At 44.1% G+C, this 144,179-nt stretch overlaps 1 protein-coding gene across 6 annotated transcripts; it reads right to left on the bottom strand.

The window, feature by feature from the left end:
* Positions 1-12,075: 12,075 nt before the first annotated feature.
* On the bottom strand, positions 12,076-93,229 carry ERCC6 (ERCC excision repair 6, chromatin remodeling factor). 6 transcript variants are annotated; one of them, XM_059662088.1, is made up of 21 exons: positions 92,354-93,228; positions 88,957-89,392; positions 87,017-87,137; positions 85,077-85,188; positions 77,923-78,634; positions 58,400-58,528; positions 53,277-53,435; positions 44,251-44,386; positions 31,436-31,606; positions 30,794-30,970; positions 27,287-27,403; positions 25,068-25,163; positions 21,557-21,772; positions 20,775-20,885; positions 20,256-20,375; positions 19,565-19,659; positions 18,186-18,331; positions 17,400-18,101; positions 15,332-15,536; positions 14,677-14,755; positions 12,077-13,644 (listed from the first exon to the last, which is right to left on the bottom strand). In XM_059662088.1, the coding sequence occupies exons 2-21, from the start codon at positions 89,376-89,378 to the stop codon at positions 13,222-13,224; spliced, it is 4,449 nt and encodes a 1,482-aa protein (XP_059518071.1). In that variant the 5' UTR covers positions 89,379-89,392; positions 92,354-93,228; the 3' UTR covers positions 12,077-13,221. The 6 variants fall into 6 exon arrangements, with proteins under 6 accessions (XP_059518073.1, XP_059518074.1, XP_059518075.1 ...); XM_059662089.1 differs by having other exon boundaries at positions 92,349-93,228; XM_059662090.1 differs by lacking the exon at positions 53,277-53,435 and having other exon boundaries at positions 12,076-13,644; positions 92,354-93,229.
* Between the last annotated feature and the right edge of the window lie 50,950 nt (positions 93,230-144,179).

Raw genomic sequence — 144,179 nt, forward strand, 5'->3', positions numbered from 1 at the left:
CATCTTTCCTCAAACAGGAAAATGTTGCCAAGACCCGTAACATTGAATCTTTGTTTTATAGAGTCTGAGAGCAGAGAGGAGAGGGACTGGCCAGGCCACCCAGTGAGGGGCCCCTGCCCCCCAACAGGACCCCTCTGGTCCCTCCAGCTGACAGGCGCCCGGGGCCCCCCTGAGCCAGGCAGGCTCCTCCTCACTGCCTTGGGGGGACCCAGAGGGCCCCTCCTGCCAGGGCTCTACTCAGTGCTTGCTCCTCACACCATTGGCTACTCCTGGGCCACACTCCTTTGTAAGGAAACCCCCACTCGTCCCCTCCCCCAGCCCTAGTAGCCACACAGGGGGGACCCGGGAAGTCAGCCTGGGCCCCTTCCACGCCCTCACGCACAGTCCAATCTGTTACCCAACCACTTTGGTTCTCATCACAGCTCTGACTCGGACAAGGCAAGTTCGGAGGTCTCTGTGCCTGTTTCTTTGCCTGTCAAATGGGACAGCCGTCATACCCAGCTCCGAGATGCTCTGGCTGTTAAATAAGCACGTTTGGAACGTGTTGAAGCAGCACTGCCATGTGCTCAGACTTGCTGACTGCCCGTGTCACAGCTCCCTCTCATCACCCTCATTGTCATCGTCATCCTGAGTGTCGCTGCCCCTCCCGACCCGGGCCGGGCCGCCACAGCCTGGCTTCCTCCCGAATGGGCCTCACAGACAGGGCAACCCGTCGTGGCTCCTCGGTCTCTGGGTTCCTTCCAAATGCAACGCTGACGCCTCTTCTCTCAGGATGAACACTGGAGTCTTGGCGGTGGCCCACAGCTCGGTATGGCCCCGTGCCCTATAGCAAAGGGGTCCCCTGCCTCCCCTCACCCAGCCACTGCCCTCCGTCCTGATCTTGCCAAGACCACCTGCCTTTTTCTTCCGGCCCCATCCCCAGTCCCTCCGACTGCAGAGGCTGGGCCCTTGGTGTGAGCCCCCCAAGCCTTCTTCCCGCAGGACCTCAGAGAAGACTCCAGAATGCAGAGGCCACGCCCCTGCGGGAGCTCGGGGGCCCTCGGGCCTCGGATTGCCCACCGCCAGCTCCGGGTGGGAGACATGCCCGCCCCCGGCCCTCCCAGAGGGCCCAGGGCAGGTCCTGCTCACAGCAGTGGAAGCAGAAGGGCTGCTGAGGAGAAAGCCAAGTGGCCCAGGGACACCTTCCGTTCGCTCCTCTGGGGGTTCCCGGCTTCCCCACCTGTAGTCAGCCTTTACGTGGGCCTAAAACCAAACCAACAGCCCACTGCCCCCGGGCTGGGCTTCCCTTAGCGCCCTCAGCACGGCCCCGCCAGTCCTGAGACCGCAGACACCCCAGGCTCTCCTCATCCTCCGACACACCCCGCTCAAAGCTGTGTGTGGGGAGGAGATGAGAGAGTTCCTCAGAGGAACTTTCTTTAACTTTAATTTTTAACAAAGAAATACATGTATATGTTTAAAAAATCAACTACTGCTCCAAAGCTGATAATCAGCTTTAGCACCAACGCCTGGATTGGGGCGTCGCGACTTCAAACAGTAGAGCCCGCCCTTATCGCAGTGAGAGGAGACGTCAAGAGAGGAAGCCGTGTGTGCAAGGGAGGAGCTGGTTGCGGGGGGGGGGGGGGGGGGGGGGGAGCAGCAGGGTCCTGCCATTTGGAGCCCCCACCTTGGAAGACCTGAACAGCGAGGTCTTCTCCCTGAGCCATCTGGTTTTTCAGAGGAGACTGTCAATTTCCTGCACACCATGCATGCAAATCAGTTCCAGCTGGGGCAAGTACTTCAACAGCAAAAGCAACATTTTTAGTAAAAAATGTAAGTATCTTTCCGAATTGACAGCAGGAAAAGATTTTTCAAACAGCACGTGGCACGCACTAGCATTAAATTAAGAGATTGATAATTTGACTATGTCAAAACTAAGAATTCATATTCATCAATAAGCACCTTAAAGAGAAAGCAAAAAATAAGTTACAAACTGGGAGAAAATATTTGAAAAATATATACCCTACACGAGATTGGGATCAAGAATATGCGAAGGAAAACAACCCAATAAAAATGAACAGGAGAGACCCAAGAAGGCACTCCTCCCAGGGCCAAACGGGAATTCAACTGTGTTCTAGGACAAGCAACCGAGTACCCAACTGAAGACTAGCTGGAGAGGAGTCTTACAGCCAAAAAGGAGCCCCATGGAGCCTGGGAGGAAGGGTAAGACCTGAAAGGGTCTGGCTCCGCTCCCAAGGCTGAGGCTAAGGTTCTGGAGGGATAGCTCAGCCGAGGGGTGTTCCCCTGAGAAGTGTGGGGTCTAAACCCCAGGGTGAGCTCCAAGCCCAGAGTTCGAGAGCCGGGAAGAGGTGCCCACATAATATCTGTGAAAAACAGCGGGGTTTCTGTCTGCCAGGGGAGACAAGAGTCCCCTAGAAACACAGGCACCCTCTTAAAGGGCCAATGCACAAAATTTCATTTGCAGCCACCCATCCTGGGCTCTGGCAAAGGGAGGATAGAGTGGACTAGAGTTGCATGAGGATAGACTGGGGTTTGTGGCTCTGGGCAGAGAGCTGAACAGAGAGCTACTAGGATTCTGTGCTGAGTCACCCTCTGGCACTGCAGGCACCACCTCTCTTGGGTAGAGCATTCCCCTCCAAGAGGCATTAGCCTGGAAGAAAGCAATGGCCCCACCCTCTGGACTCACTCTCACCCCACCCTGTGGAGCTTACACCCTGCTGAGGAGTCAGCTGCCTATCTGCAGAATCAAGAAAAATCTCAAATAAACTATACACTTAAAGGAACTTCAAAAAGAACAACAAAGGAAATAATAAAGATCAGAGAAGAAATAAACAGAATTTAGTGAACAATACAAAAGATGAATGAAAACAAGAGCTGGTTCTCTGAAAGATAAACAAGATTGACAAACTTTTAACCAGATTCATCAAAAGAGAAAGAGTGAAGGACAGAGAGAGAGAAAGGAGACATAAATAAAATCAGAAATGAAGGAGGAGAAGTAATAACTGACACCAAAGAAATACAAAAGATTATAAGAAAATGTTACCAAGAAGAATCAGAAAACCTGAATAGACAGATTACAACTAGTGAAATTGAAGTAGGAATGAAAAAATCTCCCAGTGAACAAAAGTCCTGGACCGGACGGTTTTACAGGTGAAATTTACCAAACGTTCAAAGAAGCGCTAAAACCTATTCTTAAACTATCCCAAAAAATTCAAGAGCAGGGAAGACACCCAAGCTCATTTTGAGGCCAGCATTATCCTAATTCCAGAATCAAATAAAAACATAACAAAGAAAGAAAAGTATAGACCAATATTCCTAATGAACATAGATGCTAAAATCCTCAACAAAATATTAGCAAACCAAATCCAGTAATACATTAAAAAGATCATACACCATGATCAAGTGGGATTTATTCTTGAGATGCAATGTTGGTACAATATCAGCAAATCAATAAATGTATACACCACGTAAACAGAATAAAAGATAAAAACCACATGATCATATCAATAGATACAGAAAAAGCATTTGATGAAATCTAGCACCAATTTATAATCAAAACTCTCAGGAAAGTGGGAATAGAGGGGACATACCTCAATGTAATAAAGGCCATTTATGACAAACCCACAGCCAACATCATACTCAATAGACAGAAACTACAAGCATTTCCCTTAAGATCAAGAACAAGTCAGGGATGCCCGCTTTCACCACTCTTATTCGCCATAGCACTAGAAGTCCTACCCAACAATCAGACAAGAAAAGGAAACAAAAAGCACCCAAGTTGGAAAGGGAGAAGTAACACTGTCATTATTTGCAGATGACATGATACTGCATATATAGAATCCTAAAGACTCCACAAAAAAACTACTAGAACTGATTAATTAATTCAGGAAAGCAGCAGGATACAAAATAAATATCCAGAAATCAGTTGCAGTTTTATATACAAGTAGTGAACTAGCAGAAAGGGAAACTAAGAAAACCACACCATTGACAACCACTTCAAAAATAATAAAATATATAAGAATAAGTTTAACCAAGAATATAAAAGACCTGTACACAGAAAATTATAAGACACTGAAGAAAGAAATTGAAGAAGATAAAAATAAGTGGAAGCACATATCGCATTTCATGGATAGGAAGAATTAACACCTTTAAAATGTCCATACTTCAGAGAGTAATCTATAGATTCAACACAATCCCTATCAAGTTACCAATCGCATATTTCACAGAACTGGAACAAATATTCCAAAAATTTATATGGAACCCCAAAATACCCCAAATAGCCTCAGTAATCTTGAGAAAGAACAAAGTTGGAGGTATTATGCTACCTGATACCAAACTATACTACAAGGTCATAGTAATCAAAACAGCATGGTACTGGCATAAAAACAGACATATAGATCAATGGAACAGAATAGAGAGCCCAGAAATAAACTCACAACTTTATAGTCAATTAATATTTGACAAAGGACAAAAATATACAATGTGATAAACATAGTCTTTTTAATAAATGTTGCTGGGAAAATTGGACAGATAAATGCCAAAAATTGAGACTAAAACTACTAGTTTTAGCACCATACACAAGAATAAACTCAAAATGGATTAAAGACATAAATGTTAGATTTGAAACCATAAAAATCCTAGAAGAAAACATAAGCAGAAAAATCTTGGACATTTCTTGTAGCAATATTTTTTCTGGTATATTGCCTCCGGCAAAGGACACAAAATAAAAAATAAAAAAATACATCAAACTAAAAAGTTTTTGTATAACAAAAGAAACCATCAACAAAATGAAAAGACAACCCACTGAGTGGGAGAATATATAAGGGATTAATATCCAAAATTTATAAAGAATTCATACAACCCAACACCAACAAACACAATCTGATTTAAAAATGGGCAGAGGACCTGAATAAACACTTCTCCAAAGAGGGCATACAGGTGGCCTATAGAAACATGTCACTAATCATTACAGAAATGCAAATTAAAACCACAATGAGAGCCCTAGCTGGTTTGGCTCAGTGGATAGAGCGTCGGCCTGCGGACTAAAAGGTCCCAGGTTCGATTCCAGTCAAGGACATGTACCTTGGTTGCGGGCACATCCCCAGTAGGGGGTGTGCAGGAGGCAGCTGATCAATGTTTCTAACTCTCTATCTCTCTCCCTTCCTCTCTGTAAAAAATCAATAATATATATAAAAGACAAGCATATATGCTTTCATCACTGTTATTAAAAAAAAAACACCAAAAAACAAAAAACCATAATGAGGTATCACCTCACACCTTCAGAATGGCTGTCATCAATAAATCAACAAACAAGTGTTGGTGAGGATGCGGAGAAAAGAGAAGCCACTGTTGGTGGGAATGCAGGCCGGTGCAGCTTGTGCGGAAAGCAGTATGGAGCTGTTCCTCAAAAAACAAAAAGTGGAGCTGCCTACAACCCAGCAATTCTACTTCTGGGTGGAATACCTGAAGAAACACAAAACACAGATTTGAAAGAATATATGCACCCCTATGTTCATTGCAGTGTTATTTACAATAGCCAAGATTTGGAAGCAGCCCAAGTGCCCATCAGTAGATGAATAAATGTAAAAGCTGTGGTACATTTACACAATGGAATGCTGCTCACCCATTAACAAAATAAATACATAAATAAATAAAAGGAAATCTTACCCTTTCAGGCAGCATGGATGGGCCTAGAGAGCATTATGCTAACGAAATAAGCCAGTCAGAGAAGAACAAATACCAAGTGATTTCACTCATATGTGCAATCTAATGAACAAAATGAACTAACAAGCAAAATAGAGACAGAACCATAGACAGCAGGCTTACAGCTGTAGCGGGTGGGGGAGATGTTGGGGTCTGGGTGGTTGGGGAGGGATTGAGAAAAAAAGAAACACTCATGGATAGGGACAACAGTGGGAATTACTGTGGGGAGATGGATAGGGGGTAGAAGAGGGTATAGGGGTAAAGTAAAATAAAACAGGAAAAATATGAAGAGGAAAGGAATAATACATGAAGAAATGTTTAAAATCACTAGTGAGCGGACTTCCGGCTTCCTCAGCATGGCAGCCTTTCTGGCTCCTCTGCCTCTGCTCTGGTTCCTGACTGCTGGGTCCAGGCTGAGGTAACAAGACCAAGAATACGGGGGAGTCCTGGTCCCCGTCGCACAGATGTGGGGGTGAGGCGGGGCGACCTCACCCAGGTGACCTGCACCAGGCTCAGGACAGGGTTCCCACCTCACCCGCAGCCCCCAACTGCTCTGCCCACAGTGTCTGAAGGCGGCCGAGTGTGACCTTTGATGATGTGGCCATGTACTTCTCCTGGGAGGAATGGGATCTCCTTGGTGAGGCTCAGAGACGCCTGTACCAGGATGTGATCCTGGAGAATTTGGCACTTATAACCTCCTTGGGTTGTTGGCGTGAGGCAGAGAATGAGGCACCTGTGCAGAGCGTTTCTATAGAAAGTGTCACAGGTCAGGATTCCCACAGCAGATCTGTCTTCCCAGAGGGCCCATGTGAGAGGTATACCCCGGTGTTGAAAGGTATTTTGCTCTCGGCAAATGCCTGTGTGGGAAACAATTAAATTTCAGTGCAAACCTCCCTCAGCACCAGATACAGAATATTGGACAGAAACCCTTCACAATCAGTGTGAACAGAGCTTCCATTTACCTGCTGGGAGGTTGGGAAGGACTTCCTGGCCACTTCAGGATTCCTCCAAGTACAAACCACTAACACTGAAAACAATTCCAACACCAGAACCAACTGTGTGGCAGCCTTTCCCAAGTGAAAGACTCATTACAACCTCAGAACATACGAAAGCTTTGTGGTACAAACACAAACTTGTTCATCAACAGAGAGACAGAGACAGATGTTACATATGCAGTGAACGTGGGAAATCCTTTAGCCAAAGCTACAGTTTCATTAGATACGGGAGAGTTCACACGGAAGAAAGGCCCTATGAGTGTGGGGAATGTGGAAAATCCTTCAGCAAAAGCCATACCCTCAGTAACCATCAGAGAGTTCACACTGGAGAAAGCCTTATTAATGTAGGGAATGTGGAAAACCTTTACTCATAGCTCTAACCTCATGAACACCAGAGTTCACACTGCAGAAAGGCCATATGAGTGCAAGGAATGTGGGAAATTCTTTATCTACAGGTCCCTTCTCTCAGAAACCAAAGAGTTCACACTGGAGAAGGCCTTACGAGTGCAGTGAATGTGGGAAGTCGTTTATCCCAAGATCTCACCTCAATAACCATGGGAGAGTTTACACTGGTGAAAGGCCATATGAATGCTGTGATTGTGGGAAATCCTTTAGCCATAGCTTCAGCCTCATTAAACACCACATAGTTCACAGTGGAGAAAGGCCTTCTGAGTGTGGGGAATGTGGAAAATTATTTAATAACAAGTCCAGCCTCAATAAATATTGGAGAGTTCATACTGGAAAAAAAATAAGATAAAGTAAAATAAAATCATTAGTAAATAAGGAAAATCAAATTAAGATCAGGATGAGATTTTATACTAATTTGACCCCCCAAAATTAAAAAGTCAGCTTCAAGTGTTGATATAAATCAACAGACTTTTTTTATACTTTGCTTGAAGGAGTGATATTTGGTACAATAGGTAGAATTCCTTGTTATATGTATAAAATGTAAAAAAACAAAAAAAAATAGCCTTACCAGGAAGCATATGTCAGAATGTTGATAGTCACAGTGCTTATAATATAAAAACAGAATGTCTTTTGTTGACCCCAAGAGCATACCTGACAAAAGGATTTTTCATGGTTCCCTGGACTCAAATTTTATCACCAGAGTTTAGCACCCATTTGTCCACCAAACTGCCAAGCTTCCTGCCCTGTACTCTTGCTATCTGAGTCAACCCTTACAGAAGTCCATAAATCAACCAATGGGCTGAAGACCTGCCTCAGCCAATGGGGCTGTACTGCTGTATCTTCATTTGCATCTTCACCAACCAACTAGAATGGCTGCATTCCAACTAATCAGGACTGCATTTTGGATCAATAAAACTGTGAGGCTTTGGAGTCCTCATTTGCATGAGAACTGACCAATCAGGGACCAGAGGCTGGACTCCTCTACATAGCCAGCTTCAGCTGTGTCTCTATGGAGCCCACTTTCAGTTTCCAGCGAAGACTGCCTTTCCCCAGCTGGAGCTGGAGGGCAGAGCGAGGGCAAAGCGCCAGTGGGGCGCAGCTGTGCCGCCAGGGCCTCCTTTGGGGCTGCCTCCTATTCCACTACTGACTATCCCACTACTGAGCTGTCGCGCTGCCATGCTCTCCCACAGCTGAACTGTACCCCACTGAGCACTCTCACAGCTGAGCTGTTTTACAGTTGAGCCGTTTGCTCTGAGCCAAGTCTGTCCCCCACTTCAGCGTACCCCAGATTGGGATTCCTGTAGGCACTGAATTGGCGGCAGTGGCCTTCAGTTGACACTTTCAATAACAGAACAGATCAATTGTGGAATGTTCACAAAATGACACGTTGTACCATGGTGAAAATTAAAATACAGCTACATGCAGTAGCACAGATGAAACACAGCAGTATAATACTGACTTTAAAAAACGAGTCCCAGAATATAATGTACTGTAAGGAACCCTTTGTATTAAGAACTCAAAATAAGTAATGTCCTAGAAATACGCTCACACATACACAAAACAAGAGAATGAACCGCACGGGAACCAGCGTAGTGGTTACTCAGCTGGGGAAGCGGGAAGCAGGAACTGGGGGCGGGGTTGGGTGAACAGGTAGCGGTGAGCTGTTGGAGGTCCTCTCTCTGCCCGAGCAGCCGGCTCCCACGTGCTTATTCTTAAGGACATAAACACAATAAAGTAGGTCAGGACGGGATAATGATGGTCATCCTGAGCCAAGAATTCTCACACATCCAATTCTGAGCACCTGAGGTTCGTTAGAAAGCTAATAACGTAGTGATCAAAGAAATACTAGAGAGAATGACAAAACCAAACGCTTTCTTTAAAAGGGTCCTTTGAACAGACTAATAAAAGAGACAAACCTCCAGCATGATATGAAGATAAAGAGAGAAAAGTCACAAAAACCACCTTAGAAATACAAAGGAATGGTTATAGATACAGTTAAAATTTCAATAACATTGGAGAATAAGATAAATATCTCGATGCCAATAAATTTGAAAACCTAGGTAAAGTTAAACATTATCCAGAGAAATAGAACTTAATAAAAGTAACATGAGAAGAACCAGAAATGCAGAAGAGATTCATATCTATTTGTTTAAGTAGAATTGGTAGCTAAAACTTGCCACAAATATATACACAGCAAAACAGGTGCATTTTCCCAGATTTCAAGGAACAAATCATCTTATGCAAATTTCTTCAAAGAGTTGAAAAGCAGGATAACTCTCCCGATGCAACATATGTTCTAAACGAGAAAAGTACACGAAAGGAAAACCATGCGCCGGATTCCCTTATGAGCACAGATGCAATGAGCCTACCCCGAACAGTGGTGAGTGGAGTCCAACAGTATTTTCAAAAAAGTGACAGAGTAGACTTATCACAAGATACCAATGATAGCTTCACCTTAGACAACAGAGCAGTGTGCCCCATCACATTAAAAGATTAAAGGAAGGAATAAAACCACTAGCCCCTCAATAGATGTAGAAAGAGCATTTGGTAATAATAATGATTATAATAATGATTCTTAGTAAAATAAGAGAAGGAAATTTCCTTAGTCTGATAAGACCAGCTATCAGAACCTAAAGCAAACAACAGATAATAGTGAAACTTTGAAATCATTACCTTTAAAACAAGGAATACAAATTTTTTTACAAAGGAAAAAGAGGAAGAATCTACAGATAAAACTAATAGCTGAGACCAGTTTGGCTCAGTGGATAGAGCGTCGGCCTGCGGACTGAAAGGTCCCAGGTTCAATTCTGGTCAAGGGCATGTACCTGGGTTGTGGGCACATCCCCAGTAGGAGATGTGCAAGAGGCAGCTGATCGATGTTTCTCTCTCATCGATGTTTCTAACTCTCTATCTCTCTCCCTTCCTCTCTGTAAAAAATCAATAAAATATATTTTAAAAAAAACTAATAGATCTTAGAGGATTTAATTACCAAATGATAAATACATAAACAAGTCATGGGGGAATGTAATTTTTAACAATAAAATTTATAGATATCTTTAAATAAATCTAACAAAAAATGTTCATGAACTATATTGCTAAAAGTATAAAACTTCATAGATGGATTTAAAAGACATGCATAAATGGAGAATTTTAATAGACTGTTCAATATCATAAATATAATAATTCTCACAAAATAATCTATAAATCCCATCTAATTCTAATTTATATCAAAATATTTCCTATAACCTGAATTGCTGATCTTAAAATTCCGTGAAACCAAAGAACCAAGAAAAGACAAGTCCATTCTGAAGATGGAGATGGTACAGTTTCTACTTCACATATCAAGCCTCATCATAATGGTACAGAAATTGAAGCAGTATTTATATATTTACATATACACATGTATGTGTATATATAACATAATATATACATATAAAACTTATCTGGCAGAAGTAAAATTATAAATCATGGAAGAAATTGTGCTGGGTCAATCAGCTATTTATATGGGAAGAGATAAAATTAGATTCCTACCTCACATCATTCACAAAAACAAATTCCACACATACTGAAAACCTAAATATGAGAAATAGAAAAAGAACAGACTGACAGCTGTCAGAGGAAGGGGGTGAGGGGAAGTAGAAGAGGCTAAAGGTGCGTGCGATAAATGGTGATGGAAGGAGACTTGATTGGGGCGGTAAACACACAATATAATACATAGCTGATGTATTGTAGCATTGTGTCTGTAGACAGTCACACCGAGGCACATGCAGGGCGGCGACCCAGCCGAGGTCACAGCATGTTGTGTGGGCCACAGTGCCTTCTCTGCATCATGACTTTGCTCGTTTCCTACTTGTTGAGAGGCTGCCACTCCTCCAGCCCCAGACAGTGTAGATTTCAGACAGTGCATGATGCCCACACACTTCCCACTCACTAACTGCATCCGGACTTCAATCTCTGAACAAGGGGACACAGCTCTCTTATAGGTTAATGATTACAACAATGAAAATACCAGCGGACTTCTCAGAAACAAAACAGTCATGAGCTGAACTGACTCCCTTCGGAGCCAAGTACTCAAGTTCAGGATTTCCTCATCTGTTGAAAAATCCCTTCCATGACTTCTAGATAATGATGGCGAATGAGGAAAATATAGAACCTTTCTCCTCTGATATATAATGGATCATGCTATAAATATGAAAAAAAATGAACAAGCCAGAATCCCCCCAGAACAGCAGAAAACCCTTGGTAATCGCGACTCGACATCTCCTGCCAGAGGGGAGGGTCCTGGCCCCGCCTCCTGACCAGAATCTCAGAGTAACTGATAACACCTGTCCTCCCCCAGAGCTGCCTGCTGCCCGCAGAGGTGTCCGCACCCCACGCCCAAGCCCCTCTGGGGCGGCAGGGAGGAGCTTACAGACCTGGACACAGTTGCTCTTCCAGTAGGTGTAGAAGTAAAAGCAATGGAACAGGAGGAAGGCCAGCATAATACAGGAAATGAGAGGACCAACAGCAGCCGGAGAAAACAAACCCAAGAAACAAACATGTGGCACTGAATAGTCTAGAGCAGTGATGGCGAACCTTTTGAGCTCGGCGTGTCAGCATTTTGAAAAACCCTAACTTAACTCTGGTGCCGTGTCACATATAGAAATTTTTTGATATTTGCAACCATAGTAAAACAAAGACTTATATTTTTGATATTTATTTTATATATTTAAATGCCATTTAACAAAGAAAAATCAACCAAAAAAATGAGTTGGCGTGTCGCCTCTGACACATGTGTCATAGGTTCGCCATCACTGGTCTAGAACAAAAAATCAAGGAATACAATGACTTTAAGAAAAGACTTCAGGCCATGGCCGTTGTTGCTCAGTGGTGAGAGTGCCGGCCCATGCACTAAAGGGCCCGGTAGGTAGGGGTACGTGCAGGAGGCAACCATCAGATGTTTCTCTCTTCCCCCTCCCTCCCTCCCTTCCACTCTCTCTAAAAAACAAACGACTTCAGAGCTGAGATCTTAAACATAATAATGAGAAGGAAACAAGGAAAAACAGACTAAGAAAACAAACTAAGGTTCAAAACAGCACCATCGCAGAACTACAAACACAGAAATACCAGCCAGAAAGAGCAGCTGAAAACCAACCCTTAAACAGGAGAGTCATCAGGAAGGCACAGGAAGCGATGGAAACAGGACAGAGGACACCTAAGGAGAGCAGTGCTGCCTGACAGCCACCAGCACCACTAGGAGAGCGACAGACCACTGAAAGGAATCGGTGAGGTCGCCTCCCATCGCGGGCGCAGCGGGCTGGGATGTGGGCAGATCTGGCTGGGCTCTGGAGCGATGTTTGTGAGCATGGGTGTGTTGGCTGTTATCTGCGCTTTTGGTTCTGCTTGTTTTGTTTTTGTTTCTGAGGATAACATTTCATTTTCCTAAAACCAACAGTCATCATAGGGACTTTGCTTGTTATAAAACTGAGTACACTACAACTTTCTAAAACACGTCTTATTTATCCCAGGCTATCTCATGCTTTACTAACAAAACTAACTGCCAATTCAACAGCACCTTAAAAGAAAGACTATTTATAGGTAATTAAGATGATTCAAAAGATAAATCTGATCTCTCTTGGGGTGGCAAATGATAAATTTAAACATTGTAAAAATTTAAGCACCAAAAACAACACTGTTGTCAGATATTGAATTAATTTATTGAACAGGTCTCACTGAATAGAAGACATGTTTTAGTGCAATAAAAAGAATTGTTGCGATTCTGGGTCCGCAGACTTCTCAATGAGCAGTAGCGGCTCCGGGACTGAAGTCCACAGACTTCTCAATGAGCAGTAGCGTCTCCGGGAAAGCGGCTTTTGGGAAAAGGAACAAACGTGTCCTACGACTGTCGGGCCCCTGGTTTTATAACATAATTCAGAGCAACAAAAAAATCAACCCATGTGTTTATAAAACTTTTAAGTCCCAAAGAATTTCTTCTTCCTTAAAGTTTTAATTATGAGGTAGCTATCATTCAAAGTAAACATCAAATGCAGCCAACCTCTGCTGACAGACATGAGCCCTAATCATAATTCTTGGAAATTGCCACTGGAAAGTCAATTAAAAGTTTAGAAATTAATGTTAATCAGCAGTATTCTGGCTTGAGTTTCCAAATTCCTTCCCCACCAGAAGTTCTATGAAAAGTGCAGAGGTTTCTCAACAGTTCTCGAAAGACACAAGACTGGGAAACTGTTAACTTGGACTCGAACTCCTGCAGAATCTCCTGCGTGCTGGCCTGGCCGTCCACGCGGGCCTGAAAGGCGATGAAGTTCCTCATTTCCACCAGGAGGTCGTCGTGCTCCGCGCTGGAGGGCGGCGGGGCGCAAGCCTCGGGAGGGTGCACGTTTTCACTTTCCAGCCGCTCCGGCAAAATCAGGTGGTTCCTGGCTCTCATTTTAGCCAACAGTGAGGACGAAGCGAGGGCCCCGGATGAGGACTCTACAGCTTCCACGTTTCCACTAAAATGCTCAGAAATGTGATCTTTTCCATCCTTTTTCACGATGCTGTCCTGCAGAAGCAAGAGCACTGTATTGATACGTTTACCATCTACCTTATGGTCCACTAATCTCCCCAAAGCTCTGAGGGGCTATACAGTAACATGGGTGCCCGGGCCAGGGTGTCAAGTTTGTGGGGACAGAATGAAACACCACAAAGGGAAAGGAGAGTCAGCCATCTAACTCCACCCGCATTAAAACCAACAACAAAAAGACACCCAAAACTACACTATTCACTTGGTGGCCACTCTGCGTGATGAGGATGGAGGGAGAGCAGAGGGGCTTGGGGAGCAGGCGCCAGGAAACTGCCTCTAGGAAGCTTGAGTTCTGTGGGCTTCTGCTCTTCCTTCCAAACTTATCCTGGTCTAGGTTGGCACTGTGGGCTAAGGAACAATATTGAGCTGTACTTCTTTTTCTTCACTTTTATATATTTTATTCTTTACTACTTTATACCTCCTATGTGTTTCCTTAAAAACAACAGTTTCTCTAGTCATATTCATCTAAAATAGGAGTCTGAACCTGGCAGTTCCAAAGGTTATCAGTAGCAGAGCCCTTAACCAGAAAAGACCAGAGAGAGCACTGAGTGACCGAGGCCCGAGGGCGCGAGGCCCGGCTGCTCTCGTGGAGCACTCGGACGTTCGTTACAGGACAGGCGAGACCGTGCAGAGCGCCGGCAGCTGGTGAATGACAAGCATCTCAGGCCTTTGCTCTGGGGCAGTGGTCTTTGGAACCACTGAGCCTGGTACTGCTGCGTGGGCCATGCCTTCCACCTGTCACCTGTCCCTGTATGAACACCCTCCCCCCACACACATTAACTTTCTAAGGGCAAAATAGAGAATTTGCTCCAGATTGTGGGTTAAAGACTTCTTCTGTTAGGAAGTTAGCTGGCCTTTTAGATTCGAATAAAGAGGTTCATAAATCAGAGCAGGCAGCACAAATAGCAGGTGGTGTTAGCCAGAGACTTTTTTCACATCCGAATCGGGTTACATTTTCCTGGGAATCCCATCAAGTCTCCCAGGTGAAAAGCGGACAGGCTATCACATTACCTGGCGTTTCTGCTTTGGGGACGTCGAAGAAGGATGCTGCACAGAGAAGCTGGAATTCCTTTTCTGACCAAATCTACTCCTAAATAAGGGAAAGAATCACAGATAAAATGGCTGTTTTTGTGACTAAGAGATGAAAATGCCTTTCAACAACTAAACTCTTCCTGGAAAACTTTTGTTCTGCGTAATTCTTCTTTCACAGCCATGGCCCCGCCCTTCCTCTGCTTTACTCCCCTGGGAAGAAATGTTGCATCTCGAGCAAGAACCACTCCATGTCCGTGTTCAGCACACGGGGGCCACTGCCTCCCCCCGGGGAGGAAAACCCTTCCCGGAGAGTGCACTGAGCAGCACAGCCACGCCCACTGAGGGAGCTGGCGAGATGTCTTATGAAGGCTTAACCGTGATTCTGCACCTCTTCCTGGTTTTAACAAAACAGCTCTCCTTCCCCCTGAAAGCTTGTCTTTGGAAAGCAGGGACCAAAGTGAAGAAGAAGGTAAGGTTACAAACGTGTTTCGCTGAGTCCCACAAGCTGGCTGCCCGTCCCTCCCTGAGGTTTCCCCTGCAGAAGAGCAGGGGGAGCGCCCACGCCTGCCCTGACTGTGCCCAGCGGGACGGCCTGGCCTTCTCGCAGCACAGCAGGCAGGGCAGCATTTCTTACTTTGTTCCCGCTGGTGCACCAGAAACCCCCCTGTGGCCGGTCCAGGTGGGAACACCAGACGCCACTCCCAGACATCTCTGCCGAGAGAGCCTCAGTGCCTTCAGGGCGTCCTGGGCCACTCGGTTGGCCTCTGCCTCCACCAGCACATAATCGGGGCTGGCTCCATCCATGATGGCGTCGTGCTTCATGACACTGTGCACGCCAACTAGCAAGAACACAGGAAATAGGAAACATGTTATTTCAGGTTGGAAACAATCGCAGTTTTTCTTCCGTACAGTCTAGCATGTCACAGGTAGAGGAAAACGATGACTATTTTTATTTACCGAGACCCAGTCACTTACATGCTGTGGCTACTTACCTTCACCACACGGTCTGAGGTAGAGACTATTACTGTCCCTGTTTTACACAATGGAAGCACGATGCTTTGATCATTAACTTCAACATCACCTCTTCCTCCCTATCTGGGAATTTTAAAATCTTCTATGGTATGGTATGTGAATTATATCTCAATAAAGCTATCTTTCTGAATCAATTAAGAGAAAAAAATTCTTTACTGAAGGGAAAAATATAAACCAGAATTATAGAATTTCTAAATGTAATGACCATGAAAATATTACATATTAGACTAATTTAATGCAGTTATTAATGGAAGATTCATAGCCTTAAATACTTGTATCAGTAAAAATAAACGAATATAAGGACTACATTTCCAAGTCAAATGGTTTTATAAAAAGACAAAAAAATTCACCAAAACACAAAAACAAAAGCATAAGGAAGAAAGTAATGAAGATAAAAGCAAAAATTATGAAGTAGAGAACAATCATGGATCTAGTTAATAAATCAAAATCTTGGTTTACTAAAAAAAAAAAAAAAAAATTTACAAACTAGACAAACCACTAGCCTAACTTGATCAAGAAAAAAATGGTGTGTGTCGGGAGGACATAGAATATTAGAATTGACAAGGGGGAAATTATCTTGAAAAAGAAGTAAATTAAAAAGAAACATTTTAAGAGTATTTTCTGTCTCTATGCAAATGAACCTGAAAAAGGGACAAAACAGGTAATTTGCTAGGAAAACAGACCAGTAACTGCAGAAAAGGCAGAGTTAACCAGTTACAGGAAAGCATCGGGCCCAGACGGTTTCTCTCTGAAATGCCATCCCAAGCTGCCTCCTTGAACAGAGAACCATCCCAGCGACCTGCTGAGGCCTGAACAGGACCACACCCCACGGATGAGGAAGCTGGCAGGACTGCCGTCCCCGGGTCCTGACACATTGCTGAGACTTCTTCTGTTCTCCCTTGAGGTTAGCCACCAGCTTTCCTGCTTCCGGAGTGCCTGCCTCTGGCCATACCCCTGCCCTGCCCCCCTCCCCTGCTGTTACTGCAATCTCCTGTGGTTGGAAAATCAGATAAATATAGCATGTAGGGAGATTTCCTATTAACGTTCAGACAGCACAAGTCCATTGAAAGCATTGCACCCCTCCCGTAAGTGGTTATGTCAAGTACTATTGTTCTCCAAAGTTTCAAATCCTAGGTCTTCAAAAGGGAGAGGCGAATAAAAGTTTCAAAAATGTCAATAAATTTCAAATCTTAATTTTAGGAGAAAAAATTACTTCCAGTAGATAGCACTGTCAGCAGAGGCTGCTACTGCTAGAAACGGCCTACTCATGTCTGTCCCCAGCACACCTGTGGCAAATTCAGCAAAGGATTGCCTGACTTTTTTTTGTTTGTTTATTTGTTAATCCTCACCCAAGGATATTTTTTTCCATTGATTTTTAGATAGTGTGAAAGGAGGGAGAGAGGAGGAGTGTATATATGTGTGTGTATGTGTGTGTGTGTGTGTGTGTGGGGGAGAGAGAGAGAGAGAGAGAGAGAGAGAGAGGGGCAGCGCGCGCAAGAAACATCGATGTGAGAGAGACACATCTATCGGTTGCCTCCCGCACATGCCCCAGCCAGGGCCAGGGATTGAACCTGCAACCCAGGTACATGCCCTTGACCAGGAATGGCACTCGGGACCCTACGGTGCACGGGCTGACACTAACCACTGAGACACCGGCCAGGGTGGATTACCTGATTTTTTGAAAAGCTTTTCTAAAACATAGTCATCATTGTTCTGCTGCTTGCTCTCCTGCTCGTTTTCACTGTCCTGCTTCCGGTACTTTCTTTTCTTCACAAGGTGTGGAATTCGAGTTCCTTCAAACTTGGCGTCTCTATGGCACTTGGAGCTCTTGGGCTTTTGCTTTGGCCTCAGAAGCGTCTCCTGGGTCTCTTCTTCTGCCACACTATGTTTTGTTTTTGACTTGTGCTTACAGAAGTTATTGTCCATTTGTCCATTCTCACAAAGAGGTTCAGTTTGGACCTGGCAGCTTTCTCTTTTATCAGAAAGACCTTGCTTTTCACCGATCCTTTCCCCACCAGATGTCCTGCCCGTGTCACTGATTCCTGGAGAACATGAACACTGCCCCTCTGCACTCGGCACTGGCCAGTCCTCCAGTCTAATCACTGCGTCTGTCTCCTCGGCAAGTCTGTCACCACGAGCTCCAGTGCCAGGTGTCCGAGGGGCCTCTCGCAAAGGGTCACCTTGATTAGAAGGCACTGCATTTACTGCAGCTCCTACAGCTGCGGATTTCTCTGCTGATGCTGTGCCATCGCTGGCGGATGCATCAGAACCAGGGAACTTTTTGCCTATTGGAATGTTATGGTCTGTTCCAAAGGCCAGCTGAAGTTTTCTTTTTAAATGGCGTTTGGGTGTCTGAACATCTGAGCCAGTTCCTGTAAAAGGAAAAACACACTAATGTTACATTTTGTAATTCTTGTATCATTTATTCCGTCAAGTTAAACGAGCTTCTGTAATACCTGCAAAAATAGCACTTGTTTCTGTGCCCTGGGATGCATCAGGACTAGTCAGAGTGAACAGCTCATAGAGGTCATTGGACTTGAAGAACCGCCGTTGCTTCGGATCCTTTAACACTCTATTTGTCAGAAACTGCTTGAAGATTTGTCTAAAGATAGAAAGTAACTGGTATGAAACAACAGTTAGCTCTACCTCAAAATCCTAATTATAAAACAATATAAGAGAGATATGATAACTGCAGCTGTACAGGGGTCTAAATAATTCCTAAAACTTTTAGCCTTGGAAATTACAATTCAAGAAGTATACAAAACATCAGGTGGTCTCCCATGTTTTACAGAATTTAAGTTAGAAATAATGCCTTGCTATTATTTATACCCCATGGGTTTCTGCAACTTCCAAGATTCATCACATTTCAAGAAACACCTTTTTCCACACAATTAAGTGGCACATAGACTGTCTAAGCTGCAAAGAGCCAGCCCCTGACTCCTGGACCAGGCCCCTTCCCATGACGGGCTCCACAAACCCCGACCTGGGCTTTGCAAAGTTTCCACCTGGAGCTATCTCACCAGCTTCCAACTCCTGAGCCACACCCCACACTAAAGCACCATGCCATCGTCACTCTTGCCCAGATCCCCCAATAAAGGAGCCCTGCTCCGCCCAGTGGCTCATTCTTCAGGCTGAGGCGTGTGTTTCTAAGTGGAGAGCTCTCCCTCAGGACTCGACTGGTCTCCAGCCCTCACACCAGGCCCCTGAAGAACACGCACGGCCCCACAGTGGCCCAGCACATGGTGGAGAGCAGGGGCCTCCCTTTAGAGCTGAGATGTGGTTCAATAAAGTCTCCAGCACGGGCGAAACTGGCCATCGCTCCATTCCACTGCTGAAGTGCTCCTCTTCACAGAGAGAAAGACGGAGGAGACACAGGTATGCTGGTCAACCTTCCTCTATGGGGCACCTGAGCCACAGCGAACAGAACACCCACGCCAGTCACACCCACATGCCATGTGTAAATACCAATACTGTTAGCATTTTAATTCTGTCACGTCTTACAATTTTTCTGAAAAAAGATGGCACACTATAGTAGGTAGGAAAATTCTTTCAAATAACAGGATGAAGGTTAAACAGAAGCAGTCCTTGAAGTTTAATAAAGTAGAACAATGACCATGTTCAAAGACATCTTTTAAAAACCTCACAATAAGCCATTTTAAAAAACTAAAATAAGGCTTATTTTAGAAAAATAAAATATAAAAACAAAACAAAAATTTCAAAAACCACATTTTCCCTCAGGTTATAGCAACCATTGCTTTACAAAAGACGCCTGCCTGCCCCGGCGGTGGGTCTGTCCCGCGCACACACGGCGGGAGGGCGGGCCCTGCGCACTGACCGGTGGTAGATCTTCTCCTCGATGGTGCCCGCGGTGAGGAGCCGGTACACCGTCACCTGCTTCCTCTGGCCGATCCTCCACGCGCGCTCCCGGGCCTGCGGAGAGAGCACGCGTCAGCAGGGCCCTCCCCACGACAAGCACTGACAGAGACAGGTGGCTGGGTGCTGCCCTCCACGCCCAGTCAGAGTGCTGGCTAATGAGGCTGATACCCCTCAGGCCTGCTAGGAAGATAAACAGGCCAGTGACAGAGAGACCGCTATTTCTACCTGAAAAACAATTCCCTTTATCAGACCTGGTGATGAGGCTGTGAACAAACAGAAGCGCGTCCTCCTCAGGCCGAAGCCCAGCAGCAACACGGAGCCCTGCGGACACCCAGGTGCGGCCCATAACCGACTGCGGACCCGCACAAAACCCGAGGTAACCTCACTCCAAAACTTAACTGCTGACAGCCTACTGCTGAGCTGACCCGTAATACAAACAGTCGGTAAACACATACTGTGTATGTCGTATGTACATATACTGTGGCCTCACAATAAAGTAAGCCTGAGAAAAGAAAATCAGAAAGAAGACAAAGGACATTTACTGTACTTATTTTAAAAAGCCTCAGATAAATGGACTCAGGCAGTTCAAACCCGTGTTGTTCAAGGGCCAACTATGTCAGCAACACACTCCTTTTAAAAAATAAACAGACCTGCGTGTCGGTGCTTGGGTTCCAGTCGGGGTCGTAGATGATGACTCTGTTGGCCCCTGTCAGGTTGACGCCGAGGCCACCCACTCGAGTGGTCAGAAGAAACACAAATATGGACATGTCCTAGAGTAAGACACACAACACTGAGTGTGCATGTTTAGGACCAGAGAGAATCGTCACCTCTACCGCCCGTACTCCACCCACGGAACATGGCCCTGAGATAAGGAATGGGCTGTGGACTAGAGACCCTGGTCAGTCAAAGATGCCATCTCACCACTCCTGCTCTTAATAGCAATATTAGTTGATATGTAAAAGTTGGGTTTTCAAGAAAAAATATACACACATTAATAATTTTACATGCACACAGATACACACATCAATAATACAGAAATGCACAGAGTTAAAAGCAAAAACTCCCCCTCCCCCTGCTGCCCACCCCAGACCCCGCACGCTCAGGCGGTGCGGGCACGCCTGCCTCTGCACGCAGCAACAGCTCCGGCATCACTGCCAGTCACTGGTCACCTCATTGTATCTTGTGATCAGCGGCTGTCTTGAAGCTATGGTCGTGGTGCCATCCATTTTGAGATAGGAATACTTCTGGGCTCTAAGAAAGACTTCAAGTATGTCCAACATCTGTTTGGGAGAGAGGATGGGGGGTAAGAGTTTAAAAATTAAACGCACAACCCCGTGAGTGCTTTCACATTTGTGTGAACAGTCACACCTTCCCAACGGTCACATTAAAAGGGTTTCTTGCTTTGAGGGACATAAATTGCTATGAGTATTTTGGGGATTTCTCTGCTGTTAATTTTTACAAGTTTTGTAAATAGCTGGGCATTTATTTGAGTTCAGGCCCAAACTCGCCCTGACCCAGAATCACATGGTAACTAAGCCCTTTAAAAAAGCCAACTTCTGAGCACCAAATCTAGAGAGAGATCTAAGCTCCCAAAGAGATTAGCAGGCTGCCACCCAGTATCAGCAGGTGGAGCTGCTGAGGGGATCACTACTCTAGATCAGGGGTGGGCAAACTTTTTGACTCGAGGGCCACAGTGGGTTCTTAAACTGGACCGGAGGGCCGGAACAAAAGCATGGATGGAGTGTTTGTGTGAACTAATATAAATTCAAAGTAAACATCACTACATAAAAGGGTACAGTCTTTTTTTTTTTTTTAGTTTTATTCATTTCAAACGGGCGGATCCGGCCCATGGGCCGTAGTTTGGCCACGGCTGCTCTAGATTATACCCCCTATTGTGAATTATAAGCCGTAAGGAACCAACTTGTCTCCTGTGTGAGCGTTGTCTGCTCACCTGCCTTGACTGGGAAAACAGCAGTACTCGCTGGCCCTGCTTGTGCCATATCTTCAACAAGGACTCGACAACGATCATTTTCCCAGAACGTCTCCAGTGTCCAAACTGGTCTTCCTCTGGTTCATTATCGGAAATGCCTCTGGGAGTCTTGGGGCCTCCAGAAAAGAGGTCAGGGTGGTTGCAGATTTTCCTCAGGGCGACCAGGCCAGAGAAAACCTAGGCGTAAGAGAACATGTGCGCTCCAGACGACGACTTGGTGTAAACTCCGTCACGCAGGAAGGAGGGGAGGAGGCCATTCGATACGGAACGCAGATTAAGAAGGAATTCTTCATTCGCTTCTTAGCTTCCTCCCTAATCACCATATGAGGAGCTAGAAGAAATCAACCTTCACTCATCTTCTTTTCCTGACAGGGCAAGTTCTCCAGAAACAAAAAAAATTCTACTGGACCAAACATGTCTGTGGAGGTCATATTCAATTCCTGATTATCTATCTCCCTCACTAAGAGAAAAGGTGGGCAGCTCACAGCATCAGAAAAAAACATGATACATAAAACTGACTCATCTTTTACATACAAATAAAAAATGTCACGCCCATCTCAACTGGCAGAAATCAGTCACGTAACTTAGCAAATGCACTGAAATAGTACACTCCTGAGGACTCACTAAAAGTTCTAATTTAATATGAGTCAGAGGTTTCCACTAGTATCATATCAGAAACAGTGTGTGCATGGGAAACACACAAACGGGAAAGACGTGCGGTGGTTCACTCTGCAGGACACACAGCAGGAGAGCGCTGCCTCCGTGCCTGGCAGGAGGGCCTTCGCCAGTTTTCAGAGCGCAACGCACATCGAGCTCCCCAGTATAAAAGCTCAAGCAGCGCCCTAACCAGTTTGGCTCAGTGGATAGAGCGTCGGCCTGCAGACTGAAGGGTCCCAGGTTCGATTCCGGTCAAGGGCATGTACCTTGGTTGCGGGCACATCCCCAGCAGGCGCGTGCAGGAGGCAGCTGATCGATGTTTCTAAGTCTCTATCTCTCTCCCTTCCTCTCTGTAAAAAGTCAATAAAATATATTTTAAAAAAAGCTCAAGCAGGAAAAGATAAAGTCATAAACTGAGCCAGTAGTCAAAGACTATGATAGTTCTGACTAGTAAATAATAGTTAAACAAATACACTATAAAGAATCTGCATAAATGAGGAACATTGTCAAAATACCCCAGAGTCACCTAACTCATCTTTTTTCCCCAGCCCTTGCCTCCAACACAGCAGTCACAGGCATGTGTGGCCACAGCACAGGAAGTGCGGCTGGTCCGAACTGAGAGGAGCCACAGTGTAAATACACTGACCCTTTCAACTGAAGGCAAACTTTTTTCAATACATCAGCCAGCCCTCCGTATCCACAGGCATAGCATCCTTGGACTCAACCAACCACTGACGGGAACGGTGCTTCTGATCCAAGACTGGAAATCATGCATTCAGAGGGCCGACTGTATGCACTGTTCTACGCCATTTTATATAAGGTACACGAGCATCTTTGGATTTTGGTATCTATAGGAGTCCTTGAACCAATCTCCTTGGATACCAAGGGACAACTACAGTTGAGTGTTTGAGGAGTCAAAAGTTAAAAGCAGATTTTTGTGTGGGGTGGGGTACCGGCACCCCAGCCCGAGTTAAAGGTCAACTATCCAATTTTGAAGACTTAACTACAAAAAAAGAGTAAAATATCTCCATAACTATTGATTACATATTAAAGCATTTTGGATATATCAGGTTCAATGAATGTACCATTAAAACTGATTTTGCCATCTTTCTTCACCTTTTTTTAAGTGACTACTGGAACACTTTGATCACACATGTGGCTCGTATCCTGTATCTACTGAATAGTGAGAATCTAGACCATCTAAAGCAGGGGTCCTCAAACTTTTTAAACAGGGGGCCAGTTCACTGTCCCTCAGACCGTTGGAGGGCCCGACTATAGTTTAAAAAAAAAACTATGAACAAATTCCTATGCACACTGCACATATCTTATTTTGAAGTAAAAAAACAAAACGGGAACAAATACAATATTTGTATTTGCATGTGGCCCGCGGGCCGTAGTTTGAGGACCCCTGATCTAAAGCTTCAAGACTTGGAGGCACCTGAAGATAAGGGGAGATTTAGGAGAGATAATAAATGTGAATGATTTAACAAACCTCCAATAGGAGACAAAATAAGAAATTATGAGCCCTGGCCAGTGTTCTCAGTGGTTAGAGCACCAGTCCCTGCACTGAAGGGTGGTGGGTTCAATTCCGGGTCAAGGGCATGGGTACCTGGATTGCAGGTTCCATCACCGGCCCCAGTCAGGGTGTGTGCAGGAGGCAACCAATCGATGTGTCTCTCTCACATCAATGTTTCCCCCCCACCCTCTCTCTCTCTCTCTCTCTCTCACCCTCCTTCCCTCCCTTATATTCTCTCTAAAAATATCAATGGAAAAAACTTCCTTGGGTGAGGATTAACAAAAATACAATAAAAAAACAACTGAAGTGACTTAACCTGGAGGAAAAGCATGCAGATGCCACGGACACAGGTAGCCCTGTCCCTGCACTCATCTCTGTCTACCCACGGATAAGCAGGACAGTGTGCACCTTGGAGCATACCGTGCTACTCCAGTGAGAACAGGTCAAGGTTTACGAAAGTCTTACATGTCAAATAAATAAAGCACAACTCACAATGTACAATTCTGAAACACAAACACGTTGAATAGTTTACATGAAGCTTGAGACTTAAATGCTGATTATAAACCTACTACATACACTTACTGAACAGACATTTCCTCACACACTGCTGAGTATTACCAATAACTAAAATGTTATCACGGAAAAATGGATAATGATAATTCTTCCTCCAGGCGCCTGGTAACCCCAGCAGGCCAAGACTGCCCCCTCCACCCCATCCTGTATGGATCTGCAGCCCCCAAAGGACTCACCATCAGATCTGTCATCTAGAGCTGCCCTCCCACTAGACCCCCGCTGCTGGGTTCAAGTCTAACAGTACTCCGCACAGGCCAAAGGGAGTGTGCCGGAGTATAGCGTGGTCTCTTTCTTCTGGTAAAGGTTCTAAATGAAGGCTTGCACCAAAATGTTTTGAAGAGCGTAATAGTGGTGCCCTGGCAGTCAGCTCAGTGGTTAGCGTGTCGGCCTGTGCCCTAAAGGGCCACGGGTTCAATTCCCGGTAAAGGGCATGTCCCTGGGTTGCAGGTTCACTCCCCATGCCCAGGTCAGTATGTGTGCAGGGGTCTCTCACATCGATGTTTCTCTCTCTCTCTCTCTCTCTCTCTCTCTCTCTCTCTCTCTCTCTCCCCCTCTCTCTGACTCGCTCCCCTTTCCTTTTCTCTCTGGAAAAAATATCCTCAGGTGAGGATTAAACAAACAAAAATAAAAAAAGAGAGAGAGTGAGCGACAGTGAACCCTGACTGGCGCTGGTATCCGTTCTTTCCCGCTTCCCTTCCTTTCTCCAGCTTCTCTCACTTAACTGACCTGCATCTCTCCATTGAGAATTCTGTAAACTTCTTTGGAATCAATGAAATTTTGGTAGACTTTATGTTGCTCATCTGTAAGACGGCAAAATAAGACCTATGGGGGAGAAAATAAAACAAAAAAACTATAATTTCAAAAAACATTTTAACAGAATAAAATAATTATAGTATCAATGAAATTTCCTAATCCAACAGCACAATGTATGCAATTTTAACAATGTATCTCTTGTTTAAAAAACAAAATGAAGCCACATCTCAGAACTGAACAATGAGTCCAGTTCCCTCCTCTCATCAACCCCTATTTCTGTCCTCTGTCCACCTCCTGGTCCCCACCCACTGTCCTGAGAGTCCCTGAAGACTGGCCTCCTGCTAACAGGAGAGCCCAGGACCAGGTGCTCAGGGCTTGCTCCATCCTAGCCACCACATGCTGGGAGGCTCACCTCCCATGATGCCCCCTTGCCTCAGGTCAGGCCCACACCTCTGCTCCCACGGACTCTGCAGGCTGACACATCCCCTTCCTCCACTTTCTTTCCTCTTCAATGTTTGCAAACACCACTTGAGTAATCCTTCTAAAACAGAACCGAGTGTTTATAATTCTTAATTTCTTAAATTCACATTTCAGTCCTTTAAAAATGGCAACAGAAAAGCCTCCCCTCTCAATCGCAAGTTAATTGAACAAGTTATTCACCAGGTACCTAGCGTCTGCAAATCACTGTTCTGGGTGCCATGCGGAATCCGAAGATGGGAAAGACAAAATCCCGAAATCGGAGTCCAGTCTAGGAGAGGCTCCAGCGGAGCCTAGTGAGGTCCCCAAGTGGAACCTGTGTGTGTGCGCTTGCAGAGGGGTGGGAACACCTTCAGGCAGAGGGGCCTCAGGTGCAAATGGGAGGAAAAGTGGGGCATTTTTTAAAAATCGGAAGCAATTTGCGTTGGCTACTGCATGGAATACAAGAAGCAGCATTCTAGGATTCCATAGTAAAAATAAAGTGTTGCAAATAAGCTAAATCGGTATTCCTGGTGGGGAGAGGGATACTGAAGGTATCCAGCAACACTGCAATATTGAGAGGACTGGGGAGTGCCGACGAGCAGGCCATCGGACGATCCCACTGACTTATGAGGATGTGAAGCAGAGAAGGAGAGAATGAATCACCACAGCACGTGGTTGATGGGGACTCAGAGGCAGTCAGAGGGCTGTGGCCTGAGCGGCCGGCAGGGGCGGGTGACCTGTGGGGAGAGCTAAGACCACGACTAAAGCTGGAGATGAGTTCTGCTGGGAAGGGAAGAGGCAGCCATGAAAGTAGCCTTGATGACCAATCTCCCAGATCCGTTAGAGTTTCAACACTCAATATCTACAAGGGATTTATTTTTAGATGCTGAACAGAAGGGTGGTCATCTATTCAGAGAATAGGACACTAGGATGAAATTTAAAAGGATGATCCCTCAAAAGCCTAAGCCAGATGATGTCACTCCCCGCTCAGTATCTTCCTGTGAATTTCCTCTCAAGTCTTCCCCATGCCCAGTGGCCCTGGTGATCTGGCCAGCAATCTGACTTCTTCCACTGAGCCCTCTCCTTGCTCCTGCCCCCTAGCCACACTGGCCTCCCTGAACGTACCCCCACTTTCCATCTGCCTAGAATGCTCTTCCTCCCAAATCCCCTGTAAGTCCCTCCTTCACCTTCTTTAAGCCTCTGTTCAAATGACACTTTATTAGAGGTCTTCTCCACTTCCTTATAAAAGTCTGCTTCCCCAAATCCTTGCCCTCATCACCCCTGCCCCCATACCCTGCCTCATCTTTATCTCCACACTTATTAGCACCTGCCACCTGATGTATGTCTTTGTGGCCGTCTCTCCTCAAGAATGAATGTGAGTTCCGTGAGTACAAGTGTTTGCTTCGTTCACTGCTAACTCCCAGGTATGGGACTGGCACCGAACACAATTTATAGCACGAATGAATTGAGGACTTGGGAAATAGAGAAGTTTAGAAAAAGTAGCTGCAGGAATCCATGGCTTAATAAGAGATCTAAAACTGTGGACCACAGGAGGAGCCCTGCTGAGGGCAGATGCCACTGCAGACTCACCTGCCACACACCTGTATATACAGCCTGACCACAGCCCCTGCGACCACGACTATTACCCCTACCAATTCCGCACCTGAAACGGAGAGTGACGGACAGGTACACCGCGCTTTAGGAATATTTTGGCAACACCTGGATTTACAGACCTGCTCATTTTTATCCGGTAAAGAAAGACTCATCTTGACATCTGACTTCATTCTCCGCAGAAGGTATGGATTTATGGTATCTCGTAAGACACACGCACACTTATAAGCAGTTTTAACCTTTAGTAAGGCAAAAGAAGACACAATTACTGTATGTTTAAGGAATGCATTTGTTTCTAACTCTCGATTCCAATGCTTGAAAAAAATTTTCAAAAGAATGACCGATGATTATACAATATGTTCCAGGAGGTAGGAGCTTTCATAATATCAGTAAAAAACACATCTTATTAACCAAAATGTACAAGCAAAAGAACAGCTGGTAATTTTGTACCCTATTTCTTTTCTATACTTTGCTTTAATTATTACTGTATAGTTAAACCCTAAAATGGAGATTTATTTGGTTCCCAACCATCCTCTAGGGAAAAAACTGCTTGCAAACAAATCTCTACTTACAATCTCATATTCTCCAAAAGCTACAAGAGAACGGCTACTCTGCAAACTGAAGATCAAAAGGCAACCAGGGGGGATGCTACAGCAGTGGAGGCAGCCAGATAATCAGTAGAGATTACTGCCCTTTGGAGACTTCAGAGAGTGAGTTCAAGACAAGCCCTATGATCCCAGAAATGAAAGGTCGCTCAGGCCTACCACGGAGCATATGGCTCTATAATGGAGCAGCCACATGAGATGGTATTAACTACGTAGAAAAACAAAGACCCACAGCACAGAAACCACTCTGCATTTCATTTAAAGGCAAACAAAGAATTCAATAAATTATTGATATTAAAAAAAATCTACATAGGCTTAACAACCTAGTGAATTACTATTTAATGGAAAAAAAATTCTAACTAAGTTGAAATTTAAGAAAGTTAGCTGCAAAATGAATGAGAGGTTGATCATAATGCAGAAAATTCATGTTACAAACTTAACATGGTAAAAAAAGAAAAAATTTAAAAGACCCTAAGAACACCTCAAGTATGTATATATGTATGTGCATGTATGTGTGATTATCTTCTGTGATATTTTTGCCAAAAAATGCAAAACCTGAATCCAATCACAAAGAATGAAAGACAAACCCAAAGTGAGGCACATTCTATAAAATAACAGGCCTGTGGTCTTCAAAAATGTCAAGGTCATTGAAAGGCATAAGAAAAGTTAGAGAAACTATACAAAATTAAAGGAGACTAAAGAGACACAGATACTACCAGAACTGGCAAAATGTAAATGACATACACGTTAGATAATAAAATTCTATCAATATTATATTTCCTCCTCTAATGTTTATGCTGTGGTTCTGTTAAGAAAATGTCCTTGTTCTTAAAAAATACACACTGAAGGGTTTAGAGGAAAGAGCATCATCTGCAACTTGTTCTCAGATGATTCAGAAACAAACATAATCTGTGCAGATAGAGGTGGGGGGGAGGGAGGGAATGGAAGATCGAGCAAATATGGCAAAACTTTAGCTAAATATGAACAACTAGTGAATCTAGGTGAAGAGCATGTAATTCTTTCTAATTTCTGTTAAACTTGAAATTATTTCTAGCCCAGCCAGTGTTGCTCAATGGTGAGCACCTACCCATGAACCAGGAGGTAATGGTTCAATTCTAGGTCATGGCACATGCCTGAATTGCAGGCTCAATCCCCAGTAAGGGGGTGTGCAGGAGGCAGCCAATCAATGATTTCCTCTCATCATTGATGGTTCTAGCTCTCTCCCCATCTCCCTTCCTCTCTCTCTGAAATCAATAAAGACATAGTTTTTAGAAGAAATTATTTCTAAATAAAAAACCACTATAGCCGAAACCGGTTTGGCTCAGTGGATAGACCGTCGGCCTGCGGACTGAAAGGTCCCAGGTTCGATTCCGGTCAAGGGCATGTACCTGGGTTGTGGGCACATCCCCAGTAGGAGATGTGCAAGAGGCAGCTGATCGATGTTTCTCTCTCACCGATGTTTCTAACTCTCTATCTCTCTCCCTTCCTCTCTGTAAAAAATCAATAAAATATATATTTAAAAAAAAACCACTATAAATGAAGAATAATAAGGATTCAGTGGAAGAGAGCCCTTACAAAAGTTAATTAAAAATCATTCAACCTCAAGATGTAAAAGGTATTAAAATTGTTGTTGACAATCCTCTGATTTCAAAGATCTAAAATTCTATTTCTAATCAAGTATTTCAAAAACATGTGAACGTCGTTTGGTGAAAGGTTTTCCGTTGAGGCTTAGGCCGCCCCTGAGGGCTGTGCAGAAGCTCTGCCTCTCATCCAGGATGGAGCCTGCCCTCAGGTCGGCTTCCCGTCCTGCTGTCCTTGCCTGTGACAACCCCATTCTCCCAGTCACCCAGGCCTAAAATCTCAGGGATCAGCAGCAAGCTCACCACCACCTATCCCATTCCCTTTATCTGAGCAGCCTCCACATCTCATTTGTTCTGCCTAAAAAATTGCCACCAGGGGCCCTGCTCACCACTTTCTTTCTCAGCATTACCACCCAGGTCTAGGTCCAGGTCCAAGTCCTCACTACCCTCACCCCCAGGGGTCCTGCAGGGCCCTCAATGAAGCCTGAGAACCCACCTGCAGCCTGGGAACCCATCTGCAGCCTGAGAACCCACCTGCAGACTGAGTACACCACCTGCAGCCTGAATACCCACCTGCAGCCTGAATACCCACCTGCAGCCTGAGAACCACCAGCAGCCTGAGAACCCACCTACAGCCTGAGTACACCACCTGCAGCCTGAATACCCACCTGCAGTCTGAGTACCCACCTGCAGCCTGCGTACCCAGCTGCAGCCTGCGTACCCAGCTGCAGCCTGAGTACCCACCTACAGCCTGAGTACCCACCTGCAGCCTGAGAACCCACCTGCAGCCTGAGAACCCACCTGCAGCCTGAGTACCCACCTGCAGCCTGAGAACCCACCTGCAGCCTGAGTACCCACCTGCAGCCTGAGTACACCACCTGCAGCCTGGTACCTGCGAGGACAGCCCTCTCCATCTCCGCTCAGACAGCCTCGTTGGCTCTTCCTTACCTGAGCACCTCTGCCTCCCTTTCAAGGCTCCCCTTTCCGGAACCCACAGCTTTCCTGGTGCTTCCCCACAAGCATCTCCAGTCCAGTGAAGTGTGTCTCTTCACTGCCCATGGCCACATAAGGTGGCTGTTGCCTTGTTCTCGGGCCTGTTTTCCCAGAATCAGGATAAGGGATACCTTGTCTCATTAAGTCTTCCCTGAACAGTTCTCTCTGGTTTCCCCTTCCTAAGACTTTATACTACTTTATAATATGTACTATCCCAATTTGCACTAAATTATATGCTGTCCAGAACTGATTCACTCGTTTCCTAATTTGACTGCTCTCAAATATTTTACATGATTTTTAAAAAATCATCTGGAAAAATATGAGCTATTAAGCAAACATAATTTTGTGATTTTTATCAGATACCAATTTATAGGCTTGGCTCTTTCCCTTATTTCTAAACAGCTTGGATACAAAGTATAATAATGAAATCTAGAAATGCCAACAGTGTTACCTGTACTGGGGAGGCATTTGAATATCCCCCCATGGTGATGGGGACCGAGAACTGCTCCATAAACACAGGTAACGTGCCCAACTTCCCTGGGAAGACAAAGTCAAAGAGCGACCACAGCTCACGGAGGTTATTCTGCATCGGAGAGCCAGACAAGATGATGCGATGAGGGGTGCGGAACTATTTTGGGGAAGAAAATATTTTCTTATTAAATTCAGCTTTTAACAGATGATCACCGACCCTACCCCAAAACACTCCCACTCTATTTTGTTATTTAACACATTTACATATCATTTTGGTCTTTCCAAAACACAGAAGACATTTTATATAATTTTAATTCTTCAATTACATAAGGGGAGAATTATTTCTTATTGTTCTACCTGAATACTATGGATTTGAGTTAGATTTGGTTACATTCTAACAAATGATCCCTATAAGGATATTAATATGAACAATTAGAATTCTTTAAAAAACATGACTAAGAACAAGAAGAACTGTCTGTATTAAAGCTAAATGTGTATTTCAAATCCCATATGCAAAGGCACAAGGAAAGATTTAGTAAATGTGTTACTAAAATCAGGGAGTTTATTCTCAATTAAATATTATTACCCACCTGGCAATCCCCCTTGTTCCAAGAGGTCATACCTGTTTGCAAGCAAGGGTGATGGCAGCATTTGGATTTCGAATTTTGTGTCCCTCATCCAAGATCACGTAGTGCCAGTCATGCCTACTAATATCATCTTGCCTCAGTCGGATGTAGGAGTAGGAAGTGATCAAAATTCCATGACAATGAGCAATATCTCGAATTAGTTTCTCCTAAATTGATAATAAAATGGAAAAGCAAGTTTTAAATAAAAAGTTAAATTATATAAGCATGACTCTTAAAATGACAATCTTCTAATCATTGTGCAATCTAAAGAACTTTATAAATATGCATACAAACACAATACAGACAACTGTAGTTCTACATTAGCAGCAATGGAAGGTTACTGCATGTTTCATTCACCTGTAAGTAGCAAGTACTAACATAGCCATTACTGGGGGAAGGGGCTTAAAAGAAGACTACAAAAAATTATAACATACACTTACTCAATTTTTATTTTTCCAAAACCTCCTTTGTGTCAATCCTTGTTAAACTTAAAACAACAAGGTAGATGGAAAGTGATTTATTTTAATACAAAGGCTAGAAAATGAGAGAAAAGCCAACGAGACATGATAAACAAATCCAGTAGTTCTAACAATTTATGGCATGAATTCCAGGAGAATAGAGTTGAAAGGATATAAAAGTAATCATTTTTTTTTAAAGGTAGGAAAAAATCTGAGGAGAGACTTGGGTCTAGAAAGCAAAACATCCAAGAGTGTCAGGTGGAAGGAAACACTGAAAAAAAGACATAGACCTACGCAAATACCTACTAGATGTCTGAATTCCAAAAATAAAGAAAAATAAGAGAAACTTCTGTAGTTTTTAGTTAAAACAAAAAAGAGAAAAGATTTCCTTCAGAGGAAAGACTAACTGTGGTATCTTTTATGCAACATTAAAATTTTCAGAAAACAGCCCGGCCAGCGTGGCTCAGGGGTTGAGCATTGACCTATGAACCAGGAGGTCACGGTTCGATTCCAGGTTGGGGCACATGCCTGGGTTGTGGGCTCAAACCCCAGTGTGGGGCATGCAGGAGGCAGCTGATCAATAATTCTCTCTCATCATTTATGTTTCTATCTCTCTCACCCACTCCCTTCTTCTCTGAAATCAATAAAAATATATTTAAAAAAATTTTTTTTTTTCAGAAAACAACTGGAAAATCTTTCCATATTTCGAGGGGAAAGCAGTGACCTGGGAATTCTGCACTGATCCAAAGTAGCAGTCATGCTTGAGAGGAAAAGAAATTCCACCTCAGACAGGCAGGGGCAGAGCATAAAGCAGCAGGAGGTGGGCCTGGTACAGTGGGCCAGCGCAGGGCTGCAGTCACCCAGAGAACACGGTGAGCCTGCAGACCTCAGGCCGGAAAGCTCATCACAGACAGCATGCTCCAGGCAACCCTGAGAGAGGACAGAGGCCCCAGTACTAACCCCTACTTCACAGATGAGGAAACTGTAGCTTAGAGACAGTAAATAACACATCAGGTCACACAGCTGAGAAGTGGTGGGGTCAGGGTTTGAATACAGAAAGGCAGTCAACTCTAAAGCTAATTAACTGAATGTTACGCAACATTGCCTCTTACTTTACCATAAAAGAAAAAGAATTTTAAGAGAAAATTACATGTAATATACATTCTAGTTCTTAAAATAAATTATTAAAACAATAATTAAGTAAATATTAACACTGTTAAATACTAATGAAACTGTTAAAAAAGGATTTAAAACATAAAAAGGGATATATTGAGTGTTATTATAATTCCAATTTAGTTGACCAAAACCTAGAGTGACAATAAGGGAAAATAAAAGTGTACTAAAAATCTTACCCTGTCCAAGGGTAGAATGGGGCTTAGGTGATCGATATAGTTTAATTTCTTAACCGCAAGAGAAAAATACATTTGTAAACCATTTATGCCCACTTACTGATTCATATTTGCTACTCTGGCATGAATATGAAAAAAAGAAATAAGATTATAGAACTAGCAAACCACTGTAGGGGAAACAAGACGAAACATGCCAGGGGTCTCCATACAACAGTGGGTAATTAGCAGCTAGACCTGCCACTGGGTAAATACAGCAAAAACATTATGGGACTTATCGAAGATATACCAAGGAAATGCAAACAAAAACAGGGCAGGATAAGAAAGATAAATATCAAACAAAAAGAAATGAACAGAAAAAAGAGGGATATTTTCTATTTTAAAGGAAACAACATAAAGAAAGAAGAGCCATGAACCTTTACCTACTAAAAAAGCACCACGAGACAGGAAAGCAAAGCCCTGAGTGCTACAGTGACAAAGTGGCCGAGCCACAGCCTTCAGGGGACCTGACCACTGCCTCTCAGAGTGTGACAGATCTCAAGAGAAAAAACATTAAAGAAAACAAAAATTTTTAAATTAAGATACAAGGGATCTGAGTACACCATGGCTCTCAGCAGTGCTCAGACCACACGAGGAACACCCCTCTTCACACCTCAGAAAGGCTGGGATCAAACCCAGCAGTCACACAATCTGCTGAATCAGGAAAATGGGAGGATGGATAAAACAAAAACAAAAATTAGTGACTCTTAAAGAAAAAACCTAACAGAAATGATAAAGCAAAAAACTAAACAATTCTTTGAAAAGACAAAACAAAAGAGATGAACCTCTAAAAAGTTAACCCAAGAACACACAGACACGGATGCACAGCACAAGAACTGGCAAAGCAGTGTCACTGCAGATGCAGAGAAGACAAAATGCTAGCCAATGCTGCGTGCAGTCTAACAAAAGATCACCTGTCAGGAGATGACTGTTGACAAAATCAATCACCAAACTGGACTCAAGAAAAATGAGACAAACCAATCAGTCTACCACACCCAAAGGTTTCATGAGTGAAGTAAGAATCCATCCTGTTAAACTGTCCCAAAACACAAAAAAGATCGAATAAATTCCAAGTCATTAATATAAAGCTAGCAAAACTCTGTTTTCAAAACTGACAGACATACACATTAGAGAGCCATTACTTTATAAATAAAATTTAGCAATTTATTAACCTAATCATGCTATTATAGGAACATAAGAATAGATAAAGATCAGAAAACCTAATACAATAATTCATGTAATCACAATCATATAGTTTTAAAAATTCAACATCTTCAAAAATGGTATTATCTCAATAAACTATGCTTAGAATATTTTTAATTAGAGTACAAAAGGGTATAACAAGGGCCAAGAAATTTATGAAATAAAAATAAAGAAGAGTTTAATAAAAAAAACTTCCAGCAAACGAAAGCCCTGGGTCAGACGGCTTCACAGGGGAGTTGCACCAAGCATGCAAAGAACTAAAACCTATCCTTCTCAGACTATTCCAAAAAATTCAAGAGGAAGGAACACTTCCAAGCTCTTTCTATGAAACCAGCATCACCCTAATCCCAAAACCAAATAAAGACACGACAAGGAAAGAGAATGACAGGCCAATATCTCTGATGAATATAGATGCTAAAATCTTCAACAGAATTCTAGCAAATTGATCCAGCATTACATTAGAAAGATCATACACCATGACCAAGTGGGATTTATTCCAGGAATGCAGGCTGGTACAATATCCGCAAATCCATAAACGTGATATATCATATAAAAAAACTGAGAGATAAAAATCACATAATTATACCAATTGATAGAGAAAAAGCATTTGACAAAACCCTTTCCTGATAAAAACTCTCAAAGTAGGAATAGAGGGATCATACCTCAATATAATAAAACTAGAGGCTCAGTGCATGGATTTGTGCACCAGTGGGGTCCCTCAGCCTGGCCTGTGCCCTCTCCCAATCCAGGACCCCTCAGGGGATGTCAGACTGCCAGTTTCAGCCCAATTCCTGCAGCCAGGCCAAGGGACCCCACCAGTGCACAAATTCATGCACCAGGCCTCTAGTATGCATATAAGATCTTTGGTTAATCTCTTCCTGCCCTCCCCCCTGCCCCCTTCCCTCTGAGATTCATCAGTCTGTTTCCATGCCTGTGTGTTGAGCATCTGCCCCCTGGTGGTCAGTGCGCGTCATAGCTACCGGTCGAACGGTCTCTTAGGCTTTTATATATATAGATCTTTATATGACAATCCTACTGCCAACATCATACTTAATGGGGAAAAGCTAAAACCATTTCCCCTACGAACAGGAACAAGACAGGGATGCTCACTCTCACCACTCCTGTTTGACATAGTACTGGAAATGCTAGCCATAGTGATCAGACAAGAAGAAGAAATAAAAGCATCCAAATTGGAAAAGAAGAACTAAAACTGCTCATTATTCACAGATGACATGATATTATACAAAGAAAACCATAAAGACTCCATAAGAAAACTACTAGATTTAATAAATGAATTTGGCAATGTAGCTGGATACAAAATTAACACCCAGATATCTATGGCTTTTTTATACACCAATAATGAACTCACAGAAAGAGAAACAAACAAACAAAAAATCCCTTTTATCACTGCACCAAAAAAATTAAGATACCTAGGGATAAAAGCTTAACTAAGGAACTAAAAGAACTGTACTCGGAAAACTATAGGACATTGAAAAAAGAGATAGAGAAAGTCAAACAAATGGAAGAATATCCCATGTTCATGGATTGGTAGAATCAACATCATTAAAATGTCCATACTACCCAAAGCAATCTATAAATTCAATGCACTCCCCATTAAAATACCAATTTTAATGCACTCCCCATTAAAATTCACAGACCTAGAACAAACTCTCCAAAAATTCATATGGAATAAAAAAAGACCCTGAATAGCCATAGCAATCTTGAGAAAGAAGAACAAAGTTGGAGAGATCATAATACCAGATATCATGCTATATTACAAAGCCACTGTTCTCAAAACTGCCTGGTACTGGCACAAGAACAGATGTATTGACCAGTGGTCAGCAAACTGCAGCCCCTTGAGTGTGGCTCTTCCACAAAATACCACGTGCAGGCGCGCATGTATAGTGCAATTGAAACTTCGTGGCCACACTCAAGGGGCCAAAGAGCCGCATGTGGCTTGCAAGCCGCAGTTTGCCAACCATTGATATAGACCAATGGAACAGAACAGAGAACCCAGAAATCGACACAAGCCATTATGCTCAATTAATATTTGACAAGGGAGGCAAGGGCATACAATGGAGTCAAGACAGTCTCTTCAATAAATGGTTTTGGGAAAATTTAACAGATACATGCAAAAAAATGAAACTAGACTACCAACTTACACTATACACAAAAATAAACTCAAAATGGATAAAGGACTGAAACATAAGACAGGAAACCATAAAAATTTTAGAAGAATCAATAGGCAGCAAAATAGCAGACATTTGTTGGAGCAATAGCTTTATCGATACAGCTCCTAGGACAATGGAAACTAAGGAGAAAATAAACAAATGGGACTACATCAAAATAAAAAGCTTCTGCACAGCAAAAGAAACCATCAAAAAACAACAAGAAAGCCCACTTCATGGGAGAACATATTTGCCAATGTTACATCTGATAAGGGCCTAATCTCTAAAATGTATAGGGAACTCATACTTCTTAACAAAAGGAAGATAAACAATCCAATCAAAAAAATGGGCAAAGGACATAAACAGACACTTTTCGAAAGTGGATATACAGAAGGCCAACAGACATGTGAAAACATGCTCAAAGTCACTAATCATCTGAGAGATGCAAATCAAAACGACAATGAGGTACCCTCTCACACCTGTCAGAATGGCTATGACAAGTGCTGGCGAGGATGTGGAGAAAAAGGAACCCTCGTGCACTGCTGGTGGGAATGCAGACTGGTGCAGCCACTGTGGAAAACAGTATGGAATTTCCTAAAAAAATTAAAAATGGAACTCCCATTTGACCCAGTAATCCCACTTCTAGGACTATATTCTAAGAAATCAGAAACACCAATCAGAAAGGATATATGTACCCCTATGTTCATAGCAGCACAATTTACAATAGCTAAGATTTGGAAACAGCCTAAGTGCCCATCAAAAGGTGAGTGGATTAAAAACCTGTGGTACATCTACACAATGGAATACTATGCTGCTGTAAAAAGAAAGAACTCTTACCATTTGCAACAGCATGGATGGAATTGGAGAGCATTATGCTAAGTGAAATAAGCCAATCGGAGAAAGACAAATATCACATGATCTCACTCATTTGTGGACTGTAATGAACAACATAAACTGATGAACAAAAATAGATCCAGAGACAGAGAACCATCAAACAGACTGTCAAACTTCAAAGGGAAGGCAGGGGAGGGTGGGAGGAGGAAGGGTAAGAGATCACCCAAAGGACTTGTATGCATGCATATAAGCATAACCAATGGTCACAGGCACTAGGGGGGTGAGGGCATGTGCTGGGGGGTGGGAGTGGCCGGGAAGAGGTCAATGGGGAAAAAGGAGACATATGTAATACATGTAATACTTTAAACAATAAAGAATTAAAAAATAAATAAAGAGGAGGAAATTGTCTTCTCATCTGTCACAATAAACTTAACATTTCAGAGCCAATAACACTGCTTTAGAGAATAACTATAACACCTGTACCTATTAAAGGTTCGACAGGTGAGAGCTATAACATTATGACTGGTATTTTGCCATCTTCCTATTCACCATTTTCAGTACCTGCACAATACTACATTGAAGGCCAGCCTGACTTAACCATTTCCTGACTTCCTACTTATGATGAATGCAGCAGTAAACACCTCCGGGCTCACACTCCTTCATCGCTTCCCCCTGACTATACCACTATTCTGCTGGCACTGCCACCAGTTGCTATCGAAAGATGCAGCGTTCCACCTCGAAGAACCACAGCCCACCTCCCAAGACTTCTAGAAGCAGTGATGATTTCAACAGTTCCTCCACATCTAGATTTTCCACTGAGGTTCTGGCTGCTAGAAGTCATGAAGCAGGTTGGGCATGAGACAGAAGATAGCAAACAGAGACCCGGACTGTTCCAGGCCGCCTTTTAGTCCAGGCACAAAGCTGTGTGCATGCACAGAGAGAAAAGGAGATGAAGACAACCACAATTGTTTGGGGCCTGAAATACACCGAAAGTTAAATCACAGTATTCCATTGTGTAGATGTACCACTGGATCATGGCCCAGCCCTGCAAACGTGGACCCTGCAACCCCGACTGCTAGATGCAGAATCCCCAGGATCGCTCTGGACAGCACTTCACCAAGTTACACAAATGAGATTCCAACCTCTCAAATACCATGTTTAGCTTCTTTTGTATGTTTAAGGGTTAAAGTTTATTTTTTAAATTCTGTAATGTTAGCTATAAATGTATAATGAGTAAGGATTAAGAAGACACTTTTAGAAAAAGAATAAGTAAAATTTAAAAATGCCCCCATTGAAAAGATAACCGCCACACACAAAAGCTACTGGTAAAAACACATGCAAGACTATTTGCTTTCACCTGATTCAATCACAGAATTCTGTAACTGCTAAGACTGGAGTTTCAATAATGGTGAATTGTTGAATATTACCGATGTCTCTATCCAAATACTTAAGACAAATTATCTCGGGTGGTTTCAAATTAAAAGCTTGTAAAATATGTAACCTCTCTCCTAGTTTTTGCAATTAATAGGGTACGTCTGCAATTAGCCTGACTTACTGAACGTAGTGCTGCTGTCATTAAAAGATGTCTGTGCAAGAGCTGCTGTTATTACGGAGGCTCAGGAGACCAATCGCTCCTAGAGGGCAAACAGTGGACTGGTAGGAAACAAGAGCCATAAATCACACTGTCAGGTGCCGAGAGCGGAGGGGAGCACCGGCACATGAAGGCCATTCGCTGCAAGCACAGCATGGCAGCTTCCCAGGCAGGATTTACTGCACCTGTAATTAATTAAAATTTCCTTCAAGCTAAATCTTTAATAAACAAGGATTTGTGCTGACAATGAAGAAAAAAAGCTCCAGCAACGTAATTTTACAATACACCTCACAGAACAAGCATAGCATCTATCATTCCTTGTATCAGGTGAACATACCATCTCTGAAGTTAATAGGAATTACATCACTTTGCGTAATAATGGGTGTACTTGGAATGGGTCTGAAATATTTAGGATGCTGGAGGCATGCACAGAGGCATGTGGCCCTTTTATTTGTTATGGTTTCACTCTCTTCCAGCTTTTTAAAAAGCCAAGTCTTTTTACTCTAATGTTTCAGAAAACAGGACTTTTAAAAGAACACACGATAACAGTTTCATCAGATGCCTATGTTTTGTGTGGTTTGTCCTTAATTACACATTGTAGTTCTCAAAAAGCATTTTAACATTCTATTTCATTGTTTCCATTTGGGGCCAAGTGTCTGGACCCAAGGAAATAAAGTCTATCCATGAATGACCATGAACATTTTTGATGCATTTATATGGAATCATCAGATATGCCAGAATGTATTTTCTTTCTCAACAACTAAGATAGAGACCTACAATATTCTTTGTTTCTAATAGTAAAAATTCCCCGAGTAAATGTAAGCTTTGCACATCCCATTTCACAGGAAATCAAACTGGGCTCATAGAGGCTAAGTGACTTGCCCAAGATCACAAAGTGATCAAATGATAGATACAAGATTCAAACCCTGGTCTGATAATTGCAAAAATCTATGCTTTACACCTTTAAGCCATTGTATTTCTCACTCTTAAGCCTCTAAATACCATGAATTGATCAAAATAAGATAAAACTCTTTGAATTATCTAAAATATTCCACAGAATTACTATATCCTACATAGAAGCATAAGGTGAGACATAAAGTGACAACTGTTTCAGAATATAAGCAAGAAATTTCTCGCTATACATCTTCAAACTGAAAGAAAGGTCCTTAATAATTAAGTAAACATTTCAACAGAGTGTTAAAGATATTGCCACCCACTGTGAGTTATGGCAGAACTATCACAAAACTACCTTCTTTTATTATCTTTTCATATATTTTCTTTCCCCAACAAAATGGTTAGCTTTTCAAGGCCAGTTAAAACTATATACCCATTTTGAGAAGTCCTAACAGCATCAAAAACCCAGAACATCATGTTCATACTTATACAACAAATAAATACTAATTGGCTGACACATTAGGTTTCTCTATAATAGAAAAAAAAGGACCACAAAACATGAGAAAGGGAAAATCTTTGACTCCTATTAAATAAGAATTTAACTAACCATTGAAGGAGATTCAAAAGACTAGAAATGAATTTATCTGGTTGGACCATTTGGTTGAATATATTAGTCACACTTTTTTTTTTTTTGGCATGGTAGCTGGGTTTTTATTTGCTATCAAAGAGAATATTAACAAAGATAATATAAGAAGGTGATGGAGGTGGGAAGCTAACAGGCTATTTAGAGAAGAAGAAAAATAGATGCACCCCATTTAGAAATCGTTTGATCATTTAAATATGTTCTCTAAATGCAAAAATCTCAAAATTTTATGTCATACCAACTACAACAAATCATTATGAAAATAAAGATAATCTATTTGAATGGTAAACAGAACAATTCTGGCATGATTACTCTAGTATTTTTAAAGAGAAATTCTCTTCTCTTCCCCTTTTTCCCCACCCTGAATGTTCCTATGCCAAGCACCACTGTGACATTTAGACAGGACAACCGGTGGGCACAGAAAGCTCCCCCTGGAGAAAAGGAGTCTTAGCCAATAAATATGGAGAGGACAGCAGACAATAGATGCAGGGTGAGAAGCTGGACCGGCATTGACACAATGTTTGAAATATGATTAAGAAACATAAATTCTATTGCAATTGAACACACCTCTAAACCAATAGGTGTGCATGTGATGGCAAAGATCTATACATACAAGTATGAAAGAACAGAGCAGAGGGATCAAACACCACTTGGGTGCCTGAATCCAAAAGCCAGAGTTCTGATCTCGGCAGTGTTAACTAACAGGCCTGGGTAAGGAATTAACACATTTTGATGTATCATCATCACAAATAACAAAGTGATGTTAGCATTCAAAATAAATGGATTGTGTTTCTAAGTCATGAGTATGGTTTGAAAGAGAACGTAATTTTGATCTTTCACTTGACAGCTTGTATCTTTAGAGATCTGAGATACATTTTTGTTTGTTTTTTTAAAGAAACCTGAAGTGATCTGCTTTCCTACATAATCTCCAGGTCATATATATATATATATATATATATATATATATATATACACACACACTAGAGGCCCAGTGCACGAAATCATGCATGGGTAGGGTCCCTAGGCCTAGCCTGTGATCAGGGCCATCTTCCACCCGCTCGCCAGTCCCCAGTTCCCACCGCCCACCTCAGTTCCCTGTGGTTCCCCGTTCGCCATCCAGCGATCGGAGCCTGCAGGCCAGAGGGAGGGACCAAGAGGTCTGCCTTCCGCCTGCTTGCCAGCCCCCAGTCCTGCCGCCACCCACCCTGGTTCCCTGAGGTTCCTCATTGGCCATCCAGTGATCGGAGCCTGCGTGATGGGGGAGGGACCGAGAGGTGGTCAATGCACCTCATAGCAACTGACCGATTGGTTGTTCTGTTTGTTACGCCATTATGGTTGCTGGCCTTTTATTATATAGGATATTTTTTAAATATATTTTTTACTGATTTTTACAGAGAGGAAGGGAGAGGGATAGAGAGTTAGAAACATCGAATAGAAAGAAACATCGATCAACTACCTTCTGCACAACCCCTACTGGGGATCAAGCCTGCAACCAAGGTACATGCCCTTGACCAGAATTGAACCTGGGACCCTTCAGTCCACAGGCCGATGCTCTATCCACTGAGCCAAACCAGTTAGGGCAGATCTGAGATATTCTGTAACAAAAAAGGAACAGTAGAGTTAAGGGTCAGAATAAAAACACAAGTCTACCGCTTTTCCTTAAAAGTTTAGTAAGGAACTTCAAGTTAAACTCCTTGGTGAACTGTAAAGCACTGAGAAAATTATGAACAATCACTTCGGCATGTGTCTGTGTATGCAAAACAACCTCAGAAGCTAGAATCACTGTAAACAGAAGTGAAATATCTGTCCTTAAGCTTTTGCCCTCTAAACAAGTTAAGGAAGCAAGCCTTACAAAGAAACACTGCCCAATGTCAATGCTACTTCCATTAATGAGTCAATGTATTTCATTTACATGCAGGTAGCTCTTCAGGTTACAATTACAGAAGAAACACAGGTGAGCCATGATCCAGGTGAAGGTGTGAAATATACACACTTCACTAACCCAAAGAAAAGCATAAAGATGGACATAGAAAAAAATTGTCTTATAAAGACAAACATCAACTAATGGATCTTTCCACAGAATTTTGTGAAACAAAACATTAAGAGATGTCAATAGACAATGGAAGTGAAAAAAGGAATACCCAGGCTTATAAGGGTGGTGACAGGATGGTTATAATTTATTTTGACTAGAAAAACAATAGCAACTCTTATTTTTGCCCTCGCGGGTTTGGTTCAGTGGTTAGAGCATCAACCCTCAGACCAAAGGATTGAGGGATCGATTCCCAGTTAAGGAAGCAATTGCAGGTTTGCCAGCCCTGGTAGGGGTGTGTGTGGGAGGCAACCAATAGTGTCTCTCTCACGTCCATCTTTCTCTCTCTCTCTCTTCCTCCCTTCAACTCTCTGTAGAAATCAATGGAAAAATATCCTCAGGTGAGGATTAAAAAAAAACACCCAAAAAACCCAAAACTGTTATTTCCATGCTGCTAAAATATCACTTTTTAAAATCACAGCATTATATTTTAACTCGGTTTACATTCCATTTATCATTTAAAATTCAAGGCAAAGTTGATTGGTTTTAACAACAGCTAGTATAAGTAAGACTCCATCTCACCAAACTTGAGCTACCAAACTATGGATAGTACTGATTCACTTCCATCAAAAGTTCTGCTTACTCATGATCACAACAAGTTGGGAATGTAGAAGAAAGGGGTATTGACAAAATTACAGAAACCCTGGGGTCTAGTGGCTCATGTGTGTCTCCCTCAGAAAGGCCAACATTCACCAGCTCTTTCATGGTCCATGAGAGCTCCCTCAAGGGCTCCAACACTCAGGAAAGAAAGAACTCAGAATAAACTGCCACTTCCCGTCAATAAAACAAACTGCAAAACCACCATGACAATGTGTAATTATTATTTATTCCGCAAATGCTTATAGGGCACTTGGGATACAAAAATGCGGAACACACAGTCCCTACTCTATGCAACTTACAGTCTAGATAGTGAGACAGATGACAATAAAAAAAGCGTAACAGAACACATCTATGTTACCCCTAGGAATACAGATAAACCTCCTTTTAGATAATGTGGTTAAAATTAGGAATAAGTGAGGAAACACACTATCAAAATACAGTGATTATAATTATATGACAACCAAGGATTCAGAGAACAAAAAACTAAAAAGCAACAATGCAAACTGCAAAATTCTCAAAATGGCATATTGTTCTTTTGTTCATTGAAAACATGTTTTAAAAGCATATTAACAAATGGTTTTGCCAATTAAAAATTATGACCTTTATTACCCACCTTCCTAAAACCGTTTGAAGCCACCAATACTCCTAATCCGCCAGGGGACTGTTCGTGAGCCTGCCTTACGGCCCCTCGTGCTCCCAGGCTGAGCCCTGTCTGTGCCCAGCAGGACAACCAACAGTCTCATCACCACTAGGGGCTGGAATGATAAGCCTTCATTCACAATTATTTTCAAAATACAAAGCTCAAATTAAATCAGTAGCAGTTTAAGTGCATGAAGAGAAACACAGAAACACCCACTTGATATACATGGGTCAAAGAAAACAAGCATGTAAAATGGAAGGCTTTAAGATGAAACAAACAAAAAGGTGCTGACGTGGGTACTGTTACCTTTCTGTGGGTGTAGGAGCCAGTTTCGTGTAGAACTGCCACTCTGAACGGAGGCCACCATGTGTGAAATTCCTTCACCCACTGATGCATCACTGTCGTAGGGCAGACAATGATTGTCGGACCCAACCCCTCAAACCTGTACCGAAATGTCCAAGAAGAAAATACAACCATAAATGACAGCGCAAGGATGATCAACTGCCAAAAAATAAAAAAAGAAACCAACAAAACTTAACAGTTCAAAAAAGAAAATCCAAAAAACAAAAGGAAAATCCTAGCTATGGGATTTGATATTTCCTATAAAGAAAAAGCTGCTAAGGTTAAAACCCAGTCAGTGAAATCCCCACCATCCCATTCATCAGTTGGTGAATGCAGGCATTAAGGGAAAACGCTAGCTAGCACATTGGAAGATAACATCTATGGCCAGCTGGTGTTGCTCAGAGGTTGAGTGTTGACCTATGAACCAGGAGGTCACGGTTTGATTCCTGGTCAGAGCACATGCCCGGGTAGCAGGCTTGATCCCCAGTGGGGGGTGTGCAGGAGGCAGCTGATCAATGATTCTCTCTCATCATTGATGTTTCTATCTCTCTCTCCCTCTCCCTTCCTCTCTGAAATCAATAAAAATATTTTTTTTTAGAAAAGATAACATCTAAAGTAAAGTAAAATCAAACAAAAATCATGTCATAAAAATATTTTTCTCTCCTCCTCTCTTCCAGATTGATGAAGAGATTATTATCAATGTATCTCAAACTAAGGGAACACAAGAGTGCCTTCCATTTGTTTGACCCTTTATAATTTACCACAAGTTTTCACCCACAAAATTCCAGCCAGCCTCACAGCCCTGGAAATAAGCAGGACAGAAATGCCCAGGGGTTCAGAGCCCAGAATGCTGACGTGCCAGGGCCACATGGTCACAGGAGATGGGTAACACCTAGAAGTCAGTCTTCTGAGCCCTGCAGCCCGCTCTTCCACATGCTGCTCACTTCCCATGTGATAAACACACGGAGGAGCAGCGTAGTGGCCGTCACTAGTGGTAAGCCCATGGCCATCGAGCGCAAGCGCCTGTCCTAGTGGAAACAACTGAGCACCACGAGCAAGAGCCTTATCAACAGCCCACGTCCACCCAGCAATCCCAAAGAAGCATATGTACACGGTAGGGAAAGGGAGCCTATTTTTCCTACTTGCTTACTCTTTTACTTACACACCCACAAATAAAGGGAGGGTGGACTAAAGCATCCTGTTCTTTAATGTAGCATAGGTCAGTGGTTAGGACTGCCTACGTCTGAATCCCAGCTCTGGACACACTAATTCTGTGATCTTGGGTACATTACTTAATCTCTCTGAACCTGTTTCTCATCTTAAAGTGGGAATAACAGTACTGATCATATGGTTTACATAAAGATTGAATCAGTCAATATCTGTAAAGTGCTTACAGTCAATATTGGACCACACAGTAAATACTATAAGTGCTTGTTAAAGAAGATGGAATATCATGTAACCATTAATGTTCTTTCTGAAGAATATTTTAAAATCTGGAAAAATGTTCATAGTAAGTCTTTTAAAAAAAGACTTACACATAGGTAGCTGATAGATGGGTCATAACCACTATCCCAGCATGCCTTTCTCCTAGCTCCTCCCTAACAGAATCAGTGCGGTGCAGCATCCACGCTTCCTTCCCAGAGGCGTCCCTGCTGGGACTCAGCAGGGTCTGGCTGTAGTGAAGACGGGAGAAGCAGGAGTCCCGATTCTTCTCAGAGTGTCAGCACACACCACGCCCCTGGGAACGCTCACTAGTCCACTAAGTGGCCTGGGAACACTGGCTCACCCAGTGATGGTAGTCCCCCCTTATCTGTGGTTTCATCTTCTGCATTTTCAGTTCAAAAATGTTAAATGGAAAAGTCCAGAAATAAACAATTCTAAAGTTTTAAACTGGTCTGAGTAGCCGGACTGTGATGAAATCTCACATCCAGCTTCAGTCGTGCATCACCCCTTTGGCCAGTGTACCGGTGCTGTATACACTCCCACCCATTAGTCACTGAGCAGCCATCTGGGCTCTCGGATTGACTGTCGTGGTACCACAGTGCTTGTGTTCAGTCACCCTTATAGCAGCCTGCGCTATGGCACCCTGCCCACGCCACTCACCTCCTTTCCTCCTCAGCTACACATGGCACCATCCCACATCATCACAAGAAAAAGAGGGTGAGAACAGTAAAATAAGACGTTTTGAGAGAGAGGTCACATTCACATATCTTTATGGTAGTACATGGTTATAATTGTTTGATTTTGTTATTAGTTACTACTGTTCATTGCTTACTATGCCTAATTTATAAATTAAACTTTACCATAGGTGTGTATGCATAGGTTCGGTGCTACCCCAGGTGTCAGGTATTCACTGGGGATCTTGGAACACACCGTGTGGATGAGGTGCTGCACCTTCTCAGCTGGGGAAGCGTTTCCTCTGTTGGTCTCCTGCTGCACGTGCACAAGGAGCTAGCCCAGTGGCCACAGGGCAGCTGGGTACAGCGCAAAATCTTATGACACAAGGAGAAATGTGAGCACCTGGGTCCCTGACGACATCCCAGCCTACTGATCGGGCTGTGTTACTGCCCACTCCTGCAGTTTTCAAGGGATAGCACACGTACTGGGAGAATTTAACCTATTTTGAAACCGGGCTTTATTTACTTACACTCAAACTATCCTGATGCGCTGTAAACCACAGGTACCTGCATCTACCCGTCCTGCCCGCCCTACCCTCCTGTGACAGTAGAACAGTGTTCCTTCTCTCATCAGAGACCAGCCCCTGGGCCTTGCTATGAGCCCATGCCCCACCACAGCCGCCCGCCATTGCTGGCTGCTGCATCTGCAGTCCTGCAGGGAGTCGGGTGCTAGTAAGTGCACAGTGAATATTAAGCAACTTGGGGGGATCTCTTAACACTAGACTCACGCAGCTCCTGCTACAAGAGGAGCCAACACTGTCCAGACCCTGCTGACCTCCATGGCCCTCTCCCTCATTCTGGAGCCATCTCGGGCACTTTTTAAACTGCCCTTCTTCCCCCCACCCTACCTTTTTCTGCCCGACACAGTGTAGACTACAGTTAGATGTACACTGCACATTCCTGCCCCATGCTATCTAATTAATTCCCATTGTTTCAATTACTCCCTCTACACAGATGATGCCAAATCTAGGTCTCCAGCCCAGATCTCCTTCCTGAACTCCAAAGTACCATATGCTTGGATGTCTAATGCTGTATCTCCACTCAGATGTCCCCACGGCATCTTCCCCACACACCTTGCCCTCCGCGTGACTCCTAATCCAACGGAAAGAACTGTCACCTACTCTCCAGGTGCCCAATTTGGAAATCCAGCCCTCATCCCTGGTCAGCCCCTCTTGCTCTCCACCATATCCAACCTATCAAGTTCATGTCACACCTGGCTCCTCAATCCCTCCACAAGCCACCTGCCTGTGCATCTACATGCTGATGCTCAGTTCTGGCCACTGTCATCTGACCCGGTTACTGTGTGTACTAGCATGATCAGTTCAAAAAAGCAAAATCTGAATGCTTCATCCCTTTGCTTAAAAAAGCCTTTTAACGTCTGCCTGTTGTTCCTAGAATAGTTTAAATACCTAATCTGGCCTATGAAACCACAAGAATCTGAGCTCTGCTCCCCTTATCAGCCTCACCTCTCATGATGCCATCCCAACATCTGCCCTGAGGCTCAGCACTCCAACTGTCCGCACTGTCTTCAGTTCCTACCAAGAGCACAACCTGGGCCTCTCACTCTCTGCCTCGTCCCTTCCTATCCTTTTATCCTAGCTGCCGTCTATTTGTCCTTCAGACCTCAGCTGCTTTGGTAGCTTCTCCCTGTCCTTTCCTCTCCAGAAGGGCTAAGGACCTTTCCGCGGTGCAGTGCCCTAATGAGACCCGGTACTAACTAATCATTCCTAAGCTCCTTCCTTCAAATCACCTCCATGCCTAAGGCACAGGAAGGAATTAATGAATACTGGCTTTATTAAATAAAAATATTTTTAAGGCCCTGACCGGTTTGGCTCAGTGGATAGAGCATCGGCCTGAGAACTGAAAGGTCCCAGGTTCGATTCCAGTCAAGGGCATGTACCTTGGTTGCGGGCACATCCCCAGTGGAGGGTGTGCAGGAGGCAGCTGATCGATGTTTCTCTCTCATCGATGTTTCTAGCTCTCTATCCCTCTCCCTTCCTCTCTGTAAAAAATCAATAAAATATATTTAAAAAAAATATTTTTAAGGGTTGGCAGAAAATATATTGAAATAAAAGAGATAATTTCTGAGTTGGGGGAACATGTGTAATTTTTATTTTCTTGCTACAGCTCAATAAATGATACCTGAACTTAAAAAAAATTATAAATCAGAGTAAATCAAACAGTGCTTAAAATATTAAAAACAATATTGTGCAAAACTGAAAAATACCTTGTAGCTCTAATAGAAAAACAAGCCATAACCTAAACGAGGCTTACTCTTATACTCCAACGTGACAGTCTCCACCTGCTTCCAAACCCTTTCAACCTGCGGCTACAGCCCCTGCCCTGCCCTCTGCTCTGCACAAGGGCTGGGACTACAGAAGTCAGAGGCTGCAATCGACTCTGGCACTTCCTGCAGAATTCCCCAAACGTCTCTGCTTCTCACCAAGGCAGGTCCTGGGAGAGCGTGCCTCTGCCCTGGCCCCTTCCAAGACAATACTCCTTTCTAAAAGGATTAAATGCACTGGCTTCTATTCTCCAAGAGGAACAAGAGTTATCATCAATATGTACGTAGCAGGAATTAGGAAACAACCATTCAAAATCTGTCTAAAATAGTTAAAAACAAATTCACTTTCAAATAAGCATAAATACACACATACGGGGTTTTTATTAGGTTCTACTGCAGTTTTTCTCTTTCAGCAAACTGCTACAAATGATGACTCACATTTTGTCATTTAAGGTCAATATTACATTCTAGCTGAACAGCTGTGTGAATTACTACACCCTTCAATTTCTGTCATTCTTCCTTTATTTGAAGACTACGGAGGCTTAGAGGCTGAGTAGACAGCTAGGAGCAATACCAACCTTGTTCCTGAACCAAAGAAGGGGCAATCAAATCCATTAACAATCACATCTACTACCCTACCCTTTTCCAGCCCTCAACACTGGTAAGATGACCACTAGAAGTACTTAAATATCCTAGAGCCGTGATTGACAAACCACGGCTCGCGAGCCACATGCGGCTCTTTGGCCCCTTGAGTGTGGCTCTTACACAAAATACCACGTGCGGGCACACACGTACAATGCGATTGAAACTTCGTGGCCCATGCACAGAAGTCGGTATTTTGTGGAAGAGCTGGTATTTTGTGGAAGAGCCACATTGAAGGGGCCAAAGAGCCACATGTGGCTCGCGAGCCACAGTTTGCCGAGTCGCAGTTTGCTGACCACTGTCCTAGAGGATTAGCATCAATTACCAAACTGGCTACAGTTCCTTTCATCCTCGATTATCATTGATTATGATCTCACAAATTTAAGACAAGCCAATAGTGTCAGGGTCAAATATGTCAACCTGCAGGATGGAAATCTGCTACTCACAGCCTAGACAGGGGTGGGCAAACTTTTTGACTCGAGAGCCACAATGGGTTCTTAAACTGGACCGGAGGGCCGGAACAAAAGCATGGCTGGAGTGTTTGTGTGAACTAATATAAATTCAAAGTAAACATCACTACATAAAAGGGTACGGTCTTTTTTTTTAGTTTTATTCATTTCAAGCGGGCCGTAGTTTGCCCAAGGCTGGCCTAGAACTTACCAGAAATTACAAAGTGAAATATTTACCTTGAAAAGTTTATTAATTTTTTCAAGCCATTTATTTGTAACTAGAGGCCTGGTTCATGAAATTCGTGCACTCGGGGTGGGGGGGATCCCTCACCCCGGCCTGCACCCTCTAGCAGTCCCGAAGTCCCTGGGGGATGTTCGACTGATGGCTCATGGGGAGCGGGCCTAAGCCGTTAGTCAGGCATCCTTAGTACTGCTGAGGAGTACTGCGTTGAGCATCTGCCCCCTGGTGGTCAGTGTGCATCATAGTGACAGGTCATTCTGCTGTTCGGTTGATTTGCATATTAGCCTTTTATTATATAGGATTAGAAATTTACTCAATGATAGCTAAGACTTTAAAATATTATCTGAAGTGTGAAAGATAATTTCTTTCCTCTCCAACATAAAATTTGGGGTGTGTCTATCATAATATGAATGGCAAAGTGAAAATAAGATAGTATGTGCATTATGAACTGGGAACACAGTGACCAGTATAGATTTTTATTAACCACATGCCATATGTTTCTCCTTCTTAAAAACAAACACACATACACAACACATTAAAATAAACCACCCAAAACATCTTTTGCCACAACGTTTCTTCTTGCTATCACAGAGACCCACACTATTTTAATGATCATGGGACTCAAAATTACAACACTAAGACCACCTAAAGTTAGGGCCTCAAACTGCACAGCTTGTAGGAGTTTGGTGGAAATGTGCACAGCCAATAAAGCAAGGCCGACTCATAGCACTTGACAACTCAATTTCATTTGAACTTCATTTGACTATTCATCTGACTCGTTTCCTTAGGACATGAACACAGAGGAAAACTCTAAATTCATTCTGTTTCAGAGGAGGATATGTTACAATGCTGTTACATACCAATAGTTTGCTCTGGCACACGGGAGTTGGGGGACCCTCAGTGCACCTCTATTCATACAGAGCCTCGTTGTTCTGATGACATACAACCACATTCTGGGAAGCACTTGTACCAATACTATTTCAGTGAAGACGATCTGGGCTATAATCCAACACGTCACACGATTTCATTATGGAAAAGAGGATATGCGCACCGATAGCTAATTGATTACAGCTGTTCTATCATTAGCCTTGACTTCACTCCTACAATTGTCACTGCTTGGGAGGCATGTTTTAATTTTTAGATCAAAATTACACTGCAGGGATGACTTTAGGTTTCCTAGGCCCAGAGGACGAGGTTCCATACAGGTTTCATGATAATAGGGAAGGAAAGGAGGAAAAGACATGGGAAATAAGAAAATCCCAGAAATCATTTAAGGAAAGAAAGACAGTCCTAGAAAATGTATGGGGCAGCTTAGGGCATTCTAGTTATCAAAACAACAACAAAAACCCAAGTGGAGTTATAGAGCCAAGCCCACCTAAGAGCTATTTAGAACAGAGAAAGCATTTTACAAATCTAAACTAATGACAGTCTTAGAAAAGAAAACATTAAGTTCAACTCTGCCTTTTCCCTGGGCTGGAATGTCTTGACTTGATTCCAGGCAAAATGTAACAGAATTCTAATATATGAAGAAAAACCTCTTCTTCCTTGTAATAATAACAAAATATTTAGTATTTTAAAATCACCAAGTGTTTTTTCCCTTTCCCGCATTTACATAAATATTTCTAAAACTTTAAATACTCCTCATGAGAAGTGTTGACCTGGTAAATTAATAACAGAGTAAGGGATAAAAACAAAGCACTGTGAAGATAGAAAGCCTATGGTTTGTATTTGGCTCTCTGCTATACACTGTCTGTGAAGAATTGGAGGACAACACAACACAGGGACTTTCTGCAGATGTGACTTCAGACACACTGATATGATTTTAAAGGTGTCTCCAAATTGTATCTAGAGCATGCCCGAGGTTTCTACCACATAACCATCCGGTAAATAGCTTGCTTTTACTCCTTAGATAAGCCTATTGGAATCTAAAAAGCTCTCAGTATTATGCTAAGTGAAATAAGCCCGCCAGAGAAAGACAAGTATCACATGATCTCTCTCATATGTGGAATCTAATGAACAAAATAAACTGATGAACATAATAGTTCCAGAGACACAAAAGCAAAGAAAAGACTGATGAATCTCAGAGGGAAGGTGGGGGAGGGTGGGTGGGTGGGTGGGAAGTGATCAACCAAAGAGCTTGTATGCATATATGCATAACCCGTGGGCACAGACAATAGGGTGGTGAAGGCTGGGGGGTGGGGGAGGCAGGGAGGTGGACTAGAAAGGGTTAATGGGGGGAAGAGGGGACATAAGTAATACTTTCAACAATAAAGATTTTAAAAAATAAGAAGCAGCTCTAAGATTAACTGGCTTCAAGAATAACCCACATAATTTACCTAGCATTATTGTTCCCAGTACTAAACTATACAAAGCAAATTTACAACTTATATATGGAAACAGTCACCACACTGATTTTAAAATAAAATATTTCAGTCCTACCATACCGAACTAACACTTTAAAATTCTTATTCTTTCAGAGTACTAAAGCTTTAATAGTATTTAAATTCCTAAAGAAAATAAAGACTAAAATCTAAACAGTTTTCTATCATTTTAGCATTTCAGATAGTCACTGAGGCTGTGGCCTTAGAATTTCTATAAAGTCTTGGAAGAGGGGTAGAAAGCAACAGTGAGCAGACAAGTAATGTCATTTTAAGAAATCACTGTCTATAAATGCTCTCATGCACAACGACTATAAAAGAAATTCGGGAGAATGGCTTTTCCAAAGCTCCAACTTTCCCCATGAATAGACTTCGTACTTACTGTAATGCTTACCTGGTCTCATGCCAAAACAAGTATTTTAATATAAAATTTAATAAATGGAACTAAAAGTATCATGTCTAATTTAATATTCCATATTGTGTAAACTATTGATATTAACATAATTGAGTTTGTAAACAATCCATTTGTAGAAGCTAACCTTAGACAACTGTATTGACCCAAAACATCTAGTGGGGCTCATCTGCAAAATGAAGCCTCAATGCCTAGAATTCATTAAAAGTGTTACATGTTTAATTTCTCCTGCCCTACAGCTCCATTGTCTCGTAAAAATTTTCCTTTGATCTCCCCCACTAAAAGAATTAAAGGAATATTGTAATTGAAATGTCATCAATAATTCACAAGACCCTCCTCCACAGCAATACATCTGATAAAATATTAATTGAGCTCCACAGACTGACAGTCTGCAGAGGAGCACTTGCCTGTAATTTGAACCACGAGTTCTGATCTTGCTGTAGCTCAGACCTGCCAAGAAGGCAATTATCTGGATGGTCTTGCCCAATCCCATTTCGTCTCCCAGAATTCCTCCTGCCTGCTGGCAGTGCAATTCCCACAGCCACCTAACACCTGTCTGCTGGTACCTACAACAACAAACACCAACAAGAAAAAGAAAATGGCAAATGGTGGATAATACAGATCATAACACAAAGTACTCATGAATTAATCATTTCGCTAAGTTCTAGTACCAGTTAGAGAAACATGCCGGATGTGTGTTTTACATAAGTATTATATTTATAAAGTCATACATTTTTTATTACCTAGGCCTAAAATCACAAATTTTTCTTTACAGAACATTAACACATTTCTAATTAAACTGATAGATGGCGTAATTAGGGACTATTTTATTTCCTTTACAACATTAAAAATAGCTTGGTAGATAAACATAAACTCATTATCTTTTTCAGTATCTTTCTGGAGGGGGAAATCTCAAATACTTTTAGCTTTTTAAGTTTCAATAATTTTCTATTAACAACAAGCATGAACAGCATCAAAAGCAGGCTATAGATTACCAATTTATAGCATATATTACTTAAAGTCACTTGGTAATCATATTTCTTTTTTTGTTGTTGTTAATCCTCACCTGAAGATATTTTTTCCATTGATTTTTAGAGAGAGTGGAAGGTAGGGGGAGAGACAGAGAGAGAGAAACATTGGCCGGGTATCGAGCCTGCCACCAAGTTACATGCCATTGACCAGAATCGAACCTGGGACCCTCCAGTCCATGGGTGGACGCTCTATCCACTGAGCCAAATCGGCTAGGTCCATATTTTCTTTTTATAAGAAAAATTAAATTAAATTGTAAGGTGATAAACAAGTCTGAATAATAGAGTTCCTCACAAAATTAATACATAACAGATGATTCTGCCATATTACTAGCATATGCAAAAAAAACAGTTTAAAAAATCAATAATACAAAAAAACTTTTTAATATTTTAAAGCAGAACTTGATTCAGGGACTTTTTCATAGATACAAAAACATCAGAGCTCTTGAAATTTTAAATAAGGAGTATAGGTCAAAGGTAATAATAACACAGTCCCCTCTACAAAAAAAAAAAAAAAAAGAAAGAAAAATGTTGGTATTTTCCTTTCTCAATGGCATATTTATTTAATCTATAGTCTAAAAATAAAGTTTAAAAAAGGAATAATGCAAAAAGAATTTTTAAGAGTTAACATCATGGAACAGTATAAAGATTCCATGCCAAGTTAAAAAAAAAGTTAAAAAGAAATCTAAAAAACAAACAAAACAAAAAACACCTAAGTTAAAAGACAATGAAATCCAAAGGATTTTTTTTTTCTTTCAGGAAAATACCAAGACTAATGAGCTTCCCACCGTAAAAGAAAATGATTTTATTTTACTGCCCAAATATATTTGGTGCATGACATGTCTACCTAAAATCTCATTATGAACTGCAGTCCTTGTTGAACTAGTTTTACTTAATCTTCTCTCATGTCATAATTAACTTTCCCCCAGTATTTTGCAAATCAATTCCAAAATTTGACTCCAGCTGTTGCCATTATTATCTATCACATAAGGAAAACTTAGAATGAGAATTTTACTGCTTACTAAGTTTGCTAATCTATACTAATAAAAAGGTAATATGCTAATTAGGGCGGAGGTCCTTCCAGGCATCCTTCCGGACAAAGCCACAGCGGCTGCCCGAGGCTCAGGCAGGCCACGGATGGAGGCTGCCACCGGGAGGGCCGGCCCAAGGCTCAGGCAACGAGGGCCAGGCTGAGGCTCAGGCAAGCCGTGGCGGGAGCGGGCCTAAGCTGTCAGTAGGACATCCCCTGAGGGTTCCTGGACTGTGAGAGGGGGCAGGCTGGGCTGAGGGACCCCCCACCCCCATCCAGTACACAAATTTTTGTGCACCGGGCCTCTAGTCATAATATACAATTTGAATATGCACCCTGGAAAAAAAAGGATTAAAAATCAAGACATAAAAAGTGCACTATGAATAAAAGATCATTTAATTTGGGAAGAAGAACAAGTTCTACTTGCAAGTGGTATGCAATCAGAGAATAATGGCAACTACTTCGGGAGCCTAGAGCCTACTGCCAGGGAGGCACCAGGCCAGGTGGTTGGATGTAGCCTCAAAACCACCCTGCAGGGAGATTGGCCAGCCTGTTTTATAGTTAGGAAATGAAGGCACGGAGAGGTTAAGTAACTTGCCAAAGGTCACACTGTTAGAAAAAAATGAGCAAGGCAGAACTGAAAATCCAGAACCTCTGATTCCAACCACTTGAGAGATAATCCTGACCAGCAGTTCTCAAGGAGGGGTCACTCTGCTTCCTCGGGAGCATCTGGCACTACCTACAGGCAAATGCCATTGTTCTCTAGTGGTGAAGGTCCGAGATGCTGGTCAGCATCCTGCAACGCAAAGGAACAGTTCCTACAACAAAGAATTATTCGGCCCAAAATATTGTTGTACTAAAGATGAGAAACCCAGATCTAGAATAAAAGCTGGCTGTGAACTGGCTAATAAACTAATTCCAGCTTTGGAAAAGGATGTATTCAAAAAACTTGCCAAAAAACTGATGTACAGAACTAATCCTTTATTTGTGGTTTCACTTTCTACAGTTTCAATTACTTGCAGTAAATCACAGTCCAAAAATATTAAAGAGAAACTCCAGAAATAAACATAAGTTTTAAGTTTGCACACCATTCTGAGTAGCATGATGAAATCTCAAGCCTTCCCACTTCGTCCTGCTGGGACATAAGTCACCCCTTTGTCCAGCATTACCCCCGCTGTACACGCTCCCTGCCCATTAGTCACTCAGTAGCTCTTTCAGTTATCACATCCACTGTTGAGGTATTACAGTGCTTGTGTTCAAGTAACCCTGATTTTACTTAACAATGGCCCAGACACAAGAGTGGTGCTGACAATTCAGACTATGCCAAAGAGAAGTGAAAAGAAAAGTTTGGTACTATCCACAGTTTCAGGCATCTATTGGGGGTCATTAGGGAAAGTTAAATATTTTTACAAATTACTGCACCATAGTAAAGAAATTATTAAACTCTGCTTCTCCCATGAGACTAAAACATCACAAAATTATCACAGATAATTGGTATATTTTGGCATTGTCACACTAATCCAAAATTGCATTAACTAGTGTAGCTAAAAGTAAGGTCAAAAGGGTGAAGCTTGCCATTCGATTGCTAAATTATACAGATGAATGCATTTGCTGGGCAAACTTTCAAAACAGAATTTTAAAAGTTAAACATGACCTTACAGAAAATATCACTTAAATGGATAATTGTACCTTCTGACTCCCTTGTGTACAATTCCCTGTTAATCTAAATCCACAGGGTGCAGTAAATACAGGAAAAATACATATCTATAGTTTAAAATTAAATTGCCTTACCTGAAATTTAATCGTAAAATAAAAATGGAGACTATCAATCGTATTACTCTTTTTCATATAGCAGAAGAAAAGGAACAGAAGTTTTATAACATTTGTGAAGTATTTAAAACCCTGTTTTGAGTGATGAAAAACAAACAAAAAAAATACTTTCCAGGAATGTGCAATTAAGATAAATTAAAAAACCAAACAAACGTGCCAACATTAACTACAATAAGGTAAATAGTCAATACAATAAATCATATACATTCTTAGTAAGCAAAGTTTGGTTGTAGTAACTGTGCAATTTTTTTGCTAGAAAATTTCACATTTTTTAAAAATGCAGATTCAACTTGAGTCTTGAGGATATTTGCCAAATCACTATATGTGTAGAAGTATCTTATCTTTGATAAATCAACGTAATCTATAATTTGGCCTGTTACTTAATAAGCAATCGCTTCAGAGAAGATGAAAAGAGTTGCCAATAAACATCTTTATTTATCTTTCCATAGTTAATTTTCATTTTGGGAAAGCAATAAACAAAGTTGCCACCTCTCCAAGCTATAAAATCTACAAAAATTACTAGAGAGATTCAGATTTTAATTTCTTTGCAGTTTTTTCTGTCTAGTTATGGTAACCCAACCAAGATACTTCAACACATCTTTAGGATTCAGCTTTTCTATATGTTTAGTGAGATAAAATAATTCTTCCTGTTCTTGTTTTCTCCCACACACTCCAAGAAAAATTAAAACGATAAATAAAAACTCTTTGAGATGAAATATAAAAAGCATGCTATTTTTAAATAGACATCTTGCAGAAGTTTAAAGCATGGCTGACAGGCAAATCTATGAAGATTAAACATAACCATTTCAAAGAAAGAAGTTTGCATCCCACACCCAACTACCAACTGATGATGAGAGACAGAAAGAAGCTATTTAATGGTTTAACTTCCTATATGCATCTAAGAAGCCTTCCTGAAGTACCTTGTTAAGCAAGTCCCAAGAGTGATGAGACTGAAAATGTGCCTCAGTATTCACATTCATCACGGGAGACTGCCCAGGCCTTGCAGGCTTTCCGCATGCGCCTGCCATGCAGCATCCAGTTCTAACACTGAGGCCACTTCACATATGAAACATAGTCAGTTTCAAAGAGCAGCTCAATCCTGAAGGTGTTTGGCTATATCTTCTTTTCTGACATTAGGACATCTACATAAAATATTTAGATGCACATTTGGTCAGCTCAAAAGTATTACACCCTTAGGTACAATATAGGGCACTCAGAAAATAATCTAAACAGTTTTTTTATTCTACATAGAAGTAAAAAACCTTCCCAATATTGATTTTAATATAAAACTCTTCTTAATTAATCTATTTAAGAAATTAGAGGTTTGGTTCCTAAAAATTACTAAGAACAATAAAATAACTCAATGTAGATGGTTTTTAAATGTGCTGCTTTTAGTCTGCTAAGACGGGTCTATATAGATTCATCAGTTTACAAACATACCCAATGCGCACTTCAGTCAATTTATTATCATCTAATTTTAATGAACAGCATGTGGCTAAAATTTCACTTGACAGCATCTATTTGCAATAAATTGCTGCCAGTACCTAAGGGCCCACAGGTAACTGCTGTGTAATTCCTAAAATATTAATCTACACACAATGGCTTGATGACAGAATAAAAGGAAAAAACACATGGCACATACTTGAAAAGCTTTTTGAACAAAAAACCTGGCACTTTAAAACCTTCATCAAACTCAGCATCACTTTCCTCAGAATCATCTTCAAGCTTCAGACACTTCTCTTTGTCCTGCAGTCTCAGCTTATTCCATCTCCTACCATGAAAAGAAAAATCATATTTCCATTATTTTGATTATAAGACAGATTAAAATAGATCGGTCTAGATAACGCACAGGAAAAAAACAGGCAAATTAGAATGATCTTTTTTCGCCCAAAACACTAATATTCAAAAAAGAAAAACAACTAATTTTCTTTTCCTTCCTTCTCAATTCAATTCTTATTTGAATTATTGTTGCTGTGCTAGAAATATTTTTGTAAGGTCCCAATTCATTATCAAAAACTACCTGCTCCTCTTCTGGAATACACCCTGAGGGAAAATTTCTCTGCTAGTTCCTAAGATATATGAACTTAATTTTACAAAAGATTCAGTGAAAATTTCAATGTGGCTAAGTATCTCCAAAACAGCAGTATAACAAAAATATTTTATTTATAATTACTATTTCTGTGCTAAAAATATGCTACTAATAGCACAAAACAGCACAATATCTTGAATATAAAGCAAATTTTTGGTCAATATGACTATAATTGGATTCACACATTGAATACTTAATGAAGGGCATCAATAATATAAAAGTACTGATAATTATACCACTGAGAAAAAGTGTGTTCACTAAATAAAATCTAAGTTACAAATTTAGTACATAATGCTTTTCAAATATAAAATAAAAGGAATATTTATATTTCAGAAGGGTAATGCCATCTATCCTATCTAATAATAGACAAACATGGTAATTGACCATACCTTTGCTACCCCTCCCATTGGCTAATCAGCACAATATGCAAATTAACCGCCAACAAAGATGGCGGCTAATTAATTGCATACGTGCAGGCAGGGCAGGACAGTGCGAGCCGCCAGTGCGTGCCACCATCCAGGGCAGGCCCGGCCCTCCTTGCCACCCAGGACTCCATCAGCAGGTCCCAGGCAGCTAGGCAGCCCCGCCCCAGAAGCCGGCCTGCCTTGCCCCAGAAGCCAAGACAGATTATGAGGGTGAATCAAAAACAAAACCCACTTTAAGTATAAAGACATATATAGATTAAAAGTAAATGAATTAAGCAAAACCCTCAGTGGATAGAGCATTAGCCCGTGGACTGAAGGGTCCCAGGTTCAATTCCAGTCAAGGGCATGTACCTCAGTTGCTGGCTTGATCCCCAGTCCCTATCAAAGCATGTGCAGGAGGCAACCAATCAATGTGTCTCTCCCTTTCCCTTCACTCTCTCTAAAATTCAATGGAAAAATATCCTTGGGTGAAGATTAACAAAAACAAAGTAAATGGATTAAGTAACGTTAAAGAGATTATAAGAAAAATATATTCCAAATTTTGTTAGTTGTATAATGGTTATGTTTAAATTATTAACACCTAAGAAATTGGGTGAAGGGTACATATAATATGCTGTAGTATTTTATAGTTCTTTTACATGTACGAGATTATTTCAAATTAAAATATTAAAAAATTAAAAATTAATAAAATATTAATTGAAATGTATCTGCATTACATAAAAAATCTCCTAATTGCTTCTAGAATAATTTATTAAATTGTGCTAAAATTTACAAGGGTTCAATTAAAAAATATCTTAATTCTAAATGATGTAATAGAAAATATATAATAGTGCAGTTATAAGCACTTATCTGAAAATAAAAATTTAAAGAAGTGAATTTAAAGAAGGGATTAGCCAAAGAGAATATATGCTCAACCCATGGACACAGACAACAGTATGGTGATGCCAGAGAGAAGTGGGGGGCAAGAGCTGGGTAGAGGGAGCAAAGGGGGGAAATAGGGACATCCTATATCCTATCTAATAAAAGAGAAACATGGTAATTAGCGTATGTCCGCTACCCTTCCCATTGGCTAATCAGCGAGATGTGCAAATTAACTGCCAGCCAAGATGGCGGCTGGCAGCCAGGCAGCTTGAAGCGAACATGAGGCTTGCTTGCTTCAGTAACGGAGGACTCCAACGTTCCCCGCCTGCCGCTGCCGGCCTCTGAGCTTGCAGTTTGAAACATTGTTACAAATATAGAAACTAAACAAACTCCAGAAACCTGCTTTCAGCCAGCCGGGATCTCAGCGCTGGAGTTGAAACAGTGTTTCAATTATAGAACCCAAACAAACCAGATACCTGCTTTCAGCAGCCGAGACCTAAGAGCTGGAGCCAAGCCTCAGAGCTAAAGCTGGCCCAGAATTAAAAAAAAAAAAAAAAGAAAAAAGGTGCAGTTGGGAGCTTCAGTCACCTGCCAGCCTGAAAACAGCCCTCAGGCCCTCACCCAGACTGGCCAGGCACCCCAGTGGGGACCCCCACCCTGAAGGGGGTGTGACCAGCTGCAAACAGCCATCAGCCCCTCACCCAGGCTGGCCAGGCACCCCAGTGGGAACCCCCACCCTGATCCAGGACACCCTTCAGGGCAAACCAGCTGGCCCCACCCATGCACCAGGCCTCTATCCTATATAGTAAAAGGGTAATATGCCTCCCAGCACCAGGATCAGTGGAGCCGCGAGGCCTCCCGGCACCGGGATCAGCGTGACAGGGGGCAGCGCCCAAACCCCCTGATTGGCCTGTGGCTCTGTGTGTGACAGGGGGCGGGGCCACAACCTCCCTATCCACCCTGCTCTGTTCGTGACAGGGGAAGGCGCCCCAACCCCCTGATGAGCCCTGCTCTGTGCCTGATAGGGGGGAGCTCCCCAACCCCCTGATCGCCCTGCGGCTCTGTGACAGTGTGCGGTGCCCCAACCCCCTGATCGGCCCTGCTCTGTGTGTGACAGGGGGCGGTGCCCCAACTCCCCTATCAGCCCTACTCTGTGAGTGACAGGGGGGAGCTCCCCAACCCCCTGATTGGCCCTGCTCTGTGCGTGACAGGGTACGGAGCCCCAACCCCCCTGATGGGCCCTGCTCTGTGAGTGACAGGGTCAGCACCCCAACCGCCTGATTGGCCCTGCTCTGTGCGTGACAGGGGATGGCGCCGCAACCTCCCCATCGACCCTGCCTTGAATGTGACAGGGGGCGGTGCCCCAACCCCCCAATCGGCCCTACCTTGAGCGTGACTGAGGGTGGCATCGCAACCTCCCGATCCGCCCTGCTCTGAGACCGGCCAGGGGCTGCACCTAGGGATTGGGCCTGCCCTCTGTCACCCGGGAGCAGGCCTAAGCCAGCAGGCCATTATCTCCCGAGGGGTCCCAGACTGCGAGAGGGCACAGGCCAGGCTGAGGGACCTCCCCTCCCCCCCGAGTGCACAAATTTTTGTGCACCGGGCCTCTAGTAATAATAATAAAAGGCTAATATGCACATTGACTGAATGGCAGAATGACCGGTTGCTATGATGTGCACTGGCCACCAGAGGGCAGATGCTCAATAATGCAGGAGCTGGCCCCTAGTGGTCAGTGCATTTCCATATGGGGAGTGCCACTCAGCCAGAAGCTGGCTCATGGCTGGCCAGCACAGTGGTGGTGGCAGGAGCCTCTCACACCTCTCTGGCAGCACTAAGATTAGTCCAACTAACGGTTTAGACCCGATCCCTTGGGGGCCTAAGCCTTTAGTCGGACATCCCCCGAGGGCTCCCTGGCTGCCAGAAGGATGTCTGACTGTAAGCTTAGGCCTGATCCCCCGGGGAGTGGGCCTAAGTTGACAGGTGGACATCCCCCAAGGGGTCCTGGACTGTGAATGGGCACAGGCCGGGCTGAGGGACAACCCACCCCCCGCCGAGTGCACAAATTTTTGTGCACCAGGCCTCTAGTCTATATAATAAAAGCCTAAGCGACTGTTACAGGTGAATGACCAGAACAACTGATCACTATGATGCACACTGACCACCAAGGGGCAGCCACTCAACGCAGGAGCTGCCCCCTGGTGGTCAGTGCACTCCCACAGGGGGAGCACTGCTCTGCCAGAAGAGGGGCTCACAGCTGGCAAGCGCAGCAGCAGTGACAGGAGCCTCTCCGGCCCCCGCGGCAGCACTAAGGAGAAGCGAGCCAAACGGTAAGGAGCAAGCAGGTGGGTGGTAAGGAGCAAGGGATCCCGGACTGTGAGAGGAATGTTCGAAGGGTCCCAGACTGCAAGAGGACACAGGCCGGGCTGAGGGACCCACCCCCCCGCCCCAGTGCACAAATTTCGTGCACCAGGTCTCTAGTATATACATAAAAGAACAAAATGTGTAAGATCTAAAAGTCTCAGCAATACGCCAAGGTTGTTGAGAAATTGTAGCCATTTAGCCAGGCTAATTCTGTATTCATATAACTACAATGGACACTGGTGTCGCAAGTTAAAAAAAAGTCAATAGCCTCACGTATTATTTTCTTCCATTAATAAAAGGATAACTTTTTCAGTATGCTTGCAATTTTGAATTTCACAAAATGGTGGAAATAAAGCACTAATACAGATAAATGCCTTCCAAATAAAAAGCTCACAGCAACAAACGTAAGAAGGCATTTATCTGCCACTCATGCAAGAAAAACATTGCACATCTAAAGGAAGATAAAGGAGAAAAGGGAAGAATGATATTGCACACGGTGGATTCTCCAGTATCAATTACCAAACCAGCATGGAGACCAAACAGAGCAACAGGCGGGTGACCCCATCCAGGGAGCTGCTTAAAGTACCTCCTCTGATAAATTCTTGCCTTGATGAAAATTTCAAGTCTTCAAAGTAGCAAAAGGAAGGGTTAGCTGAAGTTTAACTGAAACCACTGAGGAAGACTAGCTGGTGACCTGAAACTGCTTCTCAGGGTATTGGGAGAACCTATAAATCAGCATTGTTGGTAAATTCCAGAGAACAGCAAATGGAAGAGGCAGTACATGGCCAAGCCTAAGGAAATAGCTGTTATATAAGATTTAGTATGTGATAGTCTTTTTATGTAAAAAATTAATGACCTTTTTGTGCTTCACTTCTAAAGGCAATCTCTTCCTCTCTTTTATTTGTATTTTTCTTCCTTAATTTCCAGGTAACTGATTAAATGAAGAGTGATGTGGTGGGCTACAATACTCTCTGCTATTCTGAGTTTCACTTCATCTATAAACTTAGTCACATGCAATGGCATACAGCAGTGGTTCTCAACTGACCGTCCTCCATCGCCCCCTTGTCACAGGGGGATTTGACAATGCCTGGAGACATATGTGGTTGCTACAACTGTTGGAGGAGAGGAGATATACGACTAGCATAGAGCTGGCTAGGCCAGGGATGCTAAGCATCCTACAACGTCCAGGACAGTTCTCTACAACAAAATGTTCTCTGGTCTCAAAGGCCCACAGTGCCAAGGCTGAAAAGCCTGGCTATCTAGGTATCCTTTACTAGTGGAACTTAAATATTCACACATTTTCTTGACATACATATATGAGGTCTTGCTACTCACTACCTGAAATTTAGCAAGCAAGCAAATTCAAATGAGGTATCCAAACTCTTACTATCAGAGCTCAAAACCAAACATCCGCATAACAAAGGACACTGTACTTAGAAAATTTGTGGATAATATAAAATCTGTGGAAAAATCACAAAAACTATCACAGTCACTGAAAAAGTACTTCATTTGCAAATACTCACAGATAATCTTATAAGAAAAAAAGAAAAACACCAGAAGTTACTGGCTTTTTAAATTTGGTACAACGGGTCATTAAATACTTTATATATAAGAAATTCACAAATTAAACTTCACTGACAGATGATCGCCATTTCCTTAGACTCAGCCAGTACATCTTTGTGGCTGTTAAATTTCCCACCACATCACTTTGTACCAACAGGGAATCAGCTTCCTCCTCCCGCCCTGCCTCCCTCTTAAAATGCAGGCATTATGTCAGCACAGAACACACAGCACCTAAGAAACCACAGAAGCCACCATAGAAATGATTGCATCCCAGCATCATCCGCTTCATAAAGAAAGATGGAAAGAAACAAACATTTATTCAGCTTGGCTAAAGGATGACTGAAAGTGGTGGAGAAAAATCATTATTACCTATAAATATTTGTATCATTGTGGAGACAAATCACCCAGTAGAATCATATACAAATTATTAAAGACAGAAAACACCAGTTATAAAACCACATGCCCATGTGGCTCAAGCTAAGAGATTCTTCTGTTACACAAAGCAGCAATTCCTAGGTGGCTTGTAGCCAAAACAGGCCTGCCCATGTCACTAGTGCCCACGCAGAGCAGCGCCAAGCGCGGGTTGACAAGAAGAACAAGGCACACTGTGGAGGTGGAGGAGAGCTGGAGCCATCTGAACCCTGAGGGAAACAGGTGCGTTTCCCATCCTCACTGCCCTCAGGGGCCTCATGCTCTTTTTCGTGTGCTCACCCCGCTTCTCCCAGCCTGGAAGGCTGAGGGATCTGTCCGGCCAGCAGATGTCGAGGGGACTCTGTGCTGTGAACAAACTGGGTTAGACATGCCATACGCACAGGCCCAAACATAGTCCTGGTCTCAGGTGGTCCAGAACCACATCCTGACTGCTGTTTATTAGCTCCTTAACCCACAGCAAGTAAATTAATCTGTTTAGCATCTAAGTTTCCTCAACCGTGAGATGGGGAGAACAACAGCGTCTACTTCCTTGGATTTGGGGGAGAATTAAATGAGGTGTCACATGTAAAGCACTTATTAGCATAAGCCTAAAATAAAATAAATGCTAAATAAATTAATCTACCGTTATATATAATGCTACCTATATGTGTGAAACCCTCCACAACCCTGAGGCAGGAGCCATTACTATGCCCAGAGGGGAATAAAGGAATCTGTAGTCCAATACAATTGCACACAATACTGAAAAAACACCACCAATTTCACAGAACTCCTGAACGAGTCCATTTGAACTAAAACAAAACTGGTTCATCAAATGGATGCTAAGTAAATTATTACGAGTAACATGATCAGCATGAATAAAGACAGTAGCCATCAGAGGGTACCTGCTAGAATACCTCAATTTAAAAATTCTGTAACAGACTATTACAGTGAACTGTCGTGAAGTAGGTCCATCTTTTATATAACAAAATGACTTTTACATAACACAGAATGACTTAAAATTAGTTGATGGCAGAAAAATAAGATCCGGACCCAAGTAATCTGAAATCTTAAAAATTAGAAATGGCTCCAAAATGTCTAAATTCTGTTACGAAGTAGTCCAATATTTACATTTTTGGAAAAGAAATAACTTTTTCCTGTTTTCTATTCTCTCACTTTAAAAAATCCACACATGTAATAGTCACAGCTGCAGCCGCATAAAACGAAGTGGGCCTGGTGTTTCTGGCAGTGTCTCTAGCTCCTCACACAACGACCACAGTCAGCCCGCTGTTGACTCCACTGGCAGCCACTTAGAAGAGAACCTAGCAATAAACATAAACTTCAATTCCAAGCAGATGCAAGCAGAGAAAACACTCCCTGGCTCCGCCACACTCACGCAGGAGTGAGAACCTGGCCCAGGCCATGAGGCCCGGGGCTGATACCACAATAACCATCTATCAGAAGCAGCTCGAACCCAGAGCCATGCTGCCAGCAATGAGGACACTACATGACCAGTTGAACTGCACCAGGAACAATACTTCCTCCAGTTGTAACTTACTGGGGTACCTTGTCAATGAAACCCTAACGATACACTGGAGAGCTAGTTGCCACCACTTAAAGTTAATTTACTTCCAAAAGAGAAATTTCCATCATGTCAAAAGTGTTCCATACACACAAGCGGAAAACACAGAGAGGTGGCAGAATGTCATCCCTGTGGCCTCCTCATACCTGTGCATCTACATTCCTGCACTGTCCCAACCTCCCCGCCCAACACACATCCCACATCCGTGGGCCCGTTAGACCTCTGCCCAACTAGTGCTTCCGGAGAAGGACGCCTTTCCTCACCAGCCAGTCAGCCATCATGTCCCCCAGGTGCTCTCTCAGCCCCTTGGGACCTCAGGCATGCCCAGTGTCTCTGCTAGCATCTTTTGAAATCCGTATCTGTCGCCCCCTAAGGCTGGAGCCATTTGAGAATAGAGACTGCCTTAGTCATTTTTATATCCCCAGAGACTAGTATAAATGCTCACCTCACCACAGACACTCAATAAATGCTGAATGAATGAATGAGGTTCGGAATTGGGCGAGGAATAAGGAAAACACCAGGGCTGGATAATGATCTGAGTGGGTCACTCAGAAATGGGCTCAAGAAACTTCCAGTTCCATCTCATTTACAGCCTCCCTCCTGCTGCATTTCCTTCTCCCACACACGTGACCTAAGGAACTACTCCTGGCTGTATCCACGGGATAACAGGGGTAAGGTCCACTATGAAGCATCAGCCAGGGCAAACAGCAACTGCTAGGTTAGAGAAATTCTAATTTAGAATTTTGTAACCAAAAATGTTATATTGAATATAAAAATGCTGTAAGTCATCTTCAAGTCCTGAATTCTGTTTTTTGGGCCTCCCAAGGGATGCACTTTGCAGCTAGGTTCTGCACAGGGGCTGATGGGAAGAATCAGAAGCCCCAAGGTAAAACCCAAGCTTCCCTAGGGCCAGATGGGACAGCTGGGCAACAGATTAAACTTTTTATGAAAGACTTTGTCTTCTGGTAGAGGAAGACAGGTGTTAACTAGCCCTAAAGTATATTTACATTAGCAGAAAGGAAATGCTGCTTATGTTCCCACCTACATCTTTCTCTTTAATCCAGACATATAATAGTCACAGCTGCAAGCAAATAAAATGAGGGAGTATATTATTCACTTGGGGGGTGGTTCTAAGTCCTACAGTCCCCCTCCCTCCAATGGCAGCCACCAGAGGAGAACTCAGTAAAAAAAAAAAAGATTTAAGACATCCAGTGAGAACTGGATATTGGCAGAGAGCTGCATTATAGATCTGCAACAGGTACGGAGAGGTCTGAACTTTGAAAACATCTTTTAACCATTACTGCATTTGTCTCCTTGACCACAAAGTGAACAAATATTGGGTTTTTACAGAACTAAATGAGATTATATATGTATTATACCCTTTGAATTAAAACTGCATGTTTTTGTTTTGTTTTTTACACAGCATACATGTCAGATGCTTTTATAATTATTGGCAGATTACACACAAAAAAGGTAAAACTAAGAAATTTTAGTTAATTTCAGGTTAAAGGTGAATAAACAATGAAACACATAGAGCAATCTTGGGCAGGCAGGAGGCAAGTAGCCCCCAGACTAAAGGCCATCCTGCTAGCCTATCCCTACTGCCAGCCAAGATCAAGATCACTTTAGTCCCTAGGACAGCAAGAGTGTGTCAGTCAAGCCTTACATGGCACAACAGAAGGACCTGGAACACTAACCTTAGAACAAAGAGATCTGTGAGGAACCAAAGTATCATCTTGACATACCCACACTTAGAACCAATGAAGTTTGAAGAGTACTCCCTGGGCAGATGTCTAGTGCCCCCTAGTGTGTTCAGAGGAGATATCATTTTTTTATTTTTCCCCAAAACTACTGAAAATGTACTTATATTTGTCACTGATACTTTATCACTAAGTGGAGACTTAATCATATCAATAAAAAATGTATGAAAGGTAAGAAAAGCCTAAAATTAAAAAAAAACTAAGTTTATAACAGCTAATGATTTGGCTAAGCATATTAACACCAATTGTGAAACTGCCTTTGACTTTAGAGAGAAGTTACCTTTTCGTATATGTCAATATTTATGATTCTAATGGACCCCTTACTGGCTTGATGGGATCTTTGTAGTAATGTTTTACCTAGTGGGCATGCAAATAACAAAAACAGCTAATATTTACTGAGTGCCTGACATATGCCAAATATCTTGGATATATTATCGTTCATAATCCTCATAATGCCCTTGAAATAGGTGCTGTTATGATTCCCATTTTATGGATGAGGATATGTACAAAATCTCAGAGATACTAGATGAGACTTTGACATTCTGATTTCATGGCCTGTGATTTCTAACCTCTATGCCAAATATCACTTCCTTAAGTAATGTCAGCTAGCTCTGGTCAAGCTGTGTTTTGAAATTATACATACAACCCTAGCCAGCTTGGCTCAGTGGACCGAAGGGCACCAGGTTCGATTCCATTCAAGGACATGTATCTCGGTTGCAGGCTCCTCCCCGGCCCAGACCCTCGTCAGGGCACGTGCAGGAAGCAACCAATTAATGTGTTTCTCTCACATCGATATTTCTCTCTGTCTTTCCCTCTCTCTTCCACTTTCTCTAAAAATCAATGGAAAAATATCCTTGGGTGAGGATTAATAAAATAAAAAAAGAAATTATACATACTTACATACATACACACCATAGTAGCCTGCCCAAGATCAGTAATGTGAAGATTCAAACCCAGATCATCGGCTCCAGAGTCTGCACTCCTTATTCTTACATAACCTTGCCTCTCAAAAAATATTTTTTAAAATCCCCAAAACCACCTCTTTTCTCCTAAGTACCAAGCCAAGGGTAAATAATCATTTCTTTAATTGCTATACAATGCAAACAATTATACAAGAGCAAATCAAATTCTACTAAGCTTCAATGCACACTTGTCTCAAAAAATGTCAATGCTAAAGTTTAAGGAGGAGAAAGATGGCTTTCATTTTCGTGCAATAATGTGATTTCTTCCCGACTTCAACACTGTGCACAGTGAGTCCAAACTCACTTTTCACTGGGCATCTGCCATCTTTCCAAGGAGCAGTAAAATCAGTTTAGTTCTTTTGACTACAGATAATCTGGGGTGAACAGATGCATAAGACACATTTAATATTAGACAATCCAATATACTCAACTGCCTATAGAACCCACAAAAATGCAAAATATACCTATTAATAGGATCTGTCAAATTATTAGTAACTTGAGAGCATGTACTAACAAAATGAACATGCTCTCCCTGAAACGAAGTCATATACTGAGCTGCTTGAAATCCAAATTTTACCTTACTGCTCCGTCTTCATTTTTACATTGAAGGCCACCAAGGCCAGAGCAGTTTGGATCCACACGGACTGTGCGGAAGTCACACATGATACAGTTAAATCACTCTTAATACAGGGTGCAATTTCAATCTGAGGATCCTTCTCCACCGACTGCAATATCCATGAAAGAAATTCTTCAACAGAAGCACAATAAGTACAATTTGATTTTTAAAAGTATATTCAAGGCACCAAGCTGGGTATTTAATATAGTTTGCATTTCTGCAGCGCACTGGGTTCTCTATTTCAGACAGTTCAGAATCCCTTACAGATTACTCTAATTTGCTAAATTGAGATACTCGGTGTTTTACTTTTCTTATCTGCCTTTTTATGGTCTTTCTGGGCGGACTTAATTGGCACATCTAAGCAGATGAAATAGCCTCAGTTAGGAGTCCAGATCTCACAGAGTAAATTAAGACTGATGCAGACAATTATGCACTGGAGCTGAGAATGAGAGGTGTGTGCAGAGCACAAAGCTAAATTAGTCTTCATTTGTGTCTTAGTTTTATCATTTAAAAGAAGGCAAGATGCACCATAAAAAAATTCTTTAAGGCAGTAATTTTTGCTTCTCTTCAAAACACAGACTTTTGGGCCCTAGCTGGTTTGGCTCAGTGGATAGAGCAGACTGAAGGGGTCCCTGGTTCGATTCCAGTCAAGGGCACATACCCAGATTGTGGGCTCGATCCCCAGTGGAGGGCGTGCAAGAAGCAGCCGATCAATGATTCTCTCTCACCATTGATGTTTTTATATCTCTCTCCCTCTCCCTTCCTCTCTGAAATGAATAAAAATATATTTTTAAAAAACACAGACTTTCCAGTTGCTCTCTTACACCCCCCTCCCTCCCCTGCATGTGCTGGGGGGTGGGAGTGGCAGGGGAGAGGTCAATGGGGGGAAAAGGGGATATACGTAATACTTTAAACAACAAAGAATAAAGAATAAAATAAAATATATTTTTAAAAAATCACAGACCCTTAGAAGAAAATTAAAAAGGACATAGTTTTATTTCTTGAGAAAGAAATTAAGTCCCAGAAACTGATTATATTTGGTTTCTAGATCAAGTCCATATTAAACTTTTACTAAATTCAGATTTTTAGGAATCAAATGATGTTGGTTATTTTTGTGTGTTTTTTTAAATTGGGATATAATTGGCATATAATTGACATATAAGACTGTATTAGTTTCAGATATACAACATAATGATTTGATACTTGTGTATATTGCAAAGTGATCCCCACAGTAAGTCTAATAAACATCTGCCACCACACATAATTACAAATTGTTTTTCTTGGGATGAGAATATTTAAAATTTACTCTCTTAGCAACTTTCAAATACGCAATACAGTGTTACTGACTTAACTACAGTCACCATACTGGTTTGTGTTTTTTGTGTTTTTAAATCAAGCTTTACAAGGTAATTTGGCCTTTGTGTAATTGCCACCTGAAGGTGCCGAATCTTCACCCAGGGCAAACCAAGATCCAAATGATGGACCACAGGGGACAATCCCAGCGCAAAGGGAGACATCTCTAGACCTCTCCAGTGCACTGCAGAAATGCAAACGATATGAAACACCCACACAGTAAAATGGAGACAGAGCACCTGGGAGAGTGGGGCTGGGGGCGCGGCCTCCAGCAGCATTTCGGGGGAGCAGTGGAAAGCCTGCAGCAGGCCTCCATGGAGCAACAGGAGGAGCTAGTTGCTACAGCCAGACTCTTCCGAGTCCACTGCACCCGACCAAGCTGACAGGCAGCTTCCACCTGACCCACAACAACTCAGGCCCCAAATTACTTCAGCTTTTTGAGCTCAGGTTCCCGTCTCCTAAGGGGTTGTGAGGTTTAAACCAACGAACCCACATAACATGAAGCACTGCAAAGTAGTAAACATTCAGTAACGTTAGCTATTATTGTTCTCATATAATCTCCTCCCATCCCTGCTCAGGCCACCGAGGCCTCCAAATTTCCAAATGCAAAAGTTTTTCAACGTTTATCCTACTTAGCTTGACGCCTCTTAGCAACTGAACACGCTGACTTCTGAACACCCTTCTAGAATTATGTGTGTATACAGCCAAACCCTCTGAACAAGACTCAACTCACTCCTGGCCTCAAAGAGGAGGACAATGAAACAGTTTTCCCAAAAGATTAAGCCTTGCAGAGCATTGGAAGATATTCCTTAAGATTTACATAATGAATAGAGTCATCAGTCCTTTTAAGCTCAAAGTTATTCATGTAAAATAAAGTAAAAAATAAGTCAGAAGAAAAAAATCTTTAAGGTAAAAAATGTATTAAAAACCAGTCACATCAACAGGCATCATGGCTATGGATTCAGGTTATACCAGATCATAAGGCAAATTCTAAATACATGGCCAGCGTGGCTCAGTTGGTTGGAGCGTCTTCCTATGCAGCAAAGGGTTGCAGGTTTGATTTCCAGTTGGGTACATGCTTGGATTTCAGTTTGATTCCCAGTTGGGGCGCATATGAGAGGCAGGCAATTAATGCATCTCTCACATTGATGCTTTGCTCTATTTCTCTGTCTCTTTCTTTCTCCCCCTCTCTCTCTCTTTCTGCCTTTCTCTCTCTAAAATCAGTAGAACATATCCTGGAGTGAGGATAAAAAAAATTCTATCCACACCTTACTTGTCAGGTCTAGACTCCCTAGCAATCTCCTCAAATCCCCATCCAACTGGCTTTTTTGGTTTGGTTTCTATCAGGGAGGTGGAGGCAGCTATGTGCTGATTCTTGGCACCACCTTGCGGTCACATCGAAATATTACACATTCCACATCATTCCACAAATGGAAGGAAACTGATACAGTGGGGCCTTGACTTACGAGTTTAATTCGTTCCGAGACCGAGCTCGTTAACTCAAATTGCTCTATCAACTCAATGCAAAAAATCAGCAGTGAGACAGCTGGTATCTCAAAAAACTCGTTAGTCGGGACACTCGTAAGTCAAGGCCCCACTGTATTTACACAACCCTGTCCTGGCTCCCATTCCCAGTTCTACCTCTTAAGAAATGGTTAAAACTGCAAAGACTGACTTGAGGTCCTGGATTAAATCAGAAAGTAGGATCACAGTGCTATTACCCAGTCCCAGGAAAGGTTAAGCTGTATAGGAGACTTGGTAGGAAATCCCCACTAAGCATCAGCTTAAAAAGAAAAAAAAAAGATACCTAGTTAGAACTGATCTTGAACTAATGAGAGACTTATGGCACAAGCTGAAAGCTTAAAGGATATGAGACGTCTAAGAGTCACCCACTTTCACGAATTTAAAAGAGCTTTATAATTAACACATTGCGGGCAGATCACAAGCATTCTCATGTTTTCATATTACACAGTGTTTTACATAAATGTTAAAGGCACACCTTAAAATTAAATACCCGTTGCATTTTGAAGTTATTACATGTTCTTACAAGCTAATATCTTTTTAAAGTATGATACTTTGTAAAACATTTTTTGTACTCGTTCAGTAGAAACTTATCTGGCCACTGGGTAAAGCTAGCAATAAAACTACTGGTGCGCAATGTGTTAACAGGACTATAATACAGACTTACGTTCAAAAAATGTGCCTAGACTTTGGCACATAATGGGCCAGAGGGGGTGGGGTGGGTGAGGTCATGGAGCAGGGTCAGCTGGTTTGAACAAGACCAAGACAGAACTACAGCCAGGCACTACAGCTTAACAGAGAATGTTTTAATAAATAAGTGCCTTAAGAGTACTTGAAATATGCTTCCATATTTCAAAACATAAAAGGTTAACCTGACAGGAGAGTTTGTGTGTTTGACCTGGGTTCAGGAAGAAAGGGCCAGACCTTGGAAGCTGCTATTGATGGCCTTGCAGGGCTGCTTGAATCTTCACAGGCCTAGCCTGGGCCTGGCCCTGGGCCCAGAAGGAAGTTTAAAGCTTGCTCTGGAAGCCAGTTGGTGTCCTTGACCAACTGCATCCCTAAGAAGAGGCACTGCTGCCTGAATGAACTGAGGGTTTCAGCCCTGAGATGTTTAGTTGAATACACTGATTTTCATTGAGCATTTCTGACGATTTTTCCAATTACTCCTGAAATTTCTATCTACTATGTTTTGTTTTGTTTCTTCACTATGGGACCTGAATAAGGGTTGTGTCCCATTTTACTGTCTTTTAAGTTTAAATTTAGCCATTGCTGGCATTGCTCAGTGGTTAGAACATTGGCCCATGCACCGAAGGGTCTCAGGTTTGATTCCCAGTCAAAGGTACATACCTGTGTTGCAGGTTCATTCCCTGGCCCCAGTTGGGGCACATGCAGAAGGCAAAAAATTGATGTGTCTCTCTTACATCCATGTTCTCCCTCCCTCCCCCACCCCCGACTCCCCTGCTTCCCTTCTACTCTCTAAAATATCAATGGAAAAAATATCCTTGGGTAAAGATTAACAACAACAACAAAATGTACATTTAACATGTTTCTCTTTTCTGCTCCCCTTGCCCACAGGGGATTCCACTTTGGCTGCTTAAAGTTTGCTGCTTAGGTCAGCTCAAAGAAGAAAGCAGGGACCCCCCCCTCCCCCGCAACAAGGGGTTAAAAGGACCCTAGCTCAAAGGCAGAGCCTCCCACTCAAAACTTTCTTTCAAGGGTACTTTTGCTTTGCTTGCTGAATAAACCTTCTCTCGTGAGTTTGAATCTTGGCTCTGAATTCTTTTCAAAGCCAGAACTCAAGCACTGAGGTCTGCTTTCACTGTTCACATCTTGGTGCAGTGACTCGAACTGTCCTACTCACTTGCTGTGGTAAGTCATCCTCTCCGACTCACTCCTTGGTCTTTCTCAGGATCCGCAGCCAGGTAAACAGTAAATACTAGCAGTTTGTTAATTACCTTCTGGGAGTCCGAACTAAACCTTTTGCTGGAAAAATGAGAGCCTGAACTTGTTCGGCTCCAAAGATAAGGAGCACTTCCTCCCTCCAGCTCCAATCTCGGGTATGCTTAGGTGACAAAGAAACTATGTGGCAGTCTCAGCAGGCATCCCCGTGATGTGCAGGAGCCCCATAGGGAATTCCAACTGTAACTAAATAACTGATTTGTCTGCGATGCGCACATAGAGGCTGGTTACCTAGCGCTCCTAGTCCTTGCGGCTAAATTAGACAGCCGAGGAGAGAAGCAGAGACAGAGTGTTTGAGATGACTCAGGGGGAACAGCCCCTTGGAGCTCAACACACAACAGCACACTTCCACCCCCACACAATATCCCTGGAAATGTTGCTCAGACCAGTAAATTAAAACTGAAATTAATAGGAGAGCTTACATCAATGATGAGAGAGAACCATTGATCGGCTGCCTCCAGCATGCCCCACACTGGGAATCGAGCTCACAGCCCGAGCATGTGCCCTGACCGGGAATCAAACCGTGACCTCCTGGTTCATAGGGTCCATGCTCAGCCACTGAGCCACACCTCCCGAGCAAGGTCCCGGTCTTTTAAAACAGCTTTCTGCATACTCTTTAAGGTCCCTGAAACAGGGGAATAAGACCACCCTCAATTCCTTCTACACTCTTCTAACGACCTTTTCTTTATTTCCAACTTCTATAAGAGCCTCAGGAATAACTTCCCCTCGAGAGGTGGCTGCTCTCTCTCTCCAAGGCCTCCACAAGGACCAGAGATCTTGGGAACATGAGAGACAAGGCAACAGGTCATAGCCCAACTATTGAAGACCAGAGTTACAGGAGGAGTTTTCCACCCAAGGTGATGACGGTATCAGGCACCCCTTGGATGGATAGACGTGATGGGTGAGGGGGAAGAGGACCTCCGGTAAGACCAACTAAGGTTGGAGGCCAAGAAGCAGGGATGCCTGGCTTCGAACAGGAGCACTCTACACCTGGGTGGCACCCAGACAGCAGGGTATCCTGCCCTATTGTGGCTCTCAGACCACAGGGCAGCTCAGTGTAGCCCAGATATTAGCAGGGATGCCTCTAATTGTTGGTTCAGAGTGTACCTGTCTCTCTGTAGTTGGGGAACCAGTCCACAGTGCCTCGAGATACCCCTCTGGAATACATACCAACTGGGAGAAATTTGACCCTGAATCCTTAAAAAAAAAAAAAAAAAAGGCTAATATTCTTTTACAACACGCTGTCGCCCCAATACAAGTTGGGCGACAGAGATGTTTGGCCAGTCAATGGCACCATTACTTTTAATACTATTTTACAACTAGACCTGTTTGCAATTCCCAAGGGAAATAGGCAAAAGTCCCATACATCCAAGCCTTTATGGCTCAGGGATGACCCCAGGCTATGCATTACCTGTAAACTAGATCCCTCCAGAACTGCTATACTATACCCACAGCTCCTGCCTCCCTTGCCTCCCCCAGGTAACACCTCTCCTTCTCCTTGCTCTCCTGTGACCCCAAAGGATGAAGAAAGAACTACCTGTCAGGCTCCAGTCCCTCTTCCCCCATATCTGGGGCCTTCTCAAGCTACTTTAACTGGCCCTTTACAAGAGGTAGCAGGACGGACTGGGATCCCTATGAGAGTACATGCCCCTTTCTCTAGAAAAGATTTACACACCAAATCCAACAGGACTTACGAAAATTCTCAGAAGACCCAAAGCTTTGATCTGAACTGGAGAGACATTACTGTAATCCTTGCTCAATCCCTAAATAAGGAAGAAAAGGTAAGATCATAAAGGATGCCATCCAGCTTGGGAATGGTATGCATATGATAAATACCCTCTAGGAATGATGGCTGTACGGGTCACTGATCCTTTATGGGACTATTAACAGCCCCAGAGGACCTGGAACTGGGACCATTTCCTAAAAAGCCTTCTAGAGGGAATGAAACAAAGTTGATCTAACCTATTAATTAGCAACTATAAGCCAGAACCTCAGCAGACTACCATAGCCTTCTTAGAGAGATTGAGGGAGGCCATCATGAAATATACTAACCTAGATCTTGATTTGGAAACAGGCCAACAGTCTCATGAGACTGTTTTCTAACCTAGGCTGCCCCCGATATTCTGAGAAAACTTCAAAAGCTCTCTTAGGACCACATACCCCTACCCCAGGCCTACTTATGGCAGCCTCATCCGTCTTCTATAACTGGGATCTAGAGGAGGAGGAGAGGCTCCAATCAAGGGAGAGGCCTAAAGATCAGAGATAGGCTCAGTTATTAGCCATGCTCCTCTGTCGCTACTCAGGTTGAGCAGATCCAGGGTGCCATGGAAGAACACCTCCTCCCAGAAATGACTATATCTACATAAGATCTGGATATTGGCAGAACCACCACCCCCAGCAAGGAAGCCCCAGGGTCAGGGTGAGCCACCTGGCCGCTGTGCACTCTGCCATGAGCATGGGCACTGGAGGTGGAACTGCCCCAGGAACTGCAGGGATCCTGGGTCCAACTTGTCTCTCCCCATATGGCCTTAGACTAAAGGGGCCTTGGATACCATCTGGCTCCCAAATCCAACATCAACATCATGGGGATGGAGCCCAGGGAAACCTTGGAAGTCGAAGGTGAGACAGTTAAGTTTTTACTTGATATGGAAGCTGCATTCTTGGTCTTGAAAACCTTCTCTGGGTCACTCTGCTCTGCCTCTCACCTGGTGGCAGGTGTAGATGGTAAGCTGACCCACCGATGGCTCAAGCTAAATCTGCTGCCACTGGAAGGGTCACTTATTTTCCTACCAATTTATAGTTATCCCTGGTGCCCCAGCCCCTTCCAGGTTGAGATCTTTTAGAAAACTAGGAGCCCAATTAATTTTCCAAGGGAGATAGGCATCTTCATTAAATTTTATAGCCATCGGTCCCCCTCAAGACCCTCAAAATTCTAAGAAAGAGAATGAGCTAGTTAGATAATTTCCTGGACAAACCCTGAAGCTTGGGCAGCTAAAAGACCTGGACGAGCTAAAACTGCCAGCCCAATTTAATAACCTGAAGGGAAGCCAACCTCCTCCACTAGCCCCTCTGGTCCAACATCAATAACCTTACCCAGGAGAAGAATGGCTATGAGACATCACCCAAATGCCAAGATAGAAGGGACTAAAACACCTTTTAGCTTTTATTGACACCTTCACAGGATGGATTAAAGCATATCCCACTAGGACAGAAAGGGCCTCCGAAGTAACTGAGGTATTATGTAAGGAACTAATCCCCAGACTCAGCCTACCCCGGTCTCCACAGAGCAACAATGGGCCATTTTTGTATTCCAGGGCACCAACAACTAGCTACTTCCCTAGAAATTTAATATCACCTCCACTCCTCTGGAGGCCCCAAGCATCAGGAAAAACAGAAAGGACTAATCTTACTTTAGAGTCCATCATTAGAAAACTAAGCCAGGAAACGGCTCTCCCATGGGTTAAAAACAGTGTTGCTGCAAGTTTCTCCACCATAAAGTAACCGGGGGCGCAGAGGATGGGCTGAGACCCGCCCGTGCCCACTGCAGCCTTGCGGCACACAGTTCCTTTCAAAGTGCACAAATTCGTGCATGGGCCCTTAGTCTAATATATTAAGCTGGATCTAGAATTCTTATTTATTCATAAACCTGCTGCCTAAGATAAAGCAAGCAGTATAACCTGTTTATAATAATCTCCCCAGACTGACCTTAATCGCTGTTTATAATAATCTTCATCTCCATCGTCTCGGCATCTCACTACTTTCCGACCTCCTCCTCCTTTGGCAGCTTCAGCTTCTTCCCCAAAACTCTCATCATCAATCTCCTGCACTGTGATTTTCTTCTGCCATTTCCGTCGCTTGAGCACAGGCCCCAGCTCAGAGTCAGTGCCTTCTGCAGACAGGTCCACCTCTGCTGCCGCCTCCCGCTCCTCCTCCTCGGTGGGTAAGTACTCGGACTCCTCACCCTCAGAATCTCCCTCTGCCTTGGGCCTCACGTCAGACTCCAAGTGCTTCTTTCCCTTCGGCAATCCCACTTTCCCCTGGAACTGAAGAGCCCTCTTCTGGAGTTTTTTGATTTGCTTTTTCAAGCGCTTGTCTGTTTTCGAAAGAACTTTGCTTCTCTTGTTTGGTTTGTTTTCACTGAGTGTTGGGCTCAGCTCAGAAGTGACCAAGGCTGGAGTTTTCCTAGACGCCCTTTTATTACAAGCTTGCTTCTTCCTTTCAAAAGACAGTTTTGCTTGATCTGCCAAATACTTTTCAAAGCCTGATGCTTCATTAAGCATTAGTTTCCTAGGCTTTTTCTCCTGTTTCTGAGGGATCTGGGTACCAAAAGGTGTCATCTGGCCAGTGCGGATGAGCTCTTCCCAAGCAGTCTCCTGAGCAGGCATGAGCATGCTGCCGAGACAGGACGGCCCTGCTTCTGAAAGAGGAACAACAATGCATTGGGCACTAGCGTAAAACTCACCAGGAGTACAAGCGATATACTCAGCCATTCAATAAACAGTAGGCTCCTACAATTAATTCATATTAAAAATACAGTGGGGCCTTGACTTACGAGTGTCCCGACTAACGAGTTTTTCGAGATACGAGCCATCTCTTGGCCGATTTTTTGCTTTGAGTTGCAAGCTAAAATTCGGGTTATGAGCCAGCTTCAGATACCCCACCGCTAGTTGGCGCAGCGAACGTCACAGTGAACACCACAACATCAGCCCAGCATCACGTGTCTCACTCGTTCACTTTTTGATTTGACATACAAGTAATTTGAGTTACGAGCTCCGTCACAGAACAAATTAAACTCGTAAGTCAAGGCCCCACTGTATATCATCAATCATTAATACCTAGCTAATGTGATTCAGTGGTTGAGTGTTGACCCATGAACCAGGCCATGGGTTCGATTCCCAGACAGGGCACATGCCTGGGTTGCAGGCTCGATCCCCAGTAGGGGCTACACAGGAGGCAGCCAATCAATGTTTCTAACTCTCTCTCCCTTCCTCTTTCTCTAAAATCAATAAGAACATATTTTTTTAAAAGTATATATATACACACACTAATAAAAGGGTAATATGCAAACTGGTCACAACTGGATATCCTAATTAGTCACGACTGGGTATGCTAGTCATCACTGGTATGCAAACTGACCATCACTCCAACACACAAGATGGCTACCCCCATGTGGCCACAAGATGGCCTGCAGGGGAGGGCAGTTGTGAGCAATCAGGCCAGCAGGGGAGGGCAGTTAGGGGCGACCAGACCTGCAGGGGAGGGCAGTTAGGGGCAACCGGGCCTGCAGTGGAGGGCAGTTGGGGGTGACCGGGCCTGCAGGAGAGGGTTGTTGGGGGGGACCGGGCCTGCAGGGAAGGGCAGTTGGGGACAACCGGGCTGGCAAGGGAGGGCAGTTGGGGGTGACCGGGCCAGCAGGGGAGGGCAGATGGGGGCAACCAGGCCTGCAGGGGAGGGCAGTTGGGGACGACCGGGCCGGCAGGAGAGGGCAGTTGGGGGTGATTGGGCCAGCAGGGGAACAGTTAGGCGTCGATCAGCTGGCAGGGGAGCGGTTTGGGGGTGATCAGGCTGGCAGGCAGGCAAGCGGTTGGGAGCCAGCAGTCCTGGATTGTAAGAGGGCAGTCAGACATTTCTCGAGGGGTCCCAGATTGGAGAGGGTGCAGGCTGGGCTGAGGGACACTCCCCCAGTGCATGAATTTCGTGCACCGGGCCTCTAGTGTGTGTGTGTGTGTGTGTGTGTGTGTGTATATATATATATATATATATATACACATACACACACACACATATACTAGCATATATATATATCATTAGTATACTAAAGCATATGAAGAATAGAGTAAAATTTATCATGCCACTTTTAATATATTCCTGTTCAAAAAGGTGATTTCTCAATAACTTTTTCTAAAATATGGCATTATAAATATACTCTCATGCATCCAAAGACAGACCTAGTCATATGCAACATAAAGATAGATGGGTAAATTTAGGTATGCTTCTTTACCAATTAAAGAGTAACTGGGAGGAAACAATCTCCCCAGTTTCCATGTCACTGCTAATACCAGCATTCAGGCTGACTTAAATTCAAGAGATGGTAAAACTGAAAACAGACATCTAAAGAATCAGCATGCACTGAAATAGGTAAGCATACATGTCAGATCTGCACTATCCAATAGTCACCATGTGGCAATTTAAATTTGAGTTGAAAATTCAGTTCCTCAGTTGCACCTGCTCAATGTGCTCAATAGCACATGTGGCTGGACAACACAGACAGACATGTCCATCACTGGATAGCACTATGCTAGGTGTGTGAAGTTAACTGGCCGAGGGATGGACTAAAATTGGCAGCTATGCCATAATAACATAAAGTAACCTAGAAATCATCCTTCTTTCATTTGTTGAAATTAATAATCTCTAACAAGATTACTTCAGCCATGTAGTAGTATTACTTTATGGTATAAGTTTTATTTCCCTGATGACTAATGAACTATGGTACCTTTTCATAGATTGATTGATATTTTGGATTGTCTCTTTTGAAGAAAATGTTCAAATCCTTTGCCCAAAATATCCAAAGAAGTAAGGCTAAACAGGAAGAAATTCATATTCTAAACTCTATGTTTCTTGTAGGCCAATAATACCACGGCCAGTTTCTCAGTAAACCTAAACTAAAAACAAAAATCACTGAAGTGCACAGATCCTAATGTAGAGTTCAGTGAAATTTCAGAAAAAACATACCCATACACCAGTATCCAGATCGAGAAACAGAAATTACTAGTATCTCAGATGTGCCCTTCTTGGTACCTCCAAGCCTCTAACCACCTCCCACCCCCTAAGATGACTATCAACAGTAAAGACAAGTTATACCTGACTTTGAACTTTATGTAAATGGAAATGTTCATACTCTTGTGTCTGGCTTCTTTTTCTCAATATTATACTTGTAGGATTCACACTTGCTGAATATAGTTGCAGTTTGTTGATTCTCATTGCTGTTAGTGTTCAATTATATAACTATACTACAATCTTTCCATCCCACAATTAAGGGACATTTGGGTAGTTTCCAGTTTGGGCTACTAGGAATAATGTTGCTATTAATATTCTGGTGCACATCCTTTGGATATATGTTTATAATTCTTTGGGTTTGTTAAGCTTTAGTAGGCACTGCCAGTTTTCCAAAATGGTCCTATCAATTTTAAGTTTCACCAACAGTGTTTGAAAATTCCAATTGGTCCACATTTCTGTCATTCTATTTTAGCTACTGTTAGGCATGTAGTAGTATTACTTTATGGTATAAGTTTTATTTCCCTGATGACTAATGAACTATGATACCTTTTCATAGACTTATTGATATTTTGGAGTCTCTTTTGAAGAAAATGTTCAAATCCTTTGCCCATTTTTCTTATAGTTTGCCTTTTAAAAAAAGATTTCTAGCCCTAACCAGTTTGCTCAGTGCTTAGAGCGTCAGCCCATGCACCAAAGGGTCACAGGTTCAATTCCCAGTCAAGGGCATGTACCTCAGTTGCAGGCTCAATCCCCAGCCAAGGTCGGGCGCCTGCAGGAAGCAACCAACCAACTTGTCTTTCTTCCACACACACACACCCCCGCCCCCGCCCCTTTCCATTCTTTCTGAAAATCAATGGAAAAATATCCTCCGGTGAGGATTTAACAATTTAAATAAATAAATAAATAAACAAACAAAAATAAAAGATTTCTAGTTCTCTATACATTCTGGATTCAAGTCTTCTGATTGATATATGTACTGGCAATAGCTTCTCCTACTCTGCCGATTTTCATTCTCTTAATACTATCTTTTAACATACAGAAGTTCTTAGTTGTAATATAGTTCATTTATCAGAACTTCCCATTTTTGGTCTCATTACGTCTTTGCCCCAAAGTCATAAAAATATTTTCCTATATTATACTGTAAAAGCTTTGTTCCACCAATCACATTTAGATATACAACTCATTTGGAATTTGTTTTTGTAGATGTGGACTAACTCAGCACACATACTGAAAACGTGGTTCTTCTCCACAGTATTACATTACCACGTCTGTCATAAATCAAGTGACCACATGTGGGTGGGTCTGTTTGCTGGACCCTCTATTCTGTCCCATTGGTCTACTTGTCTATACTTGTGCCACTACTGCAGTGACTTAATTACTGTAGCTAGATAGCTGGTCTTGATATTTTGTTCTTCTTCAATATTGCCTTAACTATTCTTGAGCCAATGAATTTTTACATGAATTTTAAAGTCAGTTTGTTAATGCCTTACCCTACACTTTCCACCCTAAAATCTCTTCCTCAAAGACCCCTGAAAACATATATTGGGGTTGCATTGAAGCTATAAATGGATAGAACTGACATCATTACAATACTACATCTTCCAATCCATTATCACACTGTGCCTCCCCATTTATTTAAGTCTTCTTTTTGAACAAAGTTTTCTATTTTTAAACATTTTTATACTTATTTTTAAATACATTTTTATTGATTTCAGAAAGGGAGAGGGAGAGGGAGATAGAAACATCAATGATGAGAGAAAAATCTCTGATCAGTTGCTTCCCGCATACCCCCTACTGGAAACTGAGTCCACAACCTGGGTATGTGCTCTGACCTGGCATCGAACCGTGACCTCCTGGTTCACAGGTTGACGTTCAACCACTGAGCCATGCCAGTTGGGGAACATTTTCTATTTTTTAATGTAGAAAGCATTGCAGGAAACTATATTTTTTTGTTAAGATTATTTTTAGTTATTTGATTTTTATAATTGGCATCTTTATTAAATTTTACTTTTTGTTTTTGCTGGTACATAGAAATATGACTTATCTATATGAGTCCGTCGCTATGATGCGCACTGACCACCAGGGGGCAGATGCTCAACACAGGAGCTGCCCCATAGCGGTCAGAGCACCACTCACCTAACCAACAGGCGCCAGATGCAGGGCTCACCTCTCCTGATCAGGACTGACTGGATGTGAGCCTGCAGCAGGTGCAACAAGGCTGGGATGAGCCGCAGAAGCGGCAGGTGGCGTTGGACTGCTGGTTTTGGCCCAATCCCAGCAGGCCATGCTGAAGGACCCCTGGTGCATGAATCTGTGTACCGGGCCTCTAGTTTTTATATATTAGCCCTATATTCAATGATATTGCTAAATTCACATATTAATTCCAATAGATTGTCCATTGATTCTTTTGGATTTTCTACATAAAAAATCATGTATTCTATGAATAGTCATCGTTTTACTTCTTCATTTCAATCTTATGCTTTTTATTTCTCTTTTTCCAAATACTACACTGTCCAGTACAATGTTAAACAGAAAAAGAGACAGTGAGTACTTCATCTCCAAATGAGGAGCAAAGCCTACTTCTAGGAATGGATTCGTTATCAGATAATTCCCACAACAACCTCTGAAATGGATCACTATGTGGAGAACAGGGGAAAGAAACCTCAGGTAAGCACGTGAGCAGAGAAATGAAGGTCTACCATACGTATGCCTAGCTCATAAGTTCAAAACAGGATTGCAAAGGTTCAGGAATGAGGTCAAGGTCTGTGCCCAGGCAATGCAGAGCTGGGTGGCACAAAGAGTCCTACACACTCTGTTTTACTGCCTCTCCAAATTGGGCACTAGTGACCAAGGAAGGGCAGAGGAGGGAGGTCGATAAGAGAGACCAGGAGTCTGAAGTGCTGGCTGGTGCCCCAATGGAGAGATATAATAGGAACCAAGAGCTCAGAAAAAAGGCAAGGCCATAAGTCTACAAATGTGTAAGATTCTAGAACCTAGGTGTCCGCAAAAGCCAAGGGGAGTTGGATAAGATTATTTGGGAAGAGGCTCAGCAAAAAATCCTGAGAACAATTAACATTTAAGATAAGGCCAGAATAGTTGGCCAAAAATAACTAAATAGGAATGGTCTGAGGGCCGAAAGGAAAGCCAGTTGAAAGACAGGAATCCTGGGAGACACAGACGTATCTGTTGCTAATGTAGGGTGAAAAGCAGCTTTGGGATTTGGGGAAGTAACTATTAATCCGGGGCAAAGTTTTATCAAAGAATCAATAGGAGGTGAAAGATAGCAGCAAGTTTTAGGCAGCCACACAAGAACAAAAACTTGTTACCAGTGAGAACTATGGTGCCTCAGCAGCAGAAAGCTTGGCTTTAAAAGCACACATCTCTAATATTTTTTTCTGTTGCCTCAATGAATTCTTTATAATTCTCTTGTCTTACTGAATACATTTCTGGAGCTAGTAGAAAATATTTGCTTGAAGAGCTTAAATGCTAAGAAGCCTTAATCTTTATTTCAAGTAATAAATGAATGACCAGCTATCAACAATTTCTAAACATACGTACATACACACTGGCCACAGAGGTATTTCATTTCAGGGCTTATGCATTTTCTCAAAAGGTTTTCCAAAAGACGCCCATCTAAGACAGCGATACAAACAAAACCATGGCCATGGTTTACCTGGAATGAAGGAACCTTTCCTTAACAAAACTGATGTTTGCAAAGTCTATCAAATATGCCCCAAAAATATATGTGAAATCAATTCTATGAATGCTAATGATGTTGGGCTTACAAAATGTACCTCAATTAAGATGTTAGTTGTCTTTAAAAAATTAACTATACAAAAATGTAAGCGTTCTAATTTATTAAACATAATATTAAATATGGACCAGCAGCCAACCGTAGACTGAGTTAAAATTTCACTTTCACTCTCTAACTTTGGTTCTGCAGGTGTAGAGAATAAAATTTTCCTAAATCAGTTTTGACACTAAGGCAAAAAAATATATTTTTCAGAAAACCTAGGCCAGGACTCACTATTGGCCTCACGTATCAATTCAAGAACACAGAGACACTGTTCCCAGTACCTCACCTGCATCCTCCTCCTCCAGACTGGCATGATCTAGTTCAGCTTTCGCCGCCACTCCTCCAAGGAGGGCCTGCAGACGTTTCTGTTTTGCTGTGATCTTCTTTAGTTGTTGTTCCTTAAATGGTAAACAGCGAATACAGAAAACATCAATGCAGTGACTTATCGTTACAAATACAAAAGACAGCATTACAAAATGTTTAAGCTTTAATCAAGAGAAAAATAAAACAGAAATTCCATATATTACTATTACCATAGAGAACCTTATCTGAGCCACTGCCATATTTCCAGCAGGAAGTAGGGTTCAAAGCATTTCCATCAGGCAGGTATCCCTGTCCCCACCCACTCTCCCAGCATAGCTTTCTACGTGCCCAGAATGATGTCCACGTATACTGACTCTCCGCTGATGTGGGGGTGGCACTGCTCTACTTGGTTCCCCCATTACAACTGGGTGAATCACCACACTCCTCTGTGTTCGGACCTTACCAGCCAATGGGCTATGAGGTCAATAGGTTGTAAGGATAAGAAACATAAACGTGAATGTTCAAAAGTTGAAACAGTCAGTCCCCTCTGATAACTTACCATATTTATAATTGTCCTTTATAGAATTCTACCCAATCACAAAATTTTAAAAGGAAATATATTTTGATAAACCCTTTTACCCCGATCACAACAGACTCCTCTTAGTCTTGTCACCCTCTATACCACCAAAGCTCAGATATGGGGATATTCCTACAGCCTCCTCAATTAACTAGGCCTGTGGTACTCGGTTCTTCCCAAGGTCAAGAATGCGTAAATACCAGATATGAATGTGGGGCAAGGGAAATCCTGAATATAAAGGCTATATTAGAATGACTTGTAATTTGTTTGCAGTTTTTCTCACCCAAATCTTATTTAAAACAGCCTTTCTCTCTGAATAGTCTATCTCTAAACATCAAAGAGGAAAGACAGGGATATGTAATTGAGTGGGACTATTATCTAAAATGGTCCAAAAGCTGATCCTCTCCTCTCCTTGACACTACAGCCCAGCGAAGCCCAAGGTCAGAGACCTCTGCACATGAAACCACATGCTCCCACAAGAGGCCAGATGCTGCTTTTCTGATTTGGGAAGACCAACAGCGGCTTCAAGCCACTACTAGCTGTGACTCTGGGGCTACTACTCTGGAGGTGAGAGAAGACAGGCTGGTGAAGACAATGGACTGGTGAGTGGAAAGCAAAAGGAGGAACTGAGTCTACACACATCCCCACTAGCACAGCTGAAGTGAAAGATGCACAGACTCTACTCGTTGCAATGAATCAATTGCAAGCACAAAGTTATCTGTTAGTCACTTTGGATGGCAGAAGTAAAATGATCAAAACTAGTCATTCCTATCTTCTGCAATGTATTTCCATAAAGTGTACATAATTCTAAAAAGTGTTTCAAATCTCTCCAAAAAAAATGTCATAAGTAACAGTCCCTACCCTTAAGTTCTACGACTCTAAATGCAGACGCAGTGTGGCTGGATGATGACTGTAATACCTGAGGCCAGCCTGTATCACAGGAAACAGTGCAAACAATCAGTGCAAGCAGGAGGTAAGCAGGAAAAAAAAAAGGAAGTTCATACAAAACAAGGAGACTGAGTAGAGGCCTGCACACCAAGCAGAAGCCTAAGTTGGGTAAAAGAAAATAGTGAGGCAAGGAAGGCTATGAAAGTACACCAGTAAGAAGGCATGCAAAGCCAAAAAACCTTTTTCTCAAACATGTGTGTGTGTATGTCTGTATGTATTTTTAAAAATACTCTAACAAAGGATATTAAAGGGAAACAGATGAAAAATTAAACATACATAAAAACTCAAAGTTTTCTATTATAAATATTTGCTTCAAATCTTAGAAGTACTTTTCAGAATCCTTCCTAAACATTAAATGAGTCTAAATGATGACTTTTTCAAGTGTCATTTGAAATCACCTTGTTATATTTTTGCCGTTTTACAGAATCTAGTTTCCTGTTGATGTCTCTGTTGGTGGCAGCTTGAGGGCTAAGTTGTTCAATAATTTTATTGATTTGCCTTAGGGATGTCGTACATGACCTGAAAAATAAGATAAAATGTATGTTTTCCACCCTGATAACATTTCTAATAGTATAATATCAAGATTGAAATACTAAAAACATGGCTCTCTTATTTCTAATTAACTAAGATAAAAGAAACTAAACTAAAATGCATAGTCTTCTTGACCATAAATAGAACTTGAAGGGTTGTTAGAAGTTTAAGATGACTACTGTTTTTTTTATCTGGCTTCTTTAAATCAGCTCATTCCACTTTGTAAGCTGATTAATTTATCCTATAAGCATTTTAAGTGACTAGTTTATTCAAGAGACTACTAAAACAATGTGCAATAAGTTGTCCTTTTATATGAGAAGATGAGTACATTTTTTTAAGACTACTTTTTATAGAAGTTTTAGGTTCACAGCAAAATTGAGAGGAAGGTGCAGAGATTTCCCATATACCCCCTGCTTCCCCTATTGTCAACCACCCCATAGATGGATTTTAAAAGTCCATTATGAAAGTCTCTCTAAGCTTGGAAAAGTACTAAAAATGCTTAAACATTTTCTTCCATAAGTCAGACATCTGTGGCAATATTTTTCTTTCACATGACCAGAAAACACATTTGCTGTAGTATTACGAAGGGGGAAAAAATCAATTTGTAATACATTGCTCCTAAAATAAACACCACAGAATTATAGCTCCCAATTTTCAAAACACCAATTCAATCTTGACATTTGTGTAATTTGCTGTTGTATGCTTTCTGGATTTTAGCATAAGATGTTATCAATGCAAGTGACTGGCAAGCTGAGGACCACATGCCACCACCCATCTGGTGCTAACCTGCCCGTGGCTCTGCAGCACTCTGCCCTGCCACCTCTGTAAGCAGTGGACACATTTCTAAGGTCAAATGTAAAAGGTGTGTTCGTTACAAAGAGTTGAGGTGCTCACACCTGAAGGTCAGACTACAACGATTCGAGAACATCTGCAACTCAAGAGGCCTAAAGAACATACCAGGAAACTTAATAGAAAACATGTCCTTTAAGTGCCAATAGCCAGCTATACTACAGCCTTCCCCAGTGGGTAACCAACAGCTCCATGTTACTCCTTCTCCCCTCCCACAACCACCCCCAGCTAAGACTGCACCACCCCTCCATCCAGCCCTCCCCTTCTCTTTCTTGCTTGCCTGACACTGCCTGGAACACTGGCCAAGGCAGAGAAGACCAGCAATGGAGTGTGAGCTCAATCTTGCACCCCCTCCTAGCCCAGCCCAGAGCCCCTTCCTTCTCTACCAATGTGTTAATGTGTTATGCTCAACAGGGCCCAAGTCTCCTCTAAAACACAAATGAAATCTCCATGGGACTTCATCTTCCTTTACAGTCAAAAGTGGGACAGAAGAAAGGAAGAGCAAAGAGATATCTTCCCTTATTTCTAGAAATGCAAAATCTGGAAAATTACCAAAAGACATACTCATTTTAAGGGAAAGAAACTACAAGATAGAGAAAAATGTGAGAGGGCAGGTGTGTTCCTGGTTTCTCGAGCAGGACACCTAAGAACTGTGAGTACACTTCTCCTGAGAATGATTCTGTGCACATGCCTGTGAGTTCCGGGTCACTCCTCTCCATTATGCACAAACAGGCTGTTGTGAGCTGGTCTGAAACTTTAACTACCATGTGCACGCTGCTCCAGCGGGAAGGGCTGAGGTTCGAACACAAGGTCGATGAGCGCCCTTTTGATTCTACCCTCCATATGAGAAATGCTATGAATCTCCTAGTATTTCTGGGATACTACAGCTAGTACCTGAATCTCTCCATCCCTTGTAAACACAAATTCTGCAATTAGAGAGAAGATGGTCCACACTCACGTGAGGTCATCCAGGACTGACTGATACTCCTTCTCTTCATCAAGGAGCTGGGCAGCATGGCTGGCCTCATGGATGGCACTGTCCACCTGCTGAAGCACCCCTTGCTCCAGCACGTCCTGGTCATAGACGTCCACACCCAACCCCTGCAGTTCAAGGGCCTGCGCACTGGGCTCCACCGCCTGGATCTGATGTCTGTCGATATGCAGCAAGGCAGGCCTTCTCCTCGGAACTTCCCACGGACACCCCTCCGTGGAGATGGATGGCCCATTAGCAGAGGAACAAGAGGGGAGGCTTTCCTCCATCTCTGCATCACCATCATTTTCTTGCTTAACTGTCATTTTCTCACCATCACTGACACACCGACTCTGTAAACAGTCTTGCTCCTCAGTTTGACTTGAGTCGGGAATTCTCTCATTCGGCATCCTTTACAGACGACCTAAAAGTAAAAAAACAAACAACAACAAAAAAACCTTTCAATAAGCCTTTTCTGTTATACAGAAAGGATAGCTACATAGTTTCTTGAATATTTTATGAAGCAGACTGATTTTTCAAAAGATCAAGTAATAATCTTCCAATTACACAAACATGTTTCCAAGTATTACTTTTCTTAAAAGCTATATATCTTCTTGAGTTCTGATAATAAATAAGAAAAACTAACCAAAAGAAAAAAATGTAGTGTCACTGACAAAGGACATTTGGGTAGCCAGCTAAAAAAGCTGACAACCAAAGTCCTGAGTAACAGCGAAGAGTCTTCTCCATCCAGCTGGCGCTTCCTACATTAGCCTCTTCACTATGTCATGGCATAAATGACTTACATTACAGTGGCATGGTCAACTGTGATGTATAGATTTAGATTTAGTGATGTAAGGAGAGAGCTTCTATATGAATCTGACACTAGAAACTTTGAGGTTGAACATTTATTTACTCCAATAAACAGAAACAAGAGATCATCATAACACCACTCAAATCAGAATCTGAGAAAAATTAAAATAACTCTATTTCAATGTGTGATATAATTTCTCACCCACTGGGTAGGCAAAAACATAAAGCCAGATAATATCCGTATAGACAAGGAAGGTACACCCTCACACAATGCTGGTGAGAATATAAATTAGGAAAGCTCCTTTGGAAGGCAATTAGCAATATCTATTAAGATTTAAAATGCACCCGACTAGGTATTTATTCCAGAGAAATAATATGTGCAGGTATGTTTATTGCAGCATGTTTTAACAGTTTAATGTAGGCATTAGGTATATTCAGTGGTACTGGTATAAGTCTTGTAAAGTGAAAAGAGCCACAGTATAAACACATTTATGGAAAAAGCTGCATCTGCATCTGTGTGTATGGAACGCACTCGAAGTGATCTGGAGATAACACTACACCTACAATAGTTGGAAGGGGAAGCAGAAGGGGCAGGAGGAATACAGAAGAAGTTTCACCTTTCCAAGTAGTCAGGAATTCCTTGAATAAAAATATATTCACTATATTGCCTGCATAACTCTAATAACTAGATTATAAAGCAACACACTGACCAAGAGACAGCTTGCTTTTCATTTAACTGTGAATAAACTAAGGTTTTTCAGCACTGAAACTTATTTCTATGAAATGACCACAAGTACCCCCGATAAGCCCCACTCATTCCTCATTAGATGAAAAGATCCCAGAGGCCAAGCAGAGATACAGAGATGCCAGGAACTGGGCGTCACCCTGCCCTGAGTGGCTCACTCTCTAGTGGGAAAGAGTGTCAGAAACAAGACAGCAGGACAGATCCATAGAAGAGACATGAACAAGAGGCCACGGGACACAGAGGAAGTGACGATGAATTGGGTGATGATGTTCAAAACACATGTACAAGATCTGAACACTGGGCCCAGGGTCTGATACAGGGGAGCTGAAAGTTAAGTCAGGCTCAGAGAGGAGTCTGAAATAACAAGTCTGGTCTGGACCACTGAGTCACCGGTGAATTCAGTCTCAAAAATAAAATCTCTGAAAGGAAGCAGATGGAAGCAGGCAGAAGGGCTGGTGGGAAGTTATAAATGCCAGGTACGGGTGAGGATGCAGTCAGAATGCAAATCTGGGCTCAAGAGAAAGAGATGACAGGTACCAGAGATTCTTTTAGAGGTTAAAGTGAACAACAGAGTAAGAAAGTCCCTCCTTTCTTTGGCCTTCTGATTATTTTCAGGAGAACTGGTTTAGTGCTCCATCATTAACTAGTCTCCACTTTCAACAGAGGCAGGATCCTTAATACTGGCTGAAATTCAACAATTGTTTTCATTTTTCTTACTTGTATGTATGCAAAGATTTGTTTTTCAGTTAAAAAACACATAAATCCAAATATATTAAGTAATAATATTGTAGAATAACATATGAAGTAATAATGTTAGATAATAAAGACAAGGTTAAATAATGTTTGCAGAAAACTTCTAATAGAAAAGAAGAGGGAATAGTTAAAAGTGGGAAATGAGATGGCAAGTTCACATAAAGAAACTAGAAAGAATCCAGTGGATTTGGAAATTAGCAGGTCACTGGTTAGCTTAGTTTAAAAAAAGTTTCAGTGGCGTAATGGGGACAAACACCAGACTATAGGGAGTTAAGAAGTGAGTAGCCACCAGTGAGTAGCCTGCCCTCGAAGCCTTAGAGTCTAAGGAGCTTGCCTATGTAAGGTTGACAGCTGGAATGATCCTATATAATAAAGCCTAATATGCTAAGTCCAGTCAGCTGTTCAACCAATCAAAGCATAATATGCTAATGATATGCTAAGGGCACTCAACCACTCACTATGACATGCACTGACCACCAGGGGCACACACTCCAACTGGTAGGTTAGCTTGCTGCTGGGGTCCTGCCGATCTGGACTGAGAGAGATGACCTTGGCCTGGCCTGCACCCTCTCGAAATCTGGGACCCCTCGGGGGATGTCGGAGAGCTGGTTTCAGCCAATCCCAAAGGCCAGGATGAGGGACCACACTTGGAGAAATTTGTGCACCGGGCCTCTAGTAAAGTAATAATGAATTGGGAGAGGAAAACTAGGTCAAGAAAAACTGTAACATGCAATAGCTGGAAAGGGAGCAGGGAGATAACCTACAGAGAACATTGTACAGGAGACATATTTGTATATGCATATATAAAATATATACAGTGTACACACACAAATGTCACTGTGGTAACTGCTGTAAGAGGAAAGCACAGGATTCTGTATGAGAAAGTAACAGAGGGACCTAAGTGACATTGTGGAGGGCAGGGAGGCCTCTCTGATAAAGTGATGTTTAAGCCAGCACCTGAAGAACGAATGGAGTGAGCGTTTTTTTGCAAAGAAACAGGATGTGTATTCCTAAGGCTGGTAAGGGCTGGTGCACTTGGAAAATGGAAGGAGTGGGCACAGTGAGCATTTACTTTACATTCATTGTGCAAATCTAGCGCTCTGCACGGCTTAAGGGGAAACAGTATCTTCGTTGTCCTCCCCTCACAGCACGGGTTCTGCGGGGCTCGGGGCCCCGGGGCTGGCGTCTGGCTGCGCGCACACAGGCTGGAGGCGGGGAGTGAAGAGGAGAGTGGGCGAGGCCCAGACCGCGCGGCCTGGGTAAAGCGAGCGTGGACTTCACTCCAAGCGCAAGGGTCCGACTCTTCCGAGTTCTGCACACGGAGGTGATGGCATGATCCAAATGTGTCTGTGGACGGCTGTGCCATCGCAGATGGAGGAAGCAGCGCGACGAGGAGACGGGAGGCACACGGTGAAGGGACGCCGCGTGGAACGGGCGACGGCAGGGCGAGGGCGCTCCGTGGGAAACCACCTGACAGCCTTCGCGCGGCCGGCTCTGCCCTCCCCACGCCAGGGACCCAACGCCCCAAGTGCCGACGTGCATTCAGCCCGATCCTCTCGGTCAAACAACAAACAGCTCTGATACTTAACCGACATCAAACTGGGCCGAGCGGACCCTGCGCGCGGGGCCGGCCACAGGGCCAAGAAGTGGGGCTCAGTCGCTGGCTCACCCGCCCGGGCGGGCCAGTTTGGGGACCCGCCACCCCGGGAGCGCGCGTCGCGGCGTCACTTCCGACCGCAGGTGGGCGGCCCGGGCGGCGCGCCGGGCGACCTGACAGGCCCGGGGCCAGGGGTCCGAGGGGCCCCGGCTGCCGGGCAGCACGAGCGAGGCCCAGTCACTACCCGCCCGACACTCAGCCCGGGCGCGCCAACACTCACCGGGGCCGCGAGGCCGGCAGCAGGGACACGCAGACGCCGCCGCAGCGCGCAGCCAGGTCGCCGACTGGAAGCGGCCACGGCGCATGCGTGGGGACCCGCCCCCAGCACCGCCCCCAACGGTGGCCGCCGGGCGGACTTGGCAGGCGGTCGGGGCCCAGTGGTTGGAGGGCTGGTGCAGCTCCGCCTTTCCACCTTTGACCCGGATGTGAATGAGGATCGGCGTGTACCTAGTTGCGGGTGCTTCATTCCTGTTAAAAATGCCTCTGTAGTCAGGTGGTGATCAGCATTAAAGGACATGTACACTCACACACACGTACACTCACACACACACACACACAAACACACACCATGTACACACACACACACCATGTACGCACACACACCCCCTGGGCGGGGTCGGTGTGTGCTCACAGTGGGCCTGCAGAAATGTTTTGATTGCATTAGTGATTCATTAATTTAATATCTGCCCTCAGATCAAAGATGAGGAGGATTTTGAGCCAGGTGAGAATTTCAGGTTGGAGCATTTGAAGAAACAAAATGCCAGCACGTAGGTTCAGAACAAACGGAGGAGCTCTAACCGGTTTGGCTCAGTGGATAGAGCGTCGGCCTGCGGACTGAAGGGTCCCAGGTTCGATTCCGGTCAAGGGCATGTACCTTGGTTGCGGGTACATCCCCAGTAGGGAGTGTGCAGGAGGCAGCTGGTCGATGTTTCTTTCTCATCAATGTTTCTAACTCTCTATTCCTCTCCCTTCCTCTCTGTGAAAAATCAATAAAATATATTTTAAAAAAAAAAAAAAAGAACAAACGGGGAAACTGAAATTCACCTGAGGAAGGAGTCGCCCCGGGGCGGGAGCCGAAGCAGCGGCAGGGTCCGCCGGGGGTTCCAGGCCGGGAGTGGACTTCCCAGGGGCCAATGAGAGCCCGGGGGATGGGCCGGACCGGCTGTGGGCCTGGGGGGAAGTGCGCTGCTCGCTTAGGGGCTAAGGGACCAAGGGACGGGGTCGGGACTATCACCAAGCCCTCCTGTTAGCGACGCCCATGTACAGGTGTGTCTGTCATCCCACATACAAATGTAACTTGCTTTTTTAAGAGGGACTAGAGAATTCTATTGGTCTCTTGGATAAAATACTGAGAATAGAAAGGCATTTGGTAAAATAGTAGTTTTCACGCTTGATTCAGAAAGCAGAATTTTCCCCAGATCTATAGTGGTCCCCAACTATTTTAAGAATGAGGCCCCTTTTTTAATATGTACTATTTTGGAGAGTCCCTATATATCAGTCAGAATTTGGACAGGTGGTACATCAAACTAGGTAGTTAAGGAGCATTAATGACTTTTTAAAAAATACATTTTTATTGATTTCAGGAAGGAAGGAAGAGAGTGGGAGAGAAGCATCAGTGATGAGAGAGAATCATTGATTGGCTGCCTCCTGCACAACTCCCACGGGGAATGGAGCTCACAACCCAGGCCTGTGCCCTGAACAGGAATCAAACCGTGACCTGGTTCATAGGTCGATGCTCAACCACTGAGCCACGCCAGCTGGGTAAGAATTCATAACTTAGAAAGCTGTAGGCAGGGGTTAGGAAAACAACTCAGGATGGCACAGTACTCCTAGGGCTAAAAGAGACAAGAAGCTGTTCCCATCTGTGAAGGGCTAGATTGCATCCCCCCAACTTCAATTGAAATCCTAACCCCAGTAACTCAGAATGTGACTGTATTTGGAGATAGGGTCTTTAAAGGCCTTAAACACTTTTAATTACATTAAAATGGTATCATTAGGGTGAACTTTAATCAAATATCACTAGTGCGCTTCTACATATGTAATCAAGAGAATTGAAAGCATAGATTCACACACAAAAAAAATGTACACAAAGAGTCATAGCAGTGTTGTTTGTAATAGCCAAAAGGTGGGAAAATCCAAAAGTCCATCAGTGGATGAGTGGATAAACAAAAGGTTGCATATCAATGCAATGGGAAATTATTCAGTCATTAAAAGAATGAAGGACTGATGCATGCTACAACATGAAAACATGCTGTGTGAAAGCCAAACACAGAGAACCACATACTATATTATTCCATTTGTATGAAATGTCCAGAATAGACAAATGCATAGAGACAGAGAGTAGATAAGTAATTGCCAGGGCATAGGGGAAAGGGGAGTTGGAGAGTGGCTGTTAAAGAGTATAGGGGGTTTTTTTGGGGGGGGGGTGGTAATGAAAATATTCTGGAATTAGTGACAGTGGTTACACAATTTTGCGAGTATCCTAATAGCCACTGAATTTTACTCTTTAAAAGTGAATTTTATGGTGTGTGAATTATATCTCAGAAAAACAATTTGAAAAAAAATTCCTTAATGCCCACCCAGTAGAGACCCTCCACCCAGAGTCAGGCTCAGACCTGTGACTCCAGAAGACACATCAATACCACATCAGACACACCAAAATGCACCATGACCTCCAGCAACTACTAGGCAGCACCATATAGAATCACTGATATTTGACTATTTTTTCCTATAAAAATGGCAATACTATATGATTCTACTGAACATTTACTTCGCTGTAAAACTTGAAAGGATTTTTACCAATTTAACTTCAAAATCGTTTGGCAAATGGTAACTCATTAATGTACAATTGGTTAAGATATCTTGGCAATTATCATACATACTTAGAAATTCTTTTAAGTAAACCTAGGAAATAATTAAAAAAAATGCTGGAATGCCTTGGGGCTTGAACTGTTGTTTCTCTTGGAAATCTTGTGACAGCTGCCATGCAAATAAGCTCAGTGGACAGCAGGCCAACTTCAGAGGCGTGAGAGGCCATCCTATACCATCCAATGTCAACAGAAAACTGAGCCTCCAGCTGACTGCAGGGGTCAGTGGAGCTGATTCAGACCAGAGAAATTACTTGCTGACTGCCCCCAAAGAATTTTGAGAACTAATAAATCTATATATATAAAAGCTGTGTGGAGCCAGCTCAGCCAAGGGTTTGCAAACCTGAGTGAGGGCGGTGAAGGATGAAGAAATGACAGACAGAGAGAATAAGCTGGGTCTAGGTCAGCCGTGGGCAAACTACGGCCCACGGGCCGGATCCGGCCCATTTGCAATGAATAAAACTAAAAAAAAAAAAAAAAAGGGCCGTACCCTTTTATGTAATGACTAGGGACCCGGTGCACGAAATTCATGCACTGGGTGTGTGTTTGGGGGGGAGTGTCCCTCAGCCCAGCCTGCCCCCTCTCACATACTGGGAGCCCTCAGGCATTGACCCCCATCACCCTCCAATCGCAGGATCAGACCCTTGCCCAGGCCTGACGGCTCTGGCTGAGGCGTCCGGCCCGGGCAGCAGGGACCCACAGCTGCAGCAGCCTCGCGATCATGGGCTTCGCTTTAGGCCCAGGCAAGGGACCCCTAGCTCCCGGGACTGCCAGCTTCGACCATGCCCAGCTCCCATCGCTGGCTCCACCCCTACTTCCTGCTGTCACTGGCCAGGGTGGAAAAGGCACCTGATTCTCTGATCATGGCTGGGGGGCAGGGCAAAGGCGGCCCCAGGGCCGCCTTTGCCCTGCCCCCCAGCTCTTAGCTGCCCCCTAGGTTTCCGATCACTGTCAGTGGCAGGGGGCTTCTTCCTGCTTTCCCTTTTGCCTCCCTGCATTGTGCCTACATATGCAAATTAACCGCCATCTTGTTGGCAGTTAACTGCCAATCTTAGTTGGCAGTTAATTTGCATATAGCCCTGATTAGCCAATGAAAAGGGTAGCTCGTACGCCAATTACCATTTTTCTCTTTTATTAGTGTTGATGTTTACTTTGAATTTATATTAGTTCATACAAACACTCCATCCATGTTTTGTTCCGGCCCTCCGGTCCAGTTTAAGAACCCATTGTGGCCCTCGAGTCAAAAGTTTGCCCACCCCTGGTCTAGATGGATCTTCCTGTGCCTGGCTGAGGCCACAGAGAGAGATCCAGAGGCAAGCTGAGCCTTTATTTTATAGCCAGAGGTAAACAAGGTAGTGGTCACCATAGTTACAATGTTCTTGTGAGTTTCACTTGTTTTGACAGCACTTGCTGCACCTCCCTCAGCCCATTAGCTACCCAGATAAGATCTAGGGAGCGTCATAAGGTCAAGCCTAATTATGCTAAGAGGACTGTGCCCTCTAAGCTGGGACTTGTTTGTGGCTTTGCCAACAGGTCAGTCCGAGGCTTGACCCTATAGCCACGTCCTACAAAAGCCTAATATGCAAAGTGTCCCCTTGGGAGTTCGACCAACCGGGAGTTCGATCACTCGCAATGACATGTGCTGACCACCAGGGGGCGGCGCAAAATGAAGGAAGGCAGCTGGCAGCCGCTAGGGACCCTACCCGTGCACGAATTTTGTGCACCGGGCCTCTACTATTGGTTATATAAAGCACTGTGTTCTGGAGTACTTTGTTATACAGTAAAAGTTGACTGATATGGAAGGTGATCCAAATGGCTATACCAGAGAAGGGGAAGACAACAAGATGAGGACCTGCCATTTACACAAAGACAATGGCAGCCAGCAGTCACGGCACTGTTACCCACAGAGCATGCAGGTCCACGGAGTCCACACACATTGCCAGCATTCAAAGGAGATGCAGAAGTGAAGCAAAAGAGACTCATTCCTGTTTCCACCAAGAGCAGGTGATCCCTAAGTGGGACCTTCTTCATACTGTCCCAGGGCACTGCCCTTATGGGCACAGAACCTGGGGCAGGGAGGGCAGGCTGGGATGGAGGGCGGGCCACGTGCTCTCCTCTGCCAGCAGCTCATGCTTCTGAGGGCCTGGGCAGAGGATCATAACACCCAGATAAGCTGAATATTTACCTGAACGGACACAGGTTTTAATCCTGTATTCAAATACTAGCCAAGCTTACTAATATTTTGGGTAATATTTTGTGGCAAGACATCAAGTTTTCTTCCCAGAAACAGAAAAAGGACCTGAAAGAGCAATGTTGGTAGCAGTGGTTATTAGGGAGGGTCACATTTGCACATTGCTGGATTAAAACGCCCCAATTTGGCCTGTTACATTTTCATTCATTTTTCTCACCCTCCTATTTGGAGCTAGCAATGCATCTGGCCCTTGGAAAGTGGAGGAATGAATGTTTGAGTCTTTGCTCATGCCTTCACTTCAGGTGGTCAGCATGGTGATAGTCTGTGAGCCCTTTGTGGCTCAGCTCCAGCTCCGCCTTTTCGTAAGCTTCCCAGCACTCTTCTTCACGGTGCAAGAAGTCCTCCTTGCTCTCTGTCCTTAACTCCAGCACAGCACTCACTGTTTTGTAGCTGCTGGGTCAGGGGCCATTTCCCTTGCCATCGGGGAATGAGATCACTGCTGCCCCCCAGGGTCCTGGCCCTTTCTCTCCAGGTACACAGAATGCCACTCCCAGGCCCTCTCCCACAGCCACTAGGACTGCCAGGCACTGCAGCTAGAGAGATGTGGCCACTGGCTATTCCAAGGTTGTGTGAAGTGGTGAAGCTTCGAAGATTTGCCCCCTCTAGCCTAGCAGGAGCCCTGCCCACAGCTCACCTCATTTTAGAGAGGTCCGTAGAGACCCTCGGACTCCTGGAGGTGCTTTTTAATACTTCCTGTTCTTTGCTGGCAACATGTTAATCCATTTGTGGCAGCATAAATAAAATTAGAGGGTTTAATTACAACTAATGCATGAGTGAGTAGAAAGCAGCCTGGCCAGTTTGCTCTCAGCCCAGTAGCAGTAAATAATGAAAAGGTTGCACAGAGAGTGACAGGGTTAGCAGAAGTGTAGGGCAGCCAATAGGGCCCCAGAGAGCCCCTCCACCTGGTGCAGTTTGCCAGTTGGTGGAATCGCCATTTGGTGTGCCTTATGAACTAATTCCACACGAACTGTTCCGGTTTTCTGGCCCTTCCCAAAAAAGGGAAGAAATGAGTAGCATGCCGGCTGCACATTCTCTGCTTATCCTTGGTGTGCTTTCACAGGCGCCCCTTGGTGTCCTCATCTCCTGGAGCGAGCAGAGTAGTGGGCACAGTGAGGGGGCCGAATGAGAGGTATTGAATGGGCAGCTGCCTCAGTGTGTAGAATACAAAAGGGAGAACTGTCCTACAATCCACCTGACTTTCAGGTGCTTTCCTAGACAGTCACATAGGTAAAGCCGGTCCGTAATTATTTGGGCTGAGATCTGAAACCATGTAAACATAAAGTTCTTTTTGCAGTTTTACTAAGGTATTTTCCAGATATGGAACGGAAAGGGGACAGAAATAGAATGTTGGGGAACCAGCTAGAATTGTAAGAAATATTGATCATGCTCTGTTAACCGTGATTGTTTTATTCTGATTAAAGAAGGCACATTCTCACCTGGCTGGCAGCCGCACTTGGGACCTGAGAGCTCACCTGGAAATGCAGCCCCCTCCCCATTTGGAGCTGCCGATTATCATGGAAAGATTAACTTTGCTGCAGAAACCAGAATCGCCAGCGCTTTGTGCACACCTGCAGGCCTTTGCAAATCTCCAGCCTGCTCACCTGTTAACTGCCCATCTGGCCCATCCTTTGTCTATTTTCCCTTGTAACCCCAGGCCTTGCATATATATCACTAAGCTCTTTGAATATCCCAGATAGGTTGCATATCTGTAAACTGCCCATTTGCCCTTTTGCCTACTTTCCTTTGTACTTCTACTGATATAAACATCTGGCTTATGGGGGAAGGGGGAGAGAGCAGATTTTTGTGGACGGCCTGCTGCCCTCCCACACTGCCAGCGAAATTGGGGTAAACGCTCATATATGATTCAACCCTGTCTCTGCTTAATTGGCTCGAGTAGTGACAGGCAGCCCGGACCCATTGTTTGTCCGGTTACACAACTGCTGTGTGAGCAAGGTAAGCTGGGACTTTGGCTTCAACTCCTTACAGGTACTACTTCTCTGGTCACCCTAAACACCTCGCATTTATTCTAATATTGCCAGCAGTATGGGAGAGCAGCGGGTCGTCCTAACGAAATAGAAATTTATCTCTCACATTTCTGGGTTGGGAAATCCAAGGTCAAGTGCCGGCATGGTAGATCTCATTCTGAGGCCTCTTCTCTCGGCTTGGGCATGGCTGCCATTTCACTGAGCTCACATGACCTCTTTGTGCACATCAGGGGAGAGAGAGGAGCCAAGCTCTCTGTGTCTCTTCTTGTAGCACCATTAGTCCCATCATGGGGGCCCCACTGTCAGGACCTCATCTACTAGTAATCACCTCCCGAAGGCCTCATCTTTAAATTTCCTTATGTTGGGGGTTAAGGGTTCAACATACAAATTGGGTGAAGACACAAACATTCAGCTCATAATATAATCCTTTGCCCAGTTTCTGGACTGGAGCCAATTTGGTAATCTGAAGCCCATTGACTGAAGGAGAGGCCGGGTCCAGCAGGAGGGACCCGGCAGCCCTAGGATGATTTCCCAGCCCTGAGGGAGCATTTCCTTGGGTGCTCTATCTTATCCCTAGAAGCAGTGGCAGTTCCTCATACTCACTATTCCTGTGTTCTTCAAAGGGATCTTTATTTTTCACTATCCAATCTCTTATTACTCCGTTCCCCTGTTAGTGTTTATAATTCTTTATATTAAACTCTCTGTATTCAAATCAATATGTCATTTCTCTTTCTTGATTGAACCCTGACTGATGCAAAGTTGGTGCCAAGAACGATTTCATCTTCCACCCTCTGCTATATCTCATATTTGTTTAGATGTTACTAAGACACCTAAGAAATTTATTACTTCATGCTCATCAGACCTGATCAGCATAATATTGTCAATGTAGTGGACCACTGTGATGTTTTGTCAAATGTCAAGATGACCAAAATCTCTGTAGACAATATTACGGTAGAGAGCAGGAGATTAACAAAGCTCCGAGGTAAGAGTGTAAAGGTATACTAACTGTACTTATTGTGCAAAGTAAAAGGAAATAAATTCTGGTGATCTTTATAAATTAGTATGGAGAAAAAGTACTAGCTAAGTCAATAGCTGCAGGCCAAGTGCCAGGAACTGTGTTTATTTTTTCTAGTAAAGTTATCTGGGATAGCAACTAAAATTGGAGTCACCATTTGATTCAGTTTACAATAGTCTACAGTCATTCTCCAAGATCCTTCTGACCTTCACACAGACAAAACTGGTGAGTTATATGGGGATGTGATAGTCTTCATCACCCCTGTTTATTTCAAGTCTTTTTTGGTAACATTAATGTGTAATTCTCCCAGGCATGTAGTACTGCTTCTGGTTTACTGTCTTGGAGAAAGTGGAAGTTAGTCCTTAGCCATTCGTATCATAATGGTCCTCACCTCATAGGTCAGAGAGAACATATGGTATCCCACCAGTTGCCAAGTATGTCTAAGTCAAATATACATTAAAAAACTTGAAAAATTACCTCAGAGTTGATCTATGGACCAAGAGGGCCCACTGTAATTCAGACTTCGGCTACAATTCCATCTATCACCGGACCACCATCAAATCCCACACTGACTGGTGCGCCATCAGAGTCAGTATCTGCTAATTTTGGAGAGATACCAATTTCCTTTCCCCAAATGCACAGTCACTCCAGTAAACAGCAATAGATATCTTTGGAGAAGGCTGGAGTAATATTTACAACATTTATTTGTGGAAATGATGCAGGGTTTTTCTCAAAAGACTTTTTCATTCAAGGGGCTGAGTGTGGGAATCACCTTAAATCTAAAAACAGCTTGGAAAGCTACAACTCCAGTCAGATTTTAGTTACCAGACCAAGAATTTTTCCTTATATAGATCAAGGAATACTGTAGTAGACTGTTCCTGTATTCCATTCTTAAGAACACTGTAACTAATTGGCCACGGCCAAAGACCTCTGTGGGTAAAGGCATTCTGATCGTCTGTGCATCCCTGCTGTCCTTTACGGTAGATGTGTCTTTGGCCTTTAAGTGCTGCCTCTTGACCTCCACTATTCTGAAATCTCGTCCTTATTGCAACCAGAGAGCCCATCTCAATGCCTGCATTCCCTGCAGTCATAGCTGACCTACAAAAGAAAGCAACCGCAGAGCTGTTCAAAGGTGCAGGTGTTCTGATCACTCATGTATTTCTCAATGCCTTAGCGAAGGGAGTGTCTCTTGGGCCTTCTCCAGAACATGGGTGGAGGTAGAAGTAAAGGTACATGATAAATCCAGTCCGTAATTCCTCTCTGTCTGGCCTTTAAATTCTGTTCTCTGCATCATGCTAGGGCAGCTTTAGCACTGCAGCCTCATTACCAGTAAATGTAGGCCAGGTTGAATCCAAGTTTCAGTCTGCCAACCAAATAGGCTGTTAGAATCACCTCTAACTGTATGAGCTAACACATTAAATAAAGATATATATACAAATATATGTACATATGCCTTATATACTCAAACATATTATAGCAAAATAAAGAAGGAAATGCACATAATAATTATAGTCCTCATATAAGAGACACCCAAAGGGGTCTTCTACATTCCCGACATACTCTTCCTTACCTCCACTGGGGCAGTAGTCCAATTTCCCCTTGGTAGTCATGATCAATCACCCCAGCCAACACCATAACAGCCTATTTGCCTGTTGATTCAGAGGCATAAGGAGTCCAAAGTGGCCAGAAGACGAGTTTTCCTTTTTATTGAATTTATTGGGGTGACACAGGTTAACAAAATTATACAGGTTTCAGGTGCACAATTCCAAACATCATCTGTACACTGTATTATATGTTTACCACACCAAGTCAAATCATTCTTTTATTTTTTAATAATATTTTTTTTAGAGTTGAGGTACAGTATAGTTTCAATTTCACAACCCAGTGATTAGACATTTATATAACGTACAAAGTGATTATCCCAATAAATCTAGTACCACTTATCACCATATATAGTTATTATAATATTATTGACTATATTTCCTATGCTATATTTTACATCCCCATGACTATTCTGTACCTGCTAATTTGTACTTCTTTTTTAATTCTTATTATTGAAAGTATTACATATGTCCCCTTCATCCCCCATTGTCCTCTCCCAGTCTCCCCACCTCCCAGCCCAGGCCTTCACCCCCTATTGTCTGTGTCCATTGGCTATGCTTATATACATACAAGTTCTTTGGTTGATCTCTTACCCGTCCCCCCCAAACCCCGCAGCCCCTCCCATCCTCCTTTTTCTTCCCTTTCCTCTGAGGTTGGACCAGGGGTGGACAAACTTTTTGACTCGAGGGCCACAATGGGTTCTTAAACTGGACCGGAGGGCCGGAACAAAAGCATGGATGGAGTGTTTGTGTGAACTAATATAAATTCAAAGTAAACATCATGACATAAAAGGGTACGGTCTTTTTTTTTTTAAGTTTTATTTATTTCAAACGGCCGGATCCGGCCCGCAGGCCGTAGTTTGCCCACGGCTGGGTTGGACTGTCTGATGATGATCTTAACTTCCCGTTCAATGGAATTATTATTGTGTCTCCTGATGGAGGTGTTCCTTCCTTTGGGACCAAGACCTCTCCGACAGCAGAACATAAAGTCACAGGAACAGGAAGAAAAGGGGGTCACACGGTAAGAGTGCGTGGTGCCGCTCTCATTTCCATCCTTGATTCCTGAACCAGTCAATCCTGGCTATTGGAGACACAACACCAGAGTCTCCTGGAGGAACTACTCCAGCCCTGCAAACTATTGTCACCCAGCTGGCACTGTAACCTCATCTTCAAAAGGCCATTTCAACATTCTCTCAAGCCTGTTGCTTCAGGATGGTGAGGGACATGGGAAGACCAATGAATTCCGTGAGCCTGGGCCCATTGCCTCACTCCCCGTGCTGTGCAGTGAGTTCCCTGATCAGAAGCCGTGCTCTGTGCAATAACAGGATGGTGAAGAAGGCATTCTGCAAAACCACAGATGGTGGTTTTGTCAGAAACATTGCATGCAGAGAAAGCAAATTCATATTCAGATTGTTTATTCCAGTAAGGATTAAATGCTGCCCCCTCCGTGATGGAAGTAGTAATCCTATGTAATCAACTTGCCACTAGGTATCTGGCTGGTCACCCCAGGAAATGGTTCCATATTGGGGACTCAGGGCTGATCTGTGCTGCTGGCAGATTGTGTACTCGGTGGTGGCCTAGGACCGTGGTCGGCAAACTGAGGCTCGCGAGCCACATGGGGCTCTTTGGCCCCTTGAGTGTGGCTCTTCCTAAGTCTTAGGAGTACCCTCATTAAGTTAATAACAATGTACCTACCTATACAGTTTAAGTTTAAGAAATCTGGCTCTCAAAAGAAATTTCAGTCGTTGTACTGTTGATATTTGGCTCTGTTGACTAATGAGTTTGCCGACCACTGGCCTAGGAGAGCGGAAGTTCTCATTGCTGATCCCACACATGAACTCCACCCCTGCCTCCATGGCCAGTATGTGCATGGGCCCACTGGAACTGACAGGGGTGGCTGAGGAAAGAGGCTGAGTGGGATCCACAGGAGGGGTCGCCCATCAACTTGTTTATTAAAATCCTCCTCTGCCAAGATCACCCTTTGGTGAGCATTTACATGGGACACAAACATATTCACATGTTTTGCCCATTCAGAGAGTTCTATCTACATACCTCTTCCCCAAATTTCTTTGTCACTTGTTATTCAAACACGTGCTTTCCAAGTCCCGGACAATGCAGTCAAACCATTAGCGACAGCTCATGAGTCAGCATATAATCACGTCTGGACATTTCTCCTTCCAAGCAAAGTGAACAACCAGCGTATTCCTCAAAATTCTGCCCACTGCAATGCTTTCCCTTCATGAGTATTCTTCAGGAATGTCCCAGGAAGGACCAATTGTTGCAGCTGTCCACTTCGGGGTGGTGCCTGCATATCATGTGAAGCATCTGCAAACCAGGCCTCAGTCTTTCCTTCCTCTGTCAATTGGTCCTAAGGAACTCCTCCTGATGCCATCGGAGCAGCAGGAGGGTGGACTGTGGGCCTGTGGGCCACCTCTTCCTGTCTCTTCCTTGTACCTTCAGGGGCTGCTCAGGCCTAATAATGTGCATACCACTCCCATTTGATGTTGGGAGTTGTCATGCACGCCCAGCTTCCTGGCTTGGTGAGTCAGGTATTCCCAGTTCATGATGGGCAGCTCAAGTCCGATGGTAACTTGGTGACCCATGGTGAAGTGTTCCATCTTTACAGAGACCCGGTGACAGGCCAAGAGCTGTTTCTCAGAAGAACAGTTATCTGTGGACCATGGCAGGGCTTTGCTCCAAAATCCTACGGGCCTGCACTGAGACTCACCTAGAAATGCCTGCTGAAGTCTCCAGACCACACCCCTATCTGCCATTGATGCTTCAGTTATTTGAAAGACTAACACAATTTTCAGAAACATAAAGTAGGTAAGTATGGCACTTATTTTTCCACTTGAGCAGTAGCTTCTCCCGTGCTCCATGAATAATATTTTTAAAATACAGCATCACCCTGTGTTACAAGGCCTGAGTATGTGTTCCGCCCTCAACACAGCCCCAGGGCAGGGTGACAATGTGTCCGCCGTGTCTCTGTGTCCTCCCCGCCTAACACAGCTCCTGAGATGTGGTTCTTTTTGGTGTCTATGGAATAAGTGAAAGGCTGGCATTGAGGCCTTGGAAGGATCTGCCAGAAAGTTTCTTTCTACTTCCTGAGTCCTGAACACCCTTGTAACTTGGTTCTTAGAGGGTGGATGGCGGCGCCTGTGCCAGCATCGTGAGTGTACTGGTTAAACGCAGGTTCCCTGTCCCCTCAGGCCACCAGGACCGAATCCTCAGGGTGGGCCAGGAACAGAGCTGTCGCCCCACTTCCCTGGGGACTGACACATGTGGAGAGGAGCCTCTGGGACCTCCAGGCCAGGGGAGGCATTTCTGACTCTTCCCGCCTCAGGGAAACGCTTCTCCTTCATTCTCATCCTCAGAGCGGCCTGTAGGTTCAGTTTCCCTATGTTTACCTCCACCTCCTGGTTATTTCTCTTCCAACAGTCTGGCCTACCTTGTACACCAGCATACCAATTGTGGGGTCCAGTGGTAATGTTTTTCATAGACTTAACGCTGTTTCACACTTCCCACTCAAGAAATGTGGAATTTTCTCTGTAACCGGCTGTTCTAGCCCAGTCAGCACGAAGGATTGATACAGGTAGGGAATGAGAAGCAAAGGTACAGAAATCAACACAGGTCCCAGGAAGAATCCCAACTTAAAGCAATATTCAAGAAAACAATGCACCACACGCTCAAGCAATTAATGCCTTAGCGTCAGGCTTTAATTTTTCAAAAACTAAAATCCTTATTGAGGATGAAGGTTGGGAGTCATAGCCAGTGTGGTGTGAGCTGATAAAAGAATTGAGGCCCTTGGTCCAGGGGAGAAAATGGCAGGCTCAGCAAGATTCCAAAGTGGAAGCAATTTAGAAATGGTTTGGAGATCAATTCCCAGCCCAAAAGGTCTGAACAAACCCAAACCAGAGCTTTTTACACAAATGATTAGAAATGAAAGCGAAATTTTTGTCAAAACAAAGATGTGTGTGCAACATATTGGCCCCTTGGTGTCATTTGAAGGAAATTAATGTGGAGACCAAAGAAACAGAGTCTGCAGTATGCGGCGCCCTAGAGACCTGCCTGCTATTTTGTTCCTGGTGTAGCAGAAACACACGCTCCCAGCAAGCCTTCAGGGAGAAATAAGACATGTGCATAAGTAAGATTAATCAGCAAAGTAGGCGGCAACCTAATGAGTCATCTTTGACATCACAAAACTCGAAAAGTATGAGGTTGTGGCCTGTCAGGTCTGTGCACACTCAGCAGAAGCAGGCGGGCTGCCCAGGGGCACAGCTGGGCGGCTCTTGAGCGCTTTGGGCCCAGGAAACGGCTGCATGGGGTTATTGACTTATGTGAGTCTGCTTCTGTGAGGAGACTTAGTGTGAGGTCTGGGAAGGGGAAACCAAAGGTTTGGGGCTCCTGCTCCTCCCCCCCTCAGGAGCCCCCTTCCTTCTATGCAAATGAAGCTCCCAGGAGGCTGTGTTTCCATCCAAACCATCCATCCACCGGGCTTTCCTGGGACGCAGACCCCACTCTGGGAGACTGGAAAGCGGGGGCGCAGCGTGAACCCAGGACCAGCCTCCATGAGGCAGGGCCTTCCGGGCCTGGCAGAAGAGTGTTTGCAGTGGCCTGTGTCCCACGAGCGGCCAATTCTCCTCCCCATTTGTCACCAGCCCCTGTGGGCCAGCCTCATCCAGCATTAGCCCTCCTTCCCACTGGGCACCCGCACCTGCTCACACTCAGCCCTTACTTCCCTTGAGTCTGAAAACTCTTCATGTCCCTCCCCTCCCAACCTGGGTTACCCCCAAACTCAACCAAGGCAAGGCCAGGGGCCATGGTGCTGTCCTCACAAAGTCACAGCCCTTGCAGGAGGTGGCCCACTTTATTCAGCGCCTCGGATGTCTCCAGCCCCACCAACCTTTGCTGGCAGATGCCAAGTCTCTTCCTTGGGGAATTATGGTGACATGGAAGCCGGAGCACAGCTTCCCCAGGTACTTCCTGGCTCTAAAAGCTTTCTTTAATCACCCCACAAGCTGAAACCCATCTTTCCTTTGCTGACTGATTCCATCTAGATGGAATATACAAGAGGCCTAGAAAGTTCCTCGTGGTTAGAGCCTCCTAAAAGAACAGGCAGGCCCCTCCACGGAGCACAGCCTCGTCTGTGGGAGCAGTTCTCCCTGCAGAGCCCACACCACATCACGCCAGTTGCACCCAACCACACCGGAGCTCTCCACCCACTGCACGCACTGCAGGCGGTGCTGCGTGCGCTGCCTGTCTGGCTAATTCCACAGGACCCGGCTACAGCATGCAATGTCGTGGGCACACAGACCCCGCCCCCAAGTGGCTGATTCCAGAAGTCCTTGGCCAGGGCCTCGGATCTGGCCCTTTCCTGGACCACGTGCTCCGTGTTCATGAGCACAACTGGAGCAGAGGTCTCTGGACCTCTTCCTAATGACGGCCACGGAGAGTAGGAAAGGGCATGACTTGGGAGCAATGCGGCCGCACACCAGCGGTGGCCCGGCTCAGTCACTGCTGTGCATCTTGACAAGTGGGTTTGCCTCCTAGAGCCTTGGTTTCCTCATCTTTCTCTAAGTCAAGGAATAGTTACTATTCTACTCTGTGCCTGAACTCTTCTAGTCACTGAGGCTATAGCAGTAAATAGCAAAGGTACAATCTCCACTCTCCTGGGCTTCTATTTTTGTAAAAAAAGAAAGACAAACAAGGAACAAATGAACACGTAAGTAAGTGCCGCAGCGCCATCCAGTGGTGAATGCCACGCAGGAAGTGCTCACGACACAGGGCCTGTGGCTGGACAGCTGGGGGGACTTGGACAGAGTGGTCAGGAAAGGCCTCTCCCAGAGGGCGATCTTCGAGATGAGGCTGATAACCAAGAGGGAGCCAGCCGTGGGAAGATCTAGAGTGGGAGAAAGAAAAGCTTGCTGAGGTCACAGAGAATTCCAGGTACTCGAGGGGCAGCAGGGCAGCCAGTGAAGGCAGCGAGGGGAGTCAGGGGGTGATATGGATCCAAGCTGTGGGCGGGGGCTAGATCATGTAGGGCAAGCATGTCAAACTCTCGGCCTGCGGGCCGCATGTGGCCCACAACAAATATTTTTGCGGCCCAGTCAATATAACGGTATGTAAGAAATGTTTTAATAAAAATTTTGTAACTTAATTTTTACAATATCCTGTTATACATAATTATTAACAAACTACAACGTTCGCTAATGACTGATTACTATAACCGTGTTGCATTCATGTCCTTTACGCGCCTTACGCACAGGCGCACCATTTCTCTCCACTAATACTAGCAGCGAATACTTTAGCAGCTGATGGCCACCTCATTAGTCTTGGACTGACTTGTTTGGTGTGTGCAACAGGAAATAATTCACTTTCGGAGAACAAGAAAAATAGGTTTATTTGCGTTACGCTTATTAATTTGTGCAGTTATTCAGTGTCTGGTAAGTTAATGTTCAAGAAAAATATTAATTTTTATTAAAATGATCTATATTTTATGTTAACAATTACTCATTTATTTCAGCCCTTTGTATTCAGCATGTCTCTATTGAAACAAACCTACGTTTCTATGAAAATAGAAGCTTTTGTTTTTTTGTGGCCACATCAACTTACACCTTGTTTATTTGGCCCGTGTTAGCCTTTGAGTTTGACATGCTTGATGTAAGGCCTTGTGAGCTACAGGTACTCCCTGCTTCAATTTTATTCAAGTTGTAATAGAAAACCATTGGATGGTTTTTGGTAAGAGAATGATACTAGTTTTCAGTTTCCAGAACTTGACTCTGTCTGCCTGCCTCCTGATGGGTAGCAGGTGGCAGGGACAAGGGGTGGGAGTGGGTGGAGTAGAAGCAGTGACTACTAGGCAGCTTCTGCAGTTGTCCAGAAGAGAGAGTAGGATGGAAGTAGTGGAGACAGAGAGCAGGGACAGATTTAGATTACACTTTCGAATAAACCCGGCAGGTCTTGCTGAAGGATTTGATGTGAGGGTTAAGGAAGAAAGAATTAGGAATTAGTCTATGAACTTCTGCCTGAGTCACTAGTTGGGTGGTGGTACCATTTACTGAGAAGGGAAGCCTGGGAGTGAAGCAGAAGTGTGCAGGAGGACCAGATAGGAGCAATGCTTTGGCTTGGTTATGTCTGAGAGACCTCTTAGACCTCTGAATGAAAATTCCAAGTATATGTAATACCCTTTGTAATACTTTAAGCAATAAAAAAATAAATTTAAAAAAATTCCAAGTATACACTTGGATATATGGGCCTAGAGACAGGGAAGAGGTCCAGGGTAGAAAGGTAAGTTTAGAAGTCCTCAGTGCATGGATGGAATGTTAAGTCATGAGATCAGATGAAAGCACCTTCAGGCACAGGCACGTGTAAACAGGAAAGGTGGACCAAGCTCTGGAGCCTCCAACATGTGAAAATGAAGATGATAAACCAGCAAAGGAGACTGAGAAACTGGGGTAGGAGAAGCATTGGGAAAGAAAGAATATCATGAAAGTCAAAAAAGGAGACTACTTCATGAAGCAGCGAATGGTCCACTGTGTTTGTATCACCCCTTTCATGTGACCACTTCAGGACTAAATAATATGCAAAGATCCCTGTGGGCCATCCCAGAAATGTGCACAACGACTACTATTACTTAAAAGGCCCGTTGCCGTCTGCTTCCAGGGCCTGATGCTCTCATAAGACGCCTCTGTGCCACTGTAAGCCATTATGCTCCAAATTGCCAATGACCTGTATAAAAGGGAGAGCAATCACAGCGCCGTTTTCCTCATGAAGTCCGATAGAAATTGCAGTGATCGCTGTGTATTTAGCAGAATATGTTTGTGTACGAAAATTACCCAGGTCTGGGAAAAGAGCCATCCACAACTATTAGGGGAAACAATGCCCAGCGCTTGCACAGTTGCTGAAATAGTGCCTGTTCCAACCGGGCAGACTGGGCAAACTCATAATAAACAATAGAAGCACTCAGGAAACTCTCCTCCACAATGCAAAATAATTTGCCTGAGACTGGGCACTGCCCCAATCCCACCAAACAAATAATAAATCAACATTTAAAGGCTCAAACTGTCTCCAAGAAAATTAACTGCATCCCAGGACAAAGCTCAAGAAGATTTATAATAATAAAAATATACTTTACACCCAACAAAGTAAGCTCACAATCCAATCAAAGATCACCAAACATTCAAAGAGGCAGGAAAATTTGATCCATAACAAGGACAACAAAGTTATAAAAAATGACCCTTGTTAAATTCCTGAAATGAAAACTACAATATATAAAATGAAAAATACCCTGAATGGGATTAATGGCAGAATAGACATTGCAGAAGAAAAGGTTAGTGAACTTGTAAACATTGTGATAAAAAACTGTCCATAATGAAACACAGAGAAAAAAATGTTTTAAAAAATGAAAAAGCATCAGTGATTTGGAGGACAACTTTAAGCATCCTGGTATGTGCGTGATTGGAGTCCCTGAAAGGGAAGAGGGACAGAAAATGCAGTCCTCTTTTCTTGTCCATGGGGTTTCCTTCCAGAATCCCCCCACACCCCAGAGATACCAAAATCCACAGGTGCTCAAGTCCCTTATATAAAATGCATAGTATTTACAGATAACCTACACACATAATCCCATATACTTTAAGTCATTTCTGTATTACTTATAATACGTAATATCATGTAACTGCTATGTAAATAGTTGTTATACCTATTGTTTAGGGAATAATGACAAGGAAAAAAGTCTGTATGTGTTCACTACAGACATAACCATTGTAGGCCTAACTACATAGTAGATGTCAACAACAATGTAATATTTTTTCTCTAATATTTTTGGTCTGTGGTTAGTTGAATCCATGGTTTCAGAGCTAACTGTGTTTGAAAAATAATGTTTGGAAATTTCCAAACTTGATCAAAGCAATCTACCCACATATCCATGAAGCATAACAAATTCTAAGCAGTGAAATATGAAGAAAACTACACCAAGGCATATATAATCAAATTGCTCAAAACCAGTGGGAAAGAGAAAATCCTGAAAGCAGTCAGAAGAACAAGACATGCTGCAGACAGAAGAACAAAGATCAAGATAACTGACCATTTCTCTTTGGAAACAATTTAAGCAGGAACACAGTGGGGGCAGAATCTTTAAAGCACTGATAGAGAAAAAAAAATCAATCTAGATTTTTATACCCAACAAAAATATCTTTCAAAAAATAAAGGTGAAATAAAGACTTTTTCTGACATATGAAAAGCTGAATGAATTCATCATGAGCAGACTACCTGCAATACAAGAAATGTTAAGGAATATCCTTCAAACAAAAGTAAAACAGTGTCAGATAGAAATCTGGGTCAATACAAACAAAAAATACCAGAAATGGTGACTATACAGGTAAGTGTATAAGTCCTTTTTCATTATTTAAATTAATTAAAGGATAACATGTTTTAAATAATAACAATGACAAGGCATTATAATACTCATAACACAAGTAAAAATAAAATGTATGACAAAAATAGCATAAGTACTAGGAAAAAGAGTAAGTATGCTATTACAAGGTTCTTATACTGAATGCCAGGGTTTCTCAACCACACCACTATTGACATTTTGGACTAAGTAACTTTTTATTGGGGGGCTGTTCTGTGCATTGTAGGGATTTTAGCAGCATCCCTGTCTTCTGCTCTCTGGACGATCCCAGTCTGTAGACATTGCCCACAGTTCTCCGGAGGACAAAATTGTCTCCAGTGAAAACCACTGCTGTATGTGAAAATGCTTCATGTCACTTGAAGGTAGACATGATAAGTTAAAGATATATACTATAAACCTTAGAGAAAGCACTAAAATTACAAAACAGGGAACTAATAGGCCAAGAAAAAAAGATAAAATTAAATGTTAGAAAACATTCAACTCAAAGAAAGTATAAAAATAATTTAAAAGGGAACAAAGAACAGACAGGATATATAGACACAATAAAATGATAGATTTGAACTTAACCATATCAAAAAATCCTATTAAATGTGGCTTAAACATTCAATTGAAAGTCAGAGATTGTCAGACTGGATAAAAAAAGCAATACCAAAACTATATTCTGCCTAAAAGAAATGTACTTTAAATATAAAGACAGAAATAGATGAAGCATCAAGGTGGAAGAAAATCATATACCATACTGATCAAAAGAAAGCCGCAGTGGCTATATCAATATCAGACAAAGAGAATTTCAGAGCAAAAGATAACATCAAGGATGAAGAAGATCATTTCATAAAGGTAAAGGAGTCAATTTATCAAGAAGATGTAATAATCATAAACATTTATGACCCTAATAAGGTAGCTTCAAATATATAAAGAAACGTTGATAGAACTGTGATGAGAAATAAACAAAGCCATATTGCACTCAGAAGTTTAAATACTCCTTCAAAAATTAAAGAACAAGCACACAGAAAAGCAACAAAGATACAGTAGACTTGAGCACTCTCAACCAACTTGACCTGTTTGACATTATAAAATGCTCCACAGCCAAGTACTCATTCTGCTCAAGTACACATGGAACATTTTCCAAAATATTTCAAGCTAGAAAATAAGTTGCAATACATTAAAAAAGATTGCAGTCAGAAAAGTTATGTTCTCTAACCACAGTGGAATTAGGTTAGGAATGCATAGCAGAAAGATATCTGGAAAATACCCAAATATTTTGAAACTAAATAACATATTTCTATGCAATCCATGGATCAAAAAGGAAATCCAAGGGGAAACTAGAGAGTATTTTGAACTGAATGAAAATGAAGATGCATATATAATATTGGGGGAGTGGAAGAGAATTATTGCACTAAAAACCTATATTAGAAAAAAAAGAGAAAAATCTCAAATCAATGACCACGGTTTGCATCTTAAGAAATTAGAAAAGGAAGATCAAATTTAAAGATGAAGGAGAAAAAAGAAAATAATAAATCCTAATAAAGAAATCAATACAATTGAATAAAAAGGAAAAAAAATTCATGAAACCAAAAGCTGGTGTTTTGAGGAGATCAACAAAACTTGATAAACTGGCAGAACCAATCAGGGGGAAAATTGCCAATATCAGAAATAAGAGAGGTGATTTTAAAAGGATAATAAGGGGATATTATGAGCAACTTTATGCCAATAAATTTACAATTTAGATGAAATGGACACATTCTGAATAAATTTTGGCCACATTTTTGCTGTCTCCTTATCCTCTTTTGACTTCTAAATGTTGGAGTGCTCAAGAGCCCAGTATTTGGCAATCTTTTCTTTTCATTCTACTTTTATTTTCAATGTGATCTCAATTATCCTATACCACTAATCATCATCTAAATGCTGATCAATCCCTATTTTTTTGTTTTGTTTTGTTTGTTTTGTTTTGTCTTTTTCCTTTCAGGCTGATCTGTCTCCCACACCTCAAACATGTGTATTCAGCTTTCCACTCAACAGCTCTATTATGCTATCCCATAGGCATTGCAAATTTATTTATTTATTGCCGAAACCGGTTTGGCTCAGTGGATAGAGCGTCGGCCTGCGGACTGAAGGGTCCTCGGTTCGATTCCGGTCAAGGGCATGTACCTTGGTTGCGGGCACATCCCCAGTTGGGAGTGTGCAGGAGGCAGCTGATCGATGTTTCTCTCTCATCGATGTTTCTGGCTCTCTATCTCTCTCCCTTCCTCTCTGTAAAAAATCAATAAAATATATTTAAAAATTTATTTATTTATTTATTTATTTATTTATTATTTTCTAATCCTCACCCAAGGATATTTTTCCATTGATTTTTAGAGAGAGTGGAAGAGAGAAGAAAAGACAGAGAGAAACATTGATTGTGAGAGAAATACATCGATTGGTTGCCTCCTGTATGAGCCCCGAGCAGGGCTGGGGCAGGGGAAGAGTCTGCAACCAAGGTATGTGCCCTTGACTGGAATCGAACATAGGATCCTTTGGCCTATGGTCTATCCACTGAGCCAAATCAGCTAGGGCAGCATTTCAAATTTAAATGTCCAAAATGAATATGCTGATTTCCTCCTGCTCACACACAAATTAGTCCCTCTCTCTGGCTTCTCCATCTCAATAAATGCAGCCATCATTCCTCCAATATTTGGGCCTAAAACCGTTCAGTTCCAATCCAACAACAAATCCTCTCATCCTCTCTACTTTCAAAACATATATCCACTCTAATCTCTTCACCATCTTCACCACTACTACTCTGGCACAATCCACCATATCTTGTCCGGACGTCTGCAATAGGCTCTTAACTAAAATTTCTACCTCTACTCTTGCTCAATCCCTGCCATCTATCCTAGAGGCATAGATATTCAATGTCCACAGCTTACCTGTGTGCTCCTTCACACTCTCCTGCACCCTTGCAGTTGAGCTGTACTGTGAGCAGAAGAGACGAAGGTAAAGCTGAAACAGGAACAGCTCCCGTCTAACTCCTCCAGCCCAGAGGCCACATATTGAGACTGTAAGTTAAGGATGAAACCAGCCTGTCTAGGTCCTCAGTTTAGAAGGGTGTTGCCCTAGAGAACTACCAGACTTTGCAGGAACATGAAATTAATGTTATGCATCTAGACACTGAGATTTTGGGTTTTGTTTGTTACTGCATCAAGTGTATTCTATCCTGTCTAACCCAACCTTACAGCATAGTAAAAGGTGAATCTTTTTGAACATTTATAATCACATTTTTAAAACTTCTTTTGTTGAAATGTGATTCACATAACATAAAATTAACCATTTTATAATAGAATTTAGTATATTCACAATGTTGTGTAACTACCACACCTATAAAATGCTAAAACATTTTCATTACTCCAGAAGAAAAATGTTTCATTAAACTATCATTCTTCATTTTCCCTTCTCCCAACCCCCGACAACCACCAATCTGCCTTCTGTCTCTATAAATTTACCTATACTAATTATATATATACTAGAGGCCCGTTGCATGAAGAGATTCGTGCAATAGGCCTTTCCTTCCCCTGGCTGCTGGCACCGGTTTTCCTCTGGCACCCGGGCCCCAGGCCTTCGCTCCGGACAGAGCCTTCAGTCTTTGCTCCACTGCTTCGCCCCTACGTATGCAAATTAGCCGCCATCTTTGTTGGGTTAATTTGCATACTCTCCTGATTGGCTTGTGAGTGTAGCAGAGGGACGGTTAATTTACATGTTTGTCTATTATTAGGTAAGATATATAAAAGGTGAAGTGACAATTATGACTGAACAACTTGAACAACTGGAACAACCGGAACAACCAGTCATTTTGATACGCACTGACCACCAGAGGACAGATGCTCAACGCGGTAGTGGTAGTCAGTGTACTCCCACAGCGGGAGCTCCACGCAGCTGACTGACCCATCCCTGCGGCCCACCAGCCCAGCCAGGCATCGATGGACCAGAGCTGCCGGCACGATCATGACACTGCTACAGGCCTCCTGGCAGTCAGCCTCAGGCACTGCAGCCACTTTCCCTCCCTAGATGCTCCGCAAGGAAGAAAGGATATAACAGCAGCCACCAGGTGGCTCCTGACAACCAGCACAAACATAAGCGGGATGAATCCGGATCCTGGCCGGCAAAGGCATCCCACCACCCTCCCAGAGGGCCGATCACCTCCCAGGTCCCCCTCCCCCCACTCCCCTGGGGACCCCACCCATGCATGAATTTGTGCACTGGGCCTCTAGTTTCATATAAATGGGATCATAACTATGTGAACTTTTTGTCTGACTTTTTTCACTTAGCATAACTGTTTCAAGGTTTGTCCATATTCTAGCATGTATCAGTTCTTCATTCCTTTTATGGTGAATAATATTCCATTGCGTAGAATTTTGTTGTATCCATTTATCCACTGATGAACTTTTGGGTTGTTTCTACCATTTCGTTATTGTGATTAATGTTATTATGAACATTTGTGCACAAATATTTGAATACATTTTTCAATTCTTTTTGGTCTATACATAAGAATGGAGTTTCTTGGTCATATGGTAATTCTGTAATTAACTTTTGGAGTAATCACCAAACTGTTTTCCATGGTGTCTGTACCATTTTACATTCCCACCAGGAATGCACTCCACACCATTACCAACACTTACATTCTGTTTTGGGTTTGTTTGTTTTTATTGTAGTCATCCTAAAGAGCCTGAAGTAGCATCTCTATATGGGATGTGATTTGCATTTCCCTAATGAATGATGATGTTGAACATCTTTTCATCTGCTTGTTGCCCATTTGTATATATATTTTGGAGAAATATGTATTCAAATCTTTGCCCATTTTTAAATTGGATTGTTTGTCTTTTTGCTGTTGAATTATAAAAGTTCTTTACATATTCTGGATACTATACTAGTTTCCTTTGTCATGCAAACTTTTTTATTTGGATATAGTTCTGCTTATTTGTTTTTCTTTTGTTTCCCTTGCCTGAAGAGATATATCAGAAAGAAATTCTAAGAAAAATTTTATAGATTTTACTGTCTGTGTTTTCTTCCAGGAGTTTTATGATTTTGAGTCTTGCATTGAAGTCTTTAATCCATTTTGAGTTTATATGGTTTAAGAGGGTGGTCTTCTTTCCTGTATCTGTTCAATTTTTTCAAACACCATTTATTAAATAGACTGTCTTTACCTCATAATATGCTATTACCTCCTTTGTCATCTATTAACTGACCATATAGGTGTGGTTTTATTTCTGGGCTCTCTTCTGTCTGCTGATCTCTATGTCTGGTTTTATGACAGTACATGCTTTTTTGATGACTATGGCCTTGTAGTATTGGTTAATATCAGGTATTGTAATACCTCCAACTTTGTTCTTCTCTCTGAAAACTGCTGTTGCTATTCAGGGTCTTTTGTGGTTTCATATAAATTTTTTGAATGTTTGTTCTAGTTCTTTGAAATACACCATTGGTATCTTGATAGAAGTTGGGTTGAATCTATGGATTGCTTTAGGCGGTATAGAAATTTTAATGATGTTAATTCTTTCTATCCATGGGCATGGTATATACTTCCATTTATTTGTATCTTCTTCAATTTCTTTCTTCAGTGTCTTATAATTTTTTGAGTACAGGTCTTTTACCTCCTTTGTTAAATTTATTCATTGGTAGTTTATTTTTTTTTATGCAACTGTAAATAGGAATGTTTTCTTAGTTTTCCTTTCTGATAGTTCATTCTCCTATATAATAAAAGGCTAATATGCAAAACGACTGAATGGTGGAACGGCCGGTCACTATGACACGCACTGACCACTAGGGGGCAGATGCTCAACACAGGAGCTGTCCCCTGTTGGTCAGTATGCTCCCACATGGGGAGCGCTGCTCAGCCAGAAGCCGCACGCTGGCGAGCACAGCGGCGGTGGCAGGAGCCTCTCCTGCCTCCAGGACAATGCTAAGGATGTCTGACTGCCAGCTTAGGTCTGCTTCCACTGTCAGTCGGACATCCCCCAAGGGCTCCTGGACTGCGAGAGGGTGCAGACTAGGCTGGGGGACTCCCCTGAGTGCATGAATCTTGTACACTGGGCCTCTAGTTGGTGTATAAAAATGCAACTGATTTCTGAATATTAATTTTGTCTCTTGCTACTTTCCTGCTTTCATTTATCAGTTCTAGTAGTTTTTTGGTGGAATATTTAGGTTTCTCTATATACAGTGTCATGTCATCTGCAAATAATTACAATTTATTTCTTCCTTTCCAATTTAGATGCCTTTTATTCTTTCTTTGTGTCTTGTTTTTATGGCTAGGACTTTGAGTACTATGTTGAATAAGAGAGGCGAAAGCAGAAATCTCTGTCTTGTTCCTGATCTTAAGGAAAATACTTTTAGTTTTTGCCTGTTGAGTATATGATGTTGGCTATGAGTTTGCATATATGGCCTTTATTATGTTGAAGTATGTTTTTGCTATTTCCACTTTGCTGAGTTTTTTATCATAAATGGATGCTGTATTTTGTCAAATGTGTCTGTAGCTATTAATATGATTGTATAATTTCATCTTTCATTTTGTTTATGTGGTATATCATGTTAATTGACCTGTGGATATTGTACCAACCTTGCATTCCCAGAATAATACTCATTTGATCATGGTGTATGATCTTTTAAATATAAGACTGGATTCAGTTTGCTAATATTTTGTTGAGGATTTTAGCATCTTTGTTCATCAGTGATATTGGCCTACACTTTTCTTTCTTTGTAGTGTCTTTATTTGTTTTTTAAATTAGGATAATGCTATTCTCAGAAAATGAGCTTGGGAGTCTTCCCTCCTCTTGAATTTTTTTGTAATAGTTTAAGTGTAGGTTTTAGTTCTTCTTTTAATGTTTGGTAAAATTCAGCTGTAAAGTCATCCAGTAAAGGACTTTTGCTTGCTGGGAGTTTGGGGATTACTGCCACAATTTCATTAGTTGTAATCAGATTTCTGTTTCTTTTTTATTGAATTTTGGAAGATTTAATTTTTAAGTCATTTATCCATTTCTCCCAGGTAGTCCAATTTTTTGGCATATAATGTTTGTAATATTTTCTTATAATACTTTGTATTTCTGTGATGTCAGTTGTTACTTCTTCTCTTTTATTTTTTTTTTATTTTTTTTTATTTTTTTTATTTTTTTTTATTTTTTTTTTTATTGCTTAAAGTATTACAAAGGGTATTACATATGTATCCATTTTATCCCCCCGCCCTAGACAGTCCCCTAGCCTCCCCTATCACCCAGTGTCTTATGTCCATTGGTTATGCTTATATGCATGCATACAAGTCCTTTAGTTGATCTCTTACCCCCCTACCTCCTGCCCCCCAACCCTCCCCGGCCTTCCCGCTGCAGCTTGACAATCTGTTTGAGGCAGCTCTGCCTCTGTATCTATTATTGTTCAAAAGTTTATAATGGTCTCTATTGTCCACGAATGAGTGAGATCATGTGGTATTTTTCCTTTATTGACTGGCTTATTTCACTTAGCATAATGCTCTCCAGTTCCATCCATGACGTTGCAAATGGTAAGAGTTCCTTCCTTTTTACAGCAGCATAGTATTCCATCGTGTAGATGTACCACAGTTTTCTAATCCATTCATCTACTGATGGGCACTTAGGCTGTTTCCAGATCTTAGCTATAGTGAATTGTGCTGCTATGAACATAGGGGTGCATATATCCTTTCTGATTGGTGTTTCTGGTTTCTTGGGATATATTCCTAGAAGTGGGATCACAGGGTCAAATGGGAGTTCCATTTTCAGTTTTTTAAGGAAACTCCATACTGTCTTCCATAGTGGCTGCACCAGTCTGCATTCCCACCAGCAGTGCACAAGTGTTCCTTTTTCTCCACATCCTCTCCAGCACTTGTCGTTTGTTGATTTGTTGATGATAGCCAGTCTGACAGGTGTGAGATGGTACCTCATTGCTGTTTTGATTTGCATCTCTCGGATGATTAGTGACTTTGAGCATGTTTTCATATGTCTCTTGGCTTTCTGAATGTCCTGTTTTAAAAGGTGTCTATTTAGGTCCTTTGCCCATTTTTTGATTGGATTGTTTATCTTTCTTTTGTTAAGTTGTATGAGTTCCCTATAAATTTTGGAGATTAGGCCCTTATCAGATATGTCATTGGCAAATATGTTTTCCCACACAGTGGGTTTTCTCGTTGTTTTGTTGATGGTTTCTTTTGCTGTGCAGAAGCTTTTTATTTTGATGTAGTCCCATTTGTTCATTTTTTCTTTAGTTTCAAGTGCCCTAGGAGCTGTATCAGTGAAGAAATTGCTTCGGCATATGTCTGAGATTTTCTTGCCTTTGGATTCTTCTAGAATTTTTATGGTATCCTGTCGTACATTTAAGTCCTTTATCCATTTTGAGTTTATTTTTGTGTATGGTGTAAGTTGGTGGTCTAGTTTCATTTTCTTGCATATATCTGTCCAATTTTCCCAACACCATTTATTGAAGAGACTATCTTGGCTCCATTGTATGTTCTTGCCTCCTTTGTCAAATATTAATTGAGCATATTGGTTCGGGCCGATTTCTGGGCTCTCTATTCTATTCCATTGATCTATATGCCTATTCTTGTGCCAGTACCAGGCAGTTTTGAGAACAGTGGCTTTGTAATACAACTTGATATCTGGTATTGAGATCCCACCTACTTTGTTCTTTTTCAGGATTGCTGCAGCTATTTGGGGTCTTTTTTTATTCCAGATGAATTTTTGGAAAGTTCGTTCTAGATCTCTGAAGTATGCTGTTGGTACTTTAATGGGAAGTGCGTTGACTTTATAGATTGTTTTGGGTAGTATGGACATTTTGATGATGTTGATTCTACCAATCCATGAACACGGTATGTTCTTCCATCTGTTTATGTCTTCCTCTATGTCTTTTTTCAACGTCCTGTAGTTTTCTGAGTAGAGGTCTTTTACCTCTTTAGTTAAGTTTATTCCTAGGTAGCTTAGTTTTTTCGGTGCAATGGTAAACGGGATTGTTTTTATAATCTCTCTTTCTGAAAGTTCACTATTGGTGTATAGAAATGCCTCAGATTTCTTGGGGTTAATTTTGTATCCTGCTACATTGCCAAATTCATGTATTAAGTCTAGTAGCTTTTTGATGGAATCTCTAGGGTTTTGTATGTATAATATCATGTCGTCTGCAAATAAGGACAGTTTTACTTCCTCTTTTCCAATTTGGATGCCTTTTATTTCTTCTTCTTGCCGAATTGCAATGGCTAACACTTCCAGTACTATGTTGAACAGGAGTGGTGAGAGGGGGCATCCCTGTCTTGTTCCTGTTCTTAGGGGAAATGGTGTTAGTTTTTGTCCGTTGAGCATGATGTTGGCTGTGGGCCTGTCATATATGGCTTTTATTATGTTGAGGTATGATCCTTCTATTCCCACCTTGCTGAGAGTTTTTATCAAAAATGGGTGTTGAATTTTGTCAAATGCTTTTTCTGCATCAATTGATATGACCATGTGGTTTTTTTCTTTCAATTTGTTTATGTGATGTATCACGTTTATTGATTTGCGGATATTGTACCATCCTTGCATCCCTGGGATAAATCCTACTTGGTCATGGTGTATGATCTTTCTGATGTACTGCTGGATCCGATTTGCTAAGATTTTGTTGAGGATTTTGGCATCTATGTTCATGAGGGATATTGGCCTGTAATTCTCTTTCATTGTGTTGTCTTTACCTGGTTTTGGTATTAGGGTGATGCTGGCTTCATAGAATGAGCTTGGAAGTGTTCCTTCCTCTTGAATTTTTTGTAGTAGTCTGAGGAGGATAGGTTTTAGTTCTTCCTTGAATGTTTGGTAAAACTCCCCTGTGAAGCCGTCTGGTCCTGGACTTTTGTTTGATGGAAGCTTTTTGATGACTGCTTCAATTTCTTCCATAGTTATTGGCCTGTTGAGATTTTTAGATTCTTCCTGATTGAGTTTTGGAATGCTGTATTTTTCTAGGAATTTGTCCATTTCCTCCAGGTTGTCTAGTTTGTTGGAGTAAAGCTGTCCATAGTATTTTTTAACAATCATTTGTATTTCTGTGGGGTCTGTTGTTATTTCGCCTCTATCGTTTCTGATTTTATTTATTTGGGTCCTCTCTCTCTGCTTCTTGGTGAGTCTGGCTAGAGGTTTATCAATCTTGTTTATCCTTTCAAAGAACCAGCTCTTGGTTTCATTGATTTTCTGTATTGTTTTTTTGGTCTCTATGTCATTTATTTCTGCTCTAATCTTTATTATCTCCTTCCTTCTGCTCACTCTGGGGTTTTCTTGTTGCTCTCTTTCTAATTCTTTGAGTTGTAGAGTTAGATGATTTACTACCATTTTTTCTTGTTTTTTGAGATAGGCCTGTAGAGCTATAAACTTCCCTCTCAGGACTGCTTTCAATGTGTCCCATAGGTTTTGGATTGTTGTGTTTTCATTGTCATTAGTTTCCAGGATGTTTTTAATTTCTTCTTTGATCTCATTGGTAACCCAATCAATATTTAATAGCATGCTATTCAGCTTCCAGGTGTTTGAGTATTTTGGGTTGTTTTTATTGTAGTTTATTTCTAATATTATGCCATCGTGGTCTGCGAAGACGCTTTTTATGATTTCAATCTTCTTGAATTTGGGGATACTTTGCTTGTGACCCAATATGTGGTCTATTTTTGAATATGTCCCATGAGCACCTGAGAAGAACGTATATTCTCTGGCTTTGGGGTGAAGTGTTCTGAAGATGTCTATTAAGTCCATCTGATCTAGTGAGTCATTTAGGATTGCTGTATCTTTGCTGATTGTTTGTCTATAGGACTTATCCAGTGCTGTCAATGGTGTATTAAAGTCCCCTACTATGATTGTATTGTTGTCGATCTCTCCTTTGATATCTTCCAGGAGTTTTTTTATGAATTTGGGTGCTCCTACATTGGGTGCATATATGTTTACCAGGGTTATATCTTCTTGTTGTATTGATCCCTTTAGTATTATGAAGTGGCCTTCCTTATCTCTTGTTAAGGCCTTCACTTTGAGGTCTATTTTGTCCGATATAAGTATTGCTACCCCAGCTTTCTTTTCCTTTCCATTTGCCTGAAAGATATTTTTCCATCCTTTCACTTTCAGTCTGTGTGAGTCCCTTCTAATGAGGTGGGTTTCTTGTAGACAGCAGATGTATGGGTCATGTTTTTTTATCCATTCAGCCACTCGATGTCTTTTGGTTGGAGCATTTAGTCCGTTTACGTTTAAAGTTATTATTGAAAGGTACTTGTTTGTAGCCATTTCTTTTTGTGTGTGTGTGTGGCTGTTTTCTTTCTGAGCTTTTTATTTCTTCTTTTTATACCAGTCCCTTTAGCATTCCTTGCATTGCTGGCTTGGTGGTGACAAACTCCCTTAGTCTTTTTTTGTCTGTGAAGCTTCTTATTTCCCCTTCAAGTTTGAATGATAGCCTTGCTGGATAGAGTATTCTTGGATTCAGTCCTTTGCTTTGCATCACTTTGTAAATTTCAGTCCATTCTTTTCTGGCCTGATGTGTTTCTGTTGAGAAGTCATTTGACAATCTAATGGGAGATCCCTTGTATGTAACTTTCCGTCTCTCTCTTGCAGCCTGTAAGATTCTCTCTTTGTCCTGAACATTTGCCATGGTGATTATGATGTGTCTTGGTGTGGGTCTTTTCGGGTTCACCTTGTTTGGGACTCTCTGGGCTTGTGTGACTTTTTTCTTCCCCACCTCAGGAAAGTTTTCTGATATTATTTCTTCGAGTAGGTTTTCTAATCCTTGTTCATCTTTCTGTTGTTCTGGTACTCCTATTATTCGTATGTTGTTTCATTTCATGTTGTCCCAAAGCTCCCTTAGGCTCTCCTCCTGTCTTTTAATTTTTTTCTCCAATTGCAGTACATTTTGGGTGTGTTTTGCTTCCTTGTCTTCTAATTCACTTATTCGGTCCTCCGCTTCTCCTAGTCTACTGTTGATACTTTCAATGGAGTTTTTCATTGCAGCTATATCACTCTTCATTTCTTCTTGGGTCTTACTTAGGTTGTTGATTTTTTCATCTGTTTCTTCTAGCTTCTTCCATATGTTATCGATTTTTTCATCTGTTTCTTCTAGCTTCTTCCATATGTTATCGATTTTTTCATCTGTTTCTTCTTGCTTCTTGCAGAGGCTGTCGATTTTTTCCTCCATCCGGTTTATGCACTCTAGGATCCTTATTCTGAATTCTTTATCTGTCATGTTGCATGCCTCTGTATTACTTAGCTGCTTTTCTGGAGAGTCCTCCTTCTCTTTCCTTTGGGGGTTTCTTTGTCTACCCATGTTTGATCTCACTGACATATCTAGACGTTGAGTTGTTCAGTGGTTGCTCCCTTGGTGGCAGTGACTCCTTGGTCTGTGGTTGCTCTTCGGGCGGTTGTGGTAGCAGCTGCTCTTCAGTTGTCAGCAGCTCCTCTGGTGGGTGCTGTTCACAGCTGTGGTGGCTCTTCCGGCTGGTGGGGCGAGGTTTCACGTACAGCTGCTGTTCCTCAGCAGAGGATGAGGTGCTCAGGAGGTTGCTGTTGCTTGGATCTGCTGCGTTGATTTAAAGGCACAAAATACAACACAACAAGGCACCACGTACCAGGCACTATACACAAATATATTCACGATATTAATAACCCCAATTAAAGTGACCACCTGAATTAAGAGAATTAGGGGATAAGGAAGAAGGAAGAGAAAAAGATAAAAGAGAAAAAGGAAAAGAAAAGTAGGGACCAAAAAAAGGGAGTGCAAAAATGAAATTGGGAAAAAGGAAGGGGGAAAGTAAAAGCGAGAAAAGAAAAGAAAAAAAAAAGAAAAAAAAAAGAGCGAAAAGAGAGAATGAAGTGGAAGAGGGAAGAGACTTTTTATATGAGGAGAATACTCCTATAGAACAGCCATTAATCCCAACAAATTCCAGCAACAGCTCCCTGGATATGAATGCAAACTAGAAACAACCAATAATATAACGATGAAAATAGAATGGTGAACACTAATCCCAAAATAAAATAAAGAAAAAATAAAATGGCACTTTAAAAAATGGTAAAATGGTAGCAGTAATAATACTGGTTTAAAATAAGAAGGTAGTAATTAAAAGGGTAAAATCAGGTGATGGAAAAAGAAGAAAAGAAAGAAAAAAAAAAAAAAGAACAGGAAAAAAAAATGAAAAAAAAATTGGTTTCTTAGTTAAAAAGTGAAAAAAGAAAAAAAATTGCAGTAGTGAAGGTCCTTCGTTTCTTCTATTCTTCAGTGTGGCTCGCCTTAGACCTTCCAGGTATTCAGGAGAGTGTTGAGTTTCCCTGCGATATACTGTTCCTCTGTGTTGTAAACCACAGTCCTTATTTTAAAGCATGCCGCATTTATTTCCCAGACTGCCTTATTTTGTGTTTAGCAAAGAGTCAGTTTGTGGGTCAGCCTCTGGGTGGCAGTGTTCTGGGGTTGGCCTCTGAGGCTATAGGGCCTCTCTGTCCAGTGGAAGTTCACTGCCCAGAGCTGACTGCGTAATAGTTAGTTACCGGCGCTATGTTGTTGCTGGGATTGAAAGTCCCCCTATAGGCCAGACCCTGTTAACTCCCAGGGACTGATCAGGTTATCTTAATCCTTGATCTCGTACAGGGTGGAATCTGGGTGTGGCTGTGCTTCTTGCCTGGGGGCTGGGGGGAGGAGACTCCCTCTCAGGAGCGGGTGGCTGCCCCAGTCCCGGGCTCTGGGGTGTCTCAGCACTCAATTCACTACCACCTCTCCCGGCTCCCCCTCTTTCCCCAGTCTCTCCCCAGATTCCACTCCCCAGCACACTCTCCCTCTCTTCAGCACAGGTGAGTGTCTGTATCCGAAATGTCCCATGAACAGGATTCAGTGAAAACAAACAAACAAATGCCGGCCGCGGAAACGGGGAAGGCTTGGTTTCTGTAAGCTTCTTCTCTTACCGGGACTGCATGGTCAGGTCAGCTCTTCAGGCTGCCCCCTTTAGGCTCAGTCCTCCGTGATCACAGAACCCAGCTCTCAATTTCCCTGGCGGCGCCAGGAATCCCGCGGTTCTCCTTTCCCCCCGTCAGGGGCTGTGCCTGTCCCAAGGGACGCGGCTGTCTGCCACGCGGTCTCCCTCCGACTCTCTGGGCTCAGAGGTCTGGCAAACTTTCCTGCCCAAATCCCTGGTTTTTTTTTACCTTACCAGGGGAGTTCTGCTCTTCCCGGCTGTAAACCCTCTCACCAGCTGAGCAATTTCGCCAATTCGGTGTGAGTGTTACTAGCTTCAGCTGCTCGTTCCATTTGCTCCGGGACACGACCTGGGACACGTCTGCCTATATCGCCGCCATCTTGGTTCTCTCTCTTCTCTTTTATTTTTGATTTTTTTTTTATTTGGGTCCTTGCTTTCCTTTTTCTTGATAAGTCTGGTAAAAGGTTTATCAATCTTATCTTTTCAAAGAACCAGCTCCTGGTTTCATTGATCTTTTGTATATTTTAATAGGCTATTTTTCATTTATTTCTTTTCTAATATTTATTATGTCCTTCTTTCTACTCACTTCAGTCTCTTTTTAGTTATTATTCTAGTTCCTCTATGTGTAAGTTTGGATTTTTGTTTTTAGATTTTTCTTCTTTCTTGGCGTAGGCCTGTATTGCTATGAATTTTCCTCTTAGGACTATTTTCACTGCTTTCCATAAATTTGGGGTCATTGTGTTTTTATGTTCATTTGTTTTAAGGTATCTTTTGATTTCTTGCTTGACCTCATTGTTAGCCCATTCACTGTGTAGTAATATGTTACTTAGCCTCTATGTGTTCATGTTTTTCAGTTTTCTTCTTTTAACTGATTTCTAGTTTCATACCATTATGATCAGAGGAGATGCTTGGTATGATTTTAATCTTCATAAATTTATTGAGACTTATTTTGTCACTTAACATGTGGTCTAACCTGAAAAATTTTCCATGTACACTTGTAAAGAATATATTCTACTACAGTATATATTTTACTAAAGTATATTCTACTACATTGGTGTAGAGAGCACCTGGGAAGGCACATGGGCATGTCTTTAATTATTGTCAGCTGGATCCTGTGGCATTGGCAGAGCCACATCCTGGAAACACGCCTTGCCAGAGGCAGGAGTGTTGTCAGCCTGACCATCAGCCCAGGTGCCAGGGGGCGGTTTCGTTATCTAAATCCAGCCAAGCACCAGGAATGAACACGACTCAGGCCCACCCAAGAATGCACATACTCTCCTTTGTCTTGACTTTTAGTAAAACTTCCTGCTTTTTGCTGTATAAAAGGAACAGGCTGTATCGGCTCTGGGTCACTATTTCTGTCCCTGTCTGGGTCAGAGGACAATGTTCCCACCCGGCCCCAGCTTTTTCTCTCCATCTCTGTGTCTGTCTCTTTCTTTCATTTTCTCAATCCCCAGCCGCCCCTACTCAGGAACCAGACCGCTCTCTAACTGCGCTGGATGCGGAGAAGAGAGACATATTTACACATTGGGGTGAAATATTCTAAAAATATCAATTAAATTTGTCTGGATTTAATTGTCTTTTAAGGCTATTGTTTCCTTGTTGATTTTCAGTCAGGATGATCCATCCAACGATATAAATGGGGTATTAAAAATCCCCAATCAACACCTGGATTTTTAAATCTCCTCTAGTGATTTTAACTAAAGTCAAGTTTGAGAACCATTTACTTGTAAGATGATGGAGGAAAAGGATGAAAAGAAACTAGATCTCTGAACGAACACATAGAGCAGAACCTCCTGTTGACTTGTAATATTTATTTGGGGCCTTAGTGTGAGAGAGAAAATTCTCTATTCTTTAAGCCATACAATTGATGATTTTCCTGTTAGAGCAATTTTAGCTTATTAATAACATGAGCCAGAGTTAGTGGTTCACCTGCTCTGCCCAGTATTTCCTATCTTTGTCACCTTAGATATATTGCCCCACTTCAACTTAATCGTGGGGTGTAAACTCTAGTGCAAGTCTAACTGATCCACCTCAGCCACCATGGAAGGCCTTCTAACTAAGGGAGCAACAGACACACTAGAAGAAAAGGGGCTGTACAGGTCTAAGTGAGTGAAAAGCAAATGAAATAAGAAGGAAGTAGGATAGCTTAAGAAATTGGAGTTCCTGGTCAGAGAGTGAGAGACAGAGTATACTCCCAGGAGTGGAATAGCACCATTGGCACAAGCTCATGGCAACGGCCATGGGTTTGAGCAGCCACCAGGTAGTGTAGGTGAGAGCTTGGGGTCTAGGGAGTCAAAGTGCCATGAGGCGGTAGGAGGCTAACATTTTCCCCTGACTATTTCTGCCTCACTTTGCCCAGGGCTTTACCATTATGCGCTCTTAGCCCCGCAGAAGGAGGGACGACCACAAGCAGATTATAATAAAAAGGGGCCTTTCCCTGACTTTAAATTTCAAAAGCTAAGAAGGCCCTTAGATGACATAGGCAATGCATTTAGGATAAAAACATGAATAAGAAAGAGTAGGATTCCACCCTTCCTTAGGCTATCAGGGGAACAATAAGAGTAGATTTGGGTGGGTCTCAAAGACAGCGATCCCGCATGTTGCTCTCAGGCGTCAGAATCCAGAGAAGTCCGTGGGGTCTGTGAGCGGAGACAAGCTATGCATACCTCCTAGCACAGACCTTGGAGAAGCAGCAGGGGCAGCCCTACAATGAGTGGCTAATTTAGATGTCTAAGCAGAGGGGATCTTGGGCAGCCTCTCAACCCTGTGGGTGGGGGTAGAGATGAAGAACAGAGGTAGGGAACCAGCCTCTTAGCCCAGCAGCAGTAGGGAGAGGAAACCCATAGAGTAGAGACTACCCTCTGATCCTAAGGGTAAACCAGAGTTAACCAGACCAAAAAGGAGGGCAATGACGTCCCAGGAGGAGGAACAGCCCTGGGGAAAGGGAGCCAGCTGTTCAGACACCCACAAGAAGTTGGGCAGGGCTGGAGTGACTGATTCCTGAAAGTCAAGATCATCACAGAAGGAGACAGGAAGGCAGCCAGACCCTAAGAGGCCACCCAACAGGGATGAAGGATGCAGGATGCTTTTCTCCCCACCCTTCTGACCTGCATTCATAAATGACACCCAGGACCAGAATCTCTGTCTTCACCAAATTTTAGCCTCAGCCATAAGGACAGGGAGTGGGGTGTGTGTTGGCCGAGGTTAGGATTCCCTCACTGCTGCAGAGTGGGGGCTGGATTTAGAATAAAGAACATTCGTATTTCTTGTACGCCTGAGTGGCGGACTGTAACCTACCCATTTGCAGGAGAGCACAGGGTGGTAGGAGAGGCAGATGGCAGAGGGTGGGGGCAGGCTGGGCACTGGAGGGAAAGACAGGCACAGGGTGGACATCACCAGGTCTTCCTACTCCACAGCCAGTGGCCTTGCTCTTCTGGGGTCATGTAGTTCCCAAACCCTCCTGGAGCCGGTCAGGGTGGGTGCGGTGGGCAGGGGGGCATCCTAGAATCTGGCAGGCTGGCAGCTGGTCTCTGCTGTAGGCTGCAAAAGGAGATTCAATTGCTACCAAGATCCCTTTTTGCTCCTTTCTTTTTTTTTTTCTTTTTGACTCTCATGACCCAATAGTAAGTCAATGGATCAACTCAATGAAATAACCAGGAAGTGACCACCGCTGTCTAGTCCAGTGATGGCGAACCTATGACACACGTGTCAGAGGTGACACGTGAACTCATTTTTTGGGTTGATTTTTCTTTGTTAAATGGCATTTAAATATATAAAATAAATATAAAAAATATAAATCTTTGTTTTACTATGGTTGCAAATATCAAAAAATTTCTATATGTGACACGGCACCAGAGTTAAGTTAGTTTTTAAAAATGCTGACACTCCGAGCTCAAAAGGTTCGTCTAGTCCATTCATTCATTCAACTGACTTCTTTCCCAAGCAGCAGCAAAGGGAGCTACTGCTGCTGCCGCGTCGGTGGGGAGATCACAGAGGAGGATGTCACTGAAAGGTGAGCCTCGAGAGGCGAGTATGATCGTGGACAAGAGGGGAAGGTGAGTGATTTCATCACCACGACATAGGAGGGAAGGCTGTTGGATCTGGAACCTGGAGAGCAGGAGCCCTGGCTGCTTTCCTCTGTGTCCCCATCACTCAGAGGAACAGGTAAACACGCAGGACGATGGAGGGGTGGACGAGTCCATGGAGGGCTGAAGGTACTGAGGCCATTTCAAGCCAGGCAGAGAAGATGCGGGGAACCCAACAGGATAAAATAAAATAAGAAGCAAATTCAAATCCATACTAGAGGCAGCTGATCCCGTAGCTACCCTTGCTTCATGCTGTCCCCTCTGCTTGGGACGCTGCTTTTGAGGGGATGAGCTCAGTGCAGGCTGAGAGCCGCGAGACGACGGATGCGCAGGCTCCCTTCCACCCTCCCTCACCACCCGGCCATCGCACCCCAGCCTTCCCCTGCTCCTTGTGGGTGTCTGAATGTTCCTAATCCTGGAGTGACGGAGTCAAAGCAAGACATTTGACTCTGCCATTTTAACTCCACCGACACTTTGACCACTGGGGGGAGAAATTTGTGAAAAATAGTATGAAATACAATAGTTAAAATAGCACAGGTAAACATTTTAATGAACTAAAGAAATGGATGCGTAAATAGCAACAGTGACGCCTAAAGAAAACGCACGTTATATTGCCTGACCGGTTTGGCTCAGTGGATAGAGCATCGGCCTGCGGACCAAGAGGTCTCAGGTTCGATTCTGGTCAAGGGCATGTACCTTGGTTGCAGGTACATCCCCAGTAGGAGGTGTGCAGGAGGCAGCTGATCCATGTTTCTCTCTCATCGATGTTTCTAACTATCCCTCTCCCTTCCTCTCTGTAACAAAAAAATCAATAAAATATATTTTAAAAAAAAGAAAAAGAAAAAAAAACACGCACGTTATAGTGACAACATTTGTTGACTTTAAAAGCCCAATGCGCCGTAACCGGTTTGGCTCAGTGGATAGAACGTCGGCCTGCGGACTGAAAGGTCCCAGGTTTGATTCCGGTCAAGCGCATGTACCTTGGTTGCGGGCACATCCCCAGTAGAGGGTGTGCAGGAGGCAGCTGATCGATGTTTCTAACTCTCTCTCTCCCTTCCTCTCTGTAAAAAGTTAATAAAATATATATTTTAAAAAAATAAAAGCCCAGTGCATAAGCCAAATCTTCACTGAGAAACTTACAAGGAAAACGATTTATCCCAGTGAAGGTATCCCAGTGAAGGTGCTTTTAGTGAAATAAAATGAGAATAAAGAGGCAGGTGGAACTGCCACGTTGGAGGGACAGCCTGTCATTCTGCAGCGCGGCCAGACCGTGGCAGCAGAGACCACAGTGGACTCATCCAGGACAGCGGCAGCCGCCTGTTGGGGGAAGGTAGGAGATAACTCCAGGCAAGGGCCAAGGAAGCCCTGCTGGGAGCTTGGTAGAAATACAAATCCAAACCCACGGAGTCGAGGCTGCGGGGGCTGCAGCCCCTACTGTGCACTTTAACAAGCCCTTTCGGTGACGCCGCGGCCCACGCAGGAACCCGCAGCCAAGCCCTGGCCAGTTTCCTCCAAAGCCCTGGTCGGCAAACCGCGGCTCGCGAGCCACATGCGGCTCTTTGGCCCCTTGAGTGTGGCTCTTCCACAAAATACCACGTGGGGGCGCGCACGTACAATGCGATTGAAACTTCGTGGCCCATGTGCAGAAGTCGGTATTTTGTGGAAGAGCCACACTCAAGGGGCCAAAGAGTTGCATGTGGCTCGCGAGCCGCGGTTAGCCGAGCCACAGTTTGCCGACCACTGCTCCAAAGGGAGCTGGCTCTGCTGTAGGCATTGCTTGTTTCCTTAGTTCACCAAACAGCTCCTGCCTAGCCCCTGCACTGCGCTCCTGAAAGCAATGAGGCACAGCTGGTTCTGTCAGACCGGGGACCTGCTGCTTTAAACCTCTGTCCAGCTCGGATCAGGGATGAGGTCAGAGTCCTGTGTCCCTAAGAACAGCTCCCAGGCTGGCCACCTTGCCCCCACTGTCCAGGCCTGGCCACTGGCTGCCCTGTCAGAAAGCCCGGCCCTGAGCCCCGGCTCTGCCACCTCCTGGCTCTGTGATCTTTGCTCACCTACCCTCTCAGAACCTGTTTGGGGACAAGTACAGATCCACAATCCCTAGTCAGCAACTTCAAAATCTCAAAAGCAATGAACGCCAAAAGATTTTTGTAACTACTGTGGCTGTAAAACCTGTCTTGACCTAATTCATTTGGTGGCAAAACCTGCCTGAACTGCCATGAGTCTATTTTTGTCTCCATTAATTCCACAACGTGTGAATGTTTGCATATTTCCCTGCAGAAAACACTGAAGCAGTTGACTATGGGGCTCTCCCCCAGACTCTGCTGGGAAATTATAGAAGATGCAGTATATGCACCATCTTCTTTTTAGGAAAAGATGTTCGGTTCCCAGAACCACAAGGCCCCGGGTTTCGGGGAAGCACTCGCAGGCCTGTGGAGGCTGGCTCTCCAGGTGCCTGGGGAGACGTGGTGCCACGTGGCAAGGTGCTCCGTGCAGGACTGGCTGCCTGCCATGAGGCCCTCCTCCTTCCCCGGGATTGCGGGCGCTCCGCCCTCTCCCAGCCACCCTGCCTCCTCTGGGCATCGCCAACTGTGGAGCTGTCCTCACAGGATAAGCCCCTCTTCCCAGGACAGACTTGTTACCAGCTCTGGCCCTCCCGTCCTCGGGGCACCCTCAGACCCCGCCCTGCAGCTCACCTCCGAGCCCTCAGCTGCCCTCCTGGACCCGGGAGCAAGGCCATACCTACTCTTAGCTTGGCAGCATTCTCCTCCCCACCCAGATCTGCACACCCGGCTCCTGGTGCTGCAGGACTGGTTACAGGGAGGGCCGCGCGCGGGCCTAATCGCTCGGCATCTCCCATCACTCAGCACTCAGTGGCAGCACCTGCTGGCCTGGCACCACGGAACCTGATCCGTGGGTAACTCAGCACATGGGAGGCCTGGGGGGATTCCCAGGCCTCCTGAGCAAGCCATTCGGGGACCCTCTGCGCCTCCTCACACCAGCGTGACTGCCAAGGACAGCTGCGTGAAGCTGAGACGGTTGGTTCAGAAAGCCGGGCCAGTTGCTGCGGGCCAGCTGCTGCGGGAGCAGGGGGGAGTCTTTACCCAGGAGCCGTGGTTTCAGGTTTTCATCCAATCAGAGCCCACCTAGCCTTCACCCCTGGCAGCGCTCAGTCCCGCTGGGCCACGCACTGACCAGCACACGTGAAGGGGTGTGGCGGGCTCCCTGCGGACGTGGCCTTCAGTGTGGGAAGAGCTGGGGGATGGAGGGGAGCACAAGCCCTAGGAAAGAAGGGCGCAGACCCCGAGGCAGGGTGCCTGGGGACAGTCCCGGGGAGCGGCTTGATTGAGATCCATTCCCGGTCCCACAGAGGGTAGATGTCGTCAGTCCTCCCCCTTCCTGTTTCCATTCTGAGTTGCACATCATCCGCTCAGCCTGCCACTTCCTCCCTACCTGGTTTCCCCACTTCCTCACCCCACCTCTACCTCTGGGCTTTCCTGCATCTTCACTTTCTCCACTCTTCACCCCCATCCCTCTGGTTAACAGCCCCTCAAGGGCCTTGGAGTACCAGCGCCGGCCACCTCCAGGACCCCTGCCCCAGGACTCCTCAGGACCCCCCATCAAAGGGACCTTGTATTTAGCTTTTGCTGCATGTCATTCACTGAGAGAAAGAATGGCCCAGAGGTCTTTCTGCGTTAACATGCTGCTGGGCTAGGTGGGGGCGGGGGGGGGGGGCGGGATGAGGGGGAAGATCCTCCTTCCCAGCCCTCCCAGGAGCAGCAGGGGTCAAACCAGGAGGCACCCCATTCCTCCCCATCCTCTCTGCAGTGCACTTGGCCCCTCTGTACACTCCAGCCCAGCAGCCAGTGCTGGCTTCTTCCCTCAACTCTGCACCCTGACCCTTCCCCTTTCCGTGTGCCCTCCGAGGACATCCATTCCAGGGAGGGGACAGGCAGTAAACAGCCTATGAACTCTGCTACGGGGACACACACACTGGCAAAGAGTAACAGCCAAGGGGAATGAGAGGTGCGGGGGCCATTGGTAAGCGAGGTGGTCTGGGAAACTTTATACCAGAGAGATGAGATGAGAGGGGGTGAGGGAACGAGACCTGCCGGTGACGCTGGCAGAGGGGAGAGCATGTGCAAAGGGCCAGTGGGTGGAGCGGGTGTGCCAGGACCTGCCCAAGGACAGCGGGGGTGGGGTCTAGACCAGAGCACCCCGAGGCTGGTGGGTGGGGTGTCACACTGACTTGTAATCATTAAACAAGGTGGCGCTGCCCCGGGTGGCTGGTTGAGTTGTGGTGTGGGGTGGCTGGTTGAGTTGTGGTGTGGGGTGGCTGGTTGAGTTGTAGGGTGGGTTGGCTGGTTGAGTGTGGTGCGGGGTGGCTAGTTGAGTGTGGTGCGGGGTGGCTAGTTGAGTGTGGTGCGGGGTGGCTGGTTGAGTTGTAGGGTGGGGTGGCTGGTTGAGTGTGGTGCGGGGTGGCTAGTTGAGTGTGGTGCGGGGTGGCTGGTTGAGTTGTAGGGTGGGGTGGCTAGTTGAGTGTGGTGCGGGGTGGCTAGTTGAGTGTGGTGCGGGGTGGCTGGTTTAGTTGTGGGGCGGGGTGGCTGGTTGAGTGTGGTGCAGGGTGGCTAGTTGAGTGTGGTGCGGGGTGGCTAGTTGAGTGTGGTGCAGGGTGGCTGGTTGAGTTGTAGGGTGGGGTGGCTGGTTGAGTGTGGTGCGGGGTGGCTGGTTGAGTTGTAGGGATGGCTGGTTGAGTTGTAGGTTGGGGTGGCTGGTTGAGTGTGGTGTGTATGTTTAAGGTAATGATCCTGGTGCTGCTGTGGGGTGAGGGGGAGAAAAGCATTCATGGTTGGTGGGAATGGAATCTGGTGTCATGCTTTTGCAAAGCCACAGGCTCTATGCATTAAGAGCTGTGAAATGGCCCTGACCTTTGGACCAGTCTTTCTACATCTGGGACTCTAGCCTTAAAAAAACCCCAAACATGGGGATCCTATATGGCTCCCCTCAGTTCTCCATGGACAGCTATTGGCTGCCCAGGGCCCGGCACACGGCCCCTCCGGTCCCAGGACTCTGCACTCACTGCCCCACCCACACCCGTCCTCTGGCCCAGCACCTGCCACAGCATGTAACCTCCATCTTCTCCTCCAGCTTCTGGCCACGCACAGCTCAGCCAGTCCCCACCCCCTGTTCAGAAAAAAGTCCCCGTCCTCTAGTCCTCTACCTTTTGAGAAACAGCCAGGACTGGCCCTGTGCCAGGTGCCTCTCTCCATCCCTCCTACTGGGGTCTGAAGCTGGGCCAGCCTTCACTCCCACCATGAATACAGGGTGTCGCCGGGTGGCGCTCCATGCGGGGTACAGCCTGGGCTTTTCCTGGGCCCCGGGGTGCTCAGTGGACCCCACCCCTCACCAGGGAGGCTGAGAAGGGTTCCTCAGGGTGAGTCTTGGCCCTGCTGTTCGCCCTGCTCCCAGCCACAGGGATGGGCAGGGGCCCTTTGAGCCCATCAACCATGCAGACCAAACTCTCCACGAGGGAGGCTGGGGCTGGAAATACCTGGATCAGTAGAAAGGATGTCCCAGATCATGCAGCTTCCCACCAGATAGCATCCACGAGGTTCAGGTGAGAACATGGAGCGGCCCACCTGTCGCTTGTTCATCTACACACCCAGGACGGCCCGCCCTGTGCCAGCCTGGGCAGGTGCAGAGGCCCTGCAGATGCCAGGCACCGCTGGGACCTCACAGCCCACGGGAGACAGACATTCCTCGGAGGGAGGCAGACATGTGTCATCAAGTGTTAGTTTGAAACCAGCTTTAAGTGAAGTTTAATTAATGGCATCTTCATTACCTGGGGAAACAATGCTTTGGTTAATCTGTTTAGCCCTGAAGTGTTGGGCCACTGCCCTCCCACAGCCGCCGCCCCGCGGCTGGGCCCACACCTGTGAGAGGGGACCACCCTGCGCTCAGTCCCGGGTAGGAAGTCTCTGCGTCCCTGCCGCCTCACCGTCGGAGCTCCAGGACTCTTCAGGGGTTACCCGCCCCCTGCCCCCCAGACAGCCTCGAGCTGGATGTCTGTAGAGCCGGACTCAGGTGGCCAGTACCGCCAGAGTTGGGGCCGGTCAGGGGGTCCTGGGCCACCTGCCCATGCCCCAAGGGACAGCGCTTCCCATCAATGTAGGCGTTTTCTCCAGAACCTCCCTCATCACCAGGAGTGAGGGGGTCCAAGTCCCCACCTTGCTGGCCCAGAATTTCTCCCTGAGACCCCTACTCAGGGATCACCTGGCCACACAGCCACACAGGCCCGGGCTCCTCAGATGTGTTTCAACATCGTTTTACCTCAACAAGAGTCAGAGCTCCAGTCGCCTGCCTCCCGGAGAACACGCACAAAGAGCGCCTTCTATCTGTTTGTTCCACACGTGCCAGGCGCAGGCTGGGTGCTGGGACACGGGGGCGACAGGTCTGAGAGGGTCATAGCTCACATATGTGCCGCACTGGCCATTGTCAGTACGGTCACCGGCAGGAGCGGGGCATCGCTGTCCTGCAGTGCTCAGTCCTGCCTGCACCTCCACTGGCCTCCCAGGCACCCCACTGGGCCTGGTCCAGCCTCACTCCCTGAGAGGGACTCAGGGGAGGAGGGACCCGGCACTTCAGCACAAGTGAACTGCCTCGTCTGGGTCCGAGCCCCCATCCGCTGCAGCCAGGCCCCTTCCTTCCTGCTGGCCACTTCCCGAGGGCGTGGAGGGAGCTGGGAGCTGGCCCTGCAGTGGCTCAGAATGGCCTCCTAACCCCCCAGCGCTGACCCATCATCAACGCCACATTGGCGGGTATGGGGCACGGGCTCTGCGGCCACTCGCCAGGTGCGAACCCCAGCTCTGCTGCTTGCTAGCTGCGTTACCCGAATGAATTACTTCGTATTTCCGTCTCACGGATACAAATGGCCGAGGACAACAGACGACACGATCAGGCTGTGTGAGGAATAAGTAAGCCAGTGCCAAGCTTTTCAAGCTGCAGGTGACCAACCATTTGTTGTTTATAAAATCAAGTTAGTGGGTTGTGACCAGCATTGAGCATAAATACAGTGGAACCAGGCACATGCCTTGCTTCAGGGGTTGGTACACACATCCATATGTGTACGTGGCACAAACTGTTCCCAGATGCTTTTCCACCTGTGAGGCCCATCGTGGCCTGGAAGATGTAAGCGGGATTGAATGTAGCCCAGGCGGGGAGAAGACACTCAGTCAGGCCTGAGAGCGCTCCTCAGTGCCAGGGGGAGGCCTGTGCACGTGGGCCAGGGTGCCCCCCGGGAAGCAGTCTGCTGCCAGGAAAGAGAACATGGGCAGCAGTGGGCATGGGCACCACAGGGCCCAGGGACCCTGACAGCTGTGCACTGCAGGGCGCTGGGAGGGCCAGCGTGGGACTGGACCCTGGCAGCGGGAATTAAAAGCAGAGGATGACTAATTTAGCAAATGCCCTTTGAGTGCTTATGATGGGAAGATTTATGTTTCAAAAAGTTGACCATGAGGGCAGTTTAGGGGTGAAGAGCTGGTGGCAACAGTGGACGCAGGGATCTACCGAGAGGGCAATAGCGCTGGCCAGGGGCAGAGCAAGGACAGAGTCAGAACAGAAGGCGGAAATGGGTACCACACGGCCTCTGTCCCTGGGGCTGGGTGGTCCCCGGCACCCAGCGGGGGTGGCAGCTCGGGGGGGGGGGGGGGGGAAGAGCAGGGCTGTGACGGCCACAGGGAACGTGACGGCCACATGGTCAAGTGGGAAAACCAATGGGCACAACAGTGTGTCTGTGGCACAAACTGTTCCCAGCTGCTGCGACCAGACAGGCAGGTGACCTTGGCTGTTCCTCAGCCCCGTGCTGCCAGTTTATGAGATGGGCCCCGAGGAGGACTTGGCTCAGAGGAGCGTCTGAGACTGGAAGCTAATAACGGTAAAAGCCTTCTTCCGGGTCTGGCCTAGGGCTAGGGCTCACACGGGGACGGCCTTCTCACCCCTCTCTCCTCACGGTGGCCTGGGAAGGGGCCGACCCCCAGCCTCCGGGACAGGTCGGGGACGCTGGCTGCCCTCGCAGTGCCCTCTGCCCTCCAGGCCCAGGTTCACAGCGCAGACCCGTCCACAGGCCTTGGAGCCGAGGACTGGCAAGTGCAGTGCAGGTGCCTCGCAGGCCAGCCCTGTCAGCAATGGGGCCTCCTCCTCGCACCTCCACCATCCAAACGGCCCCTCTGAGAGGGAGTCTATCCTCAGAGGCCTCGGGACAGATGACCTCAGACCTGTGGCCACATTACCCAGCACAGGGGGCTTCCACAGCTCTCAGAGAGGTGGTCCCTACATCCCCTTCAGAACGAGAGTCCGCCTTGGGCTTGCACTGAGCCCTGCCACGTGCGGAGGAGGGTGGAGCTGGGGACCTGACCGGCCTGATGCTGCAGCCCGAGCAGTCTGCGCCCGCAGGGGCAGCGTCCCGAGGGCCGTCCTCTGCCTTCCCTCTGCGCTGGTCTCCGAGATGTCCCTGCCCCAAACTTACACTCTTCAAGTCTAACAATGAAAGTGGCTCTGACAGGCCAGTGCTTGCTTTCCCGACCAAGACAAGCTTCCCAGACCAGCAGAGATGCCTGGCAGCCTTCATCTGTCTTCTTCCCCCCAGAGCCAACCTGACTGTAAAGTGGAGCATTTCCCTTAAGTATCGCTTTGCCCACCCAACGAGTCGATGGGGGCGCTTTCCCGTAAGGCTGCAGTGTCAGCGGGCCTTAGCGAAATCTGTGTCGCTCTCCCCAGGGTGCATCTGGGATACTTGTCAGGAACACTTTAATTTTCCTCTGAGTGTCCCTCCGTCCATTCCTGGCTCAGGGTTTTGGCACAATGAGGAAGATTATTCCTTCCAAAGTGACAGACTCCTTCCGTTGCACAGTGTTCTCCTGGGCGTGTTGTGTCCCAGGCACTGAGCAGACCCCACCACCTCAGACCCCGTCTGCAGGGCGCACGCTCTGGTAGAGGAAACAGACATGTGCCCTCACCCTCGTAATAAACTGCGACAGTGCAGTCGTAGATGCATGGTCTTGGCACAAAGGAGAGAGAGACCAGCTTTATTGGGAGAGAGGGAGTGACACAAAGAAGCATGATTTGGTTATAAAAGGTGAGTAGCAGTCATTCAGGCAGACAGGAGGGGTTAAATTAACAACCACATCAACTCATGTACTTTAACACCAAACCCTGTGAGGCATTGTCAGTGCACCCACTTTGCAGATGTAAGTAAGGTTTGGAGAAAGTAAGTAACTTGCACAAGGTCAGAGACTTAGAAGACTTGCAAAGAAGGAGCAATTCTGTAAGCCTTTTAAATGAAAAACATAGACCCATTGCATTTAAGTAAATTGGCTCAAGTTTGGACAGGTGGAAGGTGTTGGAATCAGGAATCAAATCCGGGTATCATGGCCTAGCCAGTTTGGCTCAGTGGATAGAGCATTGGCCTGTGGACTGAAGGGTCCCAGGTTTGATTCTGGTTGGGGGCACGTGCCTGGGTTGCAGGGTCGATCCCCAGTGGGGGCATGCAGGAGGCAGCCAATCAATGGTTCTCTCTCATCATTGATGTTTCTATCTCTCTCTCTCTCTCCCTTCCTCTCTGAAATCAATTTAAAAAAATTTTTTTTAAATCCGGGAATTATGCTGAGACCACAGAGGTAGATGGATTAGAGGCCCTTTTATATCCAGCTAAAGAGTCTGGATGCTTCCCTGTTGATGTTAAGAGGCACTGAGGGGTCTCACTTGGTGTAGCAGCTTCATGCCACCTCTAATTTATCCTGCCCAACAAGTGTAAACCACAAATTCTAGTAGTGAAAAAATAGCAACAGTTTTTAGCTGGACATGTCCAGGGCAAAAATATTTTCTTTAATGGTGTTATCCTGTTTGATGATGGTATTTTATCTAACAAGACTTCCTACAATTCAGAAAGAAAAAGACAATCTAATAAAAAATGTTGAAAGAAAGTAATAGGCAATTTACAAAAAAAAATACAAATGGCTATCTATAATAATAAAAGCGTAATATGCTAATTAGACCGGACATCCTTCCTGATGACTTTCTGGACGAAGCCAGGGCTTTGAGGAGCGAGGCAGAGGCAGCCACGGTGGCAGCAGGGGGCTGAGCCCCTTGAACGAATTTCGTGCATTGGGCCTCTAGTTAAACATACAATGAAACATGCAATGGAAACAACAATGAGTACCATTTCTCTCCCATCAGATTGACAAAGGGGATTAAGAAAGATGAGATCAAAAGTTGCAAGGCCTGGTGCTGGGTAGCGTGTCCTCTCACCCTCGGCTTGCACGGATATATATTTATGCAGCCACTTTGGAAGGCAATTTGGAAATTTCTTTTAAAACTGAAAACGTGCACAGATTGCTGGGATCAACCCCGTTGTTGGCGTATCTCCTGGGGAAGCATGTCCACAAGCCACGGAGACCCATCGCAACAACCTCACACCTGAAAATTACAAACCACCCGAATGTCCATCAAAGGAGAATAACCGCACGCACGGCAGTGCGTTCATCACAAAAAAAGCTGAGCTGTTTCTGTATCAGCGAAGGTGGATGTGTTGTTGAGTGGAAAAGGAAAGAGCTGCAGAATGATACAGTTATAACACATGTTGGAATACATTTATTTAAACATAAAGGCTGTTTATCTTACATTTTATGTGGGTTCATTGATATGTCTAAAACACCCATAAAAACAGTAACAGTGGTGGTTTCTTTTCTTTTCTTTCCTCCCTCCCCTCTCCCCCAGTGAAGAAAGATTGGTTATTTTCTCGAAAGTCCAGCGAGGGCTTCTGAGAGGGGGCAGAGGAGACGAGGGTTTGGGGCCACAAATGAACATTCATAATGTCCTAATTTCCATGAGCATCTCTACAAACAATGTCTGTGTGTGCATTACTTACTGCTTCATTTTCACGTAAAGCATTTAACAGCCACTGACACATCCATGCCTATGGAAGGCGCTGTGGCCAGTGCTCTGCATTGCAAGTCAAGCAGACACAGAGGCAGCTCTGGCTTCAGGGAGCTCCCAGGCTGGCGCAGAGCACATGCCATCACCAGCAAGAACGAAGTCCTGAAGGGGAGTCTACAATGCGTGGGATTCATGATGAGGGAGGAGTTGTTCACAGTGTTTCAGGAACCAAGTAATGTGATCACAAGAGCAGAGCTGGGCATGGGCTGGGTGCACTCCAGGTCCTGGGGGGCTGTTAGGAGGACAGGGAAGATTGGGCACACTGTGAAAAACCGCGATTCTGGGACTCCAGTCCCAGGCAGCCAGGAGTCCTGTGACGTCTGTGAGCATGTGGGAACTGGCCGCCTCTTTACAGAGGCGTGGGTGGGTTGGCCGGGTCTGGAATCGAGGGACAAGCAGGAGGTGACTGCCTGCCACTGTGGGAGACGATTGGGGTTGGGGGCTGATTGAGGGCAGGGATGGTGTCCGTGGAGGAGGTAGATGACCCTGAGAGACTCATTGGATTGGGATGGGAAGTGAGCAGAGGGAGTGAGAAACCAAGGTTTTGAGGCCCCGCTGCTCCACAATAATCCACAGAAATGTCAGGAGTCAGAGGAGAGCAGGAGGGACAGCCCCTTCCTACACCCACAGAGAGGAGGAGCTCCGCGGCCCATCCGCAGTGCAGGAGCTGCGTCCTTTCTGTTCCCTTCAGAGCTCAGCTACACTCAGGAGGCAGGTCCAGGCCCTGAGGACGGACTGGCCAAGGGCGGGCAGGCACGTCGTCCTGGCTTCCAGCCACCAGACTCACAGGCTTCCGGGAAAGGCTGGCGGGGAGGCTCTGTTCCTTTGAGTCTGAGAATCTGTGGCTGGGGAAGCCTAAGTTAATTAAGTGATGCTGCGCCCCGAGGCGCTGCCCAGGAAGCCCACAGGGTGGGTAACAGGGGAGGCCAACCAGCTGCACGCCCTCCCCCCAGCACTGGAATCCAGGGAGGCTCATGAGCTTTGTTGGAACTAAGCCTGCACTTAAGTGCTTCCAGGGAAACAAAGAAATAATAAATCAGGAGCAGGTGCCCCGCCCACATGCTGCCGCCACCATCAACCTGCTTCTCGACGGAAGCATAGTCATTTTGTGTCTCAGGGACCAGATGTCTCAGTGAAGCAACAATTGACAAGGCCCTGGAATCAACTTGGCCCATGACCTTCTCAGGACCAGCTGATGCCTTCCTCCCAAGTAGCACCCCCTCACACACAACCCCCCCCAAGACCCCGCCCCCCCCACATACACACACACAAACCAGACCTCGCCCCGGCACAGATGCAGGAAAGTTATCCTTCCATCCCCTCCCCACGCTCCCATATCCCAGGAACCCCGAGTCCTCCACTAGCCCACTCCACAGGCACCGTCCAGTGTGGAAAGGACTTTGCCCAGCAGACTGAAGCCACAACTACGTCCAGCGGATAAAGTGAAAAGCAGTCACCCAGAAATCACCAAGGTGCCTACCCCTACAAGAGCAAAATTGAGCCTTGTAAAGTGCCAGGCATCGAGCTAGACGCTCTCAGTAAGTCATGGCGTGTTCCTCAGCCATCCTGGAGCAGGGCGGCGTGGTGGCTGAGCATGAATGCTGGGCCAGGAAGCCTGCGCTGGAATCCTGTCTCCACCACTCGTGAGCAATCTGGGCACGGCTAAATTATCCCGCCTGCAAAAAGATAATATGAAGGTTGGTAAGATGATTAAATGAGTTAATGTTTGTAAAATATTTACAACTGTGCCTGGCACATTGTAAACACTTCTATGTGTCTAATAAATAAAGCCCTTCCTTTATTCATTTGATTTACTTTGCATACCAGATAGGCTCTTTGCAGCAACAGTCCCTAAATCTGGCTGAGAAAGGAGAGGAAAAAATGCTTCCATTTTCCCCAGCAGGATGGGAAGGGAAGGTCTCTTATGCCTGTAAGTTATGCTCAGAAAAAGGGGTCTCCAGAAAGGAACTCACCAAGAGGAAGCCACAGGCACCGGAAGACCTCGCGGCAGGGCCCTTGTGGGAGGCTGGCTGGCAAGCGGAGGGAGTCGGGGCCAGCACCCTGGACAACTCCCCAGAGGCCAGCGCAGGAAGGGGCATTCCCCATGTCCTGCCAAGGCTCAGGCTCCATCCTTTTGCTGAAACTGAGGGTCCTCCCTCCCACTCCCCCCCACCCCCGCCCTGCAACTCCTGCACCCTAGCTCTTGGGGCTGCTGAAGGATGGGGGTGGGAAGTTGTCTTCTGATCTTGAAGTTGGAGGGTAAAGGAGCTTAGTGTCCCTGAGGCCTCAGGGAGCCAGGCAGGACCTGCTTCCTCCCACGATCTTCATCTGGCCTCTCCCCTACCCTTCCAGGCTGCCACCTTGCAGATGGAGGAGCAGAAGCACACGGAGGTACAGGGTATAGGGAGGCCGTGTGAGGACCACAAGGTGAGTCACGCAGCCTGAGTTCAAATCCAGGCTCTACTGCTGGGACCGTGGGCCAGTGAGCAGCTTCTCAGTGCCCAGTTTCCCATTAGTAAGGCAGGAGGGATGGCACCAGGACGGAGTGAGGATTAAATAAACAGCACACATAACACCCCTGGCCCAGAGTGTGTCATAACTGAGTCTGCTTCCTGCCACTAGGGAATGGAGGACTGGAGAGTTAGGAGGAGCCTGGAGATAGCGTGGCTCCATGCTCAAGGATGGCCTGAGTTATGTGGGCCAGAGGGCTGGGAGAAGGGTCTGTGCCTTGAAGACCTGGGAAAGTTTCTCTTCTCTAAGATTCCACTAAATTCTAAATTCTTCAGTCACTAGACAGAACACGTCTGCTTTAATCCCCCCCTTCTAATCAGACAGGGCAAACAGTATATGCATAAGTCACAACTGGTCTGCAGGCTGCCTCTTTCAGAGCCTCATAATGCGAGAGTCAGAGAGGCCTGAGGTTTCAAACTAAATGACTGGACAGCTAGACAGGTGACATACCTGTGCAAAGCTAGTTAGAGGGAGCCTGCCATGAGCCAGAGAGTGTGTGTGTACCGACTAAAGGCCCTCAAATACAATCTGTAATCATAAAAGTGTAATATGCTAATTAGACCAGACAGCTGAATGACCTTCCAGATGTCCTTCCGGACAACCTTCCGGACGAAGCCAGGGCTG

This window comes from Myotis daubentonii, chromosome 13, assembly GCF_963259705.1.
Source record: "Myotis daubentonii chromosome 13, mMyoDau2.1, whole genome shotgun sequence".
Lineage (NCBI taxonomy): Eukaryota > Metazoa > Chordata > Mammalia > Chiroptera > Vespertilionidae > Myotis > Myotis daubentonii.

Excerpts from the sequence above, each read along its gene's own strand:
- ERCC6 (XM_059662088.1), bottom strand. The coding sequence starts at position 89,378 with ATGCCGAATGAGAGAATTCCCGACTCAAGTCAAACTGAGGAGCAAGAC. Across the intron at positions 53,436-58,399 it reads TTGTTCAAAAAGCTTTTCAA|GTACCAGCAGACAGGTGTTA; the intron begins GTATGTGCCATG and ends TTGTTGTTGTAG. Across the intron at positions 44,387-53,276 it reads ACTCGTGGTTCAAATTACAG|GTTTGAGGGGTTGGGTCCGA; the intron begins GCAAGTGCTCCT and ends ATTTCGGTACAG.